Raw genomic sequence first — 144,179 nt, 5'->3', positions numbered from 1 at the left:
ATCAAAACTACAATGAGGTACCATCTCACACCAGTCAGAATGGCCATCATTAAAAAGGTGCTTTGTGACCACCTAGAGGGGTGGGACAGGGAAGGTGGGAGGGAGACGCAAGAGGGAGGGGATATGGGGATATATGTATACATATAGCTGATTCACTTCGTTATACAGCAGAAACTAACACAACAATGTAAAGCAATTATACTCCAATAAAGATGTATGAATGAATGTATGAATGAATGTATGTATGAACATATGAATGTATGAATGAATGAACGAATAAATAAATAAATTAGGGCTTCCCTGGTGGTGCAGTGGTTGAGAGTCCATCTGCTGATGCAAGGGACATGGGTTCATGTCCCAGTCTGGGAAGATCCCACATGCCACGGAGCAGCTAGGCCCATGAGCCATGGCCACTGAGCCTGTGCTCCGCAATGGGAGAGGCCACAACAGTGAGAGGCCCATATGCTGCAAAAAATAAATAAATAAAAATAATAATAATAATAAAGAAAGAAAGAAAGAAATTAAAATTCCAAAGAAAAATGTCTACAAATAACCAAATGCTGGAGAGGCTATAGAGAAAAGGGAATCCTCCTACACTGTTGGTGGGAATGCAAGTTGGTGCAGCCACTGTGGAAAACAGTATGGAGAATCCTCAGAAAACTAAAATAGAATTGCCATATGATCCAGCAGTCCCACTCCTGGCATATAACCAGACAAAACTATAATCCAAAAAGATACATGCACCCCTATGTTCACAGAAGCACTATTCACAATAGTCAAGACATGGAAACAACCTAAATGTCCATCAACAGATGAATGAATAAAGAAGATGTGGTATATATATATATATATATATATATATATATATATATGTATATATACACACACACACACACAATGGAATACTACTCAGCCTTAAAAAATGAATGAAATAATGCCATCTGCGGTAACATGGATGCAACTAGAGATTATCATACTAAGTAAGCCAGAAAGGAAAAGACAAATACCATATGATATCACATATCTAGAATCCAAAATATGACACAAATGGACCTATCTATGAAACAGAAACAGAATCACAAACAGAGAACTGACTGGTGGTTGCCAAGGGGGAGGGGTTGGGGGGGATGGAGTGGGAAGTTGAGGTTAGCAGATGTAAGCTTTTACATATAGAATGGATCAACAACAAGGTCTTGCTGTGTATCACAGAGAACTATATTCAGTATTCTATGATAAACCATAATGGAAAATATATTAAAAAAGAATTTGTATATATGTATAACTGAAGCACTTTGCTGTATAGCAGCAATTAACACATTGTAAATCGACTATACTTCAATAAAAAAATTGATAAAAATAAAATTAAAATTAAATAAAAAATAAAACCATTAGCATGTATTTTTATTAAGGAGAAAAATTAGTTAAATAATTTTTTAAGTGATTTCTGGAGATTGTATGCAAATACATTGACTTCTCAAGGACTCATCTGGTTACATGTATTTTATTGAGTGACTTTTTTCTATTTGTTACTTATCAGCCTGAATGAAGATTATAAGAGCATAATTTTGCTGAGATCTGGAAAACTTCCATGAAATGTGTTATATGAGTGTAGGAACTGATAGATACATTTGTGCCTTGGTCAGGATGTGAGTTTTTCAAAAAACCAAATTTTAGCTCTGATAATTTTCTCTATTATTTGTATTCTATTTCACTGATTTCTATTTTTATCTTTATTATTTCCTTTTTCCTACTAACTTGCTCTTCTTTTATTAGCTTCTTAATTTGGAAACTTATATCCTTGATTTTAACCTTTTTATTTTCAAACATGGGTATTTAAATCTCTAAATTTCCTTTTACATCTTGCACTGGCTGAATTTCAAAATTTTGATAAATTATGTTTTCATGATCAAGTTCAAAATATTTTCTAATTTCCCTTGTGATTTTTTTCACTGAGCCATGGATTATTGATAGATGCATTATTTCAATATCTAAATACTTGGGGGATTTTCTAGATAGCGTATTGTAATTGATTTCTAATTTAATTTCACTGTTGTCAGAGAATATATATGATTTCAATCCTTTTAAATTTATTGAGGTTTATTTTATGGCTCAGCAGATGGCTATTTTAGTAAATGTTCAAGCACACTTGAGCAGAATGAATATTCTGTAGTTTTGGGATATAGTGCCAATTGGTAAATGCCAATTAGGTACATTTGATTGATAGTGTAACTAAGATTTTTATATCCTTACTGATTTTTTTCCACTTTATCAAGTTACTGAAAGAAGAATGCTATAATCACCAACTATGACTGTGAATTTGTCTTTTTGGTTTTTCAGTTTTTACCTCATGATTTTTTTTTTTTTTTTTTTTTTTTTTCCAGTACGCGGGCCTCTTACTGTTGTGGCTTCTCCCGTTGCGGAGCACAGACTCCGGATGCACAGGCTCAGCGGCCATGGCTCATGGTCCCGGACTGGGGCACGAACCCCTATCTCCTGCATCAGCAGGCGGACTCTCAACCACTGCACCACCAGGGAAGCCCTTACCTCATGATTTTTAAGTTCTTTTATTAGGTGCATACACATTTAGGATTACTGTTTCTTTTTGATGAATTACCCTTTTTATCTCTTCTAATACTTTTTGTCTTGAGGTCTGATTTATCTGATAGTAATATGGTAATATCAGTTTTGCCATGCTTACTGTTGCATGGTGTATTTCTGTTCTACTTATTTTCAGAGAGTGTTTCTTCTAGATATCACACACTGGGTCTTGCTTTTTTATCCAACTATAAAATTCCTGCTTTTTAACTGGACTTTAGTCCATTTACATTTATTAAAATAATCCATAAGGTTGGATTTAAATCTACCTGTTTGCTATTTGTTTTCCATTTGCCTATTCTGTGTTTTGTGTCTGTTGCTTGTTTCCTGACTCCTTTTGGGTTAATTGAATATTTTAACTATTCTAAGTATTCTATTTTATTTTCCCATTGGCTTCTTAGTTATATCCCTTTTAAATTTTTCGTGGTTGCTCTCAGGCTAATATGTATCCTTAACAAAGTCTGTTTCGAGTCATATTGTACTTCTTCAAACTTCACACTTCATATCTGACCTTTGCACTTCCTACTTTGTCCTTCCTACTTTATACCTGATACTTTTCACTTCCCACTTTGCACTTCACAAGTGTAATAAACTTCCAATATAGTTCTGTTTGCTTAATCACCCTTGTCGTTTTTGCTACCGTTGTGATACCTTTTGCTTCTACGAATGTAAAGTCCCCTTACAAAAATTATTAATTTTGCTTTTAAAAGTCCATTCACTTTTAAGAAAATTATGAAAAGAAAAAATAACATTTTCATTTAAATGCACCCTCTTATTTACCATTTCATTGCACATATGCAGCACAGTCTTCAGCCAAGGATTCAGGGCGAGCTCCCTCCTACTCTATGTGGCTCCTCCTCTCTACTGTCCTAATTTGCAGATTCCAGCCACTACAGAAACCCCAAACTCTGATCTGTGTTTCCTCAGCTCATTAGGACTACTCTTCTCTGCTAAGATCCCAGGTCTCCACACCACAGTTGTGAAAATATCCCCAAGCAGAAACCTACAACCATGTGGGGCTTACCTCACAAGTTTCTCTCAAGGATCATCCTTTGCATTGCCTAGATTCCAATGTCTAATAGTTGCCTCACAAGTTTTTCCAGTTTTGAGATTGTTTATCACAAGAGGGATAATCCAATACCAGTTATTCTAATCACAACCCCAAAGTAGAATCTAGCCAGGATTTGAACCAAAAACCAAAAATGAAAACATTCTCAGAATCTTTCATGTTCTACATCCAACTTTCCAACTCTTTAATATTCATAATTATGAAACATAAAAAGAATGCAAATGCTTTATTTCATTAAGGAGTTTAACATATCAAACTTGCAAAAGTAAGCCAAAAAGAGCAACCTGGCCATTTGCAAACACTGTACTGCTCTGAGATGGGCCATTGAGGCTGAATGATTAGCCAGAAAACGCTCCTCTACCACCACGGCTTACACCATCCATCAGAACTGGAGGCTTATAGATTGGGTGGCTTATAGGGTCTGTTTTCAACTTTGCATAATGGAGGAGTCCAGATAGAAAAATAAACACTTGAGTCTGTAAGAGGCTACACTTAGAGTTGCCCAGCACAAATGGCCTACTATTTTTGTAGAGCAGGAGAGTTAAAGGTCTATCAAAATGTATAGGAGAATAAATAAAAGGACAATAGTACCTATATTTGAATAGTGAATTTCTTAATTGAATCTCTCATTAACCCTCTGAAAAAGGCAATAAACTGTTATCATTCCCATTTTACAAATGAGGAAACTCAGAATCAAACAAGTTAATTGACTTATCTAACATCACACAGGTAGGTAATGACAGAATTCAGAAAGGCAGAGTCACTGTGAGTAAGTTTACCAATTATTCCCTATTACATGGACAACTCAGGCCAGCCCTGGGAATAGACAGTATACATAGCCAACTATGAGGTGCAGTTTGAGAGATGTCAAATCATTCACTTACCATAGGGCCTAAAATTTCAGCATTAGTCACTCATTTCAGCATGAGCCATGGGTGACTTGTTAGATGGAAATCTAACTACCTTACATTTGTAGAGCAATTCACATTTTCCAAACTGTTTTACAGCTAATACCTAATATTTATTAGGAGTACTTTCTATGTGGTAGGCAGTTTCAAGTGTTTTTCATGTATTGACTACTTTTATCTATACAATAATTCTAAGAGAGGGGTGTTATAAATATTTCTATCTTACATGTGAAGAAACTAAAGCATAAAAAGATGAAATATCTGGCCTAAGGTCATACAATTAACAAGTAAGAAGTTAGGATTTGAGTCTAGACCCAGAATTCTTGCTTTTAACCATTTAACAATTTTTTATGCTATTAGATCCAATCCAATGTCCTGCAAGATAAAGGAATTATTAAATCATCTTTTACAGATAAACAAATGGAGGCCCAGAAAATTTAAATGACTCGTCCAAGGTTCCCCAACTAATTATTAGTTGACTTGATTAATCCTGGGAATCATGACTCCTAGTCAAATCTTTGGCATATACTAAGCCAAAAGGATTACTAGTTGATTCATCATCAGCAAAGAGAGAGACTGGGGCAAAGACAGTTACATTTTGATGGGAGCTAAAATAAGATATTATGAGAAGCCAAAAAGCAGCTTAAGAATTTTCAGCCTCTAGTTGGTGACAAGAAACATAAATTTCATTCTACGAGCATTTATTGATTCCCTGTGTTCCCAGTACAGGAGTATATCTATGAACAAAACAAGCAAAAATCTCTGCTTCCATAGGATTCACATTCTAGTGGAATGTAAGAAAATATTACTATTGATAAAGAATCATATTGAAAATAAAGAAGTGTGATATGAAGCAGAATTGAAAGTGAATTCAGCTAGGTTTTTTTTTTTTTTTTCAAATCTACTCCTTTAATAACTCACTTATTTCCCACGTGCTTCTTCCAGGAAATAACCCACCGATATGTAAAATGTAGGTAACGTGAGATTTTTCTGAATACAATGTCAAACTTGCTGTTGATGGTGTAAATTACAGACTATCAAAGGAAGAGATTAAGTTCCCCCAAATAAGATGGATCAGATGGAGCTGTACAGTTTTACAGCCTATTAGAGCACATGAAATCTTTGAAAAAGTTGCCCCGCCTTAAACAACAGAAGGTTTTGATGTATCAATAATATATTCTAAAATCCTTCCTTTTTAAAGTCTTCTTTTAGGTTATCAAAGGTTCTTGCTACTGAAAAGTGGAAGGCTGGCAGCCAGGAGAGGTGGGGACCACTGAGGGAGAGGAAGGCTGATGAACTAACCCTAGTCCTATGCAAAATACCTCCACCATTATCACTTTAAGAGAGGTCTAGCTTCTCTAGTCTCCACCTGGACTCACTTTAACAAACTCATCAGAACTGAGCAGGGATGAATTCCTAGGTCAAGGTAGAAAAACCTCTGCTTGGATTCTTTAGCCCAGGTTGCTAGGCAGCAGCCGTTCCCACGATGAGGGTGCCAGCTCTTGCTCTTATCAGCAGTTGTCAATCATGGCCAGCAGTAGGAGCCTCCATGAAAAGCTTATTTTTCTTCTCTCTTTTCCTAGCCCCATCCTCACCAGTCTTGTGGGATCTTGCCTGGGCCATGCTTAACCTTCAGGGATTAAAGACTCCCAATACCCCTTCATTCCTATGGCTCAGGAAGGTGTTCCCCTCTCCCACAAACAATGCCTCTACTCACCCAAGACAGCCTGAAGCTCCAGAGGGGTTCACTCTTTGGGCCCAAAGACTCTATCTTACATTGAAATGCAAAGCCAGTTCCTGTCATTGACAGGTTTGGGTGAATGAATTTATCAAACCATTTGCACTGGAAAGGTGGGTGTGGTAGAGACATGGGGAGGTGAACAGTAGAGCACCTGGCAAGGAAGTAGGGGAGCAGAGAGAGGAAGAGGCATTGGCAAAGGGGGCAAGGACTCCAGGAAGGGAAGCCGGAGTCACTGATGACAACTCTGTCAACTCCTTGGTTTCCCCAAGAGCTGGTCTTGTACTTGACAGCTAAGCCCTGGTCTCTCACTAATCAGAGCCTGAGCAGAATCCTACTGTCCAACCATCTAAATCAGGAATGGGATCCCTTTTAGGGATCGGCTCAGCTATAGAAAACTGCCTGACCAAGATCACCTCTCCTTCCTAAGGGGTCCCACATCTAATGACTGATCAACAGTGGGAGAAAGGCGAAGCCCATGACACCCCTGCAGTTTCATTCCATCTTCATAACTCCCCGTATGGTTGGATGAGGCATCTGTTAAGAGTGCCTCACAGCTCAGTTTTTCCTCTGCTCAGTCTTACTTCCTTTCTTTCCCTTCTACAGGGGATGATTTCAAAGGCATGCCCTAAAATGTCTGCATGCTAGTCTCCATCTCAGGGTCAGCTTCTTAGAAACATAAAACTGCAATAACTGGGCCAACCACATCTTATGCCATTAAATAGATGAAAAGACTAGGATGTCTTGAGCTGTCACACAGGGCTGCCTACTGCACTGTTTAGGCTGGAATTGGGAAATCTGACTCAATAACATAAGTAGTCCAAACAGTCCCAGTCTTCCTTTGTCCCTGAGGGAGGTCCTAGCTTAGCTTCTGAAACAGACAACAACAACAACAACAAAAAGGTGATCCATTTCATTCAACAGACATTGGACACAGTGACTTTAGGGCTTCTTTGAGCGATAGTTCAAAGTCTATCCCTCAAAGCAAAATTTGAACCATTTTATTTTCTCAAATACTACTTTCCATTCACCCTCACTGACACTCAGCTGCTAATTTTCTGGTGAGCTCTCTATGATTATCTTTGCCGGTTTACGTTTCACTCCCTGAAACAATTTAATATCTCCTGTAAACTTAGAAACTTGACTACAGATGTCCTTTAGCCAGTATGTCCTTAGTCATGAGAAATCTAGTTCTGTTCTCATTCCTCTGGATTGCATCATTTAGACCTCTGTTAAGAACCCATATTCCTGTCTTTTCTTTCTTGCCTTTATATTATTTTTTCCTTTGCAAAATAATCCAACAAGTTCCATGATGATGCATGCTGGGGACTAAGACAATGTGGGGAAACCACAGGGCTACCCTAAGATATATACTGATCCAAACATTCCATGGAAATAAACACTGGTCATTAGTGCTTGATCCCTGGCCTGGAAGCAAAGAATCTGGGAAGGCTTGTCCATATTTCCCCTTAGTCAGTGCTGCAGTGGGCTCTGAACTCCTTCACTGGCCCTGAATCTGCTCTACTTTCTGGTTATGACCTGACCAGTTTCAGCATCTGGCTATGACTTTTTAGCCTTCCTTGGTTTGAATTCACTCCCGAGGGATTCCAAGTAGACTCAGAAGAAAAACAGGCCACAAAGGTTCTTGTGAAATTATCACCTTTGGGATAATTATTATCCCAAGTTATCTTAGTAACAGTAAGATCAGTAACTTCCAACACAGACAGCAATGACACTGTGTAAAACATCACCATTGCATTCAAGATATGATGCGCTGGCATATCCAGTGTTACTTTTCAAACATAAATACTTTAGACAAAATCTTGGGATTCTGCTACTTATTAGAGACTGTAAGGAATAACGTGTGCATAACTTATAATATCTCAAGGTACAAAAAAGCACCTATTCTCTCGTATTGATCCATGAAGAGCTGGGAAAGGGGGAATTTTATAAGGTATGAATATAAAATCTCTATTCTTCCTGGCTGTGAATCATCTCTCTAAATATAGATTTGCGTGTGTGTGCATGCACACAATTGTGGCATCTTCCCTGTTGACTCAAAAGATTTTATTTCAACTTTTCATTTCTAAGAAGTCACTGTTCTCTCCTATTCCTGTATGCCTGAGTCACTCCCCTCCCCACATTTGCTCCCTGTAAGATAACGAGACAGATTTACACAACCAAAGTACAGGGTATTTTTAGGAACAAGCTGCTAATGTTAGTCCTTTTCATGGGAATCAAAACCACCATATCGTATCTCCAGACAAATCTTCTTGTCTAATAACCAATAAGGCAGCATGCAATTCATGCATCTTGAATCATAGGTATTGAAAACTTAACTGGGATTCAATGCTTTGTTCTTGTAAATTTCTAGACATACTATAAATCTACTCAGGTCACTGGTGACAATAGGTAGGTAGGTAGTTAAATACATAGATAGGTAGATAGATAGAGACAGGTTTAGTCTTCATGTTTGGATGTTTTCCTCTTTAGTCACTCTAAATATTTGACTTGGTAATCTACCTGTGCTTAAAATAGACTGAGTGTCATCTATTTTTATTTCATTGCTAATATTATTCCACAGGACACTCAATGTTCCATCACTACTTAGTGTATAGCAATATGTATGGTAGTACTATATCAGGAAAAGCAGACTACTTAAAAGAAGTGTTCAGTTAAAGTGCTGAATTTAAACAGGTCTACAGACAAGGAGTTTTCAGATCTATGAGTGACAAGGATATCCTCTTCGTCTATGAGATTATTCACTTCTAACTACTAAGCCTAAATCATGAATACTTACAAGAACCATGCATTGACATAATTTTATAGATGGTAGCACTGAGACCTCCCTGCTCTAGGCAAATCCAATCCCTAATCTACCCCCATCCTGATAAAATAATGAGAAACCTGAACTCACAGGTTATATAAGTGAACCGTAGGATAAAGAAACTTAGGTCTGGGAATTCTTACTTTCTGTTAAAAGCACAAGCGTCATAATTTCTTCCTTGTTCTTTCCCAGGAAGTAAAACTCCAAAGAAATGCCAATGAACTAGGATTTATTCTATGATTATGCATTATCAATGAAATTAGAATGGGATTGAATGATTCATATTTCATTCCACTTCATGCCATTTAGAAGTTTTCAATGACCATTTCTGATATTTTCCAGTGTCTTATATATTAAATGATGAGATTCCTTTTTTCTTTTTTTCTTCCTTTCCTTTCCTTCCTCCCTCCCTTTCTCCCTTCCTTCCTTCTTTTACTGAAACTTATATAATTTCCAATTGCTAATTCTATATAGGCAAAGATAGCTACAAAGAGAAAACTTTGTTTAGACATGAACATTTTTGGTTACACTCGGAGCCGTTTGTTCTGGCATTTTATGAATACAGCCTAAGAGACAGTGTGTCTATCAGCATCTGGTCTGTAGCAGACTGCCAGACTACAATGTTATTTCAAGGGTCTGGAGAGTAAACTAGAGTTTTCCCTTTCTACTTTCATTTACTACCCTAATTATTTAGAAGGAATAAAGGGAGGGAGAATGCAGTTGCCATATGCCAGTCACTTTCATATGCAATAAGATTCTTTTTATTACCTTCGTTTGCTGCTTGGCTGCTTATTTGCTCTTGCTTTGAGGAATGAAAACTGATTTATAAAAGCCAAATATTATTAAGTTATCCCAGGCTTCCAAAGTTATTTTGCCTATTGAAACAATAATTTTCCTAAACATAGACAACAGAACCTTTTCTCTCACAATTTTTGAGATTCATCCTGCATATACAATTAACAACAACAATTCCCTAAATGTTGGCTTTAGGCATGGGGACATGTTTTAATTTGTAGGTATGGGTACATGTGTGCATACGTCAAGGAAGGAAGTCAGCTTGTGGAGATGCAAAGGACACAGACCAGTGGTCAACAGTTCTGGGTTCTAGGCTTGACTGCCATTCTCTTCCTGCCTGAATTTGGGCAAGCAAATTCACCTTGTCAAGTTTTAGTTGTCTCATATATATATATATATATATATATATATATATATATATATATTTTTTTTTTTTTTTTTTTTTTTTTTTTTTTTTTTCTTTACACAGTCCTCTCACTGTTGTGGCCTCTCCCGTTGCAGAGTGCAGGCTCCGGACCCGCAGGCTCAGCGGCCATGGCTCACGGGCCCAGCCGCTCCGTGGCATGTGGGATCCTCCCGGACGGGGGCACAAACCCGTGTCCCCTGCATCGGCAGGTGGACTCCCAACCACTGCGCCACCAGGGAAGCCCTGTTGTCTCATATTTTAAAGGCTTTATATCTACAATGATTTTCTACATTTCTCTGTGTATTCCTTCAATTTTTTATTGTAAATCTTCATTAAATGTCATTGGCTCATAAGGACCCATGACTATCTTTGCTGAGGAAACTATACTTTATCAAAATAAAACTTTTGGGTGTTTTTTTTTTTTTTTTTTACTATTTATTGCATTTTCTCTTGAATTCTATATTAATATTATAATGACTCTTCTTTTTTTAACCATTTTGACTGTGGTATATTGACTCATTAGGAGTATCAACAGGGAACAGCTTTATTATACAAATAACTGTTATGAGCTGAACTGAATAGATTCTTTACAATATTTCAGTCTGATCTTATAGCTTTCAGTCTCTAATAGGTTATTGAAGTTCCCCAGTCAAAATATTGATCCCTTCCCCTCCTCAGAGCACATGCTGGAGTTGTGCTTGCAATAGCTTGATAGGAAAGAGTCGGTGAGGGTGCGGGAAGGAGGGGAGGTCAGCAAAACATGTGTTATGCTCTCTTGCCCTCTTCATCATTTCTATGACTTGCCCTCCACTGGTAAAGGGGAAAACACTTTCTCTTATGTGACTGTGCAAGGGAAGTTACAGGACCTTTTATTTCTTGGCTGTAAATGTTATTCTCTTTTGTGAGCAACCACTAGCCAGTGGTGACAAGGCAGCTAGCTCTTTATTGCTTTTCATCCTGGCTGAACCAGCTCACTATCTATAGACTTGGTGGGTGTAGGTAGGTGCCTACTGGTAAGAGTTTCAATCCCAAGAATCTCCCCTAGGCACAGGTAAGCCCTTGCAGATTCAAATGCATCCTCCCCTTGATCCCCATATGGAACCCAGCAGTGTATGACATTCTTTTGATGTATGTTGACCCAAGCTACACAGTCTCTAGCCAGCTCCACCTGCCAGCCTCATCTACAGTCTTTAACCCCAACTCTGGGGGGCTTGAACGGACTAAATGGATATATAGTCTGAATTCTCAGGAACTCAGAAGGGAGGCCTCCCTGGAGAACTCTCTTGTCCCCTCTCAGTTTGGCTCTTTCCTCACCTGGGGAAGCTCAGCAATCACTATAGCTTTCTGGACTTTCAATCAGAGAGCATGGCATTAGTCTCCCTTTCAAACAGAAGGCAGGGAAAAAAAGCCCTCAAACTTTATAAATAATCTTATCTTTCTATCCTAGCTTTTCTTCTTTGCCTGTGGGAAGGAGAACTTGTCGAGTACTCCTGATCTTTACAAACAGGAGTATTTAGGAATACTTCTGGGTATTCCTAAAAGTAAACCTTCTAATCCCCCTCCTCCACCTTAAAGCCCTCTTCATTGGAGGAAAGGAATGGGTAGGCAGGAGTGTCAGTTCTATTGAAATGACATTTCTCAGCAAGCCTTGTGGGGAGATGGCTGGCACACCAGCTTGTGGTGCTCTTACAGCAGAATGAGAAGAGGTCAGTGCTAGACCCAATCACAAAGAAAGTGGGAACTGTTTTAAAATCCACGTTTCTTTCCACCTCTCTTTAAATTTTGTTTTAGAACTGCCTGTAATAAATGCTCTACATATAGATTGTAATTAATCTGAGAGTCTTTGCCATTTAACAAGAGAATTTAACTCTGTTACATTTATTGTCATAATTGGCATGCTTAGTCTCACTTTCATTGTCCTCATATATATATAATAATAATTGTAATTACTATTATAGTTAATAATATATATAATATATATACTTAACTAAAACAGTAATTACAATTATTATTATATATATTACATATATATTTAAAAGTTGCTAGGAGAGTAGATCTTAAGTTTTCATCACAAGAAAAATTTTTAACTATGTATGGTGATGGATGTTAACTAGATCATTTTGCAATATATACAAATATTGACTCATGTTGCACACCTGAAACTGATTTTACTTCAATTATATCTAAATTTTTTAAAATAGCACAAGTATTTAAGCCTATATAAAATTTATAACTAGTAGTTGCAGACATCAGGACAAAAAGCATCAATTAATAGAAATATTTGGAAGAATCTAAGATAATTCTGATTTTTTGTTGATAAAAATTTGTATAATTGCTGTTTTGCCTAGGGAAATACTGAATTCTTTCTTTATACTTAAAAATTTTAATGCCACCAGTCTTCAACAGGTGAATATTTAAACAAACTGTGGCACATACATACTGTAGAATATTCCTCAGCAACCAAAAGGAATGTACTATTGATACAAGCAAACACTTGGACAAATCTCCAAGAAATTATGCTGAGTAAAGCCACTCCCAAAAGGTAATATACTGTATATGATTCCACCTATACAACATTCTTAATGAAAAAATTTTAGAAATGGAGAATGGACTGGTAGTTGCCAGGAGTTAGGGATTAAAGGACACTGTGTAGAGGTGGGAGGAGGTTGGTGTGGTTATAATAGGTCAACACAAAGGACCATTGTGGTGATGGAAATGTTCAGCATCTTTACTATAGTGGTGGATACACAAACCTACATATGTGGTAAAATTGTACAAAATACACACAACATACAAATCAAATACATACACATACAAATGAGTACAAGTAAAACTGGAGGAATCTGAATAAGATTGGTGGATTGTTTCAATGTTAATATAGTGGTTGTGACATTATACTATAATTTGTGAACTGTTACCATTAGGGGGAACTGGGTAAAGGGTACATGGGATCTAAATTATTACAGCTGCAGATGAATTTACAATGACCTCAATATAAATTTCAGTTAAAAAAGATTCACCAGGATTTATACAGTCTTGGTCCCTTTACATAAACATTTTCCTTTTACCACTATGAATCACCTTCATTTTCAAACTAACCTTTCATAAGTTCATATATGTTTGAAATTGTTGCTTCATTTCCACTAGTTCCAGCCTTTTATCCTGTCTGTATTTTCAGGTCTCTCCTCTTTACCCTCCACACCCATTATTCTCTTTTTTGGGGATGTTCTTCTCTTAGTCCTTTTCCTCTGTATCCTGGGAGACTCTTGACATTAATTTGATTTTCTATAGCGTTAATTCTTTACTGTTGATTCTGATTATTTTTTATTTTATGCTTACATTTTTACTTCCTTTAGACAGTTTTTATCCAAGTGCTTTTCCAACCATCATTCAATCAACTCCTTCCCATTTCAATATTTATTTTCTCATCTTTGATCCTTTGCTTCATATAGTCCACATTTCTAAGAACAAAATATAAATGATTTCTAAAATTAATTAGTTTCTTGAAGGTCTTTATCAAAAGTTAGCTCTTTTTCACCCTCTAGAGTGTAATATTATCATCTTTCATGCTAGAGAGAAATTTTCTTGTTTTATGTTTACTCAGCCCTAAGAAAGGAAAGTTGTATTGAGTTCCCAGCATTTGTCCATAAACAGTGTGTAATTTCTCTTTGTTCTCTTTTATTATTTGTCTAGCTACCATCAGAATTCTTCTCTTCACTCACTAGCTAAAAATCTACCTCCTAGGTAATTTTCTGGATTTTGTGCCTTTTACTTAGTATAAATTTGCAGTCCTTAGGAAATGTCTTTTGATCTTTTTGCCTGATTATCTTTCCATGAGGAGTGGAGTTTATTCCAGAATTCTTTGAAACCCTTAGTATTTCTTTCCCTTTCAGAAACACTTCTTTCAGACTCAGTACCCTGCCACAACCAAATTCACATCCCAAAATAAGTGTCCCAGCCATCTTACATTAACAGAAACTGTAGCTCTGAAGTAAGGAGAAGGGGGTATGTCCATGAGTCTGGCAACCCTGGGAAGCAGCTCTTGTATAATAAGGGGTCTCTGATGAGGTAGAGGGAGTAGCTCCATACTACTGACTCAAAGGTTCATTCTGAACATTAGTTGATAAATTAATAGTGCTATTAATTTATCTGAATCACTTTCTATGGTTTTCAAAACAGTGGTGAATAATCCAGAAACTCCCATTAAGCATTTCAAGCAGATTACAACCAGATTCATATTTTCATAAAATTCATATTTTCTCAAAATTCAAAAGGCTACTCACACAACAGTGTGGGAAATGAACTTGAAATGGGTGGAGAGTGAAAAAACAGGAAGTCAAATTAGAAGGATACTGTAAGAGTCCAAGAGAGCCATAGCAAGACTTGGACCAGGGAAGCAGCAGTGAAGATGGTGAGGAAGTGAGAGATTCACGAGAGGTTTATGAGGTAGAATTGACCTGAGTGACTCCCCCTGTGGTAAGCAAGTTAGTTCAAGGTAAACAACTGTAACTGTGTGAAATAGAGAAACTGGAAGCTTCTATGTGACTTCTAGTGAGTACACTGGAAGGCTGAGCTGTTTAATTTACTGGGGGAGGAATGCTAATGTAGTAGACAAATACACAATCTTTCCTGAAAGTGTTTACATTTTTTGCTTTTGTTTGTTACCAACCCTGAATATCATGTTTATTTGACTTTTAGTCACAGTCAGGTAACTTTTTAAGGAAGTTTCTTTATTCTATGTTAACAAAGAGTGACTTTGTTATATCGTTAACTTGCCTTAAATGGGTAATCAAGACTGGAGAAATCACAGGATCAGGTGATGCTGTTGTCTAGGTTGCCACCAAGTGACCAAAATTCTGCATAGCAGACATGGAGTCCTGAGGATGTCATAACTGAGAGTGATCCTGCTACTTAAAATTATGTGTGTTGGTACCCTCACACTCCAGTACATAAGGTGAATGCCCGCCAAATGCAATCCAATTACTAGTTGTGTGATTTTAGGCAAGTAACTTCATCTCAGTAGGCCTTAGTTTCCAAATTCATAAAATGTAAGACATGTTAGCTTATTTTTAAGACACTGAAAATGCTTAATACTTCAGAGACTTGTCTTTTTTTTTTTTTTTTGCAAACAGGCCAAAACAACTATACAGAATGTGAAACATATATTTTTATTTTTTAATTTAGACACCAAAATCATTTGTTGTAAAGCTAACCCAAGGTCCTCTGAGTGACCTCAAATTTTGAGAGCTTACATTTAGCAGTTCAGTCTCATTCCAGGTTCTCCATTGCTTCAGGTAATTGTCCATATTGTTAACTCTAGTGATTTTTCTAAAAGCCAAATCAAATTATATTCTATCACTATTCTAAACATTCCAGTTGATCTTTATAAACCTAACAGTCATCGCCAAGATTTTAATTATTCATTCTTATCTGAAAAAAATGAGTATGCAACTCCTATATATAATATACAATGTTAGTGATATATTTCATTGTTTGATTACTAAGCATGAACACTGCACTAATATGGTGATACATAAAACTAATATAAAAACAGAAGTGTTCAAAGGGTGAGATAAAATCATGTTATTTTATTTACTGATTTCAAAAAAACATTTTTCTCTTGCTAAAATAATATTCAGGTCCTTTTAAAAGAGGTTTTAAAATAAGAAACAAAAGTCTTTCCTATTAGCCTACATATTTATCACTCCAGGTGCTCTTGGTTTTTTTGCATAGATCCAAATTTCTATCTGGTTTTATTTTCCTTCTACCTTAAATATTTCCTTTGAGGTTTCCTGTATTTCTGGTCTGCTGTCAGTGAATTTTTTTCAGCTTTTATTGGGTTGGCCAGAAAGTTTGTTTGGATTTTTCTGTAACATCTTATGGAAAAACCAGAACGAACTTTTTGGCCAACCTAATATATGCCTGAAAAAAATCTTTATGTGCTTTCATTCTTGAAAGATATGTTTGCTGGTTATAGAATTCTAAGTTAACTGATTTTTTTTTCTTTCAGTACTACAGAGATGTAGTTCTGCTATCTTTTTTACGTGCATTTTTTCCAACAAGAAATCATTCTCATCTCTGTTTTTCTGTATATAATTTGTGCTTTTACTCTCTTTTAAAAGAATTTTCTATTTCACTTATTTTAATCAATTTGATTAGGATGTGCTTTGGTGTACTATTATTCTTCTTTCATCTGCTTGTCATTGAGATTCTTGAATCTGTGGATATATAGTTTTCATCAAATTTGGAACAATTTCAGCTATTATTTCTTCAAAAAATTTTGTTCCCAGTCTTTCCTCTCCCTTTGAAACTCTAATTATGTCTATATTAAGCCACTTGGAGCTGTTCCACAGCTTTCATGCTCTTTAGTGCTTTAGTGGAAGAATTTCCACACTATGTTTTCCGGTTCACTATTTTTTTTTCTCCTGAAGTATCTACTCTGTTTATCCTGTTCAGTGTATTTTCATTTTAGACATTGTCTTTTTCATTGCTAGAAGTTCAATAAGGGCCTTTTTTCTATCACCTACATCTCTCCTAAAACTGCTCATGTTTCCCTTTACATACTTAACATATAGAGTATATTAATTGTAGCTATTTTAACATTCTTCTTCCTTAACCTATCATCTGTATTATTTCTGAATCTGTTACTAATTGATTGATTTTCCTCCTCATTGTGGTGTATCTTTCCTGTTTCTTTGCATGTCTGGAATTTTTGGGTTGGATGCTAGACACAGTGAATTTTGTATTTGGGCATGCTGGATTGTTTGTATTTTTTTCAATACTCCTAAACTTGATTCTGGAATGCAGTGGCATGCCTTAGAAATGGTTTAATCCTTTTGTAGCTTGATTTTAAGCTCCGTTAGGCAGGACCACAGCAGCCTTTAGTCTCAGCACCTAATCTCAACCAGGAACAATTTTGACCCTATGAGAAGGGGACATCTGGCAGTGTATGGAAACACTTTCAGTTGTCACAGCTACAGGAGTGGGAGTACTACTGGTACCTAGCAGGTAGAGACTAGGGATCCTGCTAAACATCCTGTAATGCACAGGACATCCCTGCACAACAAAGAATTACTTAGCCCCAAGCGTCAATAGAGCCAAGACTGAGAAACCATAGTCTAGCGCTATTCTGGCTCCATTACCAAAACAGCACCCTTCTGAGTGCTCTCAACCTAGCACTCAGATGTCCTGTGTATTAAGAGATTCCTCTGCTCTGGCCATGGGGAAGGTGAACAATTGCAAGCCATGTGGCATACCCAAGAATTGTTTTCTTTACTCCTTTCTGGTGGCCTCAGGTAATTTCTTACACACTTGTGTGAATCAGTTTTCAGCTGAAGTGCAAAAGGACCCCTCTACCAATTTCCAGAGCTCCGTCTCTTTGATGCTCCTCTTCTCCAGTACTTTGCCCTAGCGAATTCTAGCCACTTGGTTTCTTTGAATTCTCAACTCCATCTCCTGAACACAGGGTGTCTGCCAGGCTCTGGGATTTCCCTCCCTGTGCTTTGGCCTGGAAACTCTCTCTGAGCAGTGAGGGTAACTGCAGGGCTCACTTTATTTGTTCCCCTTCTTGCGGGGATCACTGTTCTGCACTGTTTATCATCCAATGTGTGAAAACCACTCTTTCATATATTTTGCCTGTTTTTTTGTTTTTATAGTCAAGTGATTTTAAAAACAGGTGGAAACAGAGGTTTTTGACCTTTGAGTGGTGGCTAATGTCCTAAGGCACAATATACAATTAAATATAAGGGTTCATCCTTAAACATACTTCAAATAGTCTTCGTAACTCAGAAGATTTTCCCCAACTTTGTGTTGGCTCTAGTTAGACTATCATGGTTTTTATCTCATTGGATGGCTGACAAAAGATCCATACTAGGAGGAATGTGTCAGCTCTGCTATTTTCTTGTGGTTGGTATTTGCTTTATTACTATTGTCTTCAATTTGTTTTATCTATAAAAATCTGTTTTAATTATAGAAAAGTTCAGTCATATACAAAGGTGGAGAGGATAGCATAATGAACCTTGGCCTGCCCTTCACTCAGCTTCAACAATTAACAACTCACAGGCAATCTCGTCTCATGTATTTTCCCACCCATTTTTCTCCAGCATCTTCCCTGACCCTGGATTATTCAGAAATAGATCCCAAGTATCATATCACTTCATCTATAATTATTTTAGTTGTGTATATCTAAAAAAACCCCACAATTCCATCCCCACCTAAAAACATAATAATTTCTTAATATCATTAATATACAATCCAGCTTCAAACTTTCCTGATTTAAAAAAAAAATTTCCTGATTATTTCAAACTTCTTGGTTTTTTTAGTGTATTTATTTGAATCAGCATCCAAATACTATTCATATATTGTGAATGGTTAATATGTCTTTTAAGTCTCTTTAATTTATAGGCCCCCTGCTCCATATTTTTTTTTCTCCTCTCTCACACTCACTCTCTCTCTCTCTCTCTCTCTCTGCAACTTACATGATAAATAAACATATAAATTTGTCCCGTAGAGTTTTCCATCACCTGGATTTTGCTCAGGGGTTGGGTATCATTTTAACCCATTCCTCAGTTCCCTATATTTCCCCAAAATTGGTAATTATATGTAGAGATGTGATCAAATTCAGGTTCAATTGTTTTGCTGAAACTACTTCATGGGTAGTGTATAATTCTATCAGGAGGCACATTTTGTGATGCTAGCAGCCCTGGATAATCATTGCATAAATGATTGCATTAATTCATTAGGGCTATGGTATTAGTCTAATTCTATCATTCTTCCTTCATTTATTAGCTGGAATACCTGTGTAAAGGCAATCTTTTCTTCATAGTTATATTCTAATTCTCTCATGCCTTCTCTATTTAGTAAATTGAATATTTCTATAATGTTAATACTTTTTAACTTCAACTATTTTTTCCCAAAGGGTAGAAATTGTACAGGAAAAAGGGGATACGTGCTTAATGCTTTCCCTTTATTTACCAGTTCTCAAAGTAACGATTGCTCCCTATCATCCTCCAAAAGTAACCCCAAGTTTTTTGTATCATTATGATCTCATGCATTTAAACATATTTAATGTGTTTCAATCCATTGCACTTATTCTTTTTAATGCTCAATTTGTCCCATCTTTGGCCAGTGGGAGGCTATTCAAGTTGACTCTTGCAACCTTTTGATATGTCTCCAACAGTTCTTGATAGCTTCCTTGTTATCTAGTTTGACAAGATATTTCAGGCTTCTGTGATTTTGCTAAATAGAACCAGATCCTCTTCATAGGGGTGGTATCATTTTGCATTACCCCACACCAGGTCCCCCACACACCCTCTATACGAGTGCTGGTTTCCCCACAGTCTCACCAATAGAGTATTGAGTCAAACTTGGATTTTTACAGATCTGATAGGTGGGAAGTGGTATCTTAAAAAAAAATGGTAGTTTTAATTTGCATTTTTCACTGTAAGGCTGATCATCTTTTCTTACGGTTAGAAGCCATTTGCTGTGAGCTGTCTGTATCCCAGTCCATTTTGCAAAAAGCTTCTTAGTAAGCCGTGGTTTCTTTGCAAGACTGTCTTAAGCCATGTGTCTATTTTGTAAAGTTAGGAGGAATCCAACTTAGAGTAGCCCAGGGCAGCAGAATTTCAATGTGATTCCAGAGGGGAAACTCTTCTGTCAGCACCTGTCCTCTTGGGGACTGTCCACCAGGTAGAGTCACCATTGTTCCGCATACTTCAGACTCTTATCTCTCGATTCGTCTGGACCCACCCTGTTGTACCTGACCCCACACCCACTCTCCATGCAGAAAGCCCTCCTTGTCAGGGCCTCCCTTCCATTTTCCAATCTCTAAGTTCAGAGAGCGAGCTGGGAGGCCCCAGTCCATATGTCAACCTAAGCCGACCAAAGAGTGCTAAATAAAACCAATACCTAGATCATCATTTCACTTCTTATACTGATAGTTCAATGGATCAGAACCCAGAGAGGAGGATGAACTATTGGCTTCCTAGATGTCATAGATAGTAAGTTTAGTTGGGCAAATCTAATCAACCAAATGTAATTCACTTGAAGAAAGACTGAAAGGAAAGCGAATGGTCAGCCTAAAACTACGTTTAGCCTTCATAAATCCTGTGGAGAACTTATTTAAAATGCAGGTTCCAGGGCCTCTCCATTGAGAGTCTGATTCTGGAAAATCTGGGATGACACCTGGGAATGTGAATATTTAAGTTCCCCAGTGAATTTAGAGGCAGGTATTTTCAGACCAGACTTTGAGAAACAGTGACCTAGATGATAAAAAGGGTAAATTTAGAGCACCTAAGGTTGCTGGGGTCATGCAAGCACTGCCCAGGGGATAGTCATTCTGTGTTGGCTGCATCCCTGCTGTGACTGATGTAGCAAACCACCCTTGTTCTGGCTGTGGGCTCATCTACAACCTTCAGGCCACAATTCAACTCCCCTTGTCACTTGCCTGCAGGGAGGGAACCTACGGATCTGCTGACATGAAGACTCTGCTCTGCCGACAGCTCTTTCTCATTATAAATCAGTATATCAGCATTCACTTATATTTTATTTCTGTGGCTTTGGTCACTCCTGAAAGCAGAGCTTTTCCTCTCGTGGTGCGGAGGGAAACGGTTTTTTGGCATGACAGAAACAGAGCCTAACTGTCAGCTGAATCGATCTCCTCACGCACTGACACGTCCAGGAAAATGTTCAGAACAGTAACTTCCTGCTCCTACCATCTGCTCTAATCCCAACAGCGTCTACACGGCGCAGAGCTCCGCCCCCGCCCGGCCTTTGTTCTCCACTTCCAGGGCCACCCACGCCATCATCCTTTCCCAGGGCCCTGGGGAGTCCCTCCCTTTACCGAGTGCTTCTGACTCCCCACCACCTCTCGCCTTTCAAATTCCTCTGCCCCTTTCTCTGATCTCTCTCTCCCTCCTGGCTTTGGATCTACGTTGTCAATCATTCTCATCTGTCTCTTTTCTGTTCTTTTCCCCCTCGTGGGATGGAGCTGCTGAGTTTCCAGTCCCTGCTGGTGGCGGAATCTGGTTGACAAAAGACCCCTTTCTGTTATCCTTGGTTGGTGCCTGACCCAGAGGAGCTGGCTGCCTGCGGTGCCCGGGGAAAGGGGGAGGGAAAAACTCACCCGCCCACAGGGTTCAAGCCAGATGCTCTGCTGTGTTCAATGCACTCCAGTGAGTGTCACCCTGTGCTGTGTCTTGGCAGCCAGCTGGCTTTCCTGGGCGATATGTCGCTGTGAATCCTCTGAACCACATGCATTAGCACTCACATTGCATCGCCAGTCAAGGAAAAAAGCAGAAGAAAGGCTAAACTAGATGAGACCAATCTTCCTTCCCAGGCAGTCCTGGGCTCTTAATAGCAGCCATGACTGACAGGTTGCCCTTCAAGCTATTTACCTCAATAGGTTAGGGACAGCCCCCAAACAGCTTATTTTCTTTAGTAACCTGTTATTTAAGCTTCTCCTTTATTCCCTCTATCAAACTGGTCATCCTGTCCTGCCAGTTTCTGTTCTATTTGTTCTAATCCTCATTATCTCACATCCTGGCTCTGAGAGGGTCTGATTTCTGTGCTGTCTTCCCTCAGCCCCACTAGAGCGCTTCTTGGTGGCTTTCTCCATCTCACTGGCTGGCTCAGAATCCTACAAGGACAATCAGATCCAGGCGGCCCTTCCCAGATCTCAACACCCTCGCTCGACCGGACCCCTCCCTTAGCGGTACACCCTTCTCTCTGTATTCTGGCCCAGCTTGGTCCAGTGTCCCAAGGCTTCACCCTCATACCTGCCTGCTGTGCCCTCACATGTACTCTTTTCAAAATTCGACCTCTTTTTAAAATGCCAACCTCAAACCTGGCTCTGTTTCAAGTGCGCAGCTGGGATACAGTGAGAAGGCACTAGGCGTGGTGTCACAGGTCCCAACTTTCCAGCTTGGAGACCACTTCCCAGCCATGTGACCTTGGGCAGGTAACTTAACTTCTCTGAACTGCAGTGCTAGTAGACAATCATCATACTTCACAGGGTTTTCCTACTTTCAACCAGTTTGTTAACAACCTAAACTTGATGAGGGACAAACAGGAAACGGTTTTATTTTCCTCCAGCTCCTGCCTTCCACCATGTTATATCACCTCTCCCTTCCTGGCCCTTGAACAACAGATTTCTGGAAACTTTAGGTTACAAAGACAAGCCTCTCTTCCAAATATTAAAAAGTACTGTCCAATACAAATGCAAACCTAAAAGCTTCTACCCATTCTTTTTTTTTTTTTTTTTTTTTCTGTACGCGGGCCTCTCACTGTTGTGGCCTCTCCCATTGCGGAGCACAGGCTCTGGACGCACAGGCTCAGCAGCCATGGCTCACGGGCCCAGCCACTCCACGACATGTGGGATCTTCCCGGACCGGGGCACGAACCCATGTCCCCTGCATCGGCAGGCGGACTCTCCACCACTGCACCACCAGGGAAGCCCTCCACCCCCATTCTTGACTCGACTCGTGACTCAGGAACCCTTTCATTCCTTCTTGCTCTTCCCGCTCCTCTTTTACCTGCTTCTGGGTCTTCCAGAGTCAGGGCAGGAGGAGAGAGAAATAGAAAAAATGTGGCAAAGTCTTTTCACTTAGCTGGCGCTCTCTTAGACACTGATGCCTCTGCCATAACAGATGACTAAAGCCTGGCTCTTGTGTGGGGTGCAGATGTGTGGATTCTTTGGAGACCCCTCAAGGACCTCTGAACTGCATAGGCCCTTACAGCAGGTGATGTGTTCCCTGCCGGCTACTTGATCCTGTGCCCAGCAGCACACATTTAAGTGGGTGTCTCTCCTTGGCAAGAAGGCCTTTTCACTTCAGTGGCATCCCATTAAGATGGGAGGAGCCCACTTCTCTTCTCCAACATCTAATTGGCCCTGAAAAACCTTGTGTATCTTTGCCCTACCCGTACTAGACACACACGCTGTGGCCTCCACACTCTCTTCTACCCCTGCCTTTGTGGGCAGCTGCAGCCTAACACCCACCTTCAGAATCTCCAAGCAAAAGGCAGCTCAGCCGGCATCCAGCTGAGGCAGGAGATCCAGTCTCCTCGTTGCAGCACCCCAATCATTTTTGGCTCACACTTCACCAACCTTAGGGGAAGGTGGAGCACAGAACTTAGCTCTAAGTCAACAAGTCAATACCTCTTCTGCCTCAATGACATTTTCAGCCTTCTCTCTCTTCCAGCCTTCTCTTTACAAAGACTATGGATGGATAACGGCAGTGAGGGATGAAAGACCAGTTTGTCAACCTCTCAGCTAGTCTTGCAGAGATGTGTCTAAAAATTCCAGTTAAAAATGTGGGGCTAATTTAAAAAAGAACGAAATAATGCCATTTGCAGCAACATGGATGGACTTAGAGAATATTATGCTTAGTGAAAGAAGTCAGAGAAAGAAACACTATATGATACCACTTACATGTGGAATCTAAAAATTGACACAAATGAATGTATATGCAAAACAGAAACAAACTCACAGACATAGAAAACAAACTTGTGGTTAACAAAGGGGAGGCTGGGAGGGGGGACAATTTAGGGGGATGGGATTAACAGATACAGACTACTATATATAAAATAGATAAGCATCAAGGATTTACTGTATAGCACAGGGAATTATACCCATTATCTTGTAATAATATACAAGATATATGTATCTTGTATAATGGAGTGTAACCTGCAAAAATATACTGAACCACTATGCTGTGCACCTGAAACTAAGACAACATTGTAAATCAACTGTACTTCAATTTTTTTTTTAAATGTGTGGCTAATTATCATCCATTGTTCTCAGATTTGTAGGCCTTATCTAAAAGTTCAAGACCTTAGGAAAAGTCCCTTTCATTTTCATCCTATGTAGAACAAAGCAAATAATGTCATTCTCTACACAGAGTCTGGCATAGTATATACTAAATAAATGGTCATTGTCATTGTGATGTGGCTATCCTGTAAGAATGGTAAAAATAGCATATACACATGAAGTAATCTGATGCTGGTGTTCTGTCAACTTTGGGTAATATTTGTTATCTCTGCACTGCAAAATGAATCTATTATATACTATCTAGTCAATTATTCTTTCATATATATATGCACTGGATTTTTAATTAGAATGTAAACTTCTTGAAAGCAGTAGTTTTTTTCTCTATTCCCCATAACATCAGAAATGGGGGGCTTCCCTGGTGGCGCAGTGGTTGAGAATCTGCCTGCTGATGCAGGGGACACGGGTTCGTGCCCCGGTCCAGGAAGATCCCACATGCCGCGGAGCAGCTGGGCCCATGAGCCATGGCCGCTGAGCCTGTGCGTAAGGAGCCTGTGCTCCACAACGGGAGAGGCCACAACGAGAGGCCCGCGTACCACAAACAAACAAACAAAAAAATGGGGAGGAGCATGTCATAATTGTTTAATATTGTTGATTAACTTACTATCTCACTTTCCCTTGTTTGATCTTCAATGGTATTCAATTGAGAATTTTATTATATTTTTCTTTGGTGATTTTATTATTGTTTTGTGGGTACATTTTGCTGTACCAAGGAAGCTATAAATTTGCTGAGTGTACGTGTCAACGCATTTGCCTCCTTGCCATCCCGTTCAATCTAATATAAGAGCGAAGGTGAATAGAAAGGAATGATAGATCACAGGTGGCAGGAAAAATGTGAGGCCCCATGAGTATTTTGGATTTAATATAGAGTTAGGTCATTAGTGACTTCTGAAGAATAGTTTAAGTCTTAGAGACTCCTACAGAGAAAATCAGACTAGTTGAGGCTGAGGATTGTAAGCCAAGAGCAGCAAGTCTCCTTCAAACTTAAAGAAAGGAGAGAAAGGGAAGAGTGCCTGCCAAGAAAAATTGGGCCAAGGAAGGATAAGGGCTTGGAGCAAGTTTGTAGATCAAAGGCAAATAAGTGATGTGGCCTGTCTCAGAGGTGGCAAGGGGACCAGCATTGAGAGCCTAAGCAGAGATTGGTCTAGAATAGATATTCTCAGCTGGGGGTGAGTTTGCCCCTCAGGGGACATTAGACACTGTCTAGACACATTTTTGATTGTCATGACAGGGGGAACTATTGGCATCTAGTAAGTAGAGTCCAGACAAGCTGCTAAGCATCCCACAATGCACAGGACAGCCCACCCACCTTCCCTCCAATGGCAAAGAATTCTCTCACCCCAAATATCCATAGCGCCAAGGATGAGAAACCTGGGCCTAGAAAGAGGCCAAATGTTAGCATGAAACGGACATTCATTAAAAGCAGCACAGGTAAAACTCGGGGGTTATTGATGGGATTCAAGGGAATTTCCCAGAACCTGAGTTTGGAGGTATAGCTTCATAGGAACTGGAAAGAGATTTGGAAGACGTTCTCTCCCTCTCGCTCACTTTGGGGTCACAGCTCTCTGCTCACCTGCCTGACTTCCTCCTTCCACTCTCTGCTTCCCTCTCATGCAGTCAGTGGTTCAAGTCTGTATATAGGTGTGGGTTGCAATCTTTGTGCTTTTTAATTTTTCAAAGGGAGACCCAGATTGGCCAGTCCTGGCCAATGGAAGGTCCGGCTTTGAGTCAGACTGTAACCAACTATGGCCAGAGGGCAAGAGCCTATCCGCTGTCTGCTCAGCAGGGCTATGCCAGGCAATGCAAGAAATATTTCCTCAAAGATGTAAAGAGAAAACAAAACAAAGACATTTGAGGCCGAGGGAAGAGAAATCTAAGGAGTTCAAATCATGTAGCCTGAAATCTTGATAAACAGATGGCCAGGTCACCTGCCATGAGTGGCCCCCTGAGAACAGCTTGGAAAAATGCTTCCCTTTTCTTGGGGGAAGAGGGGGTGTCCATTATCAATTTACTGCCTCTCAGTTCCAAATACACTCTTCATTACCTGATCTGTGATAATTCAAATGGACCCCGAGTGTCTTTCCTTTGCCAAAAGGACACTGTTAAGCTTTATCAGCATAGGACACTGGAGGGACTTGGTAGGTGGAAGAGGCTTCCCTTTCTAGTTCTAGTGTTTCCATGTGTCTTTTTTTTTTTTTTTGTATTTGTCATAATGCAAAGCTGTAGAGGCTGTGGAGTGTAGAGCATTACTGGCACTCCACCTCAGCTAAGTGCCCAGAAATGCAGCCCCTTGGCAAACTTGCAGCCCAGGCCTGGTGACCACCTCATCGTGGCCCTCCTGATGTATGTAACTTGGCATGTAATTTATTGATACAGACACACCCACCCAGCCATGTTGCTAGGCATAAATAAATGACATACATGTGATGTGCGTGTGTGTTAGCAATGATCATCTCTATGCTGTGGGATTATGGGTAATTCTTATTATTACATCTATGTCAGGAATCAAGGCCAAAGATATGCATTCTCAAATTTTCAAAGATAATCTACTTTCTCCTGTCTTTTTTTTTTTTTTTTTTTTTTGCGTACGCGGGCCTCTCACTGTTGTGGCCTCTCCCGTTGCGGAGTGCAGGCTCCGGACGTGCAGGCTCAGCGGCCATGGCTCACGGGCCCAGACGCTCCGCGGCATGTGGGATCCTCCCGGACCGGGGCACAAACCCGTGTCCCCTGCAACGGCAGGCGGACTCTCAACCACTGCACCACCAGGGAAGCCCTCTCCTGTCTTTTGGAAACAAAAATCCCCCAGGTTAAACTGGTATATGTCAGTAGACCAACTGCCCTCATATAAGTGCACAGAAATACTAAACTGAGCTCTTACATTGTTTTGGACTCCACAAAATACACAGAAATAGAGCAGTCACTTCAAGTCTGCTATTTACCTGCTACCAAGGACAATGACAACCCAACTGGGAGGATACTGTACATAGAAAAATACAACTTTTCTTTCTCAAAACTTGGGAGGCAAGAGGAGAAATTAAAGGGAATGCAGAAGGCAAGAAAATAGGGGTAATTACATGTGTGAACGTGTAGTTACTTATTCTTTGGGGGCATTTCATTTTGCCCTTGCAAATGTATATTCTGGAACCACACAGGATGATTGGTATATACCCTGAATCTCTACCTTAATTGCCTTATTGATTTTGGTGTTCCACAAAGGAAAACCCCAGGAGAGAGAGGGGAGTGGTGTATTGGGGTTGGGGGTTGCATTTGCAACAGTAATTCTCCTAAAATACTTGTTAAGCCCAAACCCTCTGCCCTCTTTCTGTGGGTTAGAAATGTTTGTCCTTAATGCCAAAGTAAATTTATTCTTTGGCATTTAAAAGAAACACCCAAGTAATTTAATCTCAATGTGTTAAATCAATTTCAATTTCTGGGAAGTGAAGGAGTGTATGTACATGTGTGTATGTAAACCCTTTTCCAAGTCTCTTGGATTGTACTGACACCATTGTTATTTCTTGAGAATATATCCTTCCTAAGTCACCCACTCGTATTTTGAAATCTGCCAGGATTTGAAATAATTTAATGCTAAAATTATCCTTGGAGGAAAAGTTATACACACCAAACGTTCACCCCAAAAAAGGACTCTAAAAATGCAGTGTTTGGTTGTTCATGCCAGGAATCAAGGCTGGAGAAGAAGTGAATTCATCCCTGCCCAAGTTAGGGAGGGAAAAAAATCTGCTATGTCTCGTACAGCACAATTCCATCACCGTCCTGGCTTGGAAGCCCGTTCATCATGCTGCTGTGGTGCTCGTTTACCTCAACTGGCATTCTAATTTTTGAGCACTCCCTTTTCAGCTAAGCAAAAGGAGAAGTGAATCTAAGATGTCCACATCCACTGAAGAGCTGGGTTACATGGATGGGATGGGCAAAGGCAGAGGGAATAAATAAGCCATATTGTTATCTAAGCAACTTTCGCCACTTTTTAAAGGTAGTTTTTCATCTAGAAGATGCATGGGTTGCTTTAAGGAAAAATTCATCACGGGAATATGTGTATATAAAATAGTTTTGGCACCATAACTCCATGGACGATTATCCCTACTCTGATTAGGGTTAGAGAGACTGGTGACTCCATAGTTTTGTTTCATCTTTCATTGGCACATGGCTAAGTTATTTCAGAGAGAGGTAATGGTTCTTCTAAGAAACTTCAATTAACCGGGCTACATAGCCCATTCATCTCACAGTACCGCGTCCAACGTACACATAAGTAAATAACCAAAATATGACGACCTAGAAGATTTATTTTGACCACAAGCGTGGACTTCAGCTTCTAGCCTCAATAATTTGTGTTTCCTATTCCTGGAAAAGTCCCCCTCCGGCACCCGCCTCCACCAGCCTCTCCCTCACCTTCGCACTTTCCCTTCCCCCCAACCCCCATGCATATTTCTCTCATTATTCACAAGAGAAACCTCATGTATTCTTCCTGATTCACTTTACCTGCCCACCTCACCCCAAGGATCAACTTAAATTAAGGGCCCTTCTTCTGTGCTTCTTTAGCATCTTCCACCTGTATCACAGCACCTGTTAAACTGAATTGCAGCTGGTTTTCTCATCTGCCTCTTCCCAACTGACTGAGGGGGCTTCTGGAGGGCAGGGACTTAGTGCTTTACTCCCAGCATTTTATTTGGCACAGAGTAGATTCGCAGTCAATGGTGGCTGAGAGATGTTGAGATGCCCTTCCTCACAGGGTTGGCTGAAGATTCAATGAGATGGGGTATTTGAGATCGAGTTTCAAATGGTAAGGACCTTTCTGGATGTTAGGTAGTTTTGGCAAACGGAATACATATAAATGTTGTTCTACGGTGCTCATGTTTAAGCAGAAGTTTGGAACAGCTTATGCTTATTACAGTGAATGAAGGGCATTAGGAAGGGGATGAATCTCTACTGATCACTTTCTCTGTGCCAGGCATTTTTCATGTATTCTTATTAATCCCTCCAGTAATCCTGGAGGTAGACGTTAATATCTCAGTTTTACAGATGAGGAAACTGGAGCTCAGAAAGACCAAGGTACTTGCCAGTATCACACAGCTAGTAAATGGCAGAGCCAGGATTCGGTCCCAATCTGTCTGCCTTCACAACCCAAGTTTGCCCCCTACAGGATGCTGCTTTTGCAGAGGAAAAGAATCTTGGGTCATAGATTATAGATAATCACACCTCCATCCCTCCCCCATTCCACAGACCTGAGGAGTTGGCGGAGGGGGGGGGGGTGGAACCAGGAGAAGCTGCCTAAGGCATGCATCTCAATGGTGGCAGAGCTGCGGACGGCCCAAGAATCTGCGCAAATGTTGACTAAATGTCCAGAAGCCAGAAAGGTGCTGCATTTTCTGCACAGCAAAAGATATACCCACAAAGTCAGTCAGCAAATCCACAAAACACCGGAGTCTAATAGTTAAGTAATGGTATTTTTTTCAAGCTCTGATTTTTTTTCCCCACAAATTAAGGACATAGGAATTTTAAAAGGGATGGTAAAAGAAAGTATTATACATCCAAGAAGGGGAGGATGGGAACTATAGTGTGTGTTAGAACAGTGATCTACCTTAAGAACACATCACTTATAATTTATTATAAAATTGTATTATATATGATATATTATTGTTAGAATCATGATAGGTATAATCGTGGTAGAGCAAAATCTTCACTTTAATATAGATGCCTATTTGATTTAGTTTATCTGAACCTCTCTAACATACAACCTGCAGGAAGTTCGTGAAGTGTTTTGTGAGTATATGTGGGTATGCAGGATTATAACAACAGGATGAAGCACGTTTGAATTTCACATGAAAGGCACCTGTCACCTGAACCCATTATGCATTTTAATAGTTAATAAAGGACCAGCTTCCTTTATTCAGGCTGCTCCTTCAATCATGAACACACACACACACACACACACACACACACACACACACACACACTCACAGAGGTCTGGAAAACTCCTATGCATTTTTCAAGGTGCTTCTTAAGTGCAATTTGTTTGAAAAGCCCGTCCAGACACACTTAAGGGAATTGGTTACCTTCTCTACGCACTCACAGATCATTGTACGTACTTCTCCTGTAGTTCCTTTTCACACTATGCTATGGTTAAATACCCCTACTGCTAGACCAAGAGCTCAACAAGAGTCGAAACTGTGTTTTAACATCTCTATTCTCAGAGCCTACCTCAGTGCTAAGTATACAATAAATGCTCAATAAAAGTTGAATAAGACTAAAAGCAAATGTTTATTGCACTTATACCCTCATGATACCACTAGAGGGCAATGTAATCAAGAGTACTAAACACCACTGATGCAGTTCCAAAATGAATAAGGAAAGTAGCTTTTAAAAAGTGTATATTATTTCTCAGATGTTCTTTGTAATTCTTTGCCCTGTCTTTTCATCAATTCTTAAATTAAGTTTGAGGAAACATTCCACAAATGTAAAAAGAACCCTTGAAACGTGCTAAGTGCCAGAGTGCGGAGTCTAGGGATTCGTTCCCTGACCCGGGGAGAAGAAACTACCAGATACAAGTGTGACTGTGCTCTTACTTCCTCTCAGATATGAAGCAGCTATTTGATATTAGTGCTGTAGCTTTTCACATTTTAAAATGCTTGATCCTCCACATTAATCCCAGGGTAAAGTTAAGCATCACTGCATGTAAGAGAAAACTGAGGGGCAGGGGAATAAGTGAGTGCTGAGAAAATACAAATCGAGTGCAACTTTCAGTCTAAAAAGTTCCCGCCTATTTATTTCTGAGGCATAGCAACTCTACAGCTGGTTTTCCTTCTGTTTACATATCAGGCTCTAGATAAGGCAAGAACTCAAGGGGCAAGTTTCTAATGAGACATCCCTTCTGGAAGATGTAAATAAACTTTGGAGGAAACTCCACTCAGTGGTCGTCGTCATGGTGCCAGATGATGCTTCCTCCATGAAACGTTTTTGCCCCTTCCAGCTTCAAGTGAGCCCTCCACCCACTCCCCTCCCACAGCTCTTTGTGACTCCCTGATAACTCCCCTCACATTCTACCTCGTGTTGTTTGTACGTGGGTACAAGCCTTAGCTCCCCTCCTACACCACAATTCCTCCAGGATCAAAGCATGTTTGCTCATCCTCATGATCCAAAGAGTGTCTATTAATATCCTACATATAGTCGTGTTCAGTAAATTTCATTTAATTAAACTGAATGGAATTGAGTTCGTGTTCCAATAACTGTGAATCTGAAGCTGCTTTTTTTAGTCTGTTTCCACTTTCCCTTCACACAACTGATTTAGCAGTAGCACTTATCAGTTTTAAATTTGGAAAGATTTTTGTTTGATTAAAAAACTTCTTAGTATAAATATTTAGAGCCAGTACCACGATTTAGCTAACAGTTACAGACTCATTTAATCTAACTAATTCCCCTCATCTGTATGGTTAGAGGTGGGGTGTGGACAAACAACATGTTTTCTTGAAAACAGGTTAATAACTGATTTTGTTTGTTTGTTTGTTTTTTACTACTTTCCCCTGCTCATAAAGCCTATGATTTGAATCATCTGGCCAATCTAACTTCATTTACAATACAAATACGTTTATTACCTCTCTAATGAGTTCAAAACAAGTAATTGGCAACAGCTGAATAATTGTTATAATACTGAGTTGATATAATCCTGGTCCAAGTCATTTATTTGCTTTTTCGAAAAATGTTTATTAAGTGCCCATTGGGTATCAGGTTCTGTTCTTAGGGATAATAGTGAACAAAAGAGAAAGCTTCCCTGCCCAAGTGGTACTTGTATTCTAGTGGGGCTAGAAACAGAAAAACGATGGTTATCAAGATCAAGTAAATCTGTACAACAGTATTTGATAATAAACGTATGACAATGTAGATTCCCAATATTTGAAATAGCCTGTGGTTTTACACTGTTTCCTATGTCTAGAGACCTGCTTTGTCCAGGGAGCTAGGGCACTAGATGCATTCTCAGGTTCCTTCTACCTCAAATATTCTGGTCACATTTTTCCTGACTGTATCAGTTTTCTATTGCAATGTAAAAAAATAGCACAAATTTAGGGGTGTAAGACAACACCCATTTATGTACTCACGGTTCTTTAGGTCACAAATCCAGGTGGGCTTGGTTGGGTTCTCTTCTTAGGGTCTCACAAGGCTGAGGTCAGGGTGTCGGCCTTGCATGAAGGCTCTTCTGTGGAGGCTCTGGGACGATCTCACTTTTAAACTAATTCAAGCTGTCGGCAGAATTCAGTTCCTTGCAGTGTGGGGCTGAGGTCACTGTTTCCTGGCTGGCAGTCACTGGGGCCCCTCTCTTAGCTCCTTAAGGCTACACATTCCTTCTCATGGTCTCCTCCACAGTCAAAGCCAGCAATGGCACACGGCAGCGTACTCACACTTTGAATCTCTCCAACTTCTACTGCCAGCCAGCGAAAGCACTCCGCTTTTCAAGACCCGTATGATTCGATGAGGTCCACCTGGAGAAGCGCCCTAATCTTAGGGTCAGCTGTGTTACATAACACAATCACAGGAGGGAGATAGCTTCACGTTCACAGGGGCTGGAATTAGGGTGGGACAATTTGGGGGAGCATTTCAGAAATTCTGCCTACCATACTGACCAGTGGAACTTCTGCCTCAAGTAATCAGCCTTTCAGAGACCTCAGTGGCCAGACAGAAAGATTTCAGACCTGTGCCACAGATAAGGTTTTTAGAATCATATAAGATTATTTTATTTAATCAAATAGAGGTCTTTTAATAGTGCATGTTGGAATTTTATAGAAAACTTTTTAAGATTGTTTTGGTCCCTTTTCCTTCAGGTCCTTTCCTTAAGAAAATATCTTTTTGGGAAAGTAACAGGTTAATCACAGATACAATGAGTACCTTCAAGTAAAAAGAATATTAATATTAATGAGCTGTCATTTATGGAAATCTTTTCATACCTAATCCTCCAAGGTATGAGTTAATAATCAATACAATTTTCTTTTGTCCATTTTGATCTATGATTCATTAAATTTTAGTATTTCACTATCTCATCAACAGTGAGATATATTGTAATAGGGAAGAAACTTTGCATTCTATTACAAGTTAATCACTAAAGGGATGTTGCCTATAAGCTTAAGTTATACATAATGGCCCATCTTTGGGAACCCTGCCTCCCAGGTAATGGATGTTAAGCTAAAATACCTTTGCTTAGCTTACAGGAAACATCCTGACCAGGCCCACCTGTGAAGGCCTGGAGGGAGGAAAAAATTAACACATCCCCTCCAGAGGCTGACCAGAATCTGGAAATGTTTGACTTCACTCCCTCCCCTTTCAGTATAAAAGAAGCCTGAATTCTAACTCAGGCAAGATGTTTCTTTGCGACACAAGTCTACCATCTTCTTGGTCTGCTGGCTTCCCGGAATAAAGTTGCTACTCCTTGCCCCAGCAACTCGTCTCTCGATTTATTGGCCTGTCATGTGCTGAGCAGTACGAGCTTGGACTGGTGACAATATCTGAAAGGGCAACATGGCAATAATGGTGCATAGACATTTTAGGCAGCATTTTTTACTTCAGTGGAGTTGAAGAGTAAAGGAACTCTTAGCTTTGTTTAAATTTTCTGATCTGTTGACTATTTAAGGTGACAGTTCAATTTTCCCTAAGTAATGATTACTTAAAACTCATTTTCTCCAATTTACCACATGAGACATAAGAATTGTTGTCATTGTGGTTGCAGTGAAATCATTTCTTATGCTAGCAGAGCAGAAAATGTATGATTTTAAGTTTCAAAAATCATTGATCTTTGATGGATGTCTTATGGACAAATGAGTCAAAGCTTCAAAACACAACTCACTAAATATGATTTAGTTCAACATTTTTTATTAACCTACATATTTTCCTTAGTTTTCAAAAGTAAGCTTATGAGGCAGACACCTCTACTCTCTGAAAATGATACCTATCCAAACGTATTAGACTAGGTTCATGGCCACCTACTTTAAAATCACCTGGAGTAGCTTGTTCACAATGGGGATACCTGGGGCAACCTCACAGTTACCACAACAGCTAGGACTGATTTCACTGCAAGTAATGACAACAACTGAACAGCAAACAAACAAAAAACACCACAAACACACATACACACACACACACACATACACTGTTTCTCAAAAGAAACAGGAGTTACTGAGCCAAACAAATTGAGTAGCTCGTCAATGTCATTAAATATTTGGTCCCTTTTTTTCCTTCTCCGTGGGGTCAGCTTTATTCTGAAGAGTGGTATCCCTAACTCCCTGGGAACTTGCTTATTCTACCACATCTTGGAAGAGAGGAGGTTGTTCCTGTAAGTTGTCTATGTAAGAACACATCCTCCCCTAAAAGTTCCCATAAAACACTTCTTCACCTCTTATTGGGTCAGGTGCCCATTCCCAAGCCAAATACTGTGATGGAGAGATGGGATCGTGCTGATGAACTCTGAGCAATGTGTCGACCCAATACAACCAGACATGGTGACGTGGTCTCCTGTAGCACACTGGGCGGGGATAGGGAATATGTATATGAGGAATGTGTATTTGCCAAAAGATGGGGAAATGGTTATTAGGAAGACTCTACAACACCCACTCTACTTCCAAGACTCTACAGGCACAAAGGTGGCACATTCACATTCTAGAGGTTACCATTCTGTTGACTACAACATGAAGGCCTACCCTCCCCCCATTCCCACCTGAGGATTTTGGAATTTGACAGTCTTAATCTCTGGGGGAAGTCTGAAAGTATGCATTTTAAAAAGCTACCAAGAGAGTCTGCTACACAAAAGTTTGGGGACCAAACCAAACACTGTAAACTTCTGGGGATAGTTTCATAATCTTGTATCCTAAGCACCCAGTGCAATATGTTGCCTGCTGTATAGTAAGCGATCAGTAGTGTTGGCTAATTGGTGATTGAATTATCAATTTTATCAACCAGATAAAGGTGGTAATGTAACCAAGCAGGACCTTATGAGGCTTTCCCAGAATAAGCCTCCATGCATGTCGTCTGGCTGCCTTTTGTCTGTAGAAAAACTTTAGTAAAAGAATATACTTCCCTGGTGGCGCAGTGGTTGAGAGTCCGCCTGCCGATGCAGGGGACGTGGGTTCGTGCCCTGGTCCGGGAAGATCCCACATGCCGCGGAGCGGCTGGGCCCGTGAGCCATGGCCGCTGAGCCTGCGCGTCCAGAGCCTGTGCTCCGCAACGGGAGAGGCCACAACAGTGAGAGGCCCGCGTACCACAAACACACACAAAAAAAGAATATAATCAGAGAAGTGAGAAAATACAGAAAGAAAGGAAAACAGTAAAGCAAGACAAAATAATAATACTTTAGCCATTAAACAAAGTCAAGGACCTTTAGTTCTTCCTCAAGGGCTACAGATACCATTCTGAGCCGTGTCCTTTCAGCTGTTTTGCAGATACTGAAACCCCCCACCAGGTGGAAGAAGTTAACTGTATGCTGCCCACAAGCACGTACACCCCAGACCAGTTAGAACCAGAAGGTTGATGATGCTGACTCCCAATTACCTCACCACCAACCAATCAGAAGAATGCCCATGGGGCTTCTCTGGTGGCTCAGTGGTTAAGAATCCACCTGCCAATGCAGGGGATGTGGGTTTGAGCCCTGGTCCAGGAAGATCCCACGTGCCACAGAGCAACTAAATCCGTGCACCACAACTACTGAGCCTGTGCTCTAGAGCCTGCGAGCCACAAATACTGGGCCCATGTGCCACAACTACTGAAGCCTGCACACCTATAGCCCACGCTCTGCAACAACAGAAGCCACTGCAATCAGAAGCCCTTGCATCACAAGGAAGAGCAGCCCCCACTCGCCACAACTAGAGAAAGCCCACGCCCAGCAACAAAGACACAACACAGCCAATAAATAAATAAATAAAATAAAAGAATGCCCACGAGCTGATCACACACCTCACAAACCCCCTTTCTCACCCTGTCTTATAAACCTTTCCCTGAAAGTCTTCAGGAAGTTCAGGTCTTGGCACTAGCTGCCCTGGACTCCTTGCTTGGCACCCTGCAATAAAGCTATTTTTTTCTCCCTCACCCAAAACTCTGTCTCCAAGATTTAATGCGGCACTGGGGTACAGAGACTAAATTTTGGCAACAGTCAGGAAGGCCTTCTAAAATTAAAACTTTCAGTGGCACATTATCTACAGTGGGAGATAGCTGAGGGCATTGACGTTCATCCTGGCTTTTCTGGGCTTATAGAGTCGTGTCCCATCTGCAGCGATGGACAAAAGAAACTAATGCTATGATAGGGCCATCATAAAGAGCACAAATTTGTCGTTAGAAATGGGTTTCCAAAAGAGGTCTGTAATCAATATAATTATAAAAGCATTTGAGTATCAAGGTAGTTCATGGAACTTCTTGACTTTCACCATGAGTCTTTTACCTGTATTAATACTTCTATGTTGACAGCACTTTTTTTTTCAAGTAGATGTTTTAGTGCCATATAGCATTCTGTCACAAAGCAAAGCTCCTGCATGGTGAAAAGAAGACTCAGAGATAAGAAACAATGGTCCATGATCATCAGAATGCATTAGCACAGACCTTTAAGCAAGGAACTCCTTGACGTTCTGGAAGGTGTCTTCGTGTTGGCAATCCTCACATCACCGGGTACTTTTATCCTGCCACTGATGAAGTGACTCAGGGCTTCAGCTTCCTATGAAGAAAAATCTGATAGAAATAGAGTCATCCCAGGAAGGTTTAATGTATCTCTTTTGTTTCTGGAGGAAATTTACCATGTGAGTGTATCCTCCAAGTGCTAATGCCTCTACCTAAACAGTGATACTGGGAATCCCAATTTCATATCCACCTGCCCTTCAGAAATAAACTCTAATACCTAATATATTTAAATAATGTAAGATTTACTCAGATCTTTCCAGACTATCCTCTGTTGCTCTCCTGATCAAAACATGTCTTTAACATAGTAATATTTGCAGAGCCTCCAAAAGCACCGTCTTGGTGAAACATTTAACATTCATCCATTCAAAAATGTTTGTTGAGCCTGTGGGCCAGGAGGTTACAAAAGGCTGGAGATCCTCTGTATCTGTCCTCAAAAACGTCTAGAGGCAAGAGAAACTGTTAGCCAGAGATGCTGAACTTGGATTGCCACCTTAATAAAGGATGATTATTTCAGTATCTGTAGTAGAAAATGTTCCATTAGGAAGTCAGGCAAGAGGGAGGTGCTGGGTAAGCCTTCAGTAGCCATCCTTTATCATGGCCAAATCTATGAGTTTACAACATCCTAAATGGTATACAATTACAGGACCTCAAAAGGAATAAAATGCACATCTGTTCCTGCCAGAATTTTTTTTTTTTGAGCAACTATGCTGTGCTTTGTGGGAAGTAAAGAGATGTATCTGCACAGTTTACTAGATGATTCCTTAATTTCCCCATCTATAAAATGGGGATGAGTTTCTATTCTATGGCAATATTAAAAGTAGATTCCTAAGGAGAATACATGAACCTATCCTTGGAAAGTGCTTAGCAGATTCTCTTACCTAGTAAGAGCTCATTAAGTTAGATTTATTAAAATGCATTGTAATTCAAAAGGCACTTTTGTTTGTTTTCTCATTTTGCTTCACAACACCCATGTAAGGATCAGGAAACTAACTCAAAGTTAGTTAGTTTAATTAGTTAAAAACTGGAAGAAGCAAAACTAAAAGCCAGTTTTCATAACTCCTAATTTAACTCTTTCCAGTACCTTGAGTTGAAATATAGAGGCATCTTTTCTAACTCTGAACAATAAAGTTCATGCTTTTATAAAGGTTACTACAATTTCCGAAAATCTTAGAATTAAGAAGAGACATTTTACTTGATTAGGGTTGTGTCTTTATAACTGAAACAACAGGTTAAACCAGTAGAAATCCAACCAATTAACTAGTTTTGGGATCAACTAAGAAAAAAATTGTGGGTTAGTATGTGTGCAAGCTGAGTGTAAAAGAAATGTGTTTAGCTACAAATGACAGAAAAAACAGATATAGACAATCCAAGCTGGTATATCAGTTCCCCAATTTCATGAATGTTTCAGAATCCTTCTATCTTCCCACTACACCATACTGAGTCCTTTGACATTCATCCTCATGCTTGCAGCCTCATGGTTATAAGATTGTAGCACCATATACACACATCATACCCTCATTTCAGCCAGGACAAAGGTAGCAAAAACTTCCCCTAAACCATTCAGATTACACCTCACTGGTCAGAATTATGTCATGTGCCCACCTCTAGCTGCAAGGAAGTCCAGAAAAGAAACCACTCTTAACTGGGCATATTGCCATGCCAAATTAAATCAGCGTTCTGCTAGCAACACAAAAAGAAAGAATGAATAACAGTGTCTGCCATTCTGACTTGTTTTGCCATCTTCAGCAACCTTAGGACATACAGAGTTTCTGTTAACTTAGACTCATGAAAATTTCAAATAGGTGCATCATGCATGGAATTATAAATAAATTAATTAATTCATTAAAATTATAAATAAATGCATGCTTTTATTGTGACATTTATTGTTTTATTTATTTTTGTCTCGTGTGTAGAAAGCAAATGTAAAATTGGGATTAAGATTTAGATGAGGTATAAATATATGTAGATATATTTATCTCTTTGGATATTGTTATTTCTTTGGAAATGTCTAAAGAGGGCATCCAAAACCAACTTGAAAACATATACAGACATTTCAACTTTACTGCCATTAACACTTTCTTCTCCGTAGCACCAGATTAAGGTCATTTCTACACAGCACTGGGCTGAGACAAGATGTAGTCAAATGTAGTTAATCTCATCCACTTCTGAAAATGCAAATTTCTGTGAAAATAGTAAAGAAAAGAACCACCCACCCCCCCAAAAAAGAAAGAAGCTATTTAGTATTTTAAGCTTAGCCATTTAGAGCTCGTTTAGACCTGCCCTCATCATTTGGAAAATGTTTGCTTGCATATATTCGGAAGCATGAAGTTAAGATACATTGAAGTTTATTAATAAGGGTGCCACTATTTGGGGCTATTCTTTTCAAGTTCACACTCTAGAGATGTGCTGTCCAATATGCTGGCCACTAGTCACATCTGACTACTCAAATACAAGTTAACTAAAATTAACTACAATTTAAAATTCAGTTCCTCAGTCACGATAGTCACATTTCAAGTACTCAGTAGCCACATCCGGCTAGTGGCTACATATAGGACAGTAAAGATAGAGAACATTTCCACCGTTGCAGAAAGTTCTATTGGACAGCACTGTGCTAGAAGATCAAGACATTTTTAAGAAGCAATACCAGAACAAACCACCTAAATTAGTGCAGCTCAATAAAGAAGATGTGATATATATATAGATGTATGTATGTGTATATATGTATATATATATTATATACACACACACACACACACACACACACACACACACACACACACAATGGAATATTACTCAGCCATAAAAAAGAATGAAATAATGTCATGTGCAGCAACAAGGATGGACCTAGAGATTATCATACTAAGTGAAGTAAGTCAGAAAGAGAAAGACAAATATCATATGATATCACTTATATGTGAAATCTAAAAAAAAAAAGATACAAATGAACTTATCTATAAAACAGAAATAGACTCATAGACATAGAAAACAAACTTACGGTTACCAAAGGGGAAAGGGGATGGGAGGGATAAATTAGGAATTTGGGATTAACAGATATACACTATCATATATAAAACAGATAAACAGCAAGGACCTCCTGTTCATCAGAGGGAACTATATTCAATATCTTGTAAAAACCTATTCTTTTCTAATGGAAAAGAATCTGAAAAACAATATAGATATACATATATATATATAAAATGAATCATTTTGCTGTACCCCTGAAACATTGTAAATCAACTTCAATTTTAAAAAAAGGAAAAAAAAGAAATAAGTGCATCTCATCACTTGAAGCATTTTTGTCATTCCTCTTTGGAAACTGTTTTCAGAGCCCCTTAAAAGCCACATTAAGAAAACATCTTATTTTCCTTTACTCTGAGTTTACTGAGTGCCTTCTCAACAGCACACTCCAGATAGTGTGCTACATGTGGGGATTCAAGGTGCAATTAGACATGGCCTTTCCCCTCTCTGCCATGACCTACTGGGGGAACAAATAACTACAATGTAGTGTAATAGGTGCATAAATATGTGTGTACAACACTCTGGGAGCAGAAAGAAAGAAACAATTGATTCTAGTTAGGACATTAAGAAAAGGAGCTCTTTATAAAGAATTCGGGTGAATGTTACACTACGGGTTTCAGAGTTGTGCTTTGAAACATCATTCAAGTATTGTTAAAGAAAGGTCTGACAAGAAGTTATGTATTTTGGAAAGGTCATTCTGGTAGCAATAAGAGCAGGCAAAACACTGAAGGCAAGACCTGTTGGAAAGCTATGGAAATAATTTGGGTTAGAGATGTTAAGGGATTGACTAGGTTAATGGCCATGGGAATCCACAGAGAAAGAACAGATTCAAGAGAGGTCTGATTCAAAATATAACATTTGATCATCATCCACTCTATTCCTCAGTCTTGGCCCTCCATAACATTGAGTAATTTTTTAAAATTCACCCTCTAAAGATAGATTTACTGCACCACTGGGGGGATTCTCAAGAATGAGTTGCACAGATACAAAACAGTATTTCAGGATGTTCTGTTTTTATAAAAACAAAGCAAGAAACACTATGTGTGTGTTTAGATAGATAGATAGACAGACAGACAGACGGGAGATTTTGTAAAGATACAGACCAAGGTCTTAGTGATTACCTGAATGTGGGAAGGATCCAGAGTTTATTTTCTTCATTTTGCTAATCTGTATTTTATATCTTTTTCTGTAATGACAATGTATTGTTCATTTTTTTGTAATAAAGACAAGCTATTTTTTTAATAGTAGTTTTTAAAAGCCACAGCAATTAAATCTAAGGAAGAGTTCTAACAATGTTTTTCAACAATGTCAACATGGCTAAAATTTATTTCTCCAAGTTTATTACTTTAGAACAACACTCAGTTGAAATGTGAAAAAGATGTTTTCTTAAAAAAAAAAAGTTCACGGCCCTGAACCAAGACAGCAGAGTAGAAGGACGTGCTCTCACTCCCTCTTGTGAGAACACCAGAATCACAACTAACTGCTGAACAGTCATTGACAGGAAGACACTGGAACCCACCAAAAAGGATATCCCACATCAAAGACAAAGGAGAAGCCACAATGAGATGGTAGGAGGGGTGCAATCACAATAAAATCAAATCCCAAAACTGCTGGGTGGGTGACTCACAAACTGGAGAACACTTATACCACAGAAGTCCACCCACTGGACTGAAGGTTCTGAGCCCCACATCAGGTTTCCCAACCTGGGGGTCCAAGAACGGGAGGAGGAATTCCTAGAGAATCAGACTTTTAAGGCTAGCGGGATTTGATTGCACAACTCTGACAGGACTGGGGGAAAAAGAGATTCCACTCTTAGAGGGCACAGACAAAGTAGTGTGTGCACTGGGACCCAGGGGAAGGAGCAGTGACCCCAGGGGAGACTGAAAGAGACCTACCTGCTAGTGTTGGAGGGTCTCCTGCAGAAGTGGGGGGCAGCGGTGGCTCACCGTGAGGACAAGGACACTGGCAGCAGAAGTTATGGAAAGTACTCCTTGGTGTGAGCCCTCCCAGAGTCCGCCATTAGCCCCACAAAACAGCCCGGGCAGCCTCCAGTGTTGGGTTGCCTCAGGCCAAACAACCGACAGGGAGGGAACCCAGCACCACCCATCAGCAGTCAAGTAGATTAAAGTTTTACTGAGCTCTGCCCACAAGAGCAACACCCAGCTCTACCAACCACCAGTCCCTCCCATCAGGAAACTTGCACAAACCTCTTAGACAGCCTCATCCACCAGAGGGCAGACAGCAGAAGCAAGAAGAACTACAATCCTGCAGCCTGTGGAACAAAACCCACATTCACAGAAAGACAGACAAGATGAAAAGGCAGAGGGCTATGTACCAGATAAAGGAACAAGATAAAACCCCAGAAAAACAACTAAATGAAGTGGAGATAGGCAACCTTCCAGAAAAAGAATTCAGAATAATGTTAGTGAAGATGATCCAGGACCTCGGAAAAACAATGGAGGCAAAGATTGAGAAGATGCAAGAACTGTTTAACAAAGACCTAGAAGAATTAAAGAACAAACAAACAGAGATGAAAAAATACAATAACTGAAATGAAAACTACACTAGAAGGAATCAATACCAGAATAACTGAGGCAGAAGAACGGATAAGTGACCTTGAAAACAGAATGGTGGAATTCACTGCTGCAGAACAGACTAAAACAAAAAGAATGAAAAGAACTGAAGACAGCCTAAGAGACCTCTGGGACAACATTAAATGCAACAACATTTGCATTATAGGAGTTCCAGAAAGAGAAGAGAGAGAGAAAGGACCAGAGAAAATATTAGAAGAGATTATAGTCGAAAACTTCCCTAACATGGGAAAGGAAATAGCCACCCAGGTCCAGGAAGCGCAGTGAGTTCCATACAGGATAAACCCAAGAAGAAACACACCGAGACACACAGTAATCAAATTGGCAAAAATTAAAGACAAAGAAATATTACTGAAAGCAGCAAGGGAAAAATGACAAAAAACATACAAGGGAAGTCCCATAAGGTTAACAGCTGATTTCTCAGCAGAAACTCTACAAGCCAGAAGGGAGTGGTATGATATACTTAAAGTGATGAAAGGGAAGAAACTACAACCAAGATTACTCTACCTGGTAAGGATCTCATTCAGATTTGATGGAGAAATCAAAAGCTTTATAGACAAGCAAAAGCTAAGAGAATTCAGCACCGCCAAACCAGCTCTACAACAAATGCTACAGGAATTTCTCTAAGTGGGAAACACAAGAAAAGAAAAGGACCTACAAAAACAAACCAAAACAATTAAGAAAATGGTCATAGGAACATACATATTGATAATTACCTTAAATGTGAATGGATTCAATGCTCCAACCAAAAGACACAGGCTTGCTGAATGGATACAAAAACAAGACCCATCTATATGCTGTCCACAAGAGACCCACTTCAGACCTAGGGACACATACAGACTGAAAGTGAGGGGATGGAAATAGATATTCCATGCAAATGGAAATCAAAAGAAAGCTGGAGTAGCAATACTCATATCAGATAAAATAGACTTTAAAATAAAGAATGTTACAAGAGACAAGGAAGGACACTACATAATGATCAAGGGATCAATCCAAGAAGAAAATATAACAATTATAAATATATATGCACCCAACATAGGAGCACCTCAATACATAAGGCAACTGCTAACAGCTATAAAAGATGAAATTGACAGTAACACAATAATAGTGGGGGACCTTAACACCTCACTTACACCAATGGACAGATCATCCAAGTGAAAATAAATAAGGAAACAGAAGCTTTAAATGACACAACAGACCAGATAGATTTAATTGATCTTTATAGGACATTCCATCCAAAACCAGCAGATTACAAATTCCTCTCAAGTGCGCATGGAACATTTTCCAAGATAGATCACATCTTGGGTCACAAATCAAGCTTCAGTAAATTTAAGAAAATTGAAATCATATCAAGCATCTTTTCTGGCCACAGTGCTATGAGATTAGAAAGGAATTACAGGGAAAAAAACGTAAAAAACACAAACACATGGAGGCTAAACAATACATTACTAAATAACCAAGAGATCACTGAAGAAATCAAAGAGGAAATCAAAAAATACCTAGAGACAAATGATAATTAAAAAAACGATGATCCAAAACCGATGGGATGCAGCAAAAGCAGTTATAAGAGGGAAGTGTATAGCTATACAAGCCTACCTCAAGAAACAAGAAAAATCTCAAATAAACAATCTCTCCTTATAAGAAAAAGAACTAGAGAAAGAAGAACAAACAAAACCCAAAGTTAGCAAAATGAAAGAAACCATAAAGATCATAGCAGAAATAAATGAAATAGAAACAAAGAAAACAATTGCAAAGGTCAATAAAACTAAAAGCTGGTTCTTTGAGAAGATAAACAAAATTGATAAACCATTAGCCAGACTCATCAAGAAAAAGAGGGAGGGCTTCCCTGGTGGCGCAGTGGTTGAGAATCCGCCTGCCGATGCAGGGGATACAGGTTCGTGCCCCGGTCCGGGAAGATCCCACATGCCGCGGAGCGGCTGGGCCCGTGAGCCATGGCCGCTGAGCCTGCGCGTCTGGAGCCTGTGCCCCGCAACGGGAGAGGCCACAACAGTGAGAGGCCCGCGTACCACAAAAAAAAAAAAAAAAGAAAAAAAAAAGAAAAAAAGAAAAAGAGGGAGAGGACTCAAATCAATAAAATTAGAAATGAAAAAGAAGTTAGAACACACCACAGAAATACAAAGCATCCTAAGAGACTACGACAAGCAACTCTATGCCAATAAAATGGACAACCTGGAAGAAATGGACAAATTCTTAAAAAGGTATAACCTTCCAAGACTGAACCAGGAAGAAATAGAAAATATGAACAGATCCATCACAAGTAATGAAATTGAAATTGTGATTAAAAATCTTCCAACAAACAAAACTCCAGGACCAGATGGCTTCATAGGTGAATTCTATCAACATTTAGAGAAGAGCTAACACCCACCATTCTCAAACTCTTCCAAAAAATTGTGGAGGAAGGAACACTCCAAAACTCGTTCTATGAGGCCACCATCACCCTGATACCAAAACCAGACAAAGATACTACAAAAAAAAAGAAATTACAGACCAATATCACTGATGAATATAGATGCAAAAAACCTGAACAAAATACTAGCAAACAGAATGCAGCAACACATTAAAAAGATCATACACCATTATCAAGTGGGATTTATCCCAGGGATGCAAGGATTCTTCAATACACACAAATCAATCAATGTGATACACCATATTAAGAAATTGAAGGGAAAAACCATATGATCATCTCAATAGATGCAGAAAAGACTTTCAACAAAATTCAACCCCCATTTATGATAAAAACTCTCCAGAAAGTGGACATAGAAGGAACCTACCTCAACATAACAAAGGCCATATACAACAAATCCACAGAAACACCATTCTCAATGGTGAAAAACTGAAAGCATTTCCTCTAAGATCAGGAACAAGACAAGGATGTCCACTCTCACCACTATTATTCAACATAGTTTTGGAAGTCATAGCCACAGCAATCAGAGAAGAAAAAGAAATAAAAGGAATACAAATTGGAAAAGAAGTAAAACTGTCACTGTTTGCAGATGACATGATACTATAATTAGAGAATCCTAAAGATGCCACCAGAAAACTACTAGAGCTAACCAATGAATTTGGTAAAGTTGCAGGATACAAAATTAACACACAGAAATCTCTTGCATTCCTATATACTAATTATGCAAAATCTGAAAGAGAAATGAAGGAAACACTCCCATTTACCATTGCAACAGAAAGAATAAAATACCTAGGAATAAACCTACCTAGGGAGATAAAAGACCTGTATGCAGAAAACTATTAGACACTGATGAAAGAAATTAAAGATGATACCAACAGATGGAGAGATATACCATGTTCTTGGATTGGAAGAATCAATATTGTGAAAATGACTATACTACCCAAAGCAATCTACAGATTCAATTCAATCCCTATCAAATTACCAATGGCATTTTTTACAGAGCTAGAACAAAAAACTTAAAATTTGTATGGAGACAAAAAAGACCCCGAATAGCCAAAGCAGTCCTGAGGGGGAAAAAGCAGAGCTGCAGGAATCAGACTCCGTGACTTCAGACTATACTACAAAGCTACAGTAATCAAGACAATATGGTACTGGCACAAAAGCAGAAATATAGATCAATGGAACAAGATAGACATTCAGAGATAAACCCACACACCTATGGTCAACTAATCTATGACAAAGGAGGCAAGGATATACAATGGAGAAAAGACAGTGTCTTCAATAAGTGGTGCTGGGAAAACTGGACAGCTACATGTAAAAGAATGAAATTAGAACACTCCCTAACACTGTATACAGAAATAAACTCAAAATGGATTCGAGACCTAAATGTAAGACCAGACACTTTAAAACTCTTAGAGGAAAACATAGGAAGAACATTCTTTGACATAAATCACAGCAAAATCTTTTTTGATCCACCTCCTAGAGTAATGGAAATAAAAACAAAAATAAACAAATGGGACCTAATGAAACTTCAAACCTTTTGCACAGAAAAGGAAACCATAAACAAGATGAAAAGACAACCTCAGAATGGGAGAAAATATTTGCAAACGAAACAAAGGACAAAGGATTAATCTCCAAAATATATAAACAGCTCATACAGCTCAATATTTAAAAAAACAAACAACCCAATCCAAAAATGGGCAGAAAACCTAAATAGACATTTCTCCAAAGAAGACATACAGATGGTCAAGAAACACATGAAAAGCTGCTCAACATCACTAATTATTAGAGAAATGCAAATCAAAAGTACAATTAGGTATCACCTCACACCGGTTAGAATGGGCATCATTAGAAAATCTACAAACAATAAATGGTGGAGAGAGTGTGGAGAAAAGGGAAATCACTTGCACTGCTGGTGGGAGTGTAAATTGATACAGCCACTATGGAGAACAGTATGGAGGTTCCTTAAAAAACTGAAAATAGAATTCCATATGACCTAGCAATCCCACTACTGGATATATACCCAGAGAAAACCATAATTCAAAAAGACACATGCACTCCAATGTTCATTGCAGCAGTATTTACAATAGCCAGGTCATGGAAGCAACCTAAATGCCCAATGACAGATGAATGGATAAAGAAGATGTGGTACATATATACAATGGAATATTACTCAGCCATAAAAAGGAATGAAATTGGGTCATTTGTTGAGACGTGGATGGATCTAGAGGCTGTCATACAGAGTGAAGTAAGTCAGAAAGAGAAAAACAAATATCGTATATTAACGCATATATGTGGAACCTAGAAAAATGGTACAGATGAACTGGTTTGCAGGGCAGAAAATGAGACACAAATGTAGAGGACAAATGTATGGACACCAAGGGGGAAAGCCGTGGGGGGGTGGTAGTGGTGGTGTGGTGAATTGGGTGATTGGGATTGACATGTATACACTGATGTGTATAACATGGATGACTAGTAAGAACTTGCTGTATAAAAAAAAAAGTTCAGTAATTCGTAGCTTTACCTTATATAATTAAGGTGTTATTTATAAACCACTTTTAACCAACCTGTCAGAACTTACTTTGCTACTGTTCACTTTAGTATCACTGTATATAATTACAGTAGAATGTTATCTATAATTTATACCTGTCATTACCTTGTAATTTGGTCTTTGCTTTTCTTTCACGGAAATAACCAGATCTCTAGCTTCCCCACCCTGCCCCCAAACTCCTGTACCTCATAGGTATATGAATGAGCTCACGTTTTCCTCCTGGACTTCGGAAGGTGAAATGTTTCTCCTGCCTCACTCCTAGGTTTTCCTGGGCTAACGGGTTTGTACTTAGATGCCATCACTGTTACACTTTTTGCTGACACTTGGCAGACCTGAAAGGCATCTTCTGCACACCTCTGTACAGAATGACCAGATCTCTCTGTATGTCCTGCACCACAACCCTCTCACTCCTACCTGGGCCTTCAGAAGCATGTTGGTGGCAGGTAGGAGTATGTTGGTCAAGCCCACTGGAGCCAGCACTCTGCAGCTTTCCAGCAGCCCCTTTCCCACTCTCCAGTCTCCATCCTGGCTGGAGCCCATGAGGATGAAGAAGGGATGCGGTGGTGCATTGAGAGCAAGGTATTTAACAGGAAGTAAAAGGGAACATCCATGAATTATCATTTTTTTGTGTGCAACTCAGGCGAATTAATCAGTGGACTTGTGTAGAAGTGGATTATCTATTCTGGTGCAGTAGCAGAAATTAAAATTCCTGACTTGCCTTGTTTTGCCAGTATTAAAGCATTTTGTTCTATTGAATGTGACATGTACAAACTTTTATTTAGTCTCACACATGAAAAGAGAAAGCATAAGGCATGTAATTCACGTGGTTTCTCATCCAATCATTTTAACCACAGATTACTAAATCTAGTTGAAAACAATAGGAAAAAGGATACAGTTGTCCCTCCAACCAAGGAGGATTGTTTCCAGGGCCCCTGTGGATACCAAAATCCAAGAATGCTCGAGTCCCTTATAAAATGTTATAGTCTTTGCATATAACCTACACATATGGTCCCACATACTTTATTCATTTATTTTTTAATAAATTTATTTATTTTGGGCGGCATTGGGTCTTCATTGCTGCATGCGGGCTTTCATCTAGCTGTGGCAAGCAGGGGCTACTCTTTGTTGCAGTGCGTGGGCTTCGCATTGCGGTGGCTTCTCTTGTTGTGGACCACAGGCTCTAGGCGCATGGGCTTCAGTAGTTGTGGTGTGCGGGCTTCAGCAGTTTTGGTGCACAGTCTCAGTAGTTGTGGCTCGCAGGCTCTAGAACGCAGGCTCAGTAGTTGTGGCGCCTGGGGTTAGCTGCTCTGCGGCATGTGGGATCTTCCCGGACCAGGGCTCGAACCCGTGACCCCTGCATTGGCAGGCGGATTCTTAACCACTGTGCCACCAGGGAAGCCCTCCACATACTTTAAATCATCTCTAGATTACTTATAATTCCTAATACAATGTAAATGCTATACAAATAGTTGGTGGCAAATTCAAGTTTTGCTTTATGGAACTTCTGGAATTTTTTTTTCTAATATTTTCGATCGGTGGAGGCAGAGCCTGTGGGTGTGGAGGGCTGATTGTGCTATTTTCCCTACTATTTGTTCTATTAACCTAGCTTCGCAGTATAGACTATCTTGAACTGTAAAGTCTTCGTTTATAAAATAACATTTCAGTTGTTGCTGTATCAAAAGATCAGCACACTGACCTGCTAAAAGTAGGAAATAACTGTATGTTCCTACCTATAGAATGAGTATTTCAGAGGTCTAAGAAGGAAAGAAAAATCCTGAAAAAGAATTCAAGAAAAATTAAAAGGAGAATGCTTCAAAGTAATGTGTCCACATCATTTCCCTCCAAGGCTAATTAGCAATGAAATACTTTTTGCCGACTATATGGCACTTCAAACCTTTTCCTAACTAACATTTTAATAGGTGATGACAGCAACTATAGTAAAACTAGAAAGCTTTTCTACAAATGAACGTCAGAATTTACAATTTAGAAGGTAATCTGGAATACTAATTATTATATTCATTACATGGTTTGCTTCAGATCTGCTTGTTAACAAAGTCTGGGTTTGAAAAACATGCAACCTCATTCCACGATGCACCGTAACTAGTACTTAGTTATGCTAATAACTCTGAATTATGTAAAATAATAGATAACCCAAACATGTTTCAGAGATATTTTTGGTTATTCCGATCTGGGTATCTTTGATCTGAAAATTCACTCAATCTCAAGTAAAATAACAAAGCCGCAACCGAAAAATCTGAAGATGTGAATGTCAAGAAATTCCCTATTTTTAATAGGCGATGCAGCGCATTCTTGCTCTCTCCCTTTCCTTAGATCAGCAGGTGTCTCCGCAGCTCCAGCCGACTGAGAAAAGCAAAAGGAGGGGCGGAAAGGAAAGGAAATGTCTATGTGGCTTCATCGTGGGGGTGGGGATGGAGGCGGGGCTGGGGGTGGTTTAGTATCATGACGAAAAGCTTTCCTCCTCGGTTTTAAAGTTCGTTCCCATATTAATGATGACATTAAGGACTATGCGACAGAACTTGGGTCTGTCCATCTGTAACTTATAAAAGGAAGGGATCGGAGGCAGCAAAGGGATGCAGGGAGACAGCGAGATGTAGGCGCGTGGGGACGGGAAGGGAGAGGCGGATTTGGCAGTCCAAGTGGGGACGAGAGGAACAGGAATGGAAAAGTGTGGCCTGGCCGTCCCACCCAGCGGTGCGGAAGGTGGAGCCCACGACGTCTCACTTCCCTTCCCCCCACCCTAGGCTTTTCCTTTGTAGGTGGGGGATCCCTGGACATCTAGAAAGGGTCGGTCGACTAAAAAAGGATGCGCAGGCTCGAGACCTCTCTCCTGGGGCAAGCGGGCGGGTGGGCGAGCAGGTGTGGCAGGGACAAGCATTGGCCCCAAGGCGACGGCTTTGCGGACGCTGGGGAGGAAAAGGCCACCAGCCTAGATACCGCGGGTCTACGCGCCCCAAGTCAGGGCCGTCCGTGCAGAGGAGGCTGCCGCGCTCGGCCCGCTCCACAGGCGCCACTCGAGTACGCTCTATCCCTGCGCGACCCTTTGCAGGCCTCGCCTTGTCCCCCCAGGTCCCGAGACTCTAGTCCGAACCCCCTCCTTGCCATCTCGGGCGACAGTCCGCAAACAACATGGCGGCGCAGCGGCGGCGGCGCCTCCTCTCCTGGCCCCAGGGGTTAGCGAGGGCGGCCGCGGCCAGCGTCCGGGACGCCGCGACCCGCGAGCCCAGCAGGGGGCGGGGCGGGGGCGATTGAGGCGAGCAGCTGGCGGGAGCGGCTGGCGGGTGGAGCGAGCGGGGGCGGGGGCGGGGCATCCGGGCGCGCGCGCGGAGCGAGTGCGGGCGGGGGCGGAGCGGCGGCTGAGGTTGGACGCGGCGGCGCAGAGCCCTCTCGCGGCCGCGGCGGCAGCAGCGCCAGCCCCAGCAGCAGCCCGGCCGCTGCCGCCGCCGCCGCTGCCGCCGCCGCCGCCTAGCGCTCCCGCTGCTCAGCCTGACATGAGTGAGGTGGATCGGGTGCCCTCGCCCGCCGCGCCGCCGGCGGTGGCGGCGACTGCGCCCGAGGAGAAGAAAGGGAAGGAACCGGAGCGCGAGAAGCTGCCGCCCATCGTGTCGGCTGGCGCCGGTGCGACTGCGGTAGGTGCCGGGCGGGGGCCGCGGGGCGCCCCGACGGCAGGTCGGGACGGGGGGAGGGCGCGCCCGGGGACCCGCGTATCCTCCGGGGAGCCCCGGACCCGCCCGGGGAGAAGCGCTCAGGCTCCCCTTTCTCGGGCTGAAATCAAAGAGTTGTGCCTCGTGGGCAGCCGTGATCACTTAGCGAATCTGCACCTTCCACCCTCGGGAAATGTCGGGGTGGCCGGATACTCTGGCTGTTTTCGGTTATTTTCTGGCTTGGGGGGGTTCCCACTTTCTCTAAGGAAATGACCAGCATCTTGGAGTCGGCATCATCTGTTGGATAAGGATAAGGTGTCAGGCAGGCGGGAGTGGGTTTTCCGCTGAGCTATCTGCCTGTCTTGGGAGAGCGAATATTTCCCCCATTTCCTCGCTTTTCTTTCCGTCCCCCCTTCAGATTGAACAGGCTCTGCGGCGAGTTTCCACCTAATTGTGACCTTTCCGTTGCTGTCAGCCTCGATGGTGGTTTTATTTTTCATATGATACAGACGTGTGACGTAAGGTGGGGAAGCTTTTCTAACCTTTTATTTAAACTCAAGTGATCTAAGCTTCACGGGAATGATTTCCCAGATGGATTTTTTTAAGGATTGTTTGGAGAGCGCTCTCAGGCTTCAAACTACATATTGCCAGATGATGTAATGGGACAGCCCCCCTTCCGCGTTTCTACTGGTGGTTTTGATTGTTTACTTTGGAGCACACACACAAAATTAACCTCTGATTTTTGAGATTTTTATTTGACATTATATTTAAATACTTCTTGAAACTTTAGTACATTTAAAGCGCATGACTTGTCATGCAGCCGTGCGTGACACAATAGTAAAAGTTTAGAGACCATGGTACATTTTGTTTCTTCCTGCTTGCAATTCATTTCTTAAAACCTCCCTCTTAAATGACTAAGAACTTACTAAAATAGCTCACTCTAATTTAAAGTATTACAGGAATAATGTTTTGATATGGTAGGTTTTTCGAAAATGTCTAAGGACTGTGAACTGGAAATTGTTAGAACAAGCTCTTTACGTTAAATGAGCACAGCAGAGTGTAGACAGTGTTAAAATGACACTTTAAAAAATTACTACAGTTGATTGATAAGTTGGAGTTGCGGGTAGAAATTACCTTGGGAAATGCTTTGAAGGAATTTGTCACCCAACTGCTTGTAGACCCAGTTCTTGCTGTTGGTTTCCTGGGCTTTCAGAGTTTATCTGGGAAGTTCTTAACTGGCAAATAGGCAGTGTTTCAACAATTCATTTCTAGGTCAGTTTAAAACAGTGAATGCATACATGCTTATAAGAACAGTTATGTGAATGGGTTTAGGTCCTCAAGTAAGCACGCTCCCCCAAACTTATTTATTTCTGTGTAATTGAAAAATTGAAGGCTTGAAATAAAAACTTGGAGAAATTGATACAGTGGATACAGGTCTACAGACTGTTATCTGAAACCTTGGAGCTTTGAAATTCAGAGTTCTTCGGATTTAGAGAGGTAATTCAGTACATATATCATGTGTAATATCCACAGTGGGGTCCTGGCCAATTCCCCATAATCAAGCATATTAACAGCTCTGCAGTGAAATGTATGTGTTGTTCACACCAAATGAGGTAAGGTCTATCAGCTTCCTGTCAGTTCAGCTCAGGTTGGATTGTCAGAGAGTTCAGATCAGGTACATGTTTTATCACCAAATAAGCTCTTTCAGTTTTAAGAGCTTAGAGGATTTTGGAAGTGTAATAAAGGAATATGGACTTGTACTACTAGACAAACAGAAGAATAGAGTTCAAGAAGGTTTTTAAGATCTTGAATAAAACCTTGAAAAGACATAGGTTAAATCAGAAGAGGATACGAATGAGTAGAAACACTTGAGATTTCTGAAGGAAGTTTCTGGTGCCTTACAAGCAGGGTTGGTAGCATTGTTTTTTTGTTTTTTTAAGTGACATTCAGAATTTAAGCCTTTTAGAAATGACAGAGGTTTATCATTAGCACTGATGTTCTGAGTCACATTAGGAGAGAAAAGGACTTAGGTTTTGCAGCAAGAGTTAGGAGAGCAAGAGAAATTATCGATGATGATATGTGGTGTGTATTTGTCAAAGAGAGATTTCTAGAGCTGGAATTCTGAGCTATAGCAATGTAAAGGCTTAGCCAAGAAAATCTGTGCTTGGTCCTCCAGAGGGCAAGAAAACCAGGGAGCTGGCACAATGTCTGAATTCATCTGTAGGTGGGGAATGCCTTGGTGTGGGGGGCAGGGAAAGACAGCTTGTGGCCTGCTTGGTTGTTTTCCAGCCTCCATGTGGATCAAATAGAGCTTCTGGAGGTTTGGTTTGCTGAGGAACCTGATTGCCATCAATAACTTATCTCTTTGAACCATTTTAGTGATTCTTCCTTTTTACCCCAGGTTAACAGCTCTGTCTGTGTAGATTGAGTTTATGACTCAATTACTATAGCCCTACAGTACTAGCTTTTTCCAAAAATCATTGTATCACATTTCTGTGAGAGTTTGGAAATAGAGTGATAGTTCCCTGAAGTAAGTAGAAGGTCAGGTTATAATGACCCTAATTAAGCTGAAAGAGTTGGGATTGTACCCCCCAAAATTTTTAAAAGGTGCAGGGGTGGGATTGAGGGTGCAGGAAAGAACAGGCCTAACATGATTGATCCTAAGACCGCCTAAGTGTGCACGAAGTCCATTCTAGCCAGTAAGTGCCTAACACGGTGGTCTCAAACCTGGCCATCATTGCCCAGGGCCAAATGCAGGCCAGTTAAATCAATGTCTGGGAGTGGGGCTCAGGCATCTTTTTTTTTTTTTAATTCTCAGGTGTAGCTAAGATTGAAAATTGACACAGTGTGTAGTGAATTAAAAGCTCCTTGGAGTCTGTATTTTAAGTACACTGCCCCAAGTCTGCTTAGTTAATGGAGCAGCATTTGAAATGGAGTAGTGAAAGGTATGGATTAAGTGAATGAGGCACAGCAGAAATCAGATGTAGTGGGGAACTGAGAGAAATGGCAGTAAAAGTGGTTCTAGTTAGAGATGCTCACAGGTCCAAGATAGAGCCCTCAGAGGCCTGTCAGTGTTCGGGGTTTGGCCTTGCTGCTGTGGAGGGGTGATATAGGCCTACAGAGCTAAGGGGAATAAGGAATATGAAGGGCTAACGATGTGAATATTTACTGAAGTTGATAGATTAGGATGGAGAAGAATATTATAAATTAGTTGCTGCTGTAATACAGAAATTAGAAAAAATTGGTGAATGGGGAAGAAGGAAAGGGTCAAAGCAGGAGCAGAAAATAGTGATAAGTGAGGATGAGTTTGTCTACTTCATCATTTAAATCAGGTGAGAAGAGAAAGGGAGATTCTCCATGGCATAGGGTTCAAGAAAGAGCTAGACTTTACTTAGGTCAGAGAGGTGAAAGGAAACGGAGGAAATCATTTTAGGATGGTAAAGGGAAGTTTGCCCATAATGAAGGTCAGGAGACTCGTCAAGCAGGGGGAAGGTGAACGCAAAGCTTAAGGTATGTGGAGAGGGTTTGGTAGGAAGTCGGTAACAAGAGTGAGAAGTTTGTACATGTTGTGTCAGGAGTGTGTAAATGGGCTTGATGGAACCTCTGGGCCAAAATGTAACTACCAGTTATTGAACATCTATTATGTTGAGCTTTGGGCTAGATGCTACAGAAAACACAAAGATTTTGGCAGGGCTGACACATGAAAACACAGCAAAACAAAGCAATGTGTAAAAGCCACCATGTGCCATAGAAACAATTTGCTCTATAGGAGATCAGAGAAAGGAAATCAGTGTGTGCAGAACTGCGAAGAAAGGCCTTAAAGTAAAGGTAATTATTTAGGCTGGCTGGCCATTGAAGGATGATAGGATTTGTATGGGCAAAAGCAAGTGGGAAAAGTAATCCAGTGGGGAAAACAATGTGAACAAGGCTTAAAGTGAAGAATTAGGGAGTAATAAAGTAAGCCCAATGAGAGCATGCTGGCAACTTGTGGGAGGTGAGATTGCATGGGGGCTGGGCCAAATCAGCAGGTGGGGAAGTTGGGACTTTTTTTTCCTGTTCTTAGCAGGAAGCCATTGGAGTTTCTTAAATAGAGGAACAACATAATGAAATTAGTGGTAGTAATTAGAGGTAGTTAGACTGGAGGAGGAAGGAGAAAGAGGGCAAGGAAGGAGCTCTGCAGTTCATACTGGAGATGATGGGGCATCTGCTAGAGTTGTGGCCATGTGATAAAAGGTATAAGGGATGGAAGAATCCACACGAAGTGGAATCTAGTGGAACCTAGATAACAGGGATGAAAGAGAAGGAAGATTAATAAAGAAAAAGGATTCTAAAGTTTGCAGATGAGTTCTCTCAGAAAAAAACATTTACGTAAAAAGGCAATCCAGCCAACAGCATTCCAAATAATCATGTATGTGTGAACTTCAATAAAACTTGCCCATCTAGGTGTTTGGAACAAACTTATTTTCGGAAAATTTTGTACCATTTTTTTTTTTTAATTTTTTTTTTTTTTGTGGTACGCGGGCCTCTCACTGTTGTGGCCTCTCCCGTTGCGGGGCACAGGCTCCGGACGCGCAGGCTCAGCGGCCATGGCTCACGGGCCCAGCCGCTCCGCGGCATGTGGGATCTTCCCGGGCCGGGGCACGAACCCGTATCCCCTGCATCGGCAGGTGGATTCTCAACCACTGCGCCACCAGGGAAGCCCTGTACCCTTTTTAAATGAGATGAGATGGGAAAGAATGAAGGCTATGGTGGTAAAAGTGTCTTAAGCAATTTAATAAACCACAGATATTACAAAAATGCATCATTTATGCGTATGTGTAATACATATAAATAATACAAGTAATTGCCACTATTCACTTCAGTACCTACTTTGTGCTAGGCATTTTCGATGTATCTTTCATCTAGTCAGTTAGTGCAACGAAAGCCAATCACCTATCTGCTGTGCCCATGAGGAAGATACTGTTCCCACTTAACAGACAGGAATCTGAGAGTCAGGTTATGTGTAGTATACCTTGCCAGAGGGTAAAATGGCTAGTAAGGGGCAGAACTCGGTTTCAATTGAGACTTTTCTGGCTCAAAAAAATGCCATGCTCTTTGCCTTATTCCATGTATTCTGTATCTCTGGTCAGGGACCATGTGGTTCAAAGAACCCGTACCTACAGCAGTATTTCCTAGTTTAGAAAAAAGGATGTGGTACAGTGACAAATTTGTTCAAAACTTTGTTACTAGAGATAGAACTGCTACAGGAGAGAAATATGTATTCTAGAATATCTGATAATATCAGTTTTTTGTTTTGTTTTTTTGCGGTACTCAGGCCTCTCACTGTTGTGGCCTCTCCCGTTGCGGAGCACAGGCTCTGGACGCACAGGCTCAGTGGCCATGGCTCACGGGCCCAGCCGCTCCGCGGCATGTGGGATCTTCCCGGACTGGGGAACGAACCCGTGTCCCCTGCATTGGCAGGCGGACTCTCAACCACTGCACCACCAGGGAAGCCCGATAATATGAGTTTTAATTATGGTATGAACGTATCATTAAATTCTATGTAAAATAAAGCAATCTCATTAAAGAAGAGTGATCAGAGAGTCATAAGACACAAGAAGGGAGGGCTGTCACTACATAAATACATAACCAAGGTGTGCCTAATTTTGGGTGGATTGTAAAGTCGTCTCCCAACTTTTTTTTTTAATTGCAAAGCTATATTGTAGTTGCCTACTTATCCTCCCATTCAAAATTAACTCAGGATGTTAGGACATGAATAATTTGACTATATTTACAGTTGAAGAAAAATTGGTCATTATAAATTACAAACCAGGGGCTTCCCTGGTGGCGCAGTGGTTGAGAATCTGTCTGCCACTGCAGGGGACATGGGTTCGAGCCCTGGTCTGGGAAGATCCCACATGCCGCGGAGCAACTACGCCCGTGAGCCGCAACTACTGAGCCTGCACGTCTGGAGCTTGTGTTCCGCAACAAGAGAGGCCGCGACAGTGAGAGGCCTGCACACCGCGATGAAGAGTGGTCCCCGCTGTCCGCAACTAGAAAAAGCCCTCGCACAGAAACGAAGACCCAACACAGCCAAAAATAAATAAATTAATTAATTAATTAAAAGAATCATTCTGCCAATGCAGGGGACACGGGTTCGAGCCCTGGTCTGGGAAGATCCCACATGCCGCGGAGCCACTAAGCCCGTGCGCCACAACTACTGAGTCTGCGCTCTAGAGCCCGCAAGCCATAACTACTGAAGCCCATGTGCCTAGAGCCCGTGCTCCTCAACAAGAGAAGGCACTGCAATGAGGAGTTCACGCACAGCAACAAAGACCCAACACAGCCAAAAATAAATAAATAAATTTATTTATTTATTTTTAAAAAATCATAAGTTATGAACCAGAGAACCTCTAGAAGTGTCCAGTATGATACTGCCTTGCTATTTGTATCTCCCTTTCTATAAAATGGGGAAAATAGTAATAGAACTTACCTCACAGGGTAGATAAGACTAAATTAGTTAATACACATAAAGTATTTAAGAAAGAACCTTGACAAAGTAAGCATTCACATAAGCCAGCCAGCCCTTTCCCATCCTGTCCTGTGGCTTCAGTACTTTACTTTACAAGCTTTCTTGGTTTTTTTTTTTTGTCTGCGACTTGCACGCATCTTGTGGGATCTTGGTTCCCTGACTAGGGGTTGGACCCAGGCCACAGCAGTGAAAGCCCCCAATCCTAACCACTAGGCCACTAGGGAACTGCTTTACAACCTTCCTTATCAAGCCTCAAGCTCTACAGATACTACCTTTATCAACCTGACTCCCTCCTCTTCCTGCACCACCCCCCTCCACACACACACACACACACACACACACACACACACACGCATGCGCACACACACACACGCACACACACACACAAGCACTCTCTGGATTAAGGGATGTCATGTGCTCTCTGAACTCTTCAGGGCTGGTGTATGGTACATATGAATTTTTCTGAAAGGGAAAAGTAATGGCTTCAGAAAGGGGTACTGCTCACTGTTCCAGTGTAGCAGCTTATTTTGGCATAGTGTTTGGAAATTAACTTGCTTATATTTACTTGAATTGAGGAAGAGAGAGAAGCAAAAGATCAACAGAAGATGAATGAAGAAGTAGGTGGAGCTGAAAAGCTCTGGAAAGTTTGGATTTTTCTACTTTTTCTCCTGTGATAAGGATCCCTTCTTGCACTATAAAAATGTTAGGCTGCTAAGCCTTATATGAATAACGGGTTGTTCTTAAGTTGATATTTATAACTTGGTGACAGTTTAGTAAGCAGTCAAAAAACATTTTGCAGGGAATAATTATAATAAATGTCTGTGCCTTTTAAAAATAGAAATTATTAAAATTTTACCAATTCAGCTTAATTGAAAAGTCATTGTGAAGTTTGAACCTAGTCATTAAAGAAAGCTATGTTTCAGATTAACTTGGTTTTGATCCAGATGTTTTTATTAAAGAACAGTAAATTGGTTGAGGACTGTGACTACCTCAAATCACACATTTTAAAAGTAATATTTTATCCTATAAGGGTAATCTGTTGATGCAATTTCTTTTTTTCCCATCTTGTCAAATAAGTGAATAAAATCTCCCAAGCCACTTTGCCTTTCTGATAAGCAAACACTGAAATTTCTGAGCATCAGAACTAACATTTCTTTTGTATTAAGTAGAGTTGGTTTTCAGTTATCTATAAGGTCAATCGCATTGTGATTTTTTTTTTGAGTGTTAAAATTTTGTTTCAGAATCCACATCCTTCCTAGTCTCCTTTGAAAGATGTGGTTTATATCACTTAAAGAATGCAATTTCACTTGGGCTGGTGTTATTTAGTTGGGCAGGGAGATTCTTCACACCTTGAAAGTAGCCAACTTTTCACATTTTAGTAGAAGGATATAGAGCACTGATTTTATAAGCTAGTATCCTAATAAGGAACTGTGAAAAAACATACAAAAAAGAAGAACAAAATATCTTTACCCAGGAACAGGGCCTAAAATAGTCTCCTTTGTAGACTCTAAATACAGTTAAGGCCTCTCATCTGGTGTGGGCCTAACTGGTAGTTTAGATCAGTTTATTTTAAAAGTTGGTAAAGCAAAATATATTCAGTGCTTTTTATTTTAACTTAAAACATATAAATGTACATTTGTTCACCAATCTTTTGACATAGTAACATTTGCTCAGTGTCTCAGGAAGCCACTCAAAGTCTTTTGTAAAGTAGTTTTTCTATGCATCATAGGTATTCCCTGGACTCATTGAGACTGAAGGGTCCCTGCTCTATATTAAGAGCACTTAATGTATTGCCGAACTATTCATCTTTGGGTTTGAAAAATAAATTTCATTGAGGTGTGACCAAAGTGTACAGATTGCCATTGTCCCTATATATATATATATATATATATATATATATATATATATATATATATATATATATATCTGAAATGACCAAAGCAAGAAACTCAGTTTTAATTACTTCAGATATCTTTGATTCTTCATCTATATGTTATACCGTATTTAAATTTGCTACCTGGGCTTCCCTAGTGGCGCAGTGGTTGAGAGTCTGCCTGCCGATGCAGGGGACGCAGGTTCGTGCCCCAGTCCGGGAAGATCCCACATGCCGCGGAGCGGCTGGGCCCGTGAGCCATGGCCGCTGAGCCTGCACGTCCGGAGCCTGTGCTCCGCAACGGGAAAAGCCACAACAGTGAGAGGCCCGCGTATCGCAAAAAAAAAAAATTGCTACCTGTCCAGCAAAGCTTTTCTTCCAGAATGATGCAGGGAAATGATGAATCAGAATAATAATTCTGTCCTATTTCCTAAGATTGTATGTTGGATTGGATCTAGTTTGGGAAAGTATGCTTTCGTCTGTATCAGCTCTGTCCAATAGAAATAGAATGTGAACCACATATGTAATTTAAAGTTTTCTAATAGCCACATTAAAAAGAATAAAGATGTAAAATAAATTTTAATAATGTATTTTATTTAATACAGTATATCAAGAAACTTAGCATTTCAACATTTAATCAATATAGACGCTTAATGAGATATTTTATCTCTTCTTCATACTGTCTTTGAACACTGTGTATTTTACACTTACCAGCACACATTTCATGTGCTCAGTAGCAAATGGTTATATTAGTGCAGATTTAAATGTTGTCTTCTTGTTCTCCCAAGATTTCTTAGATTCATTCTTCATTCTAATTACTGTTTATTCCTACTGCAGCAGTCCTCAACATGTGGTCCTCAGCATCCTTTTAGATATCCATGAAGTCAAAACTACCTTTGTAACAATACTGGGATGTTATTGTGTTGTCTTGTTCTCTCTCATTCTCTCGAGTGTACGATGTAGTTTTCTGTGTGACACATGATATTGCAACAAATTGAATGCAGAAACAGATATAAAAATAGACTTGCAAAATGTAAACCATGCCACTCTTCTCACTGATTTTTGTTTGGGAAAATAGTTAATTGTCCATAAATGGGTTTATTCTATTTTAAAAGGAATTGTACATACATACAATAATTTTTAAGAATGCAGAGAGGTCCTGAAACTAGAAAGTTTGAGAACCACTATGCTAGTGTATGTAGAATTTCCTTTGTATTATTACCATTAATGCTTTTCATTTGGTATTACTGATGACAGCTATTCTACATAAGTGAATTTTCCAACTAGCCAAGTGTTGTTGGACATTTTAGAATACCCGGTCATTTATTATATGGAACATTTTCTGAAATAACATTATGTACATCTCTTCTCAAATAGAAGATACTGAACATAATTTAACATATCCTGATGACTGGATCCCCTATGACAACTTTGCACAGACAACTAAACCAAAGAGCTCTATGTAGAATCCATCTACCTATGCATCTGTGTGTGTTGTCTCTATAGTAAATAAAACTTCTGCCAGTCTCACTTATCTAATAGCTAGAATGCAACATTAATTTTTACTTGATATGATTTAAAATGCTAGCATTTCCAGCTGTTTGCAAAGCTAGTAGTTTAAAATATGTTGTGAATAATGAATTTTGTAAACATTACAAAATAATGAATTTTGTAAACAGTTAACAAAATTTTACTTCAGAGACTCTAATATAGTGAGATATTATGACTTTAAAAAGTGTTTCATGATGGAACAGAGCCAGCAATTATTCTTTTATCAAAGATTGGTTTAGAGACTTCCCTGGCGTGCATTGGTTAGGACTCCACGGCTTCCACTGCAGGGGGCAGTTATAGCAAGGAATGATATACTTTTTCAAATGTATAGGTTATTTTAATTTTAATTTTCTAATTAGCTAGTTCTGTGAACTTGAGCATATTATTTTAATTTACCAAGATTATGCAAATTATGTAATTTACAAAGACTTTTATAGAAAAGTATTGCATATCACTATTTTATTACTCTCTTTCTCCAATATTCTCTGTCCTCCTTGGGAATCTACATTATAAATCTGTTAGGGATTAGAACTGATAGTTGTTAAATGGCTTTATTGATCGAATCAGTTATTTGTGGGGTTTTTTAAAAATTATTTGAAGATTCCACAAGTGAACCAAGTAATGTTCTTTGAGATCTCCTTTTATTAAGAAGGGGTAGAGGAAGGGGGAGAAAAATAAAATAAAATATTGAATCTTTCCCAGATTGCTAGAATATCAAAGATTTTTCTAAAATACAGTTAGTTTTTCTGCTTGTGTTAATTTCCTCTGGTTAGGTGAGTTGCTCCTAAAGCTATTATATTTCATTCAGCATATATCTATAAAAGTAGAGAAGATAACATCAACCACAAGAGTTGTGAAAACAGGCTGATATATGTAGCATACTTCCTATTGCATGATAAATCCTTAATAAGTGATAGCTACTGTAGTGAGAAAATCTGAACTCTAGTGGTTTAAGAATACAGACATTAAGGTTATTCAGACTAGAGTGTGAATTCCCACTTCCCAGCTCTGTGAACTTCGGCATGGTACTTCAGTTTCCTCATTTGTAAAATGAAGTGTAAATATGCAACTCATAGGAATGTTGTATTGAAGCACCTAATATACTAGTAGGCATATACCTAGTACTCAATACATGACTTGTTTTAGTGTGTTATTATCATAGGAGTAACCATTTGTGGAACACTAAGCGTGTCAAATGTTCTGTACAAGACCCTAGATGACATTGTCTGTGATTCTGAAATTTCAGATTCATATCCTACATCTGTTAGATGACTTTATTTCAGTTGGGCAATATGTTTAACTTTTTTTAGGCTGGATCGTGTAGCCTAATCCTAACGCGGAAATATTGATTCAGACTTCACTGAGCCTAAGTCTAGCCAAGAAGCAAGCAAAAGCAAATAAAGCAAACAAACAAAAAAAACGCAAATTCTTTGAGCAGCCAAAGATGTCACACACACAAAATCGCATATGTACTTTCCTTATGTAAGCATTCCTCAAGTTCTCATTTACTGCCCCTCACATCTCTGTTGCTTTGTTAGCTGAATGACTTTAGGTGAGTCTCAATTCCATTTTCCTCATCTATGAAATAAAGGAGTTAAATAACTAATTTCTAGAAGTCTCAAGTTCAGAAACTTTTAAATTCTATGTGTATAGCATCTGAATTTTTTTTCTGGGTTATTTTTCTATACTAATCTCTTAAAAAGAAAAACAATAAATTTACTCTGAAGTGTAGGATCTATGCACAGGATTCCCTGGACGTCAAGCTCTGTGATGAATAAGGAATTTCTAGTACAGCATGAAGGACCAGTATGAGACCAATTATAATTTCAGTGGAATAATTTAAGTAAATCACAAGTATAAATAAGAGTGATTGATTTTTGTGGAAATGGTGACCACCAGAAAAAGCTTTGCAGAGAAGTTATGATAGAATGGATTAGGCTGCATTTACAAAGTAGTCCCAAGTTTCAGTGTTTGAAAATTGTAAAGGTGCATTTATTGCTGATGGTGTAATCTAATGTTGGTCAGCAGTGGCTCTGCTCCACATAGTGATTCAGGGACCCAAGCCAACGAATGCTCTAGTATCTCAGCTTGTAGCCTCTGGGATTATTACAGTGGAAGAAAAGAGAGAGGAACTGGAGATTGGCCCACCAGCCTTAAATGCATTAGTACTTTCTATTCCACAAATGGCAGACATCACTTCCACTTCTGGCCTATTAGAATTAATCAGATGGCTCCATTTAGCTGTAAGAGAGTGGGCGATGTGGGAGAGTGAATATTTGGTGAGTGTAAATGTTTTTGCAACATGGCATCTGAGTTGATTCTAAAAAGCTAAGTGGAAATCAGTCTGGTAAATGAGGAAGGAGGAAATGAAAAACTCTCTACTCTGAAAGCAAAGAAATTACGTACCTTTAGTGTAAAGAAGTGAATGTTAGGGAAGAAGTTAACTACTATATTCAATTAAGCATCTGGAAGCTGGAATATAGTGTAAGTTGGAAAGGGCCGAGAGCCGAGAATAAGCCCTGAGGTAGCTTTATAGCTGAGTATTAATGTGATTTTATTTCTAATTATAAAGTGCAGATTAATTATATATTATGAATTTTATAGTTATTATTTTGTGGAAAGTGTGTTAATGGATAGATTCTATGCTATAGGAAGATTGCTCTGTTATCTGCACTTAAGTGCCTAGCCATATTTTTCTTAAGTCCCCTTACACTCAAAGTCCAATCTCGTGTTTAGAGAAATAAATGAACTCTAAAAGGTTTATCTTTTGACCTGAGCTTTTGAAGTTGCATCAAGACAAGAAAACCTTTAATGAATCAACCTGCGAAGTATATATGCATGTTAACTACTGAAAAAATATTTGTGGAGGTCACAAAAACAGTGTTACCTAAATACCAAGTTAAAATAGCAGTTAACATGAATGGAACGTGTGCTGTGGACAAGGAACTCTGCTCATTGTTTTACACACATTATCTCAGTTAAACGTCACAGTAACCCTGTGAGGAAGGTACTGTTATTATCCTCATTTCCAAACTTTATCAACCTGTAAGCAGTTAGATGGCATGACTGTTTTCCTTTTATACTTAAAACAATTTGGTCCTGGAAAAGGTAAGTCAATAATATATACAGGTTTTATCTATCTATCGTGCATCTATCATCAGAATAAAATCTCTATTTTAAATGTTTATGATTTTTGCAGTAAAATAATTTAAATAGAGTGACTAGGAATTATGCTGCAATGTTAACTTTTCTGTTTTTAGGGTTTGGACAGGGGATCCAAAGGCCAGATTTCTACTTTCAGCAGTTTTATTTCAACTGTTAACCAGAAGAAAGAAGCCGCTGAAAACACAAGTTCACCTACACATCTTGTTTTCCCTAACATCAAGAATGGTAAAAAAATTTTAATTTTAAAAAATAATGTAGTTACAATTATTAAAAAGTATATGTAGTATGTGTATCTTGGCGCAAGTATATTATTGAACTATTAAAAAGTGGATTTTAATTATTCAGTGTTGTTCTACTAGGTCTAGTTAGTTCATACAATAAAAAATAAGCTATAAATATTTACAGAAAGGAGCAAAATCATTATTTTTAGGTAATTGTTACCTAGAGTAAGAGAATGACATACAAAGCTCATGAATAAGAAAGTTTGGATAGGGAGCCTGACACAATATAAACATACAAAAATTCAGTAGATTTCCTTTATTTGAGCAGTAATCAATCAGAAGAGTTGATGGAAAATATATGAAATATTTAGAAATAAACCAAGGAGAAAGTGAGCAAAACCTATACGAAGAAAAACTATGAAACTTTATCAAAAGACTAAAAGGTGGTTTGAATGGAAAAATGTCATAGAGATGTCAGATACACCCAATTTACTCTCTACCATTTAATGAATTTTTCAAGTTTTTTGGAGGGAGACTTTAGAAAATGATGCTCTATTTGATTTATAAGAATAAATGAGAGGATGCAAGAAAAAGTAATGAGGGAACCCATTCCTTGGTATTACTATATATTATAAAGTTATACCAATGATAGGACTACCACCAAGGTAGCCAAATACATGGAGATGGATCAAACATATTGTATATAAATGATACTAAATTATTCAAAAGATGGAACTAGGCCAACTAGCCAACTTTTTGAAAATGGTAATTTTACATTTTTAAAATCTACAAAAGTTCTAGAAGAAAACACAGGAAATTGTTTTTATAATAAAATTCTTGGAATGATAACAATGTAAACAGCCATAAAACAAAAAAATTGAAAAGTTTGAAGACATAAGAAAATTTTAAACTTCTATAGGAATTTTAGAAGGTCATAAACAAAGTTAAAGAAAGACGTCATAGTCAGTGAAAACAAATCCTTGAATCATAGAGATCATTAATAAATCAGTGAAATGAACATTTCATTAAGGAAAAAAGACAAAGGGTATGAACAGACCAATCAAAAAAGGAAATATGAATAATTAATACACGTGAAAGGATGCTCAGTCTCACTAGTATTAAAGGAAGTACAGATTAAAACAAGGAGTTAACATTTCCCTACTCAGTGGCAGAGAATGAAGGCATGTGTATCTGTGGGGTTGTCTAGGGAATGTGAAAATGGGCACTTTTATGAGTAAAGGGTTGGAAATTGATACAACTTTTCTGGAGAGCAAATTATTTGACATACATTCAATTTTTTAAATGTTCATATACTCGCTGACCCAGTGTTACATTTCTAGGAATTTATTCTAAGGAAATAACATATGTTGAAAGACCTATGGAAAGAATGTACATTGTTTATAATAATGGTATTTGAAGCAATCTAAATGAATTGGTTGACTAAATTATGGTAATCCATATTGTAAATACCATGCTTTTATTAAGAGAAATATGACAGGTATATAAATTTTCTAGGGGAAATACTTATAATACATTGTAAAATGAAAAATGCAAGTTACACAGTAATAGGTAGAATATGACTCCAGTTTTTTTAAGTGTGGGGAAACCGTTTATACTTCTTTGAGCAGAATAAAGACGTATGGAAGGATGCCCACCAACCTGTTAATGGTTTCCTCAGGAAAGTAGGATTGGGTGGATATTATTAATATGCTCTATTTCTTTATACAACTCTATATTGTTTTATCACAGGGAACACATACTACTTGCATAATTTTAAGTGCCCCTTGCCCTGTAATGAAACAAAACAAATCTGCAAAGGTTAAAATGTCCCTCACACCTGGACAAAAAAAACAAACCTCAGGATGTTTAAGGACCTTGTTCCTGGTAAATTGCTGTGTCCATAAGCTGCACATGGCATAAATTATTCTTGCACATATTTTCTGTTGACACTCCAAAGGATTGCTAGACCTATTCTACACTCTTGCAAGTTAGTATTTATATTGTCTCATTTATCAACCTTTGCCTTTGATAATTTCTTTCTTCTTTTATTTTTTTTAGATTTTATTTTTTATTTTTTTGTATTGTTGTTGTTGTTGTTGTTGTTGTTTGTTTGTTTTTTGTACATGGGCCTCTCACTGTTGTGGCCTTTCCCGTTGCGGAGCACAGGCTCCGGACGTGCAGGCTCAGCGGCCATGGCTCACGGGCCCAGCGGCTCCGCGGCATGTGGGATCTTCCCGGACCGGGGCACGAACCCATATCCCTGCATCGGCAGGCAGACTCTCAACCACTGCGCCACCAGGGAAGCCCTAGATTTTATTTTTTTAATTTTTTTATACAGCAGGTTCTTATTAGTTATCTGTTTTATACATATTAGTGTATAAATGTCAATCCCAATCTCCCAATTCATCCCACCACCACCACCACCACCCCTGCCCCACTTTCCCCCCCACTTGGTGTCCATACATTTGTTCTCTACATCTGTGTCTCTATTTCTGCCTTGCAAACCAGTTCATCTGTACCATTTTTCTAGACTCCACATATATGCATTAATGTACGATATTTGTTTTTCTCTTTTGGACTTACTTCACTCTGTATGACAGTCTCTTGGTCCATCCACGTCTCTACAAATGACCCAATTTTGTTTCTTTTAATGGCTGAGTAATATTCCATTGTATATATATATATATATATGTACCACGTCTTCTTTATCCATTCATCTGTCAATGGGCATTTAGGTTGCTTCCATGACCTGGCTATTGTAAATAGTGCTGCAGTGAACATTGGAGTGCATGTGTCTTTTTGAATTATGGTTTTCTCTGGGTATATGCCCAGTAGTGGGATTGCTGGATCATATGGTAATTCTATTTTTAGTTTTTAAGGAACCTCCATACTGTTCTCCATAGTGGCTCTATCAATTTACATTCCCACCAGCAGTGCAAGAGGGTTCCCTTTTCTCCACACTGTCTCCAGCATTTGTTGTTCATAGATTTTCTGATGATGCCCATTCTAACCTGTGTGAGGTGATACCTCATGGTAGTTTTGATTTGCATTTTTCTAATAATTAGTGATGTTGAGCATCTTTTCATGTGCCTCTTGGCCATCTGTATGTCTTCTTTGGAGAAATGTCTATTTAGGTCTTCTGCCCACTTTTTGACTGGGTTGTTGGTTATTTTAATACTGAGCTGCATGAGCTGTTTGTGTATTTTGGAGATTAATACTTTGTCCGTTGATTCATTTGCAAATATTTTCTCCCATTCTGAGGGTTGTCTTTTTGTCTTGTTTATAGTTTCCTTTGCTGTGCAAAAGCTTTTAAGTTTCTTTAGATCCCATTTGTTTATTTTTGTTTTTATTTCCATTACTCTAGGAGGTGGGTCAAAAATGATCTTGCTGTGGTTTATGTCATGGAGTGTTCTGCCTATGTTTTCCTCTAAGTGTTTTATAGTGTCTGGCCTTACATTTAGGTCTTTAATCCATTTTGAGTTTATTTTTGTGTACAGTGTTAGGGAGTGTCCTAAGTTCATTCTTTTACATGTAGCTGTCCAGTTTTCCCAGCACCACTTATTGAAAAGACTGTCTTTTCTCCATTGTATATCCTTGCCTCCTTTGTCATAGATTAGTTGACCATAGGTGTGTAGGTTTATCTCTGGGCTTTCTATCCTGTTCCATTGATCTACATTTCTGTTTTTGTGCCAGTACCATATTATCTTGATTACTGTAGCTTTGTAGTATAGTCTGAAGTCAGGGAGTCTGATTCCTCCAGGTCCATTTTTTCCTCAAGATTGCTTTGGCTATTCGGGGTCTTTCTTTTTTTTTGCATACACACACACAAGCATATTTCATTACCTCAGTCTTACTCTAGGGAGGCACCAGTGCCTGTATGTCACAGTCCTGCAACCCACAACAAAACAAACTTATAATTGTGATACCATTATACCATAAATAAGTAAAATGAGCCTATTTAATGGGGGAGAGGAGTTGAGAGAGATGATTTCTATTTTAGACATTAGATAATAACTGTAACCTTTTTTTGTATAATATTTATAATTTAGGGAAAGCTTTCATGTAATTTTCTTTGTGCAATCACATGAAATAGAATAGGTATTAGATTCTTTGCCATATAGTTTTCTGTTGCTGCTTAATGAATTATCACAAACCTAATGTCTTAAAAACAACACCATTTATGAGCTCTCAGCTCTTTAAGTCAGAGGTCTTGGTGGGTGTGGCTGGGTTTTCTACTTGGGGGTCTCTCAAGGTGGAAGCTGGGCTGGACTCTGGGGAAGAATCCTCCTCCGAGGGCCTCAGGTTGCTGGCAGAACTCACTGTTTGCAGTTGAGACTGAGGTTCCGTCTCCTCGCTGACTGTCAGCCAGGGCTGCTCTCGGCTTCCAGGGACCCTCACAGGTTGCCACGGGCTGCCCCCAGGCCCTTTGGTGGTATCCCAGCCTACTGTTTCAGGGCTGGCAGCAGGATCGCTTGTGTCGAATCCCCTTAGTGCTTCCAGTGCCCCTGCCTTTGCCTTCTGCAACCAGTGGGAGAAAGCGCTCTGCTTTTAAAGACCTCACATTACAAGGTTTTGCCTACCTGAAAAATCTCCCTATTTTAAGGTCAACCAATTAGTAGCCTTAATTAGATCTACCACTTAACTTTTTACAATTTGAATTCTCCTCATCCCATCCTACTGAAACTGTTCTCAAAGTCACCAATAAACACATTAACCAACGAATCCTTGGCTCTGCCTCAGTGCTTACTCATCTTGTCCTCTCTTACCAATGGCATTATTGACTAAATCCTCTTCTTTAAATTTTCTTTTCCCTTGAATTTCCAAGTCATAGCACAACCTGGGTCTCTTAGCTCCTTCAGTTCTCATTTCCTTTGCTTTTTACCAACTCTCCATCTTTTAAACTACCTTTAACTCTCTTTTCCTTTTCCTGTCTCTGCCATTCATTAGCTACATAAATTCATGCAGGGCAAGCACTTACAACTCTCTGTGGCTTAAGTTTCCTTACCCTTGGACTAGGAAAATAATTCCTATCTCAGGCTGCTGTAGGGACTACTGGAGTCTATATCTGCACAGTGCTTGGAATTGTGCCCGACACGCAGTGGGCACTATATGAAGTTGCTGGTGTGGCTGCCGTTGTCACTGCTCTGGTGCGCCCACTCACACAGCTCTTTCCAGTCCCGAGTTCTCTCTTGTTTCACCCTATGCGATAAATACTTGCTAAGATCCCCTGATGAATAAGGGGACTCCCCTAGGCTCTGCAGGGGTTACAAAGGTATTTATTCCCTCATGAAACATACAGTCTAGGAGATTAAAGTACACAAATGATACTACACAAGGTTGAGAGACTAGAAGAGGTGAGAAAAAAACCCTTAAATTGTAAGAAGGGAAGAATTACATCTGGTTAGGGAGAATCAGTAAAGGTTTAGTAAAAATGTAGCTTTGAAGAACAGACAGGATCTGACAGGTAGAGAAGCGGGGAGACAGTGTTCCAGGCAGTGAGAAAAAAACTGCAAAAACTCTGTGTTAAAAAGGTGTGAGGCATCCCAGAGAACAGTTGGAATCTAAGTATGTAGGAGAAAGACAGGAGATAAAGTTGAAAAGCTGTCATATTACGAATATCCTTGCGTGTCAAGGTAAATTTTTATTTAATTTTGGAAACTGGGGAGTATGGAGATGATGTAATTCGAGTTGTGTGATTAATGTGATATGATTAATCAGGCAAGAGAAACAAGTCAATCAGGAGTTTCCTCTGTCTCTCAGAACAAGAGTTCTGTTGTCAGAAAATGTGGGATTGAATTGTGGTTCTGTCACTTAGCAGCATAACTGTGGCCAAGTCACCTACCCTGTCTGAGCCCCAATTTTCTTATGGGTGTGAGAAGCAGAATTTTAAGATGGCTGGACGATACTCAGCCTCCTGGTGTTCCATCCTGATCACCTTGCATAACATGACAAAAGGGGTTGTGCAGATCTAATTAAGGCTTCTAACTGGTTGACCTTAAAGTAGGGAGATTATCCAGGTAGGCAAAACCTTGTAAAGTGAGGCCTTTATAAGCAGAGAGCTTTCTCCCACTGGTTGCAGAAGGCAAAGGCAGGGGCACTGGAAGCACTAAGGGGATTCGACACAAGCGATCCTGCTGCCAGCCCTGAAACAGTAGGCTGGGACACCACCAAAGGGCCCGGGGGCAGCCCGTGGCAACCTGTGAGGGTCCCTGGACGCCGAGAGCAGCCCTGGCTGACAGTCAGCGAGGAGACGGAACCTCAGTCTCAACTGCAAACAGTGAGTTCTGCCAGCAACCTGAGGCCCTCGGAGGAGGATTCTTCCCCAGAGTCCAGCCCAGCTTCCACCTTGAGAGACCCCCAAGTAGAAAACCCAGCCACACCCACCAAGACCTCTGACTTAAAGAGCTGAGAGCTCATAAATGGTGTTACCACTAATCTGGTAGGAATCTAGGGGCAGTGTAGACAGCCTTTAGAATAGCTTGAACTGGAAGGAAGAAAGAAAGAACAGTGCAGTCTTTTTTTTTTAAAGCCAAGTCAGATAATTTTTTTTAACATCTTTATTGGAGTATAATTGCTTTACAATGGTGTGTTATAAAGCAGAAACTAGAACAGTGGAATCTCGCAGGGTAGTGTGGTCAAGCGAAAAGATCTGACACAGGGAGAGGTTAAAGTTGCAGTAGGACCATGAAATAATAAAATGAACAGAGAGAATAGAGAAGTGGTGTAAGAATAAGATCCAGGATGAAGACAAGCATAGGGGTTGAGGTGTTGGCTCCAGCAAGAAAAGAAGGGCTCTTCTTGCTCAGACTATGGACTTGAGGGAAGAGAGGAAGTAAGAGAAGGCAATGGAAGTTTTTCTTGCCATGAATTTAGTCATCTCCTTGGAGAATGTGTTCCTTTCCTAGGGCTTCTGCAACAAAACACCACAAACTTGGTGGCTTAAAACAATAGAAATTTGTTCTCTCCTGGTTCTGGAGGCTATAAGTCTAAAATCCGGGGGTTGGCCGGGTTGGTTCCTTTTGAAGCTTCTGAGGGAGAATCTGTTCCATGCCTCTCTCCTAGCCTCTGCTGGTTGCCAGCAATTCTTTGTGTCCCTTGGCTTGTAGATGCCTCACTGCAATCTCTGCCTCTACCTTTACAGGGCCTTCTCTCCTGTATGTCTTTCTGTGCCCAAATTTCTCTCTTCTTGTAAGGACACCAGTCACTGGATTAAGGCCCATCCTAATCCAGTATGACCTCATCTTAATTCAGTTACAACTACAAAGACCTTATTTCCAAATAAAGTCACATTAACAGGTCCTGGGGGTTTAGGACTTCAACATATCTTTCTGGCTGGCACAGTTCAGCCTACAGCAGAGGGTTAGAAACCTTATGAACACTGAATTGTCTGCTAAGGAGAATGATAGGGAGTCAAAAGGAAAGGGTGCATAGCCATAACCTTCTTTGTTGGGGCTGTTTACTCAAATTCCTTAGCTTTTGGTTCCCACTGACACTATACTCCATTCTTTCTACACCGCTACCATCTTGATCTCTGAGCCCAGCTCACCAGTGTGTTGCCCACACCTGCCTGTCTCCTCCCTGGGTGCACGTATTGACTCAGAATGTGGTCCACCTACTTGGGCTCCCACCACTTGTCTGCTTCCCTCTCGTCTGCTCCATTATTGTGGAATCTGCACTCAGCCCAACCCTAAACTTGGAGTATTTGTATGTATGTCACTCTATAGGAATAGGCCTTTTAGCAGACTTCCTTTACCATGTTGGAACTCCTCGTGCTGACTTCTCCTAGCTGTTCTGTCTGGATGCTGCTTGAATTGGGCATGGAGTTCATATGTCAAGGCTGCTGCAAAAGAAATCTTTTATTGAGTGGGAAGTTAGACAAAGTCTCCCAAATATAAGCGTGTTTATAATTCCTTGATCTTTTGTGAAGCCTCTCTTGCCAACAAGATTGTTTCCTCAAAGATGCCTCATTTGGGGCATTTATTACAATTTCCCTCCCTCTAGTGGGACCTATGCTGGGTATTCTCTAACAGCTTGTCTCCCCGTCTGATCTTCAAGTGGTATTAGAGAAGCTGCAAAAGCCCAGCGTGGGTTTACCGAACAGCTGAGGGATGCCTTTCCTCCTTGTAGATCACATGACTAGGTATGCCTCTCGAGTTGGCTGTCCTTTTAAAGATCAGAGAAGTGTGGGAGTTTTACCTACTATAACAGCTGCTGGGGATGATACATCTTCAGAAAAACAATGTAAATGGTAAGTAATAGTGTGGGGTGGTAAGCACTACATCCTCTCTTACTCTTTTGTACCTTCCTTTCTACAGTGATTATGCTCCTGCCAGATTATTTAAAACATCTTTACACAGCACAGACCATCTTTAAAAGAAAGGAAATAATTCCTCTCCAAACCTTTTAAAATATCTTTGCGCTCTTGGTAATTCAGAAAAAGTTGACATTAACTCTGACAGTGCTCCGGGGCACTGTTCCTCACCCAGCTCAGTCTGTTTTAGGAGTTTACTCTAGAAGAGCCCTGAGGTGACAAAATGAACTGTGTAGTTTTTACACACTCTGGAGAGATGCGTCCCATGCTCTTTGCTGCTCTGAAAGAGCCAAGAGAACAGAGTGGTCTTCAGCTCAGATGGTGCTGGATCTGTGTGTGGTGGGATGCTGTGATCTATTCGCAGGTGAAGAACCACAGAGTTTTCACAGTTTCTCCAAAAGCAGCTTTAGAGGCAGACAGGGAAACAAACTGTGAGAAGAAACCCAGCACAGGACTTGCCATCTGGGGAGAGAAAAGTACTCACAATAACTGCTGTAGGATTTCCATCTTAGAAAAAGTATCTCCAAGGCCTCAAGTGACCCCATTTCCAGGATTCCTGGGAGAATGAATTGATTTTGGACTAAATCTCCAAGATCCTTTTGTAGGTCAGAGTCAGTAATCTTGGACTTAGCTTTTCTTAACCATGCCTATGGGAGCGATATATCTGTCAAGAACTTAGAGTACCTTGCTGCATTGATTTGTTGATTCGTCTGTCCCTTTACTAGTCTATAAACTCCTTAAGCTTCTTTTGGGAGAGGGAAAAGACTAGTCTAATTTTTTTTATATTAAAGTTAATTTTTTGAATGGATAGCACACTTCTGTGTTTCAAAAATCAAAACTATAGAATTAGGTATGTTTCAGATGTCTCACTTTCACACTCTTCCCTTCTGTCTTCTGTATTCTTTCCTGTGTTTCTTTATGTAAATGAAAGCAAATCTAAATATTCATTCTGATTTTCTACTTTATCTTAAAATAAAATAACTACCTACACATTGTCCAGCACCTTGTTTTTTTCTTAATGTACCCTGGATATCTTTCTATGTCAGTACATAAAGTGCTTCCTTACTCTTTTTTTATAATTATATTCCATTGTATTGGGCTTACTAAGGTCCTATTAAAATAAATTAGTTGTTTTTTGTCTTTTGCTATTGTAAACAATGCCACAATGAATGGCTCTGTACATATGTCAATTTGTTCCTATGCAGGTTTATCTGTAGGATTTCTTAGAAGTGGGATTGTTGAGTCCAACAGTAAGTGCATTTTCAATTTCTGTGTATCTCCAGGATCCAGTGTCCATGGTACACAGAGTGTTTATTCAGTAAATAATTTACTGAATGAGGAAATATATGGGAGGTACTTTTTCTGGGTTTCTGGCCAGTTCACCCTGTAACCTATCTCAAGGCTACAATAAGTTCTCTAAGATACGTCCAGTATAGGGCATCTATTCTATTAGAGATAACCTTGTATAAAAAGGACTTTTGAATATTTTTATAACTAAACCCATAAAAGAACGTTTTATGTATGCTTTCATTGTAGTTTTACAAACACACATACCATTGAACTTAGTAAAAAGTACATCTCCAAACACTAATGAATGTGTCACTTTATTTGGCTCTGATGGCTAAAGTCCTGTGAGTCAGAGTGGGGTTTTTTTCCCCTTCTTTCTTCCTTTCTCTCTCCCACCTTCAATTTTATTTTTTGCCAAATGTTCAGAAAAGTCATCCTATAGACAAGGATGTAAACACCACCTGTTATGAGTAATCCACTCTGGTCTCTGTTTCCACGGCTTGCCACTACTGAAGTAGTCAGAAGCAGTACAGAGTACTGAATTGCTAGAGGGATCCTTCAGATTGTAGCTCGCTTATTACCTGCCCAACACTCGCAGGTTGTCAATTATGATACTAGATAAGAACTGCGTCTTTGAGTTTACTACTATTGGTAGCTGTCATTGGGACCTTAGATATTAAACCTAGCCCTCGAGACCCTTCGTTTGCTCATCTATAGACTGAGAAAATAGGTAATTATGAGTTGTAAACTATCTTCTACTCCTGAGTTTTTTGCTCTAAAGGGTTAATTTTCCAACATACTGATTTTGTTTGATCCTTGTTGAGTTTTGTTTGACATTTCAGAGTTTACTAGCACCTACTTCCATGTAAATTTAGGATTCAGTTTTGCTACTTGTTTTTATACATGATAGAAAGTTCAGCTTTATTCTGTAATCTAGTCATTCATACAGCATACTGCCACATTTTTCATCCACAGAGAGCCACTAAAGCTGGCCCAGGCTCAAAGGGAAAATAATTAGACTCCATCTTTTGATGGGAGGAATATCAAAGAATTTATGGACATATTTTAAAACTACCACATCATGTGAATTGTAAGATGCAGATCCAGAAAGAGAAGCCAGGTCTTTTGAGGCTTATTTTAGAACTTTTTCCTTTACCCTGTTGTATGGCAGGAGGTTGTAACTAGAATCAGGTGTTTAAATGACATATTCATGTTAAGTTTCCAGGCTCCTTCAATTATTCTATTATAGGTCATTATATTATATTGTATAACAGAGAATTTTTACCTTTTTTGGTCGGTTTATAAGTCCTGTCCATTTTGTTCTTAAAAGTTTTAGAGATGGAAGTTAGAAATTATTGAACCAGTGGTTTTCAAACCTATTTTTGTTACTTTTATTTTCAGAGCAAAACACTTTTTGAAAAACAATTTTTCTCAGACCATCAGTATATTAAGCAGAGAAAAGCTGAGCTTCCCTGAGTAGACACATCGACACAGCACCATTCCCCTGAGGTGGCCCTTGAAGTTCTTCTTAGAAGACTTGGGTACAACAGACTTAGGCCATCTGTTTCATTTTATAATGTCACAGCTGAGGCCCAAGGAGTTTCATTGACTTGTCCATGGTTATGAAAGTTAGTAACCTAGCCAGCAACAGGACCTAGGGCCTTACTTCCAAGGCTGGTGCTTTTTCCATTACTTATTACTTAGTTAATTACAAATTATTTGGGCTGACACTTACTTAGGGTATAGCATTTTGCGACAGTGTGTCACCAGCAGCAAACCTTTATATCATTGTTTCCTCTCCAGCAGTAGGGGGTTAAGGAGCAGAGCCCCAGGTTCCTCCTATTGAACACCTAACCTACATAGAGACTCTTGTTACCTTTGATGCTGCTCTTGCTACCTGTGCTGGCCGACCAGGAACTGTCTTCAGTCTCCTAATCATATGACCAGTTTTACAGTGTCAGTCTTCATCCTGGTGGTGCAGCTGTGGAAATCTACATATTACTCATCTCCAACCAGAGTCAACCTGCACTAGCTTCTTGAAAACAGTGAGCTGGTAAAATTTGGCTAATAATCTCACACCCATATATATCGTTATTTTATGATCTTCACATTTTTAAAAATACACCACCAGCCCCCACCGTAACCCTTATTCTTCTTGCATATCAGTAAGTGTTTTACTTAATGTTTCTAAGCAACCAACTAAAACTGGCAACCCTATATTAAAAGAAAGGGAGAATGATTACCATTTATCAATTTAGCCCAGAGTAGTCCCAAGTATTGGCTGAATGAAACCTAAATGACAGGTTCACTGGTAAATATATGTTGACTTTTTTCAGTGTATTATGATATTCTGTATTGCAGAGAAAGCTGCATATGATAGAACAAAGATTTGCCTGTTCTATTTATAATATCGGTTTGAGATTTAATTAATCCTTCATCACCACAGTTATTGATTTTCTCTTTTGAATTAGATTTTAATAACCATCTGCGAGAACAGGCTGAAAGCCTTTCTCTGGAAACTATGCCTTGATATTCGGGGACATGAGAGCAGCTGTGAGCTGTTATTCTTCCTTTCTTAATAGCTGAACGTCACATCCTGTAGATTGGCTTTCATTCACTAATGTGAGCAAAGGATTCTACCTTTCTTTCTGACTCAAGTCCCGTCAACATAGTACGTTAGCATTCTGCATTACTCTTCAGTCCAAGTTACCTTCCAAACTAAAAATAAATTCCATCTAGGCCTCTAATTCTAACCTCACCCTATAATCCTCTCGGCTTTGGCATTGCGATTTCTCTTATGTAAGAATCTCCCCCACTCTCAGTCTTTGCCAAGATCCAGTTCTCTTACTAAATAAAATTTCTCTCTTCCACCTCACTATGATATTAATAAAAATGAGTGGGTATAAAAATGTGTGTATATGCTCTATGAGTGAATAAGTTAATTTATATATGAATGAGGTTGTTTGTTTCTAATAGTGGGTGTTTATAGCCAGGTTGAGAAAGGCGTGCAGGAAGGGATAGGAAAGGGTAAGCCTGGTGAAGAGGAAGAGAAACTGTAGAGGAGCCTCAAATATAATAATGAAAGACTGGTGTTGGAGAGAGGTTCTTTTCTGCAACATTTTTTCCCTTTAATAATGATTGCCAAACATAACCCATAACAAATAATTTACAGAGATACCAAATTTTACTCACTAATAAATTGAACTTCTGTCCAATTTGTGCTTAAAGTACAAATTGCTAGAAATTATTTATTTCCATATTTAATAAAGGGTTTAAAACTCAGTTATAGAACTAAATTAAAGAAATTTAATCATCTGTTTTATGTTGTCAGCATCATTGAACTGAACAACATTTCTTAAACCACTGAACAACATATCTCAGTGTGATCCTCAGACTTGCATGTTAGAAATGCAAATTCTTGGGCCCCACCCCAGACCTACTGAATCACAAACTTTGAGAGGGCCTAGTAGTCTTTGTTTTAGTTCAACAATGTCTTCAGGTGACTCTGATAAACAGTAAAGTTTGAAAACCATTGCTGTTGAATATAAGAAATTGGCATCTCTGTACTATCTTCTAATGTGAAAGGTTATTTTAAAAGATACTCTTGGGACTTCCCTGGTGGCACAGTGGTTAAGAATCCGCCTGCCAATGCAGGGGACACGGGTTTGATCCCTGGTCCGGGAAGATCCCACATGCCACGGAGGAACTAAGCCCATGAGCCACAACTACTGAGCCTGTGCTCTAGAGCCCACGAGCCACAACTACTGAGGCTCAGTAGTTGCATGCCACAACTACTGAAGCCCATGCACCTAGAGCCCGTGCTCTGCAACAAGAGAAGCCACCGTAATGAGAGGTCTGCGCACCACAACAAAAGAGTAGCCCCCGCTCGCCACAACTAGAGAAAGCCTGCGCACAGCAACGAAGACTCAATGCAGCCAAAAATTTAAAAAAATACTCTTAACACTAATAAAATTTGAAGTCAGTGATAGATCCAAAGTTAGCTGCTTGATTGGGAAAGTGAATAGGAAGGAAGGAGGACCTTATAGCTGTGTTACTGCTGTGATGATTGATGATTCTGTTTGCTTAGTAGAAAATATATTCTGATTACATTAGAATGGAATTAATGGAATTACATTTCATTATTGTAGAATTTAGAATCTATAGAATATTAATCTATTCTATTGGTTTGGAAGTATTAATACTTGACAAAATACAGTAACCAAAGTAAAATGCTTAGTGGATAGGCTCAGCAGCAGAATGGAAGAGACAGGAATTAAAGAGCTGGAATATAGAACAATGAAAATTACCCAGTCTGAACAATAAAGAGAAAATAGACTGGAAAGAAAAAGAGAATCGTCTCAGAGACCTGTGGGATTATAACAAAAGACATTACTTTCTTTTTTTTTTTTTTTTAACATCTTTATTGGAGTATAATTGCTTTACAATGATGTGTTAGTGTCTGCTTTATAACAAAGTGAATCAGCTATACATATACATATATCCTCATATCTCCTCCCTCTTGTGTCTCCCTCCCACCCTCCGTATCCCACCTCTCTGGGTGGTCACAAAGCACCAAGCTGATCTCCCTGTGCTATGCAGCTGCTTCCCACTAGCTATCTATTTTACATTTGGTAGTATATATATAAGACATTACATTCTTGTCATTGGTGTCTTAGAAGTAGAGGAAGAAGAGGGTAGGCTGAAAAAGTACTCAAAAAATAATTGAAAGCTTCCCATACTTGGCAAGAGACATGAACCTATAGGTTCAAGAAGCTGAGCAAATCCCATACAGGGTAAACCCAAAGAAATTCTCATCAAGTCATATCATAATTAGACCTCTGAAAACTAAAGACAACAGCAACAAAATGTTTAAAAGCAGCCAGAGAAACAGGATACCTTTACTGCTAGGGGAAAACCTTTCAAATAACAGCAGATTTCTTATCAGTAACCATGGAGGCCAGAAGGAAGTGGCTGGGAGAACTGCCAGCCCAAAATCCTACACCTGGTGAAAATGTTTTTCAGGAATGGAGAGGATATCAAGACATTCTCAGATGGAAGAAAACAAGCAGAATTTGTTGCCAGTAGATGGTCTAAAGAGTGCATTAAGAGGTTCCCTAAACAGAAAAGAAAAACAATAAAAGAAGGAACCCTGAACATCAAGAAAAAGAAATAACATGATAAGCAAAAACTAGGTAATACAATAGACTTTCCTTTTCCTTTTGTGTTTTCTAAATTATGGTTGACAATGGAAACAAACATTATAACACTGGTATGGTTCTAAATGTATGTAAGTAAATGCTTAAGATAATTATAAACAGAGAAGTGTAAAGAGATGTAAAAGCAGGGACAATTCCTACACTTTACTCCAACTGGTAAAACGATGACACCGTAGACTAAAATAAGTTATGTGTATATAATGTAACATCTAGAGCAACCTTTCAGTAATGCTACAGATAAATTAAAATAGAATTCTAAAAAATTTTCAAGTAACTCACAGGGAGGCAAGAAAAATAAGAACGACCAAACAGAACACAAAAATATTAAATGGTAGAACTTAAGCCCTAACATATCAATAATTATATTAAATGTAAATGGTCTAAAACATCAATTAAAAGACAGAGATTGGCAGAGTAGGTTAAAAACATGCCCCAACTCTATGCTCTCTACAAGAAACTCAATTCAAATATAGCAATATAGGCAGGTTGAAAGTGAAAGGATGGAAAAAGGTATACAGTAATGGCTATATTAATATCAGATAAAGTAGACTTAGAACAAAGAAAATTACTGGAGGCAGAGAGGGATATTATGTAATGATAAAAAGGATGATCATCAAGAAGATTTAGCAATCATAAATGTGTACATACCAAACAATAGAGTTATAAAATATGTAGAGCAAAAACTGGTAGAACTGAAAAGAGAAACAGAAAAATCCACAATTGGGTGTTGAAGTCTCTAACTGTAACTGTGGATTTGATAGACCTAGACAGAAAAATCAGCAAAGATATAGAATATAGAAGAACTCAACAGCATCATCAACCAACAAGATCTAATAGACATTTATGTTCCACCCAACAACAGTAGAATACACATGCCTTTCAAGTGCCCACAGAATGGGTACCAACACTGACCACATCCTGGACCATAAAACAAATCTCAATAATTTTTAAAAATTGAAATAATGCAGAATATGTTCTCTGATCACAGCTGCATCAAATTAGAAATCAATAACAGAAAATAAAAGGAAAATCTCCAAACACCTGGAAACCAAACAACATACTTCTAAATAACCCATGGGTTAAAGAGGAAGTCTCTAGGGAAATTTAAAAAATGAATGGAACTGAATGAAGATTAAAATACAGCATATCAAAATACTTCTAAAGCAGTTTGGAAAGGGGAAATGTATAGCAATCAATGCATGCATTAGGTAAAAGGGAAAGTTTCAAAACCAACATCTAAGCTCCCACTTTAAAAACCTAGAAAACAAAGGTGAAAATAAACCCAAAGCAAACAGAAGGGAGGAAATATAAAGATCAGAACAAAAAGTCAGTAACAAAGAGAAAAGAGAAAAATCACTGAAACAGAGCTGTTTTTTTTTTAACAAATGAATAAAATTGACAAACCTCTGTCATAAAATTGACAAAAAGAAGACATAGCTCATCAATACCACAAATGAAATGGGATATCACAACAGACCCTACAGGCAGTAAAAAGGGTGGGTGGGGTATGCCACAAACAACTCTACATAAATTTGACAACCTACATGAAATTGACCAATTCCTCAAAAAAATGCAAACTCATCCAGTATGAAGTGTATAGTTTGAATAGCCCTATAAATGTTAAAGAAATTGAATTCATAATTTTAAAACTCTTAAAAAAGAAATCCAGGTCCAGACAGTTTTACTGGAGAATTCTACCAAATGTTCAGAAAAGAATTAACACCAATTTTATCCAATCTCTTCCCAAAGTAGATAAGGAGAGAACACTTCTCATTTCATTTTATGAAACTAATGTTATTCCAACACCAAAACCAAACAAACATAGTAAAAAAAAAATTATAGACCAATCTTTAACAAAATATTAGCAAATAGAATTCAGCAATATATAAAAACAATTATACACCATGATCAAGTGGAGTTTATTCCAGAAATGCAAACTGTTTCCATATTTGAAAATCAATCAAAGTAATTTACTATATTAACAGTCTAATAATACAAATCACGTGATTATATCAAAAGCATTTGACAAAATTCAACACCCATTCATGGTAAAAAAATAAACAAAACATAAAACAAAAAGAAAGTCTCAAAAAATAGGAATAAAGGAGATCTTCCTTAACTTGGTAAAGATCATCTATAAAAAATGTACAGCTAACATTTTACTTAATGGTGAAAGACTAAATGCTTTCTCCTTTTAAGATTGGGAACAATGCAAAAAAATGTCTGTTCTCACCACCCTTATTCAACATAGCACTGGAAGTTCTAGTCAGCAAAATAAGGCAAGAAAAAGAAGAGACATCCAGATCAGAAAGTAAGAAATAAAACTGTCCCTATTTGCAGATGACATGATTATCTACATTTAAAAACCCCAAGAAATCAACAGCAAAACTCCTAGGACTAATAGATGAGTTTAGTAAGTTGAGGGATATAACATACAAAAACCAATTGTGTTTATGTTAGCAATAAATACATGTACACTGAAATTTAAAATATATATCATTTATAATCACATTAAAAAATAAAATACTTAAGTATAAATCTAGAAAGCATTACAAGACTTATATGCTAAGAATTACACATTGCTAATGAAAGAAATTTTAAAAGACTTAAATAAGTGGAGAGACATATTGTGTTCAGGTATGGGAAGGCTCAATGTAGTAAAGATGCCAATTCTCCCCAGATTGATATACAAATTTAATATAATTTGTATCAAAATCCTGTAAACCTTTTCTTTTTTTTTTTTTTTTAGCAGCTATAGACAAGATTATTCTCAAGTTTATGTGGAAGGGCAGAGGAACTAGAAAAACAAAAACAATTTTGAAAAAGAATAAAGTGGGAGAAACCAGTCTACCTGATTTCAAGATTTACTATATAGCTACAAGTAATCAAGACTATGAGGTATTAGTGGAGGGATAAATACAGGGATCAGTGGAATAGAATAGAGAGCCCAGAAATAGACCCATGTAAATATGCCCAGTTACAATTTGACAAAGGAGCAAAAGCAATTCAATAGAAGAAAGATAGCCTTTTCAACAATTGGTACTGGAGTAATTGGACATGTATAAATATCAACCCAGATCTCACACCTTATACAAATATTAACTGAAAATGGATAACTGACTTAAATGTAAAACTATAAAACACTTCGGGGAAAAAAACAAAACAATAGGAGACAATCTTCAGGATCTAGGGCTAAAAAAGAGTTCTTAGTCTTGACACCAAAAGCACAATTCATAAAAGGAAAAAATTGTAAAATCTGACTTTTTGGTGATGGCCATTCTGAGTGGTGTGAGGTGATAACTCATTGTGGTTTTGATTTGCATTTCTCTAGTAATTAGTAATACTGAGCATCTTTTCATGTGCCTGTTGCCCATCTGTATGGCTTCTTTGGAGAAATGTCTATTTAGGTCTTCTGCCCATTTTTGGATTGGGTTTTTTTTTTATATTAAAGTGTAAACTGTTTGTATATTTTGGAAATTAATCACTTGTCAGTCACATTGCTTACAAATATTTTCTCCCATTTCATAGGTTGTCTTTTCATATTATGGTTTCCTTTGCTATGCAAAGTGTTTAAGCTTTTAGGTCCCATTTGTTTATTTTTGTTTTTATTTCCATTACTCTAGGAGACAGACCCAAAGAAATATTGCTGTGATTTATGTCAGAGAGTGTTCTGCCTATGTTCTCCTCTAGGAGTTTTACAGTATCCCGTTTTATACGTAGGTCTTTAATCCATTTTGAGTTTATTTTTGTATATGGTGTTAGAGAATGTTCCAATTTCATCCTTCTACATTTAGCTTTCCCAGTTTTCCCAGCACCACTTAGTGAAGAGACTGTCTTTTCTCCATTGTATATTCTTACCTCCTTTGTTGTAGATTAATTGACAGTAAGTGTGTGGGTTTATTTCTGGGCTTTCTATCCTGTTCCACTGATCTATGTGTCTGTTTTTGTGCCAGTACCATACTGTTATTACTGTAACTTTGTAGTATAGTCTGAAGTCAGGGAACATGATTCCTCCAGCTCTTCTTAAAAAACTAAACATGCAATGACCATTTAACCCAGCAATTGCCCTCCTGGGCATTTATCTCAAAGAAATGAAAGTTTACCCAAGAACCTATACACTAATGTTTATAGCAGCTTTATTCATAGTAACTCCAAACAGATGTCCTTCAATGGGTGAATGGTTAAATAAACTGTAGTACACCCATGCCGTGGATTACTGCTCAGCAATGAAAAGGAATAAACTGTTCGTACATGCAACAACCTGGATGAATCTCTGGAGAATTATGCTGAGTGAAAGGAAGCCAATCCCAAAAGGTTACATATATACGATTCTGTTTATATAGCACTTTTGAAATGACAACATTATAGAAATGAAAGAACAGATTAGTGGTTGCCAGGGATTAAGCAAGGTGGAGGCAGGGGGAAGTAGGTGTGGCTGTAAAGGGCACCATGAGGGCAACACGGTGATGAAATGTTCTATATCTGACTGTCTGTCGGGGGTACATGGGATGTCTCTGTATTATTTACTACAACTACATGGGATTCTACAGTTATCTCAAAATTTAAAAAGTTTAATTATAAAATTAAGTATGGTAACTCTAGAAGTTTAGGGAAAAATAGTTTTTTGATCCTCAGATGTACAGAATTTGATTAATCACAATTCTGGTTCATGACACTGACCTTGGTCCATGCAGAGCTCTATTGGCTGCATTATTTTAATAATAGGGATATGAAATAGTATAATATATTATAATATAACATGTTACAGTGTCATAGTTTATTTCCACTGAATGCTATGTAAATACTGTGTTGTCTATATATACCACAATGTATTCAGTTCTCTGAGTAATGGATAATTGGATTATTTTCAGATTTTTTTTTCCTGAAACAATACCTTTGTGAATATTCTTGTATATGTCTTCTGATGTACTTATGCAAAATTTCTCTTGGACATGTGTTTAGGAGTGAATTGCTGGAAATGATTATCTTTATAAGATAATGCCAAACTGCTTTTCAGTTTTTTAAAGTGTTTGTAGAAGTTAATAATCCTATCAGCAATACGTGAAATATCAAATTAATCTACATCCTTTCTAACATTAGCATACTTTTTAATTCTTGCCAGTTGAGTGGATATAAGATTGTGTCTCATGTTCTTTATTTGCATTTTCTTAATCACTAATGAGACTGAATGTCTTTTGATGTGTGTATGGTATATGTGTTTCTTTCTCTAGAATGCCTGTTTGATTCTTCTGCACATTATTCTATTGGATTATTTCTCTTTTTCTCAAGGATTTTTAGGAAATATCTCTCTATTCTTGGTGCTCATGCTTTGTTGTATGTGTTTCAGATTTTCCCTCTAACTTGTAACTTATATTTTTAATTCAAGATATCTTTGATGATCAGAAATTTTTAATTTTAGCATATTCAAAAATGTCTGTTTTTTTATAGTTGCACTTTTTAGTTTCTCTTAAAGAAACTTTTCTCTGTCCCCAAATCAGAAGGATTTTCCTATTCCTAGTTTTTAAAGTATGAGATAGGAATCCAACGTCCTTTTTTCCCCATGTGGTTAACTATATTTTCAAATCCTTTCTTTCTTCCAATGATCTGCCATATATTTCATATATTGAACTTTCATGTGTGGATGGCTATGATTCTGGGTTCTCTAGTCCACTGGTCAACTTATCTAATCCTGTGTCAGTAAAACACTGCCTTAGTTACTATAAGCTCAAAATTTTTGATATCTGGTAGAGCAAGGTCCCCACTTCTTACTCATGTTTCTTTAGAAATGCTTTAGCTATTCTTGTGCACTTGGTCTTCCATATGGCTTTTAGAATCAGTTCTATGACTTTTAAAATCAGCAAGTTCCAAAATATTGCTGGGATTTTGGAAGCTCAGGAGCCCAGTTTGAAGAACAAAAGCTGAAACTGGGAGGGGTTTTGCCAAGAGCCGGTGAATATCGAGGGCCCATGCTAAGATCTGAAGGGAGCAGATAACCCCTGTGATTTCTCCAAACTAGGGATCCCTTCCAGGCCGGGGGCCTGGGGGGCGCATTCTGAGATTAGAATCAAATTTGAGCAGCACTGGGACAATAAAGATTAAGGACAGCGATCACCTGAATAAAAGTGGAGGAGGCAAACAGGGCCTGGAAATCCCAGAAAGAAGCTACCATGTATTTGAGTTCTACATAAAAACAAAAAAAGGGGGGAGCTACACCTCCTTCTGAAAGTTTGGGAAGATTAATTTCAAATAAAATTGGCTACAGAAAAGAAACAAGGTCAAATTCTATAATTTTTAATTACAAAATTGTATTGTAATAAAAAAGAATAAGAAACAGAATAACAGCCACTTGAGCAATGGGAGCACATCAGAAACACATGCCCACAAAAATAGATAAAATACTATTTCAAAATGAGCTAAAGTTCCTTAAGAAAATGATATGACACTTGAAAGAATGCCATAAATCAGAATTGCAAAAAATGAAAAATGAGGTGACAATAAAGGAAATAATTAGATTTTTTTTTAATTTTAGAAATAAACTAGAAGGAACACAAAAGCAAACAAATATAACAGATAATGCCTTAAGACAACTAGAAAATGAGAAGGAAATATTTAAAATTTTAAAAAGAAATGAGGAAAGAGATACAAAGAAACTGAGAGAAATTAAAATTAGAATAGGCAGGACAAGAAGGGGCTGGTAGCACTATTCCTTGACTGGTTAGTGGTTTCAGAGGTGTTTGCCTTATAGTAATTCATTAAGCCATACATTTGTTTTGTGAGATTTTTCTGTGTTTGTTTTATTTTACAATTATAAGGTTATAAAATGCAACAAAAAGGCAAACGATGAACTGGCGGATATTTGGAAAAAAAGAAAAATACATAAAATGTTCATGCAAATTGATGATAAAATGCTAAAATTCCAATAAAGAATTGCAGAGGATGTAAATAAATGATTTACATATACAATTGACCCTTGAACAACATGGCTTTGAATTGGATGGGTCCACTTACGTGCTGATTTTTTCAAAAAATTTCAATAAATACATAGTATAGTACTACAGAATCTGTGTTTGGTTGAATCCGCAGATGCTGAACCGCAGATGCGGAGGGCCAACTATAAAGTTACGTGGGGGATCGGTGCCCAAACTCCACATCATTCAAGGGGCAAGTGTATTCAAAAACTAATAAACACTAAAAACATCTAGTCTCACTGAAATAATCCCTGAAAGAAAATTTATGCGAAGGGAAGCAATGAAAGAAAAACTCTGTATTGTATCTATAGATAACTTTTAATGTCAGATACAGCCTAATTTATCTGCTATGGGGTGAAGTTGGATAGGTGGCAACAGACCCTCCAGTAAGTGCCCTTCAGTGTGCTGGGTTTTTCTGTTATATGATCCCAAGGGAATGCAATACAAAATAATCCATTGTTTTCTGTTCATGTTGAGTTAGCCTGGCATTTTATAATTTGGAAAAATTTTATGATTAATTACATTGAAAGCTTTTTTATCCTTCACAGTGAGAGACTTACCACCAATTTGCCTTGATGTTAGACAGAAACAGCGCATCTCTATAGATGCTTTATCATCTGAAATGAAGACCCCAGTTCTTCCAGAACCCATCCTTCCTGTTCAGCCCAAAACTATGAAAGACTTTCTGTAAGTTTCAGCTCACTGTTACATGTAGACACATAGTCATCTGCATGTCAGCACTTTACATAATTTAATATTTTTGTGTGAGAAATTAATTGAACTTGTGGCTCATTATAAGGTATTAGACACAAGTGAAGACACAAAAGACTAGATGTCTCAAGTTGAAGGTGAAAACAAACATATAATTAACCAGTAAGGGATAGATAATGTTGCAGCAAAAGACACTGAATAAGAGAAAATGAGTCAAAACAGGCAAGAGAGACTTCCTTGGTGGCACAGTGGTTAAGAATCTGCCTGCCAATGCAGGGGACACGAGTTTGAGCCCTGGTCCCAGAAGATCCCACATGCTGCAGAGCAACTAAGCCCGTGCGCCACAGCTACTGAGCCTGCACTTTAGAGCCCGTGAGCCGCAACTACTGAGCCCACATGCCACAACTACTGAACCCCACACTCCTAGAGCCCATACTCCGCAACAAGAGAAGCCACCACAGTGAGAAGCCTGCACACCACAACAAAGAGTAGCCCCCGCTCACTGCGACTAGAGAAGGCCCATGTGCAGCAACAAAGACCCAACACAGCCAAAAATTAATTAATTAATTAATTATTTTAAAAAAACAGGCAAGAGGAGGTAAAGGTGGTAATAAAATAATAGAACGTGTCCTTTTTTAAAAATGAGATTTCATTTACTATGTGACATATAAATCATAAAAACCATGTTAGTAGTAAAAACTACTAAAATAACCCAAATGGACACTTGAAGGACTAAGTGGGAATGAGAAAGTAGGGACAGAATGTAAACAAAATCTGTCAAGAAATTTGGCTATGAAATGAAGGAAAGGAAGAGGGATAATTGTAAGGAGCATGTCAAAAATGAACTTTTTAAAAGGCAAATAAATGGGGAAGTTGAAGCTGGATTAATATCTTAATCCAATTAAGAATTATAAATTCATAAGCTACCTTTACATTAACTGGAACATATTTCTGTATTCAGCTTCATTATTTCAAGTTGCATGTTGGGTGACATTTATCTATAAAGAATTAATGCTATTTTATCTGAATAACATTTTTGTCTGTTATGGCTAATAAATGTTTTTATTTTAGGGAAGATGTAGAAAAAGCTAAGTCATCAGGAGATTGGAAAACAGTACATGATTTTTATCTCACAATGTTTGATTCTTTCCCAGAGCTAAATGCTGCATTTAAGGTAATAATACATAAAGCACATTTTTCACTTTTAGTTTAAATTTTCCAAAAAAAGATACTGTAAATTAACCTCTTTTTCTACCCAGTATTGGCTTAAGCAGCTGTTAAAGCAAACATAAATAGGTATTAATTCTGAAATTGTATGTATCACAAATAAATACTACTTAAGTGATATCTTAAAGATTGTTTTTATTTGTACTAATAATGTTAATGTTTGACTCCATTCTTTCAGTTTTAAAAAAGAAAGTTATTAAAATAATGCTTTTAGTTTTAGCAATTTTTCCCTAACAGTCCTTTTTTATCATCATAGTAAGAATATTAGAAATTATGTAGGAATAGTTATGGTTCAGATATTACTTAGATTAGTTCTTAAAATGTTATATACACTTGGTTCTTTAATTGAATTTGCAGAAAGATGCCTCTGCCTCGTTTAATACTATTGAAGACTCTGGGATTAATGCTAAATTTGTGAATGCTGTATATGATGCCTTACTTAATACTGTAAGTATTATTTATGAACACATGCAAATAGCATAATTGTTTGACTCTTCTGTATTTTAAAAGCAGCCACACAAATATTGTAAAACTCACCTTGTAACATAATTACATGAGAAACTCTGATATAATTTTTGGTAAATTTAGTTGAAATTCTCAGAGAGTTAGATTATTTTATTCTTATATTTTTCTAATTAAATGAAAATTCAGCAGAAAATACTTTTATGTTCAGTCCTTATTTAGAAAGACTTGCTAAGATAAAAATCATGCTTTACTGACTCAGCAAAAGGAGGTAAATTATTTGGTTGTATTGGAATTACATTGAATCTGTAGATCATTGGTTCTCAAATTTTAGCATGTATCAGGATCACAGAAAAGCCTTCTCAGTATTCGGTAGGTCTAGGATAGAGCCCCCAAATTTGTGTTTCTAACAAGCTCCAGGATATGTTGATTCTTCTGATCTAGGGGCTCTCTGTGGCCATGTGAGTTTGAATTTCATTGTAATTATAATTGAAAGTCATTGAAAGATTTTAAGCTGGGAACAAAGGGATGACAGACATGACATGATTTATAGTTTAGAAAGATCTCTCTGGATGTTATGTGGAGGATGGTCTATAGTGGGGCAAGGGAAAGGAGTTAGGAAGGCATTGCCGAAACCTAAACGAGGGTCAGTGTTTGGACTAGAGTTTTGGCAGTGGAACTAGTGAGACATATTCAGACTCTGAGTATGTTATGGAACAGAGCTAAACATACTTCTGTAGATTGGATGTGGGACTTGAGGCAAGAATGAAACTGAGTGGATGGTATTGCCATTTAATTAGATGGATAGGGCTCAGCCATCAGCAGAGAGAAAAAAGGTGTTTCAGGGAGGTAATAATTAATCTCGTCAAATGCTGCTGAGAGATTTAGTAAGATTTGGACAGAGAATTGAGCACTGTCTTTGATAAGGTGAATAACTGATGACTGACTTTAATAAGAGCCGATTCTGTGGAGTTGTGGAAACAAAGCCTACTTGGAATGGGTTGAAGGGACCATGAGAGGAGAGGAAGTAGAGATAGTGAATACAGACAGCTCTTGGAGAGTTTTGCTGTGAAGGGAAGCAGAGAAATGAAGGGTTAGCTGAAAGAGTACATGGGTCCAAATGAAAGGTTTTTAGCATGAGCAAAGGGTCCTGGCAGGAAACAGATGACACACTCTAACTGGTAACCTGGAGAGGACTGTTTACAAAAGTGTTAGCAGGACAAGAGAGGCCCTCAGGAGTAGTACAGTAGAGTGAATCTGGAGATGAGCTGTCCGGGAGAGGGCTGCCTTACAGGAGATGAGGGGCATAGCCAGCCCATGGTGACCTTGCAGAGAGGGCGTTGAGGGAATAAATACCCCAAATCTCCTCTCTTCCCTCTTCTGTCAGTGTTCCCTATGGCCGAATCCAACCAGAGGGCAAAAAAAGGCAAAGGAGTCTGGTTGATGTAGTCCTTAGTAGTCAGCCTCTTAGGGCCTAGATCAGGGTGGAGAAGAGTGAAAATGTAGAGACACATCTGTACAGATGGTATTAGGATGTAGTGTTCTACTGATGGGAACAACCTAGTAGTGTGGAAGAAATGGATGATATGGGGGAGATAGAAGAAAACTGAATGACCAGGTCCTTGACAAGGTGAGAGAGGATGGAGCATAGGGCTCAAGTGAGGGGGTTGGGCTTGGTCAGTTGTAGTGCAGGTAAATGATTAGAATAATAGTGGCAAGATGAATCTGTTCTCATTTGGGTGCATCTGTTTTCTCTCTAAAGTGTGTGGCAAGATCAGAGCTGAGAGTGCCGATGGGAAGGAGGTGTTGGAGGTTTGAGGAATGAGGAAAAGGTTTGAAATAGTTGTCATGGAGAGCAGGGAAATAGATGAACTAGGGAAATGTTGAAGGACTGTCAGTGGTGTTGAGTGTTCTTTTGAGATTTGTGACATAAACTCAGTGTGTCTAGTCAGCACATTTGTGTGATTTTTCTCCTGCAGCCTTCCATCGCTCTGGGGTGCTGTTTGCCTTCTGGGTGTGAAGGGTCACTGCAAGCAGAGGAGAAAGGAATGATGTATTAAATAAGTATATTAAGAAATGTGCTAGGCTGAATGCGTGCTGACAGACATGTCTTAGAAGTGATGATTGTGGTTTTTTTAAAAATAAATCCATGATATATGCTTGTTTTCTTGATGTTTGCCCCTTTCATATAACAACATGACAGAGAAATTTTAATGACTGTTTGGAGCTTCTAGTTAATGAAGGTTTTAGTCATTACTTCTTATAAGCTAAAAGCACCATCTAGATGTGTTTTCATTCATTCTTATGGGACATGTTTGGTAGTAATTAAGTTTTTTTAGTATTTGAATTATTAAACTATAAAAAATGTTATTTATTACCTTTTTCAGATCCTATAACAAAAAATCTTTATCTTGTTATTTTTTTATTGAATATAATTTGGTTGTACTTAATAATGAATTGTGGGCTTAACTGCTAATTATAACATGGTATTGGTAGGACTAAATATGTCCAAAACGTATGCAGTCATTTTATATTGTTAAACATGCTATTCTTAGACTTACGTTCATGACTTTATCCTGTCAATCCAGAGAAAGTGAAATTGGTTTTCTTTTTCTGTTTTCACTGTTATATAAAACTGATGGTAATCATCAAACAGCCACCATGTATGTTTGTGCAGGTTGTACAGTGCACATCCCAGGGAGCAGTCTCATTATAATCTCTCAGTTGTGAAATTGAGATTAGCGTTAAGTGGTAGTCCTTGGTCATCAAGTCTGGTTTTAACTATTGAAACAGATCTGTAAATATAATTAACATATAAGTCACCTAAATAGCTAATCCTAATTATTTCATGATTTTCTTTTGCCTACAGCCTCAAGACATTCAGAAGACAGTATTAAAGGGAATCATTAACAGCCTGTTACGAGAATGGAAAGGGTAACTGCAACTAATATTTGGCTAATCAGTATAGATGGTTAATATACACAGCTCATCCATCTTTAATATATACGTATGTGTTTTACTCTCAGAAAAGATTTTAGTTGCTACAATAAAAACATAGATCAGAATGAAATTATAAACCATTTATAACAAAGCTTTTTAACTTGAGACTTATGACTTCTCAGGACGGTCCACAGGTGAGCTTCAGAGGATCTGTGAATTCTTTAAAATTGTATATAAGATCTGTCATGTACAGAAATATGTGCTTTACAAAAATAAGATGGGTAGTTAAATCAGTCACCTAGAATGAAATAATATGGGCGTTAAATTTAGCCTTGGGCTTTCTGGTACAGAGCAAAATTCTTCTTATTTCTAATACAAGGAAAGTAAATTTAGCTACTGAAATATTTTTTCCTGGAACTAAATATTGAATTGTTATGTAAGGAATGATGGACAGTGTAATTGATAATGTTTTGAACTGTGAATATGCAGAACACAAAAATATACTTTTAAAAGTACATATGATTTAAATTGGTGTTACTTAACATTATAATTTAAATGATAGCTTCTATTAAAGCCAAATAATACCATTAAATTATAATTTAAATGTTTATTTTAAGCCCAATTTGAAAATACCAAACTAGAGTTCTTAAATATAATGTTAAATGTATCCTATATATTTTAATAACATTGTTCTAATTTTCAAAGCAACTTGTGGTTTTTATAGAAAATTGAGAAAAGTCAAGGTAGTATAAAAAAAGTAAAAATGTAACATTTTGCAGTTTTTTTTCTAGTCATCTTTTTAAAACAATTGAAATCATACTGTATTTTTCATGTGATTTTTAACTTAACAGTATTTTCCTAGTTTATCATTCTAGTAATACTTTTGCATTTTCCTTGAATTTTATGTTTCTGGTTGAATACATAATGCTTCATTGGAAATGAAGGGGAAAATTTGGAATGTAAAATGAACACTTAGGAGAGTGGGGAAGTCCAGTGATCCGAAACTGCTGGGACCTCAATCCCCTCCAAGCATGCTTACACAGCTTTCTAACCCCTGCTCCTCAAATGTGTGCCGGAGACAGATTAAAATAATTTTATGCAACTTACTTATCAAAGGATCATGTGGTCTTTACCCCAAAAATCTTGTTTTATTTTGGACTTATAGTAACGACAACAATATCTACAGTTTATTGACTATCTACTATGGGCTAGGCACCTTTCAAACGATTTTGCATGTATTTCTCATTGAATCTTCATTACAATCCTGTGAAATAGGTAATATGATTAGTTTCGTTTCACACTTGAGGAAGCTAATTTACAGAGAAGTAAATTGCCCAAGTTAACACAGTAAGTGCCTGAGTCAGAATTAGAACCCAGGCTGTCTGGCAAAAGAGCCTGTGATCTTAACTACAATTTCTGTACCCAGAACTGTATACTGTACTAAAATACTAGTGCATAGAACAGGAAAATGGAAATGTTCATGGTTCAGCTATAAAATGGGAAAGAAAAAAAAAAACGGACCCTCTTATCACCAGGAATTTTAATATTTATGAATTGCTTTGAGCTTTTTAAAATGTTTTCAAATATAATTTCTAAAACAAAACAGTAGTCCTATTGAGAAAATAATCTGACAATTATGTAGAATAGTATAGAAAGAAGTAGTTTCGATTTTATTTAAACCTAAATAATTTAAGTCATTATTCAGTCAAGATAATTCTTCCACAGAGAAATATTACTACTAATTTAAAAATTATATATATACATGTGTATATATATCAATTTCAAAATGTAATACATATGTTATATATTTATATTTCATATGATGTGGCTTTTTATCTTGTAAAGATCATCTAGTACACTTTGGGCAATGATTTATGTTTTCAGGTTTAAGTCTAGTTTTTGGCTTTTATCAAGTCAATTCTCGCAGAAACATTGATAATTTTTTATTAGATACTATAAGGTTAAGCATTCATCTCTAGCCAATTACAATTATTTCTGTTTCAGTCCACGAACAAAAGATGATCTTAGAGCATATTTTATACTTTTACAGGTAAGAAAGCAAAAACATAGTTGAAGTGTGTAATTCATATCTCAATCTATGCATGTGTAAGTGAAATGATATCAAATACTAAGTATTATTTTGAGCAACATTTTTGATACTATTTTAGATTATAATAACTTGTAACCAGAGAGTTAAAGCTATAACAAATAAACAGTGGAAGGCTAAATTATCTCCAGGATTAATATTTTAACTTGTCTTGCTGCTGTGGGATTCTGGAACAAACAGAATGGAAGCACTTTTCCTCCTCCAGTCAACTTCCTTTCTTGTAACTAGTTTTTTAAGGGACTCCAAAACTTTCTTTTATTTCCCAATTAGTGGGTTTCTAACTTTTCTGTGTATTTTCAATAAATGTTTAAACTAGAATTCTAATGGAAAAATCAAAGTGGTTGTTTATATTTGCTAAAGCAAATATGATGAACTTTTTCCTCTTGGGAGATACAAAAAAAAAATAAGGTCCAAACAAATGAAAAGCAATTTTAGTTTTTATAATTTTTTGAGAAGTACGTTATTCCCATAGCTAGCATACTATGTTTGTATTATTCTTTACAATTTACCAAAGGTGTTCATATAAATTATCTCATTTAAAGATAAGAAAAAATTATATTAAATAAGATAGGATGTTTAGTTCAATATTATGTCCAATAAAAGGAAATAGGGAAGATAGGGGTAGAAGAAGGAGGAGAGAGGAAACAAAAAAAGGGGGAACTAGATAAGAGGTAGTTGAGGGATGTAAGGAGAGGAAGGGAAGTAAAGAGGTAAGAGGAGAAAGACAAAACTAGAAAAAAGAGGAAATATACCTGGAGAATAGTAAAAGCTAGAAAGTGACAACATGAAGCTCAAATTTTTAAGTGAGTGTATTGGTCAGCAGTAAGCTCTGCTCATGACATCTTGTTCTTATGAGCTATCACTTGATGAGTTTATCATCTGGGGTCACTCCCTCATTTTGAACCATCCTGACCATAAGTCAATTTTGAAAAACACATGGTGCTCTTTTATTTTTTACAATTTTGGTTTATTGTTCAATCATACTCATTTTTCCCATGGAGCTCTGAAATGCACACTGTCATGGAGTTTTAGATTTTGGGAATATAACCAGAGGTTTTGCTTGGTTTACAAGCTCTACTCTTAACGCTTAAAAGTTCTCCGAAGCTATTATGTGGTTCTCCCCTTGTTCTTTGTGAAATATGCAAATAACTCATTTCACAATGGCAAAAGTTTCATTACCAGCTTTTATTTTTCTAGCATTCTCTCTCCCCTTTTTTTTTAATCAAGGAAGAACCAGGTTTTTGTTTAGTTGGATAGTAGTGATTGCCACCATTTATACCAGGCAGTGAGCTATGTGCTTTACATACAGTTTTTTTTAATACTCAAAACAACCTCCAAGATAGATATTATCATTCCCGTTTTTCAGATGAGGAAGTTGAGAATCAAAGTTTAAGGAACATTCCTAAGGGCATATAGTAGTAAGTGGTAGAATTAGCCCTCAGACCCGGATCTGTCTTAATTCCAGAGCCACTGGACCATAGTGGAAATCCAAGTCTCTGTTAATTAAATAATTAAACAAATAGATTCTTGTTTTCAAGTATTTCACCTAGTATTTTCTGAATTCGCCACTTAGCTCATTAAGCATAGTGTCTTTCCTTTTACATGTTAACAAAATTTTAACGCAATTATCTTTAATATCTTTTTCAGAATCCTCAATTTAATAACACATCTACATATGTCATCTATGCTCACTTGCTACGACAGATAGCTACCTTAGTGGAAGCTGACCATCATTTCCTAGTTCACTGGTTTAAAAAGTAAATTATTCTATGATATTAAGAACTTTTATAATCTTAAAGTTTTAAGTTTGTTAGTAACTTTATAAGAAAATATATTAAATGTTTTCAGGTCTTGAGAAATGATACTTATAATTCACAGTGCTTCAGAAGCCAATTATAAGCATATTCTTTAGTACTACATAGAGGCTACATTAAAGATCTGTTTTGTATGTAAGTAACCGTTTTGCTTGTGCCAGCTGTTGTTGAGATTTCTGTCCACTGCTTTTGCATTTTATACAGCACATTCCTATCATTGATTTTTCATATATCTCAAAGATGGTGACTGGATTTGCTCATACATTACTATTTTAATTTGTGTCTTTTTATTTCCTATCAATAACTTTTACCGTTATTTACACAATGCCTTTTCCTTACCTAAAAAATCATTGTAAAACATACTAGCCATCAATATCAATTTATAAAAGCACAGTACTTTTTTTCCACAGAACAATACTTACATTAACAATTACTTTTCCCCATGACTAATAAAAGTTAAAGAAGCTAAATATTCCCAAAATTAATTTGAAATATGGTCAATTCTTATTATTAACAATAGTTATGTTCTATAAAGCTACTGGGAACACTGAATTGGTGAACAGTGAAATACAAGGTTAGCTTCCTGCAAGCCTTTGGTCACAACATTTTTATCAACCAATCAGTACATAACCTTGCTTTATCTGTATTGTATTTCTATTTAAAGACACCTATTTGATATAAATTTTTGTTTTATTAACATTGAACTCACAGCCAAGAGCACCATAACTCATGTCTGAGCAAATTTTATCTGACATAAGTACCTTCTCCATAAGGCACATCACATCCTTCTTTACTTAGGAACACTAGACAGAACGTTAGCACTATAGTTAAGGGCCGTTTTAAAACAGCAGAATCGCTAACAAAAAGCACAAGAATTTGAAAAACATGACCCCAAGTAGACTGCATAAAGGACACTTGTTTGCAGTATGAGAGCTAAAACAAGAAGGCAGAGCGTGGCCTTGTTCAGCCTCGGCATAAGCAACTCCCATTTTTTGCCACTCTTTGCACAGCCATGAAATGACCACGAAAGCGCCACAATTATTGATTTGGGGATTAGAATTAAATTGTAGGGAATGGGTGAATTTGCAAATACAAAGTCTGTGAATGAGGATTGACTGAATACTAAAAGCCTTAAAAGTGAAATGTTTAATGCTAACTTTATAGTGATTTTGGTGTTTATTTCTTATTTAAGAAATGATATTCGAGGTAAGATTTTGCATCTTTTCAAATTTTGGGCAATTTAAGAAATAGAATTTGGGGTAATAGTCTAAAATTTTATGTATAAAGGATGAACTTTGATCTCTAACAAATATATTGCCAAAGTAGAAAATGTGAATTTTGATTGGAGTTATTTCGAAATCTTTAACAGATTATCCCAGAAGAGGTTCAAACAATTGGTAGAGAGATTGCTGCAGTTTATTTCTTTACGCCTGTTTCCTGCAAAGCCTGAAGAATTTCCACCTATATCAAAGTGTTCCTGGTGGATCCCATCAGCGTCTAAAGTGTTGGCTTTACTTAGTAGGTTTTATTATTCAATCATCTTTACTTTTCTTTTGTTAAATATAAGGACATTTCCATAAGGATCTCAAAATACTATAGAGGCATTCTTACATCTTAAACCATTCCTTTGAGGAGAAGAGTTGTAGTGATTTATTTTCTATTTTGCTAATGGATTTCACAATTAATGTATAAGCATGAAAAAGCTTTATGCATTTTATTGGGCAATATTCTGTTTTATGGCTCTCAACTGCATACGACCTGCTAAGTAGTGATTCCTAAGAATACAAGAACTTCCATTCATTCCTGCGGACCCCTAGAACACCCTGATGGGGAAATAGGATGCGTAGCTGGCCATTTGCATACTCCCTTTACTATACTATTATAATCCCCACGATTCAAGTTTTTTATTTTAAGCAAGAAATTATTGGCTACATTTTTTTTTAAATTTTCTGATTACTGATATCACCCTGCCTCCATTTCTAACCACTTCTATCCCTATTTAATTTAATTTATTTTATTTTATTTTTTGCGGTACGCGGGCCTCTCACTGTGTGGCCTCTCCCGTTGCGGAGCACAGGCTCCGGACGCGCAGGCTCAGCGGCCGTGGCTCACGGGCCCAGCCGCTCCGCGGCATGTGGGATCTCCCCGGACCGGGACACGAACCCGTGTCCCCTGCATCGGCAGGCGGACTCTCAACCACTGCGCCACCAGGGAAGCCCTATTGGCTACATTTTGACCACAATTTTAAAACTACCTTTTCGTTTGGCACTACAATTGCTTAAAATAGGAATTTCTAGATAAAGCTTTCTGGTGGGCATTAAAATGTTCTTCTTGGGGGTGGGGGCTTCCCTGGTGGCGCAGTGGTTGAGAGTCCGCCTGCTGATGCAGGGGACACGGGTTCGTGTCCCGGTCCGGGGAGATCCCACATGCCGCGTAGCGGCTGGGCCCGTGAGCCATGGCCGCTGAGCCTGCGCGTCCGGAGCCTGTGCTCCGCAACGGGAGAGGCCACAAAAAAAAAAAATGTTCTTCTTATTATTAGAATGAATCATGTACATGTTAGGAAAGATCATTATGTTAGAATTTATCTTTACAGATACTGCAAACAATTTGGTTCATCCTCCCCTTATTCCTTATACTGATTTCTATAATTCTACATTGGATCATATTGATCTCATGGAAGAATACCACACCTGGCAGAGCTTTGGAAATTCTCACAGGTATGGTCCAAAGCTCATCTGATTACTCACCTAAATAAAATGCTATTCAAAATAATGACTGGCTTTTAAGTTTGTGTAAATAAATTTAAATATACACATACCTTTGCATATAAACTTAGAAATGTTTTATAAACTTATAAATATCTTATAAAAGTTTAGATATCCAGCCTTGAAATATCATTATATTTCTTAAAGCATTTTCTTTTTCTATTACATTTTGAATTTATAGTTATGTTAATATGGTTTTGACTTGATTAGTAGCATCTTTTTAGAAGGGAAAAGTTCTATCTTAGTATGCAGTTTCTTATATCTTCTTATTCTATGTGCCGTCACCTAGCACAGAGGTTCAACAAACTTTTTCTGCAAAGTACAGGATTATAAATGTTTCCGGCTCTTTGGGCTATACAGTCTCTGGTCTACCATTATAGCACAAAAAACAGCCTTAGAAAATATGTAATTGAAGGAGTGTGTCTGTGCCCCAAAAGCTTTCTTTATTCACAAGCCTAGGTTGTAGGCTGTATTTGTCCCATGGGCCATAGTGTGCCGGTGCCTGATCTAACACAGTGATCACACATGTGTGCACATACACACATACATTCACTCTTTTTCTCCCTTTTTCTGTGGATGAAGTGTTTGTCCTTTATACACAGTATTAAAAGAGTGGATGTTACAGAGAAATAGCTTTACTAGAAATGCTTTATTACAGTAGTATAATAGATTTTGGAAACACATGGCCGAATTCTTTATTACCCTGCACCTTATATTCACACTTACATTTTGGATTAAACCAGCAAGACTATTCCAGACTTAATTTATTCCCAGACCGCGAGATATCCTGCAGAATGCATTATTCTAAAGGAGGCTGACTAAGAAATAGGATGTGGATATGAGTAATCTAAAACCCCAGGTTACTTCATAAATTGGTTCAAGCTCCCAGGGACCCTTTCTACCAGAATTGGCCTAAAACATAGACTAGCTTTCTGGACGTATCTCAGTCCACACCTGAACTAAGAATTCCGTTTCTGGGGACCTTGGTCAGTCTGATGGATATTTGCTTGACAAAGTTTATTTTACACTTTAATGTAATTGTAATGTTGTAGACAAAACCACAATACAGTTCCGAGAATTATTGTGCATATTTCAGTGACATCTTTTAATGCAGAGCTCCTCTAAACACTGTGTCATAGCATTGTGGTACCAAAAATGAGTTAACAGAGGTTTGATTCTATGATCCCTTCAGCCCTTGGGAAGCCAGCCTGGACCTACAGGGGGACCGGAGCCCCAGGGCAAGTCACATGTCTGGCCATGGGCAGCCTCATCTGTTTATCTCAGTGTGTCATACACATAGTATGGTTTGTCTACATGCCATGACTAGGGAAAGGCTGAGACGCACTGTTTTAAAGTACCTAAAACCAACATTATCCTACTAAGTTCATCGCACTTCTTTTTATTTCCAAATTTCTAGTTAGCACTTAGTGATTCAAAATTATTACACATTAATACTGAACAGTTTTCTTACTGCTTTTTGACAGTTTCATCCCAAGGGGAAAGCCATTTCATTTTCAGTTCACACTAGGGCTCTTTCCTTTTTCCTCATAATCCCTATGTTGCACAGTGGTCACAGATACACTGCTTGACTGTCCTCAGTGCATTCCAACTGTAACTGATGGATTCATTACAGCCACTTCTGGTGGGAGTCTAACTCCTGAAGTGTCATTGCTACGATACTAGTTCTCTCTAAGTGCATTTCTCTGTGTGGTTTGTGGCTCTTTTATATAACATAGAATGAACTCTGACCCAGGAAAGAAGTTATTTTCATAACTTTTGATCGTATGTTGTATTTTTACAAATACAAACCATTTCATTTTACTACATCATTAAATACAATGCTAAAGCAACACACCTTTTTTCTAACTTTTATTTTATTGCTCTTAAATTTACTACTATTCCTACCATAGTTATTGCTAGATTTCCTCATTTCTGAAGCTCACGCATCAGAAATATCCACATAGTAATGGATTCTTACATTAATTTCTGCACATGAATTTTCTGTCCTAAATCCTTCATCAGCACTTCTGCCTCCTGGTTCTGCTGTTGCCCATATTTTGCCCAGGTAATGATATACAAGTGACTATCTAAACTGAAATTATTTGTACAAACAGTATAAGCAGTTAGCACATATTTCAGAACATTAGGTGTAGCTTCCTCTAGAGAATAAAGGCACTGCACATCTAATAATGAAGCATACTTCACAGGGCTGTGGGGATTCAAAGAAGTGATGCACATAAAATCATTTTGTGAATGGTAAAACACAATACAAAAGTAATGTTTAATATTGTTAGAAGGGGTACCTTAGATTCCCTTAGTATAATTTTGCTAAAAATACACCATTTTGCTTTTTCTGTTTTCACTTGTTGAGCAGGTTTTCCTTCTGTCAGTACCCATTCGTTATTTCTATAGCTGCAAAAAAAATCATTATTCAAAGAGACTCAGAGCAACAGATGATAAGCATCGCAAGGGTAAGCCAGCTATGAAAACATTTATGCTGACTATAATCAATATATAGTAAATAATTTAACAAATAAGTCAAATGTCTTGTGAATTGTTCTAGCGTAATCAGGAAATGTTAAAACTAAAATTCATATCATATTCCCTCAAAAAGTACTTTAACCTGTTCATGATATGGGGAAAAGATACCCCTCATCAACTTCTCATTATATTATAAATATAGCATGGAGATTAAACGCCTCTCACAGATCCAAAGTACTCAGAATTTGTTGGAGATCATTTTGTAGATAACATCCTCCAGGGTCACTAGCAGAGCACTGGTGAGAAAGAACTGCAGTGAGGACAAGGAAAGGAGTGTCCTTAAGAGCAAACTACTCAAACCACTGACACATTTTCTAGATTTTATGAAAGTCAAGTAGAAACAACTGAAAAATTAGAAAATGTAACAAAAAGTATAGTCTTGAAAAACTGAGAAAATATGTCCAAAGAAGGTGAGAGATGTTTAGTGATCCTTAGGGAACCAAAATGCATGGAGGCCCTTTGAAACTGGGGTAGCAGTCAGGCTGGCTTTAGACAAGTTAATGGAGCAGGATGAAGTCCATCTCTGGGCCCATCCTGTCCACAGCCTACCATGGTTTCAGCACAGCACAGTAAAGTTAGGTACTTTAATATATATCAGATTGACTGAGCTTTTTTTTTTAGGGGAGAGCTCTAGACTATACATTTAAATGCTCATATATTTTGAGTATCTGCTTTTGTGATGATTACTTGCAACTTTAAAACTTAGAGGGAAGGTTTGGCTGTAGTCTTCTTAAAATAAAGAGACCCAAGACAGACCCATAGAGTAAAAGGAAATGATTTCTGTGTCTTGTCCAAGAATATAAAAAGAATCCTAATGCATAAATTGTAATACTTCAAAATACCATAAAAATAAGAATTGTTTATTCTTCAGTAATTCACCAGAAGGTGAGTGTTTTTTCCTGTCACAGAGCGGGACAAAAGATTTGAGTGACTAGTGACATCGCAGAGTCAGTTTACACTGCGTATTGGAATATTACAAGAAATGTTATTGCCTATGTGTACCAAAAGAGTAACATAGCCACATTACCCTGCTGAAAAGTAGATTTCAACAGGTTTATTTAGCACCAGAATTATTGCCTAATCTTGGGTACATACTGGCTCAAAGATTAGTCTACATAGCTTGTCATTTTGACATTTTCGGTTAGTTGCATTTATGCAATTTCATGTGCCTTTTTAGTGCTTTTTTTTTTAACCTTGGGCTATGATTTTTTTATATTTGTAAGGGAAGAATCCAAAGAGCTAGAAGTTTATCTAAGTTCCTCTGAGCAGTCTTCTGCTGTGTCACTCACACTTAAAATATTAAATAATCTTCTTTTAACTTTTCTTCCAATTGAAAGGAGAGTGGCCGTTGTAGACTGTGTCCCAGGCTATCTTCCACAGGGCATGGGCACAAATGAGTAGCAATTGAAGAGTCAAGTGGCATTATCGGTTATGGGTGTTTCCCAGTATTTTAACTTGTAAACTGCCATACCACTTGGAATTAATGACTGGTAACTATTTTGACACAAGGACAGCCTTATAAGTAGTTAATGCAAGCAAGAGCTTATATAGTATACTTTAAAGTTGCAAAAGAGATTCCCCAGCCTAAAAATAACTTCCTCATCAGACTATGTCTAAAATTCTACCATTGCTGGTTATTTCTTTCATTTGAAACACTTTCTATTCAATATGAATTCCTGATGGGAGGAGTAGCCATTAAGCCTTGTCTTTCATTAGCATCCTAGTGTGTTGGATATTTCCAGTGTGACAGCTTCCCAGGAGCTAGACTGGGAACAGAAGATAGTAAAGGGTTGGAAAACAGATCCATGACACAGCATACTATCCCGGAAATATAGATCTCTTCGAGCACAAAAGAGAGGACACAGAGAAGGAATAAAAACTACTAAAATCCTTCAGAATTGAATATTGGAGAGATGAGGAAGGGCTCTGAATTAGTGTATTATTATAGTGATCTACAAAATCATGAAAGTAGTCTTATATAGATTTGGGGTATTCATATTTTACCTAGTAAGCAAATTGCTGCATGTATTTAAAATGTCTGAAGTGTTCATCTTTAATCTGTACAATAATTCATTTTCTTTGCTACCAAAGAGGATGAGGTAGTCTGAAAAAGGTTTAGATAAATTAAATATACAAGCATGATTTTATATATTCCTTATATTTTTAAAATCATATTTCCATCACTCAAGCATAACTATTGCTAACATTTTAGGAAATTTTCTTTTGATAGTTTTTACCTATATTATCTTTAAAAGGCAGCAGAGTTGAAACAATATTGTGTATACAATTTTGTTTCCCCGCTTTTTTTTCAGTTGTATATTCCCTAAACATTTTCCATGTTATTTACATAGTTTTTATGACCATCATTTTTGATAGCTGTATTATATTCCATTAGAAAGATACATACTTAAGATATTTCTAAAGTTTTGCTCTTATAGATAATGCTGTGATGAACATCTCACTGTATAAAATATTTTCTGTGTTTAGAATTCCCAGAAGTGGAATTACTGGGACAAAGGATATGAACATTTTTAATGGTTTCTGAAATATGTTGAAAATTACTTTCTGAAAGTAGACTAATTGTGCTTTTAGAATAAATCCAGTATCTAAAAAAGCTGAAGCCAAGTTTATCGTCAGAAGTATATACCATAATTCCAATGTTCCCACTTTGTTTGTATTTACTAAACAGAAAACTTTGCTATTTAAGAGATGAGACATACGAAAACAGTAATGCAACATTATTTTACTAAAGATGAATTATTTTAGATCCTCCATTTTGGATCCCCTTCGGTTATCATTGTCCCCAAATGAAATAATTGTAGGGCATTTTCATAAATCAAAATTTGTATAATCGAGTTTATGAAATTGTTTATGAGAGACGGCAAAGAGAAGAATATAAGGGATTTTTACTAAAGTGTTTAAATGTTTTAAATGAGATTATAGTTTAAGTATAAATGAAAATGTTTGCTTTCTTTTTTAATTAGCAAAGTCTGGTGGATAAAGTATCTCGAAGACAGAGACCTGATATGAATATGTTATTTCTAAATATGAAAGTAAGGCGGACACATCTGGTCAGCGATTCTCTTGATGAGGTATTGATCATTTATTCCAGAAAAGTATTATTTGATTAAAGCTTTAAGTAAATTTGATAATGTGGCTTATTACTAAAATCTTAGTAAGCTATCTTTTGTTTCTGTATGCCAGTAGTGTGCTTGCTTATATTTTGATACCATAGTTAAAAACAGTTCTGTATTCACAATTAAGCCTTATGTTCATTTTTATATGTTTATTAGTGGCTTGTTAAATCTTCAGAAAAGAATTTCATATAGAACACTTAAATGTATGTTTCTGAATATATAACTTAGATTCTAGACCACCTTTGTTAACCGGTTGGGTGTGTAACAAGTCATTTTAACTTCTCCAGACCTCAGATTACTCATCTAGAAGTCTGATCTACAAGGACACCTTGGGTCTATTTAGGGTCAAACATACTTTGATTGTATGTATATATGTATTGTAGAGCTTCATGCATGTACGGTTCTTTAGCCAGATCTTCATGTGGCTATTATAAGATAATATTTGATTTAGTTATGTGATTTTTTAAAGTTTAGCATTGAAGGCAAGTTAAAAGGCAATGAACTACTTTGTACTGTATTCTGCTAACTTAAAATCTTGGAGACAATATGGTGCTGAGAGACAGTAACCTTGGGCAAACTACCTGAACTCTCTAATTCTGTTCCTTGATCTCTACAACAAACATTACCACACCTGACTAATACAGTGTTGGGAGATGGATGGATGGATGGAGTTTTGTGACATTGTAAATAAGATAATACATATTCCAAAATTTAAAAAGTTAATTTCCTTTTTACTGCCCTTTGTTCTCCTCTACTTTATAATTTCTTCAAATAGTTAACCCGGAAAAGAGCAGACTTGAAAAAGAAGTTGAAAGTTACGTTTGTAGGGGAAGCTGGTTTGGATATGGGTGGCTTGACTAAAGAATGGTTCCTTCTTCTAATTCGCCAAATTTTTCATCCAGATTATGGTGAGTAGTTAATTTTTATGAAAGTGTTTTCTCCCTAATTGTTAGATTCAAGTAGTCACTCCTTTTTTTTTTTTTTTTTTTTTTTTGGTACACGGGCCTCTCACTGTTGTGGCCTCTCCTGTTGTGGAGCACAGGCTCCAGACGCGCAGGCTCAGCGGCCATGGCTCACGGGCCCAGCCGCTCCGCAGCATGTGGGATCTTCCCGGACCGGGCCACAAGCCCAAGTCCCCTGCATCAGCAGACGGACTCGCAACCACTGCGCCACTAGGGAAGCCCGTCACTCTTATTTTTAATCTACCTCTACCCTATGATTTTACAGATTTTTTTGTCAACCATAAATGTTGAATGATTTTTTTAAAGACTGTTAGTTACATTTTTTAAACTGACCAAATTGGTGAACATAATACATTCATTATCTTACTGGGAATCCTACACAAGATGTATTTGCAAGGAAGCATCCACATGTTTTCTGACTCAGCCAAATGCATGAAAATTTGTCACTGAAATAAAAAGAACATTCGAAATTAAAAAACAGAACTATAGTTTGCTCTTCACTAATATTCAAAGTCTCTTTCATTAAAAAAATGCCATTTTAATAAATAAAAATCATTAAATAAACCTTTGAATTAGATTTTATTTAGAGAAAACACCTATATAATCCTTAGTATCATTAAATGTTTTTCTTCAAAAGAGAGTTTTAAGTGTTTTTCTTATTCTTTATTTTTCTTAATTTGGTATATATGTATATACAGCATCTCTCTGGTAATGGGAAATAGAGATGACAGAGATAAATTGAAATCTCCAGATAATCCTCAAAATTAATTTTGATCATAACTTATAAAGTATAAAACTATAGTTTTTATAAATCAACTGATTAATTTAGTTTCTGTCTTTTTACCCCGTTTCTACCCTTGGTTCAGGATACCAGTGAACAATAAAGTGCTCTTGCAAGTTCTTTGGACATGTATTTGATACATTTTAACATGGAAGGTAGTTCGTAACAGAACTATTGCTGAAATGTTTTGCTTCTAATAGATGAGATACCATGTACATGTTTACCGCTCTGATTTTTTTTAATCAATCATATTGATGAAATTATGCTTCTATTTTCCAGGCATGTTTACGTATCATAAGGATTCATACTGCCATTGGTTTAGCAGCTTTAAATGTGATAACTATTCTGAATTCCGATTGGTTGGAATTGTATCCTTTAAACTTTCCACTAGGAGGTGCTAGTAGACTAGAGATTTTTAAGAATTTTATCTGAATTTTGGAAAACTGTTAATAAGCATTTTATTCAGATTAAACATTCTTGTCAAATTACTAGATTTTTCAGTAATCTTTATTATTTTGTAATATCACAGCTATGTAATATCAGCAGATTTAGTTAATTGGAAGGAGTGACTGAATTATTCACTTTTCTCTGAAAACCTTATCTCAAAATAAATATTATTACCTATTTCATATATATCCTAAATTATCAGAAATTTAAGACATTTTTTAAAAGTCATAGTATCTTTCCTATTCATAATGAACTATTTTTCTGTTAGTTCTTTCACTTTGTGCTTATTTCACCAGTTTTCTAAATTGAAAGTATGGAAATTAAGTTAACTCTTAACATGGCCTCAAATCCTGGGACATTCATAAAAAATTAAAAGTTGAATGGAATGGGAACATTTAAAGCATATGGCATTATTTTATAGTGTTTTTTTAAATTATATAAATTTCTATGCCATCCTCTTATCCCTATCAGGTGTGTTGGAGAGAGCATTCCTGCATTGGGTGGGAGATTGGACAGGATGCCTTCTGCATTCATTTTTAAATTCTAAAAGATATAATTGTGGAAGAAAGGAGGGAAGAATAAATAAATAAGCAAACACTGGAGATACGTAGGGTAAAAGAAGGAAAAAAAAAAACTACCTTTAAGAAGCTTACCATCTAGACAGACAGATGACCACCAATGCAGGGTAGTCTGTTCTAAGAGTAAAATGACCATTTGGCATTAAGTGCTAAAGAGTTCTGAGAAGGAAACGATTCAATGTATTCCTCCCAGATTTTAAAATGGAACCAATATATTTGATTAACACAGGGAGAGAGTAGGACATAGACTGGGAGAAAGGCTGGGGACAGGTCAGCATTGTGCTGGCCCTGATACAGAGCAACGTGGAGGTCCACTTGATGGGAGCAGAAGGCGCTCCGAGAGTTATGTAAGGTGCTGGCAAAAGAAGAATTAAGAGCCAATTGTTGGAGGGCTTTGAATGTCCGTCTTTCTTGCATTTGTTGGAGTAAATCCTGAAGAATGTATGTGGAAATTGAGAGGCTGGATGGAAGAAAAGGTAGTGAGGAAAACCACACCTTGTGATGGTAAAATAATCTGAAATTTTGTATGTGTTGTCATATCTAAAGGTCCAAAGTGCTAAGCCCACAGTAAGGAACGTTTAACAATTATTAGATTCCTGCTTTTACTCTCTTATCTCCAGTAGTCACTTGTTGAATATTTCGACATCATTGAAGGCCTGAGTCATTGATGCTTCTCACCACACTAGGAGCTATTTGAATTTCCTGCTAAATATGTTTGCCATTACTTTACATTCTTATCATGGCTTAGATTTGGCTGATACTTTGAATTTCTAATATTTCTAATAAAGTATCAGCTCTTATACCACATTTTTAGAGTGGTATATGTAATATTGTGAATTTGCTTTTTGTGTGTGTGTGGTTTTTTTTTTTGCAGTATGCATTAGTTTCTATTCAATCATTACCCAAAAGAGCATATTAAGTGTATTTACATGTTATATATTACAAGTTAAACAATTAATCTAAAATTAAATTATAGCCACTATTATCTCATTATTATGTATATTTATCTCACACACAAAAAAAACACTATCGAAAGTAAGATTGATGCCCTAAACAGCATGATAATATATACAAAAATGTGGGATGACAGTGGATTGTGATCACGTAAGTGGTTGAGAGATCTGTCAAAGGTGAGGAGAACAAAAAATTGAGAAGTAACAGGTATGATTATTTAGAAAATATAGTTGGTTCCATACATAGTTCCAGTTTCTAAATTTCAGGACCAAAGATTTATTTATTGCTCTAGTAGTTCTCACAGTATTGTATTTCTAATATGATTATTTTTAAATATTAAGGCCTTGGAGTTTTCAAGAAGTATTATAGTAAAACTTATAGAAATAATTATAAAATGTTTTGAAAATTGCATGAAGAGCCATAATCTAACAGTTTTTTAGGAGTAGAATTACCAAAGGGGCACTGGAACTAAGGATAGGGGAGACATAATAGAGTGCAGGGTTTTCAAAGTCTGCTCTGTTTGCACCACATGACACTTCAGTGGCTCCAGCAGAATTCCCACATCCCCACCCCTGCTTCAACCAGAGCAACTTGATTTAGTACGAAATGCAGCATGATTCTTCTGCATATGGAAGTGCCCTGAAGCAGATCCTATGAACCTACTTCCTCATCTGTTAAAAACCTTCCTTCAGGATTATTTTTTTTTTTTGTAATTTTTAATGAAAAATGCTTAGAACTTGTCACTATAGTAGATGATCATAAATGGTAACTACAGTAGTATCATGCTTATTACTATTATCACAATTACAGGCATATATTAGAACTTAATTTCAGTATCTTTACCTTAGAACACATTGCTCAGTCTCTGTTGACATGGTTACCTGTAAAATCACATATCTATTCCTTAAATTATTATTAGCCTTCATTCTGCCTTAGCAAATTAAAATATTAGCTATCTTCTAATCTTTTAAATTGTTTTCAATAATTTATCCAGCCCATATATTTAGATTTCCTTTTAAGTCAATAAAATTTGACTTCCTTAAGCACTTTATATTATAAAGTTTATTTGACAGTTGAAATATTATGAAATTTGATCTAAAACACCTTTTTTAGCAAATGGATAAATTACATTCTGCTGTATAACTGATAAACAAAATACAATTGGGCAAAGTTTATAAATATAACATCTGTAGCTTTTTAACTTTAACACTTTGAGTAAACTCCAAGTAATAAGTCTTTCAAGTATTACTGTGGCAGATTAATTGTCCTATTAGCTTATCAGTAGTGCATGTGTATGTAGACGTCTGTGTGTGTGTATCCATAGGCCTACTCAATACAGCTCTCTACATAGCCTGTATTTAGTTTTTGGGGGTTTTTTTCAATTTTTTTTTTTTTTTTTTTTGTACTAGGCGGGCCTCTCACTGTTGTGGCCTCTCCCGCTGCGGAGCATAGGCTCCGGACGCGCAGGCCCAGCGGCCATGGCTCACGGGCCCAGCCGCTCCGCGGCATGTGGGATCTCCCCGGACCGGGGCACGAACCCGTGTCCCCTGCATCGGCAGGCGGACTCTCAATCACTGCACCACCAGGGAAGCCCTGTATTTAGTTTTAAAATAGCCAAAATGATCACCAAAATCAACAGTGTTGTTCTGCAGTGAGTTCTGAATAAATTGCTTATGCTTATGAAATCACCTACATCTTTGTTTAAATTTAGAAAGTTTTCTTGTATGTTAAATACTTTATAGAAATGTATGAAATTGCTATCTATTGTGATCTTAGATAAACTTTTCTAGGGAAATCATTAAATACTCTCACCTGAACCTCTCCTTTTTACATGATTTTTGGTAATTGTCAATATATTATGGAAAATAAAGGGAAAATAAATGAAAGGAAAGAGGAAGTATGTGGGATTAATTAGAAAGTCAGTGTTAGATCTGAAAGAAGTATGCAAGAAATAGACTGATGCATAATTCAAAACTCATTTGTTGTCATGGATTTTATGTTAATGCTTAACATTTAGTATGCATAGCTTATGGGACTAGCTGTTTATAACAGCATTACTTTGGATATCCGTTTCCCCCCCTGCTGCTACAAGAAATTATTGAGCCCTCCCATCGTTCCTAATGACCAAAGTATGCCAGTAGGCATCTGCAGTGTTACCACTGATGACCTGTGTCAAATTATGCCTGTAAGTATAAAGTCGTTCAGCATCTTATCCCGTAATTCTAGATCATCTCTCTTCTACTGCAGTCTCTCTCCTCCTAACGCTATTCTTATGTTTAAATATGGTTTCCGTCTACTTTTGTAACCCCTCTTCTTTTTTGTCTAATTTTCTCCTTCCTTATAGAGACACATAACCCGCTTTGCAGCACTTCTAAGTTCCTCTAACATAGTAGAACAGGCTTTGAGTCAGAGGCAGATATTTGAATCCAGCCTCTGCCACGTATTAGCTCTGTGAATTTGGATAAGTTGTTTATGTTTCTGAGCTCTAATTTCCTAATGTGAACAATGGGATAGTAAAACTTCCATACTGGGGAGATTACATGAGATAATAAAGTACTTAGTACTTGATTGCTTCTGTGGATTCTTATTAACGTGTCACTATGCAATATCGTTAACAACATCTGCAACACCATCCCTGAAAAAAATTAATGAATTTCACAGGCCTGACTCTGATAACATTCCTCAATTCAGAAATTAGATTTCTAATCATCAAGTTTAATCCAGTGTTAAAATTTAGTAGAAGAATGGATAGTATACGCATCATCCTGAAAATCCCCTACAGTAATAATGCTTTTTACAGCTGGCTTTTGATAGCCATTGGTCAGCAGAGAATTCCCCATAATATTCTTAGTAAGTACCTGGTTGTGGATTAAGGGCCTGTTTAAATATCTCTGTGTTTGAATGGTCATATGAGTTTGGTGTAGGGTTGGAACCTTCCTATCAAAGTTGAGAAACCTCTCCAGAACATGTGACTAATTAGAAAACCATTCTTCATGTGATATCAGACACATTTTTGGAAGTTGGTTTGGATTCTTTCAGATTAAGAGCCTAAATCTGTATTTTTATAAGACTCAGTAGTTGGAAAGAATTGCAAAAGGTATAGAGCAGACTCTACTTAAGAAACTGAAAGATTTGCCCTTTATAGTCTTATATTTTGGCCACACACTACCTATGAGCCCTGGACGATTCAATTAATTTCCTTATTTGTGTAACAGTAGGAGTTATCGTTATATCTATATACTGATATATACACTAGTTAGTATATAATATATATATAATGGCTGAGCTACCTTCTCATTTAGATTTCTGTGATTTTTAGTCCCATATATGCAGTTTTTGTCAGATCTTTTACCAATAAATTTCCTAATTTTATTACTGGTTTTTACCAATAAATTGTCTAATTTTATGATTAAAGCTATTTGAATTTGACTCATTTAGATCCAGGTTTTTTAGTTAATAATAAGGGATATTTTATGAATGACTATACCAATACGTTGTTTTATATTATGGAGCTGAAGATGATGCTGAGTTAATTTCATATTCTTATATTACGTCTTTAACAGTGAATCAAGATTGTGCATATACTATGAGATCAACTGTAGAAAAAACTGAGTCTCTATGCATGCATGAATAAATATTGAAAGGAAGCAAGAAAACTGCCGTATTAGGATAGTGGAATGTGGGGAATTTTTTTTTAATTTAAAAATGGATTATCGATTTATTAATGGCATCTATTAAAAATTAACACCTAATTCCCATTTCATATATGGTAAAATATATCTATAAAAAAGTTTTAAGTGGTTTTTTATTCAGTACTTTGTTTACCATTTGTATTTGTACACTATGTGTTTTAAGAAGAGTAAACAGGAAAGCGAAGAGAAACCTATAGTGATACATTTCTTAATTTAAACACAGTATCTGTGAATAAGGACAAAAACATACAGAAAGTAAGCAAAATATTCAATGATGGAGCTTTCAATAAATATAGTGTTAATAGGCCAGTGCTTTTCGCTGATCATGTTAATGAAAACTCCATTGGTTTTATAGAGACTGATCCATGACTCAAAGCATCAGAACTGTCCAGCAGCACCAACAAATCTTCCCCACACAGCGTTGTGAAAATTACCCTTGAGGGTTTTAGTTGAGAATGGAGGAGAGGCTAAGTGTAACCTTGAATTAGGAACTGCAATAGCTCTTTTCTTTTTGCTTAAGTCACTCTCAAATATGCTCTATTAAGTAATACCAGGGTATTCAAATAGTATGTAAAACCAGTAGTTTGTATCTTCACACACTCTTAGTTTTACATTTACAAAATTACAAAGATGTTGAACTATATGGGTAATTAATATTTTAGAGATAACATATTACAGTTAAGAGTCTAAGTACAGATAAACAACAACAACAAATCAACAGAAATTGGGTTTTGAAAATACAAAGGCTGGGAATAAAAGGCGCTACAGTCCTGAATAAAGCAGATCTGAGTATATAACTTTACTACCTAATTGAGTTTGTATTTTATCATTAAAAATTTAATCTTTGAAGATGGTAAATACTTTCCATTAGATTCATCTACTAGTCCTTCGAATTGTTTAAAAAACTGCAAATCTCCCAATTATAATTTTCAGCATCCATAATTTTATTAATAATTGAAACAAATGATGAAAATCATATCAGAACCTATGCCAGCCTAGATTTGTTTAAAATTTTCTTATTTTAATGGAATGGAAAATTTAATATGTGAAGTGTGTAAGATCATTCTAACCATGCTGTTCCTTATCTTTTCTACGACTATTTAAAATAAATTAAAACTTTTTTTCATAAAACCTGAAATTTTTAAAAATACTGGCTTAGTTTTTCTATTTTTCAATCTCTGTTCAGGGAAACCATGAGTTACCATGTAGGAAAATATTTCCTCCAGTGTTCTCAAGTTGTTCTTGGGAGAGGAAGGCACCGTAACTGAAATGTAAAAACCACTTAACATGTATGAACTGTGTATTTTTATGTTTAAAAGATGAATCTAAAACATTAACAGAGTTTTTTAGGAATATAAACTGATGTTTATATTTTATATAAATATATGTTTATATTCTATCTGTAACAGTGATGTTACAGATAGCAGTGAATTATGATGGAAACTGTGCTCTTAGCTCACTGAATAAGAATAGACCCCAGAATTATGCCTCTGTGGGTATAACTGGGTAATTTTCCTTTATGTGACCTTTTCCAGTAAATTTTTCCAAGCCTTTTACATGGTAGAAATCATTAACCAGCATTTTGTGCCCTGGAAAAAAATATATCAAGTATTATCATTATTTCAAAGTCTGAGTTTATCTACTCTATCTCACATGTAACTGAACTGTAGTAGATCTGCTTAACTATTTTGGGTAGTACTATTTGATTTAAAAACACAGATAACAGATTTCTCTTTATAGGAGTTGGCCCATGGATTAAGTGAACTCCTGTCATATGAAGGCAATGTTGAAGAAGATTTCTATTCAACATTTCAGGTATCCTTAAGGGCAAATAGCTTTCTGTTAACCAGGTATTTCATATGTGAAAAATACCCTTTGATACCATACACCCATCATTAGAAAAGATGAACAAGGACTGATCAGTACATACCACCCCCTATCTTAAAGGATCTTAACCTGATAAAGTAGAGATAAAGAAGCAGACACACATAGGTGAGCAGTCAAGGAAAGTGCTTAAAGAACGTCAGCAAGGGTGAGGGTACTCTGCCAGGAACCTGGCCTATGCCCTTGACTCAGTTACTTTCTCAGAGCTTTTCAGCTTCTAAAAACAAGCCTCTTCTGTCGCTTCAATGCCAGAAGTTAGAAGCAGACACTAGTCAATCAGACCAAAACTCTCTCATTTCCACTCCCCTGACAATAATCAGGAGGTGGAAATTATAGTAATCCACATGGCTCCAAAGACCTGAGTGCTTCCCTAAATGCCCGCGCAAATTTTGTTAACATCAGTAAAGTATTTAACTGTATTCAAGAGGGTTAAGACCCTACTTTTTTACCCCAAAATGCTTTCACGACTCTAAATACAAATATCACAAAAGCCTAACCATTCTGTAGTTTGTATATTTAGAAGAGGGGGAAAAAAGTTTTCTTTTTAAATTTTACAAACCTGTTCACTGAAGTCTGTTAACATATCAGCCATACCAATAAATATGCTGTGTTGGAATCTCCCATCAGGTGTTTCAAGAAGAATTCGGAATAATTAAATCCTATAATTTAAAGCCAGGTGGTGATAAAATTCCAGTTACCAATCAAAATAGGAAAGGTAAGTTAAAACACGATTTATTAATTAAAGCACATTAGTGTTTGCCATTTACTTTTACTATTTAACAGATATATAATTGTTTTCCAGAATATGTACAGCTTTATATTGATTTTCTTCTCAACAAATCCATCTATAAGCAGTTTGCTGCATTTTATTATGGATTTCATAGTGTGTGTGCTTCAAATGCCCTAATGGTGAGTTTAAAACTTCGTGCTTTCAATTAGGTTTTGTAATACTATGATATTGACAAATAATTCCTTAAATATTTTAGTAGATAGGCTTTTAAAATTAAAAAAAAGTTTTCTAGTTTCTTTTTTCTTGAAGAAAATAATAAAGATTTTTTAACATCTTTATTGGAGTATAATTGCTTTACAAAGGTGTGTTAGTTTTTGCTTTATAACAAAGTGAATCAGCTACACATATACATATATCCCCATATCTCCTCCCTCTTATGTCTCCCTCCCACCCTCCCTATCCCACCCCTCTAGGTGGTCACAAAACACCGAGCTGATCTCCCTGTGCTATGTGGCTGCTTCCCACTAGCTATCTATTTTACATTTGGTAGTGTATATATGTCCACGCCACTCTCTCACTTTGGCCCAGTTTACCCGTCCCCCTCCCCACGTCCTCAAGTCCATTCTCTATGTCTGCGTCTTTATTCCTGCCTTGCCTCTAGGTTCTTCAGAACGATTTTTTTCTTTTTTTAGATTCCATATATATGTGTTAGCATACGGTATTTGTTTTTCTCTTTCTGACTTACTTCCCTCTGTATGACAGTCTGTAGGTCCATCCACCTCACTACAAATAACTCAATTTCGTTTCTTTTTATGGCTGAGTAATATTCCATTGTATATATGTGCCACATCTTCTTTATCCATTCATCTGTTGATGGACACGTAGGTTGCATCCATGTCCTGACTATTGTAAATAGAGCTGCAATGAACATTGTGGTAAATGACTCTTTTTGAATTACGGTTTTCTCAGGGTATATGCCCAGTAGTGGGATTCCTGGGTCGTATGGTAGTTCTATTTTTAGTTTTTTAAGCAACCTCCATACTGTTCTCCATAGTGGCTGTATCAATTTACATTCCCACCAACAGTGCAAGAGGGTTCCATTTTCTCCACACCCGCTCCAGCATTTATTGTTTGTAGATTTTTTGATGATGGCCATTCTGACTGGTATGAGGGGATAACTTCACTGTAGTTTTGATTTGCATTTCTCTAATGATTAGTGATGTTGAGCATCCTTTCATGTGTTTTGTTGGCAATCTGTATATCTTCTTGGGAGAAATGTCTATTTAGGTCTCCTGCCCATTTTTGGATTGGGTTGGTTTTTTTTTTATATAGAGCTGCATGAACTGCTTGCATATTTTGGAGATTAATCCTTTGTCAGTTGCTTCATTTGCAGATATTTTCTCCCATTCTAAGGGTTGTCTTTTCATCTTGTTTATGGTTTCCTTTGTTGTGCAAAAGCTTTTAAGTTTCATTAGGTCCCATTTGTTTATTTTTGTTTTTATTTCCATTTCTGTAGGACGTGGCTCAAAAAGGATCTTGCTGTGATTTATGTCATAGAGTGTTCTGTCTGTGTTTTCCTCTAAGAGTTTTATAGTGTTTGGCCTTACATTTAGGTCTTTAATCCATTTTGAGTTTATTTTTGTGTGTGGTGTTAGGGAGTGTTCTTTTTTTGTGTGTGTGTGTGGTATGCGGGCCTCACTGTTGTGGCCTCTCCCATTGCGGAGCACAGGCTCCGGACGCGCAGGCTCAGCAGCCATGGCTCACGGGCCCAGCCGCTCCGCGGCATGTGGGATCTTCCCAGACTGGGGCACGAACCCGTGTCCCCTGCATCAGCAGGCAGATTCTCAACCACTGCGCCACCAGGGAAGCCCTAGGGAGTGTTCTAACTTCATCCTTTTACATGTAGCTGTCCAGTTTTCCCAGCATGACTTATTGAAGAGGCTGTCTTTTCTCCATGGTATATTCTTGCCTCCTTTATCAAAGATAAGGTGACCATATGTGTGGGGGTGTATCTCTGGTCTTTCTATCCTGTTCCATTGGCCTATGTTTCTGTTTTTGTGCCAGTGCCATACTGTCTTGATTACTGTAGCTTTGTAGTATAGTCTGAAGTCAGGGAGCCTGATTCCTCCCGCTCCATTTTTCTTTCTCAAGATTACTTTGGCTATTCAGGGTCTTTTGTGTTTCCATACAAACTGTGAAATTTTTTGTTCTAGTTCTGTGAAAAAATGCCATTGGTAGTTTGATAGGGATTCCACTGAATCTGTAGATTGCTTTGGGAAGTATAGTCATTTTCACAATGTTGATTCTTCCAATCCAAGAACATGGTATATCTCTCCATCTATTTGTATCATCTTCAGTTTCTTTCATCAGTGTCTTATAGTTTTCTGCATACAGATCTTTTGTCTCCTTAGGTAGGTTTATTCTGAGGTATTTTATTCTTTTTGTTGCAATGGCAAATGGGAGAGTTTCCTTAATTTCTCTTTCAAATTTTTCATCATTAGTGTATAGGAATACAAGAGACTTCTGTGCATTAATTTTGTATCCTGCTACTTTACCAAATTCATTGATTAGCTCTAGTAGTTTTCTGGTGGCATTTTTAGGATTCTCTATGTATAGTATCATGTCATCAGCAAACAGTGACAGTTTTACATCTTCTTTTCCGATTTGGATTCCTTTTATTTCTTTTTCTTCCCTGATTGCTGTGGCTAAAACTTCCAAAACTGTGTTGAATAATAGTGGTGAGAGTGGGCAACCTTGTCTTGTTCCTGATCTTAGTGGAAATGGTTTCAGTTTTTCACAATTGAGAACGATGTTGGCTGTGGGTTTGTCATATATGGCCTTTAGTATGTTGAGGTAAGTTCCCTCTATGCCTACTTTCTGGAGGGTTTTTATCATAAAGAGGTGTCAATTTAAATATGACAAAGGATCTGAATATACATTTTTCCATGTAAAATACACAAATGTTCAAGGGCATATGAAAAGATTCTGGATATCATTAGTCACCAAGGAGATGCAAATCAAAACCACAGTGAGATTCCACTTGACAACAATTAGGATGGCTAAAATCAAAAAGTGAGGCAATAAGTTTTATTGAGGATACATGGAGAAATTTGAACTCTCATATGGGGTGGAATGAAGATAAAATGGCAAAGCTGCTCTGGATAAAGGTCTGGGAGATCCTCAGATATTAAACCTAGAATTATCATATGACCCATCAATCCCACCTAGGTACATGCTCAAGAAAATGAAAACCCATGTTTGATCAAAACTTATATATGAATTTTATAGTAATGTGATTCATAGTAAGCAAAAGGGAGAAACATCCAAATGTCCATTAACAGGTGAATAGATAAACAACATGTTTTATCCAATCAGTAGAATATTATTCTGACATAAAACAAAGGAAATATTCACGCATAGTTGTCTCTTGAAGAAATTATGCTGAGTGAATGAAGTCCTTCAAAAGGCCATGTATAATTCTTTTAATATGAAAGAGCAGAATATGGAAATAGAAAGTAGAGTAGTAGTTTTCTAGGCTGGGGGATTGGAGGAGGAGGATAAGAAGATTAGCAATGATAGCTAAAGGGCAGAGGAGTTTCTTTTTGAAGTAACAAAAATTGTCACAAATTGTGGTGATAATTGTGTGTATCTGCAAATATACTGAAACCATTAAAATGTACACTTAATGGATGCCTTCTAAAGTATGTGCATTATATCTTCATAAAGCTGTTCAAATAAATCAATGCATGAAGTATTTTGCAATGTAAAAAAGAAGAAAAAAAGAGGTGTTGAATTTTGTTGAAAGCTTTTTCTGCATCTATTGATCTATTGAGATGCTCATATGGTTTTTGTCCTTCAATTTGTTAATACGGTTTATCACATTGATTGATTTGCATATATTGAAGAATCCTTGCATTCCTGGAATAAACCCCACTTGATCATGGTGTATGATCCTATCAATGTGCTGTTGGATTCTGTTTGCTAGTATTTTGTTGAGGATTTTTGCATCTATGTTCATCAGTGATATTGGCCTGTAGTTTTCTTTTTTTGTGACATCTTTGTCTGGTTTTGGTATCAGGGTGATGGTGGCCTCATAGTATGAGTTTGGGAGTGTTCCTCCCTCTGCCATATTTTGGAAGAGTTTGAGAAGGATAGGGGTTAGCTCTTCTCTAAATGTTTGATAGAATTCGCCTGCGAAGCCATCTGGTCCTGGGCTTTTGTTTGTTGGAAGATTTTTAATCACAGTTTCAATTTCAGTGCTTTTGATTGGCCTGTTTATATTTTCTATTTCTTCCTCGTTCAGTCTCAGAATGTTGTGCTTTTCTAAGAATTTCTTCATTTCTTCCAGGTTGTCCATTTTGGCATAGAGTTGCTTGTAGTAATCTCTCATGATCTTTTTATTTCTGCAGTGTCAGTTGTTACTTCTCCTTTTTCATTTCTAATTCTATTGATTTGAGTCTTCTCCCTTTTTTTCTTGATGAGTTTGGCTAATGGTTTATCAATTTTGTTTATCTTCTCAAAGAACCAGCTTTTAGTTTTACTGATCTTTGCTATCATTTCCTTCATTTATTTTTCATTTATTTCTGATCTGATCTTTATGATTTCTTTCCTTCTGCTAACTTTGGGGGTTTTTTGTTCTTCTTTCTCTGATTGCTTTAGGTGCAAAGTTAGGTTGTTTATTCGAGATGTTTTCTGTTTCTTAAGGTAGGATTGTTTTGCTATAAACTTCCCTCTTAGAACTGCTTTTGCTGCATCCCATAGGTTTTGGGTCATCGTGTTTTCATTGTCATTTGTTTCTAGGTATTTTATGATTTCCTCTTTGATTTCTTCAGTGATCTCTTGGTTATTTAGTAGTGTGTTGTTTAGCCTCCATGTGTTTGTATTTTTTACAGTTTTTTCCTGTAATTGACATAGATAGCATTGTGGTCAGAAAAGATATTTGATACGATTTCAATTTTCTTAAATTTACCAAAGCTTGATTTGTGACCCAAGATATGATCTATCCTGGAGAATGTTCCATGAGCACTTGAGAAGAAAGTATATTCTGTTGTTTTTGGATGGAATGTACTATAAATATCAATTAAGTCCATCTTGTTTAATGTATCATTTAAAGCTTGTATTTCCATTTTGGATGATCTGTCCATTGTGAAAATAGGGTGTTAAAGTTCCCTACTATTATTGTGTTACTGTCAATTTCCCCTTTTATGGCTGTTAACATTTGCCTTATGTATTGAGGTGCTCCTATGTTGGGTGCATAAATATTTACAAGTGTTATATCTTCTCCTTGGATTCATCCCGTGATCATTATGTAGTGTCCTTCTATGTCTCTTGTAATAGTCTTTATTTTAATGTCTATTTTGTCTGATATGAGAATTGCTGCTCCAGCTTTCATTTGATTTCCATTTGCATGGAATATCTTTTTCCATCCCCTCACTTTCAGTCTGTATGTGTCCCTAGGTGTGAACTGGGTCTCTTGTAGACAGCATATATACAAGTCTTATTTTTGTATCCATTCAACCAGTCTGTGTCTTTTGGTTGGAACATTGAATCCATTTACATTTAAGGTAATTATCGATATGTATGTTCCTATTCCCATTTTCTTAATTATTTTGGGTTTGTTATTGTAGGTCCTTTCCTTCCCTTGTGTTTCCTGCCTAGAGAAGTTCCTTTAGCATTTGTTGTAAAGCTGGTTTGGTGGTGCTGAATTCTCTTAGCTTTTGCTTGTCTTTAAAGGTTTTAATTTCTCTGTCGAATCTGAATGAGATCCTTGCTGGGTAGAGTAATCTTGGTTGTAGATTTTTCCCTTTCATCACTTTAAATATTTCCTGCCACTCCCTTCTGGCTTGCAGAGTTTCTGCTGAAAGATCAACTGTTTACCTTATCAGGATTCCCTTGTATGTTATTTGTTGCTTTGCCCTTGTTGCTTTTAATATTTTTTCTTTGAATTTAATTTTTGTTAGTTTGATTAATATGTGTCTTGGCATGTTTCTCCTTGGATTTATCCTGTATGGGACTTTTTGCGCTTCCTGGATTTGATTGACTATTTCCTTTCCCATGTTAGGGAAGTTTTCAACTATAATCTCTTCAAATAGTTTCTCAGACCCCTGCTTTTTCTCTTCTTCTTCTGGGGCCCCTATAATTCAAATGTTGGTGCGTTTGATGTTGTCCCAGAGCTCTCTGAGACGTCCTCAATTCTTTTCATTCTTTTTTCCTTATTTTGCTCTGCAGTAGTTATTTCCACTATTTTATCTTCCAGGTCACTTATCCATTCTTCTGCCTCAGTTATTCTTCTGTTGCTTTCTTCCAGAGAATTTGCAATTTCATTTATTGTGCTGTTCATTGTTGTTTGTTTGCTCTTTAGTTCTTCTAGGTCCTTGTTAAACATTTCTTGTATTTTCTCCACTCTGTTTCCAAGATTTTGGATCATCTTTACTATCATTACTCTGAATTCTTTTTCAGGTAGACTGCCTATTTCCTCTTCATTTAAACCCTCTTCTGGTGGGTTTTTACCTTTCTCCTTCATCTGCTGTGTGTTTCTCTGTCTTCTCATTTTGCTTCACTTACTGTGTTTGGGGTCTCCTTTTCGCAGGCTGCACATTCGTAGTTCCCATTGTTTTGGGTGTCTGCCCCCAGTGGCTGAGGTTGGTTCAGTGGGTTGTGTAGGCTTCCTGGTGGAGGGAACTGGTGCCTTTGTTCTGGTGGATGAGGCTGGATCTTGTCTTTCTGGTGGGCAGGACTGCATCTGGTGGTGTGTTTTGGGATGTCTGTGACTTTATTATGATTTTAGGCAGCCTCTCTGCTAATGGATGGGGTTGTGTTCCTATCTTGCTAGTTTTTTGGCATAGGGTGTCCAGCACTGTAGCTTGCTGGTCATTGAGTGGAGCTGGGTCTTAGCATTGAGATGGAGATCTCTGAGAGAGCTTTTGCCATTTGATATTACGTGGAGCCGGGAGGTCTCTGGTGGACCAGTGTCCTGAACTTGGCTCTCCCACCTCAGAGACTTAGGCCTGATACTCAGCCAGAGCACCAAGACCCTGTCAGCACATGGTTAAAAAGAGTTCCACAGATATGGCTTGAAGTCTATAGACAAATCATTGATCATCAACTTATATTGTCCTCTTCCCTCACAGCCTGGATACAAACCTCCAAGCTCATTTAGATTGATGGCAGAATTCAGTCCCTTATGGTTGTGGACTAAAGTTCCCATTTCCTTGAAGACTTGGATGGGGTGACTCCCACCTCTCTCTGATTCTCTCACATGCTCCCCTCCATTTCAAAGCCAGCAGCAACATGTACTTGGAAACTCTCTGGCTTCCTCTTCGGCTACCAGCCTATGAAGACTCTTTTCTTCTTTTCTTTTCCTTTGTGCTTAGTCTTGTTTCACTTGCTCACAGGGTGCCGCATGGGGAGGACTGCACCAGGCACTTCACAACAGAGTCCCTAGTCAGTTTTTTAGTTTTTAAAGGCAGAGCTAGAAATAAAAATAGTTCTCTCATTTCAGCCTAATTTTCTAAAGGGAAAAAAGACCAGTCAACTCCATTCCCTCCCCACCCCACTCCACCTTACACTGTGTCTTATACTATGTCTTTTAAGGCTTTAAAAAATTTCCTCAAGCAGAGTGGATGAAGAGATCCCAAGGGCTCCAGGTCTTTAATACTGCGGGGCAAAGCGCAGAAAATAGTCAACAATAAGCTGCAGGGCAAAAGCCTCACCTACTTACTGTTTAAGGAACAGGTTTATAACTGCTTCCTGCCTCTTCAGGGGTCCCCCCAGCAACTCTTGAGTTGCCTTTTACCCACAGGATGTAGTTTGTCACCAGAGTCATGGTGGACTGCAGTTGGTTTGACTTTTTCTTAGCCTCGTGAGTATGGGTCAGTTGCTGTTGAGTACACTATGTCGGAAATGTCATAAGATAAAAGCGTAGTTTTCTCTTCACCACTGCTCTCCTGGGCACACTCCATCAAGCCATTTGCACCTCCATGCAGTTTTATAAGGGGGTTTGGGAGCAAGGTCTTCAATGTGAATTATTTTGCATAGGAGAGGGCTTGTTTTAGAGTGATCTTTGTCACATGTTTATTGAAAGTACCTTTGAAAATGGAGCACCTGTTGATTTCTAATTGAGTTTTGTCTGTGACGCACTGTAGTTATGGAGGTGGGGGGAGGGAAAATAAATAAATAGCATAGTAGGTCTCTGTTTTTAAATTGTAATCTCTTTAGATGGGAGACAACCTATGTAAGTGAAAAAAAAACAAGTGAACAACACAAGACAGACTAACCTACTACTCAAACTCTACAGTGTACACAGGAGGCTTTATGGATGTTGGAACCAGGCATGTCAATAGATGCTAGAGTATTGATAGCTGAAAGAGTTTCAGGCTGGGTTTCAGGGAAGAGTTGTAATTTGGATTTATGCTTAGTCATCTGCTTGTTTTTCTGGCAAACTGCTAATATTATTTGCAAAAGGGGGAACCTAACAGTTTGACAAGATTTATAAACTTTCAGAAGCAAAAATACCTTACCTTAGTAGGAAAAATATAAATGGAGATTTTTCTTTAACAAAAATGGTTTGATTTACTATAAGAACGTCATGATTTTTGTTATTTGATTCAGTGAAAATAGTTCCAATTTCTTTTTTTAATCATCACTTTTTCTTATCACTTTTGATAACTAATTATTGGCAGCTGCTTCGTCCAGAAGAGGTTGAAATTCTGGTCTGTGGAAGTCCTGAACTGGATATGCACGCCCTGCAGAGAAGTACTCAGTATGATGGCTATGCGAAAACTGACTTGACTATAAGGTGAGCTTTTCTTACTTCTGAGAGTGAGGGTGCTGAAGAGGGAATGAAAGAGAATGTGGTTCATTTATTTGCATAACTTACAATCTTTGAAACAAGTTAAGTCAACTGAAATACTGTACAGCCCACACTGCATTATTTTATCTCTTGAAAATAATGTGAGAATATTAAATATGAAATCACTTAGCAGTCCCCTTAGGAGAAAGTAATATAAGTAAGTTTCTACAAAAGTATAGAGATTTGACTTTTTTTAAAAATTACTTTGGTTCTAGAATTGCAGTGATGCCATGCTTATAAATAGCCTTTTAATAGCACTGTGTTGAAAAATAAGGAAAATTATATAGGAGAAAAATGGCTTTTGTACTCTCTACTGTTGGACTATTTTTATAATGATGTTAGTCAAAAATCTAATTTATATTAGAAGCCTGTCATTCCTCAATTTCACATTAAGGGTATTATGTACCTTTAAGGGAAGTTGTTTCCCTAGAGCTTACTTTATATTACTTTATTCTGATCTGCAGGATTTTTGTCAAGACATTTTATATAAATATCCTTTGGTGTTCTCTAGATACTTTTGGGATGTTGTGCTTGGGTTTCCTCTTGATCTTCAAAAGAAGTTGCTACATTTTACCACAGGAAGTGACAGAGTACCTGTAGGGGGAATGGCTGATTTGAACTTTAAAATCTCAAAGAATGAAACTTCTACTAACTGGTAAATTTCCAAATTGTAATTTATTTTAATCTGTAGGTTTTGCTAATAATAATATGTTTGGAATTAGAGGATTCTTTGATTCTGAAGTTGTTTTCATAGAAAAATCTTGGGAGTTAGCATGGCTTTGAAATAAGAGAGACAATGGCTTAAGGTTCTGTATGAATTTTGAGAACTACCAATACAAACTGATAATAATTCCTGTGCATCAACTTTTTACTTTGCTAAGTCAACTGCTTTGTAGTTGCTTCCAGAATCTAGCTTGCTTTTCATAGTAGATTGTCTAACCTTCATTTTTACTTAAAGGTGTTTTTTATTTAAAATACTAAGGTGAGTTTTTTGGCTATTATAATTAGTTCTTGTACTGGAATACCTCTAGTGCTAGTCTTTTTTTCTTTATCTAGTGCTCTTTGCATATGAAAGTGATGCCGATGATGGCTTTAAATTATTTTCTATAGTGTTGATGGGTTAATGCAAATCTACTTACTTCTTTTCCCAATCTCCTTGTAATTTATAAATCTAATTTGAGTAGACACTACTTTGATTATAATCATTTCTCTCTCCTGCCCCATATATTCCCTGAGCTTTGTCAGTTCTTCCTTTCATAAATTAGAACTGAAATCTGTCCTTTCCTTTCTCACTGCCACCACCGACAGCTATTCTGATGCTGTGGAGTTCCTAAAGACTGGGGTAAAGGGTCTAAGAAATGTGTAGGAATTTTGAATAAATATAACAGTGTCATCGGGTAGAGGGTTGGGAGAGCTGAACAAAAAGATTCGGAGGATGTATGTTGCTTGTACCTTGAGGGCAGCAACATGAGAAGTATGGGTATCAAGTGTCCCAGAAATGTTCTTTTTATTATTTTTTGACAATCAAGACTAAAAAAATAGTAACAGTTATATTATCTACTATTCTCCTGGGTGTTTTATGTAGATAGCTCTTTTCATCTTCCCACCCATTCAAATAGTTTGCCTTATGATGATGGTGATGAGGCAACTGAGATTTGAAGACATGAAGCCGCTTGAACAAGGTCTCACAGCCAGAAAGTGCAGGAGACGGTATTCAAATTCAGATTTGTCTGACTCCAAAAATAATGCCTCTAGAATATAAGTTTTGTGAGAGCAGGGACATTGTCTTGTTGGTAAACCTAGCCCCAGTGTCTAGAATGGTGCCTAATACATAGCAGGTACTCCAAAAGTATTTGTTCAGTAAAGGAGTGGATGAGTCATCTCACTGTAGTAAAATAGATTTGAATGTGTGTATCCAGGTACTTTGAAAGTTGCTTACCAGTCATTCTGTGTTTGTTTTAGGACTTGGTATCTTTAAAAAAGATTTTTTTCTCTAGGTTGCCTGTGGCCCACACCTGCTTCAATCAACTTTGCCTTCCCCCCTACAAGAGCAAAAAGGACCTGAAACAGAAATTGATTATTGGAATTTCAAATTCAGAAGGTTTTGGACTTGAGTAACCTAGAAGACTTGAAATATATTTTATATGTAGCATTCACTTCCCTCTTATTGTGCCTTTAACCTTTTCATGTTTCTGTCTCAAAACACTTTGACAAAGTTCACCAACTTTAAAATACTGATTTTTTAAAAATCAAATATGAAGTATGTTCAGTAGAGGCATGGTTTTCTCAAAACAACACTGCTTGAGTGAGAAAAAGACCAGATGGCAGAGACAGGTGTGGGTCCAGTCCCTCTTTTTTATAGCACTTTATCATTCTCCATAAGTAGTTTGTCACAGGTGTTCCGCTGGGAAAGCATCGTGCAGTAAAGAATGCACAGATGACAGAATGGAGACCAGTGGCACCTTGTGTGCTGCTAGCACACAGTAGCAACACAGATAGCTACATTATCGTTAATGTAAGGCATGTAGCCATATTTTCATATAGCGGTTAAACAACAGTATAATTGCAAATGCAATTTACAGGGTTTTTTGATATACTGGCTTTGGTCCTCTAAGATTCTTTTCAACCATTGCTGAAAAGCATGTAAATAACTACATAATAGCCTGAGAATAATGGGATTTTGATAGTGCCATTTATTGCTAAAAATTTATTTTTACAAAGTAAATTCAGGGTTTTAGATGTGTATACAGCTTTTACAAATTAATAAAGATGATTGTACAAGAGTGTAACTATTTTCAGACTAATTGGATTCAAGGTTATATTCTTTTACATATTGTTAGTCTGCATGCATATGTGCAGTAAGCTAGTTACTTTGAGTACTCTGTAATATTTGTATAATCAGTTCTTCCTAAGGGTCAGAATACTATATAGAAAGGAAATAGAACTGACTAATCACTGATAAATTAAGTCAATTACAAGCACAAAAAAAAGAACTGTTTTTATATATACTTTGATTGATGTACAAGACTTATTTCTAATATTTTTTGATCACCAGTTGTACTGAAACACTAATTTTGGGGAAAAAGTAGGATAAGATATTTGACAAAAGTGAATACAATCATATTTGTGTCAAAATGACGTAGCGTGGTGTAAAAATAAAGTTCAACATTTTGGCCGAAATGTTTGTTTTCCACTGGATTCTGAATATAACAAATTCAAAAGTACCCTTTTTGGAGTTTCTTAAAAAAGTAGCATGTAAAAAGAAACTGCATTTTTTAAGTCAGACAGTAAATGGTTTTCTTTTTAATTTACAGCAAATGAAGCAGTTTTATTAGCATGTTATAGATATTTCCAAATCAAGAATTCTCTGTTATATTTTGATAGCTTTCCTTCAGAAAACTCTGAATATATATTTGCAATAATAATGAAGCCAGCATTTAGTACCAGCACATGGTTCACATGCAAATAATACTTTCCCAAAATTTTTTCTGAGTTACACTACTATCTTATTACTATGCTTCCTACACCCCACCAGCAGAATTCTTTTAGGGTGGAGGAACTAATCAGCTTGTTCTGCATTTCTGAAGCCAACTTGTGAATCTTAGAGGAAAAGGAGTTAGTTAGTTTACTATTGACAGAAGTGACTCCGCTTTTCCACTTGGACATACTATTTAAAGGATTTTTCTTCTTACAATTTTTGGAATACCTAAGGTTTAAAGGCATGTTGGTTTTGTTTTGTTTGCTCTGTTTTTAATCCATATGCAAATAAAACTGCTTCTGTCTTACACTGCTTGAACTAGAAAGTAAGATGTTTAACATAGGTTACTACTAACTAATAAGCACAAAAGAATCATGTGTAAGAAACCAGATTTAAGTGTTTTAAATAAAATGTAAACAAAGTTTTTATTTGGTAGAGATGGAAAAATTGTGTTGGTTTGGTCTGCATGTTTAATGATGTGCTTGTATATCAATAGCTATGTCATTTTTAAATAAGAAGTACACAAGCAAGCCAAATTTTTAAATGACAGAGTCCATAAATAACTGGAAAATTCTGTTGTCTGTTGTAGAAATTTATAATCATTTATCACTAAATTGCACATTGCCTTTATTTATTTATGCTCTGGTTTTGGTTTACAGTGTAATTAATACCTCATTTTTTAAAAGAACCACTACCGTTACATTTCGTTAATTTAAACAGCTAGAAAATTCATATAGTTGCTTTTTTTTAATATATAATCTGTTAATTAATTCTTGATTTTTGTATCTGCCACAGTAAATTAAAGCATTGCACAGTATTTATCAGTATTTACAAAATGTCCTGTCCTTTTTTAATCTTTCCTTAATTAGTCATATTTTTGTCTGTATGATCAGAAGTTTTAATAGTCCCTCTTTTTTGTACAAATGTGTATTGTATTAGGTTGTTAATTTCTGGATAAATTTTTTTCAAATATTAAAGTTAAATAATCATCCAGTCTTCAGTTCATTTTTTGAACATTAGGCAATGAATTAAAACCACAAGTTTAAAATATAAATGTAAACTACTCTCTTTGTTACACTGTCTCTTAAACTGGTGCTTAGGAAAATTGCTAATACATACACCTTCAAAAGATATGTGTTGTTGACACCAAATATAACTAACTTCTAGCATTATTTTTCAGCACAAAACAATGTATAGCCAATGGCTGGATGATCACACAGATATTCCACCAAATGAACGTTATACCACCATCAAGGCCACCTAGAAATGAACTAAGTATGACATTTCATTGGCCATCGGTAGACAACTTCAGATCTTAAGTATTCCCCTCCAAAACCATTAATTTGGCCCTTTTTTCCCGCATTTTCTATGCTTAATGGAAGAAGAGAGGGGATTATGAGAAAGTAGGAGAGAATGTCATGGGTGATGGATGGAAGAAGATAGGTAGCTGGATGGAAGACTAAGGTGAGTTTTCACAGGGGCGGGTACAAGATCAATTCACCCAAACCACACACAGCCTTTAGTCCAGTGAGTGGTTAAGAAATGTGCTTTGGAGCCAGACTACCTGGCTTTGAGTTTATTGTTCAATAGTTGTGTTTCCTTGGGCAGGTTACTTAATCTGCCCATGCCTCAATTATCAAATGAAAATAATTTATAAAATGGAAATGATAAACCTATCTCTCTGATAGGGTTCTAGGGAAGAATAAATGAATTAAGATGTGTAAATCACTTACACAGTGCCTGGCATATAGTAAACCATATAATGTGATGCCAGAGGAACCATGGTGCCAATGGGATTACATCTTACAACCACTGCTTCTGAAGGCTTCTGGAGGTTTTTGACTATCAGACATCAGGTGCGACCACAGATTAAAGAACACAAAGTGTTTCTGAGGCATTAAAATTGTTAGGAGAATATTCTTATTCTAGAAATAATGCTTTAAGATTTATCCTTATAGATGTCTCAGTGGGCAAGGGCTTTTAATACTGTTTTGCAGATGTGTAACAAGATGTCATTTTAAAATTCAAACATAGATGAGCAGTTTATTTTTTTTAGCATCTTTGAGTATAATTGCTTTACAATGTTGTTAGTTTCAAGCAGTTTATTTTTAATGAAACATTTCAAATATAGAGAAAAATATCAGAGATTAACATAATAAAACACCACGTCCCCACACTCAGATCTAACAAGTGTTAGCATTCTGCCAGATTTTTTTTAAAAAATTAAAAATTACAGATGGAGTGGAAGCCCCCAATATACTCACTCTTTTCCCCATTAAGCTTCACTTGGTGTGAATCCTTCCCACAGTCTGGCGTTTGTACTATACATGTGTCTTTCTCTAAACACAGCTGACCCTTGAACAATGCAGGGGTTGGGGTCACAACCATCGTGCAGTCAAGAAATCCAAAATCTGCATATAACTTAACGTGGTTCCTCTGTATCCACAATTTGCCATCAGATTCAACCAACTGCAGGTCATGTAGTGCTGTAGTATTTACTGTTGAAAAAAATCCATGTATAAGTGGACCCTCACAGTTCAAACCCATGTTGTTCAAGGGTCAACTATATAGTATTGTTATAGTTGCATATACCAAATATCATACTCTCCCTATCTTCACACAACTTTTTACACTCAGTATTGTCTTATTCTAGACTTATCCCTGATTATACATTAATTCACACATTTTAATGCAGAATAGAATCCTGTTAAATGAATATACCACAGTCTGTTGATCCATCCTCCTAAGAACTAACATTTCTGTGTTTTCTCCAGTGTGGCCCAGGCTGTGATGAGCACCTTGCCTATACTAAGTACGCGTGCGCAGTCCCCCAAGGTTGCAGCCCAGGTGTGGAGTGGCTGGATCACAGTCTGCATATCTTCAGCTCTACCAGGTATCATCCAGCTGCTCTCCAGAGTAGTGCTTCCAGCATGAATTTCCACATTATAGGAGTTGTAATTCTCCACATTCTCCCAACACCAGGTTTTAGTAGAGTTTTTTTTTGCTAATCTGACCAATGTGTTTTAATTTGTCTTTCCAAAATTGATAATGATGTTGCACATTTTTGTATGTTTACAGGCCATTCAGATGTCTTCTGTGAATGGCCAGTTCAATATTTTTTGCCTAACTTCTATTCTTTTCCTCATTGATTTTCAGGAGTTATTTCTTTTTTCGGGACATTGATCCTTTGTTAACGGTTATGAGCTACATTGCTTCAGTTTGAATCCCAGATCTGTCAATGACTATGTGACTTTGGACAAATTACTTAACATCTCTTGACCTCAGTTTACCTGTCTGTAAAATAAAGAAAATAATAATACATAGCTCATAGAATTGTTAAATAAGCCTAAGTACAACAGAAGTATATATGTGTGCGTATATATATGTATATATATTTTATATAAATATAAGTAATGTGTGCATATATATAAATTAGATATATAGATATATGCTTATACATAAAACATATATACGTATTTAACATATAAATGTATATAAATAAAGAAGTGCTTATATCATGCCTAACCTATAATAAGCATTATGCGTTTGGTATTATTACTATTACCTTATTATTATAGTTCATGCATTGCAGAGATCTAGTTGTGTCCAGACTTTTATCTTTTATAATATGAATTTTTAATACACTCCATAAAATATTCTATATATTAATAGTTTGTTTAGATTTAACTATGTATTTATAGTTTCTTTGCACATCATTCCCTCTTCTATTGTTCTTCACAGCTACCTCTGGGATCAATTTTTTTCCTCCTAAATTACATCTATTAGAAGCTGTTTTAATGACAGTTTGTTGGTAGTAAATTCTTTTTCCATTTGTCTGAAAATGACTTTATTTCACCTTTTTTCATGAAAGTTAGATTCATCAAGCATGCATTTCTATTGTGGTACTTATTGTTTTCTTAGGACTTTTAATATATAATCCACTGTCTTTGAGTTTCATTGTTGATAGGAAGTTAGCTGTCAGTATAATTGTCATTCCTTGATAGATAATCTCTTTTACTCTGGCTACGTTTAAGATATTTTTTTTTTCTCCTGAAACTGCAAAACATCAAAGACAATGTGTATATTGTGTATTTTTTTATCCCTCTTAGGATTTGTTATGGTTCTTGAAACTAGGAATTTCTATCTTTCAATTTTAGAAAATTCTTCAGCCATTTCCTCTTTGAATATTGCTCTTCCCTCTTCTCTCTAATCTGTCCTGTTAAACATATGTTGGACCATCTCACTCAACCATTAAATCCCTCTCGGTGCCTAATCTGTTGTTTAACCAATGTTTTTTTCAGTGGTTGTATTTTTTATTTCTAGGAATTCTTTTGGTTCCTTTCCAAGTCCACCTGCTCTTTTTACATGCTGTTCTTTCTTTCATATGGTTTTTTAAAAATAATTTTCAGCATAATTGATACTGTCTTTTAGATTGTTTTACTCGTCTCAGTTCTTGAAGTACTAGTTCTTGTTTTGTTCATCCACTGGCTCTCATAGTGATTTGGTTCCTTGAGTGATTTATAATTTTTTATTTTTGCATTTTTTATTTCATTTTGTGCCCTGAATAGCCCAAGGGCCCCTAGCAGAGTAGTTTGATGTTGTTCTCAACCAAGGCCCTATGGGTTTCCCACACCAATTTTTTTTCCTTCCCCACTTGTGTAAATTTGGACCCCCTCACCTAAGTGGTACAGGTTGGGGCTTATGAGTAGTTCTTCTTTATGAAGTGGGATCAGCTATGGCTCCTCACCTTGAATAGGCTTAAGGCATGTCTGTTGAATTCATGTGGGCATTAAAATCCATTAGAGAGTTCATGACCCCCGTGAGTCACCTAATCCTGCTTACTTCTGACTTTTCATTTCTTCCTCATTTCCTATAACTGATGACTTCCCTTCTTCCCTTCCTTTTAATCTTGGACATTTATATTTTAAGATTTTTGTAGCTATATGTTGGCTAAAATTTATAAAAGTTTATAGTAGTAAATGGCCTCTTCCCTTTCATCTCAGCCTATAAGGCCTGCCCCTTGGTTTTTTTTTACCCTATCCAATGCATACACCTTTTAAATACATTGTTCTCTGTAGTTATTTGCACCAATGTTTATTTATTTGCTAATTTGGCATTTGTGTATTTAGTGCCTATTATATTTCAGCTGGAGGCTGATCTTCGGCTCCATACATCATTTGCTTATTCTTTACAAACATAAGAAGCAAATGTAGTTCTGAATACTTACCTTATAAAGTATTAAAATGTGTATCATAGCAAGAAAATTTCTCCAGGACTTTCATGACAATTATGCAAATCAATGTTTTCCTGCCATTTAGGTATTACAACTCTGATATACATACCATAGAAGCATTAGTCACCACTGAGTTAAGCTGCTAGATTTTTTTGGCAACCCAACTTGACATTTTCTATGTATGCACACATATGCACACACACACACACGTTGAGATAGAAAAAAATATAGAATTATTTCAGTAGGGTTCCTCAAGGAGCATAATCTTGTGCTGTGTTTCCACCTGCAAATAGACCAGCTCTGCTTATAAGGTCTTCAATATGCCTTCCTTAGGTGTCTATTTCTGTCACTGGCAACCTTATTCTCCTGATTCGCTTGGCTTGTAAACATTGGTCTCATTTTGACTTTTCATTCTCTTTAACCTCATGTCTGCACGGCTCATCTTTATGCTGTTTCTCAGGTTTGACCCTTCTTTCTACTACATTCCTACAGACCTCTTCTTAGTTTAGACCCACAATCCTTCATAGCTGACTGGCTTCTCTGACTATAGGCTTACTCTTCCCCATTTATCCTAAGGTCCCTACTGTTAATCTTTATAAAATTCTGCTCTTACCACGTACCTTGGTATCAAGTGCTTATCTGACCCCCCAACTCCAAAGCCTACGGTGTGTTCCACTTTCATTTTGCATATTCCCCAGTACTGACTTCCAAAAGCATCGCTCCTTTACTGTCTCCTGAGCGCACCCTGCACTGTCACATCGCTCCTCAGCCCCATGCTTCTGAGGTGCTCAGGTCTCCTGCAATCCAAACTTCCCCAGAATAGCATTTTCTCTCCCCTGCCAAACCTTGTCCTGAGCTACCGCCAACTCCCAAACAAAAATGCTAGCTGGAAGGCATCTCTCCCTCTTTTTCAGACCCATCCTACCCGTCTTCATTGCTCAGGTGGCTCTTAGTATTTTCAAACTTGCTGTGGTTCATTGTGTGCATACCAGCAACTTGAGAACAGAGGCATTTCCTGTGTCCGCACCTAGCACAGAGCGGGGTCAGTCAACTCAGATAAAATCCTACCTGACTTGTTGACTTGACTGGGCAGGTGAAACACTCATCAAATCAGTGGAGCAAACCAGAAACTCGCCTGGGTTTCATCTTTCATTTGTAGCCTCTTGCCTTGACTCTTACAAACCTGCTGTCATGCTGGTTGTCCAGGCTTCAGTGTGTCAGCCTCAGGGAAACACCTTCTGAAACCCCATCTACCACCATGTTCCCATCAGTCTAGACCAGCCTTTCCACTCCCAACACACAGAGCCTTAGCTTGCCCACCTCCAGTTACCAAGTGCTCGTTCACCAGACGAAACAAAACCAGTGAGCAGTGGTGCCATTGTGCATTCACTGTGTAAGGGGAAAAAGGTAGTTGCAGAATAGTTCTGAGGTATCATCCAACTTTTGAGGGTGTGGTGTGTGACTGAGGGTGAATACATATGAATGTGTGTATGTTCTGAAAGATCATATCACACTTTGTTAACAGTAGCTATCACTGGGATTATACATGATTTTATTTTTGTCTTTTTGCTTTGTTTGTTGTGTGTTTTTTTTAACTTCTCTGCAATGAACACTTTGTAATGAGAAAAGAAACCATTTTGTTTAATTTTTTAAACCAGTTATCCAGTACCTCAAGCATCTATAGAATATTACTTGAAGGAGCAGAGATGAATGTTTATTGATCACCTGTGGTGTATGAGATACACCATTTCACGTTTCATTTAATCTTTACAACAGCATAAAATTGATGTTATCATCACCATGCTATAGATAAGGAATTAAAACTCTGAGAGACCTAGAAGCTTGCCCAAGGTCACACAGGTGTCAAGGAGCCAAGGCAGAATTTGAACTCATGTCTCTCTGACTCTAAACATCACGATTTCCCATTTCATATGCTCCCTCAGATAGTGAGGCTTTCCAGAAACTCCCAAGCTTGAACTATTCTGCTAGGTATGGATAAAGCACGTTCTCCCTCTTCGGACCAGGAATCAGTCGATGTGAACTCTAGTCCTGAGTCTGACACTTAACGGCTGTATAACCTTAAATGATTTTTTTGCTTCCCTTTTCTTCTTCCAAGAAAGTGATAGATATCCTTAGAATTTTAAAATATAGTACAGATTAGAATTTGCTCTGGGTCAAGGAAGAAATTAAGTCTATCATAAGGACTACTTAGAAAATCATGACAGTGACAACACTATATATTTGATCACCTGGGATATAGGCAAAGGGTATTCGTGAGGAAATTTATAGCTCTAAATATTTTTATTACTAAAAGATAAAATTAATAAATTCAACAAATAAACTTTCAGGGAAGGGGCCAATAGAGAGGGAACAAGAAAAAGAAAGAAAAAGATAAAAGCATCAATAAATAATTCAATTAGAAAACATAAAAACAATATAATTGCAGCATAAACTCAAAAGGAGACTGGAGCTTGAAAAAGCTGATAAAACTTCCAGCAAATACTAATCAGGTAAAAAGGCAAAACACACTAGATTAGAAACAATAAGCAGTTGCAAATAAGCAGGGGTGAGCCGTGGAGCACGCTGAGCCTGTTCAGCAGACATTCATCCACTCAGGGTCTCCTTCCAGGTCCGCTCTGTCCCTCACCCACCCTCTCCTCCGACCTCCACTCTGCTCACACCACCCCGGAGAACGCTCGGTCGCACACAGTCGCAGGCTGGACTCTCTGGACGCAGGTGCTGGCATGAAGTTTTGGGGCACACGAAGGTTACTGGGAATCAATACCTGTGAAAGGAAAAGGAGAGGAAGCAGAATTGGGCAGTGAGAGAAGTCAAGCTGTAACACAGTCCTGACAAAGCAATGGAGCCAATACTGCGGGTCGGAGTTGTCCTCTCTTGGGCCGAAATGGCCAGCCTTTCTGTCAGGTCTCAGGCAATCAGGCAGCCGCTTGGAAGGGTTTGACATGGGGCGAGGCAGCTCTCCGCAGCTGAAGCCAACCCCGAAGGAGCTGACGGCCAGGACTCTCTGCTGATAGTACTTCCCGGCCCTGGGCAGCAAGGCCTTCCTTGGGGGCGTGGTTCTGGAGGCCTGCAGTCGACCTCTCATGGCCACACCTGACTGCCAGCGAGTCGGAGAAATGTGGTCCTGCTGCCTAAGAAGAGGGAGAGCCGAGCGTGGTGGCATCTGGCAACCAGACAAGACCTCAGCACGTTCTCCAAACCGACTTTCCAAAGGAGCCTGTGCTTGGGAGTGACCTGATAACAGCAGACAGTATGATCTCCATTTAGCCGCTGGTTTACCCCACCTGCTAGGACCCTAAGGGGAGCGGGGTGGCAGGCACGGGACCTAACCCTAGCAATAATGTCTGTAAAGTGCCTGGACAGGAGGCGCCCGTTCAATGCGGCTTCCGTCTCCAGCTCTCACGGCTGGATGGGCTTCTTCCGAGAGCATGACCAGCCCCACTGGAGCCCCACTCAGCACTGCTCGGAGTGATTTATTAAGGAAAAGGGGGAGATGAAAATGGCCTCTGGGTTACACAACTGCCCTTGTTTATGTGTGGGCCTGTCAGCCTTGACCTCCGAGATACCGAGTGCCTACGATCACTTTCAGGTCCAAGAGAAAAATCTGGAGACCTGGAAATAAATTCCCCGCTTTGTACCAAGTGAGCTACTTTTCCCTTTTGACTGTCACTTCTGAGGTTCCCGTGGTCAGAGGAAAAGTTGGGCAGTTCTCTGTGCAGGTCACAGATGCCAATCACTCCCCTTTGACCCTTCACATGAGAACATTAGGAAATTCCAGCCAAACACAAGTGCTGACCAGCTAAGGAGGCTGCGGGTTAGCTCCCGGTCATCTGGAACCAGGATTGGGTACCACGGCACCTCCCCAAGCAGGAAACCTGGCTGGCTACCAGCTGAGGTGGGTGAGGAAGGGCCTGGATGCATGGGCAAATGTGGGCCCTCCCCTCCTCCTGCCACCCCTCAGTGGTGCCCAAAGCTGGCATTCCCTTTAGGGAGCCCAGGAACCATCACAGAACCAGGTGGAAGAGACCATCTCGGCCCTGCTCAGGCCCTAGCCCACTCCATGACCTTGGGCAAGTGACCTCACAGAGCCTCTGTGATCCAAGCATTAAATGGAGCCAGAATACTAAGTCCCCCTACCTCTCTGGTGGCCTTGTAAACCAGGCGGTCCATGTGCATTCTCTGGAGGCCAGTGAGCTCTCCTCTGTCATTTTTCTTTTTTATCTTGATAGCCTAAAATGATTCCCACAAGCCGACACTGGTTAGTTCCTGGTCATCTGGAACCACAGATGCGTCATGATTTAAGCAAGACACGGCATTTGTGTTTGGATCCAAGGGAGGACCAAGTGTCAGCAAGCTAGAGACAAACAAATGAATGGAGGTGTCCTCGTTTCCTATTGCTGCTGTAACAAATTACCACAAACGTAGAGGCTCAAAACAGTACATATTTATCATCTCACAGTTCTGGAGATCAGACGTGTGAAATGGATATTACTAGGCTAAAGCCGAGGTGTCAAAAGGGCTGCGTTCCTTCCAGAGGCTCTAGGGGAGAATTTATTTCCTTACCTTGTTAAGCTCCTAGAGGCTGCCTGCATTCCTTGGCTCATGGCCCCTTCCTTCTTCATCCTCAAAGCCAGCAGTGTAGCACTCCGACCCTCCTGCTTCCTCTTTCACTTATGAGAGCCCCTGTGATTACATTAGGCCCACCCAGATAATCCAGGATAATCTGCCCATCTCAAGATCCCTAATTTAATCATATCTGCAAACGCAGCCCACTTGCTGCGTTATGTGAGGTAACAGATTCACAGGTTCCTGGGATCAAGACATGGACATCTTTGGAAGCCACTATTCTGCCTACCACAGAAAGTTTTCCATTGTCCAAACAGTCCAGTTGAAGGCAAAATGGACAAAAACAAAATAATAAGGAATGGTTAGAATAGGGAAGTGCGTCTTGCATTTATTCACTGATTTCCTATAGCAATCCCTATCATTCCTGTGATCTTTTTTTTAACTATAACTGAAGTATTTAAAAACTAATTTCAGATATTCTCCATTTCCTAAATACAGCAGAAACAATACTGAAAATGAAAGAAAAACAACAACAACAAAAAAGCAAGCTTTATATACTTCATGGTTACCTCCTTTTTCTAGATTCCCTAATGCATTAAGAAGACCTCTTCCTGTTAAAAGGAATGAAACAAATCAACATGTGTTAACATGGACAGATATCCAAAACAGGTGGTTGAGTATGAAAAACAGCCTTCAGAGCAGCATGTTTAGTGTGATCCAATTTCCATAAAAGCCATAGATTTTTTTTTTACATATTAATTTTATTTTTTTAATTTTTTTTGTGTGTCTTACATGTTGTTTTTTATTTTTCTTTATTTTTTATTTTTTTTTAATTTTTTTTAACATCTTTATTTGAGTATAACTGTTTTACAATAGTGTGTTAGTTTCTCCTTTACAACAAAGTGAATCAGTTATACATATACATATGTTCCCATAACTCTTCCCTCTTTTGCATAGATTTATTTTTGTTTTTACATAGAAAATACCCAGAAGAATATAAACCAAACTGTTAACTGTGTGTGTCCACCCGGGGACTGGGGCCAGCAGGAAGGAGGCAGCCATAGAACTCCAGGAGATTTTCACTTTCTAAATCATCATGTCTGTAACGTTTAATTATAGTTATATGTATTATATATATTATAGTGTTGTACTTAAAATCATAAGTTTACATATATAATATATAGTTACTGTATATTATATCAATATAACAATATGACATAATACATATAACATATCATAAATAATATAATTACATAATCTGATAGATATAAGAAACTCATCTTACTTTTTGTAACTATGAAAAAATAGAACAGTGCTTATTTGTGTTTAAAGACTAAGGGGCACTTCTAAAATACAGCTTTTTCCGGAGAATAGCATCAACTGGAGTTTCAGGATTCTGCCTAACTGATGTGAGCCTCAGCCTCACCTCTGAGTGCTGTCCATTCCCTCCTTTCCAATTCTTCCTTAGAAATCTTAGCTCTGCCCCCTGCCATTGCAATCACAGGGCATGTAGGTCAGGTAATTAGTAACCAGGGTTTATTTCCTTTGGAAAACAGTACATTTGGGCAGAATAGGCCAGTTCCCATTTCTGATGGCAGAATCCTAGAGCTCTCTCGAGGGGAGGGGCGCTGAGGTCACCGAGAGCCAGGGCCCCCTGTCGTACCCTGGGGCCCACAGCTAGGTCACCAGCTGGTAAGCACTAGTACTGGGATGCAAGCCAGGTCCATGGGACTCCTGAAGCCACGTTCTTGCCACTTGACTGCCCCTGGTCAACCACTGAACATGGTCCTCCCTGGGATTCGAACGTGGGGCTCCAGAGACTGGCAGAGCCCAGATGTGCAGTAACGGCTCCACTCATGCCCCACTTCACCTTGGGCTGGGACACTGGTGACCATGGGGAGTGACCGGGAGCATTTGTCACCCAAACAGCCCAGAGATGCACATGTCACAAATGGCTGAGCTGCTTCTGCTGCAATCCAGCACCATCTGGGTTAACACTGCAGTCTTGATGATCTCTTGGGTAGATTTTGGCTCCTTAAATGTGGAGTTTTACAACCAGGCCACTTTCTTGACTGAGCTCAATATGATATGACTCATGGATCCCAGGATGGTTCTGGCTAGTGAGATTATCAATGCAGACAAGTGGGAGCAGCTTCCAAAAATCACTGCGGGGGGGTGGGGGGTGGGGCGTGTTTATATCACCTACCAAGCATCAAGTGAGCTGGAAGACTCACATACAGAAAAGCCTGAGATCCACCCAGAGGGTCAGGACAGGAGGTCCCAGGACACAGCGGCAATTGCCCCAGGGCTCACAAGCGGGCAGGAATCTAGACAAAAAGGTAGCCCAGCTGGTAACTAGCTTGGAAATGCTGTCGGGCATTTTCTTCCCAGACTCTTTGCTGGTATTGACGTGGCCACCATCCCCTCCCCCAACCAGGACAGGGCAAGCAGTGGTGGATGCTGGGGACACATAACGTTGGTGAGCAGGGTACAGCTGCTTCTGGGTGACACCCCCAGGGTGTCACCACCTGTGAGCAAAGCCTGACCCCAGGAAATCACCAAGCTTTGTCTCCAAGGAACTTGGATCCCAGCGTCACACCACACGTGTCCAGCTACTGCCCTGCTCCATCCCTTGAAAGATGGAAACACGTGCTTTGTTCTGTGGGGGTGAGATGAATAAGAACTGGAGCGTCCACCCCAAATCAGCATTCTTTTGCTACTGAAGCGTCTCCTCCAGAGCCGCCTACAATTTTGTTCTCATTGATCCCAGTTTTCGAGGACTCACCAGTGGGTGAAGACAACCAGCTGTTCTCTGCGCCAGAGGGGTGGTCCTTCTATCCCACCGAAGAGCACAGAGAGGGCCCTGGAAAAGGAGCCATTCTCCCACCCACTGCCACCCCCAGCACATACACACAGCTTATAAGCCTGTGTCGATAAGCAGGGGGCACCCCATCCCTAGGTCTTCCACCTAGAATCCTACTCAGGACAGCAGGTTTGGGCATGTAGGGCAGATGTGAGACCAGATCTCAGACATCAGGGAGCTCTATCTCCCGATGGAGGCATTTTGTTCCATCTGAGTTCTTCTGTTCAAATGCCTGGGGACCATGGTGAAGTCCTTTCTGTATCACTATGGGTTGATTTGTTGAAGGCCTGCTTCTTTCTTGCCTCCTTACTGTGGCCAATATGGCAGCCTGACTTTAAGGGACGTTGGAGCCCACAGGACCAGAAACCTCCTAAGCTGGGTTAGAACTCGGAGACCACCTAGGAGGGAACAGAGTCACAGCATTGGGAACTTTGTACACAAGTTTGCAAAGGAGATGGATGATCTTACGGCAAATACGGCCCCCAGAGCTCTGGGAATCATCTCAGGAGGGTAACCGCCTTTGCACATCAGATTTTCAGTTTCACTCTCCAGGCTGTGCCAGACAGCAAGAAAGGTCAGGCGGCTTCTCCCTCACCCCACTGGGCCCCTGACCACCTTGGCGGTCTTCCCTCCCTCTCCCACTCCCAGGAGTCAAATGACTCATCACAGCATCACCTTCCCTTCCCGAGGCTTCAAGACTTCCCTGTCTAGGGGAGTGGGCTGCACTCCCCTAGAGGAGCCAGGGTCCAGGGTAGGAGGAGAGAAGGGCGGCGAGCAGAGATGAGGGAGCCCAGGGACCTGCTCTGCGAGGCCCCGCACAGATGGAGCAGCGCTAAGGGGAGGCCATCTCCTCACCCGCTTCTGGATTCTGAATTTTGAATGTGTCGCTGTGAACGTGCAGTGAGGAACGGCGTGGAATTTCTTCATGGCTTGTACGTGTGGATGTGCACATGGGCTCTTCAGCAGAGGTGGGGGAGGAAGGCAGAGCGCTGGACAGCACTGGCTGGAGGAGGGAGAGACGCTTGCAGCCAAGCACGGAAACCAAAGAGAAGAGCGGCTTCATGCAACATGGGGGTGAGGGACTCAGGCCTCTGGCCACCTGGCCTCTGTCTTGCAGCTCCCCTGAGGCCTCTTTGCAGAACCTCAGGGCTTCCAAAACCCTAAGTAGAAAACGTCACCCATCCAATCCAGCCCGTTAGGGTGCAGCTTCAGGAGGGAAAACCTCCCCCATCACATCACAGTCCTGGAAGAGCTCTGCCCTTGCTCCCCTGGTGGCTCGGCCTTTCCTGAGCTGCTCTTCCTCTTTTCAAGATTTCTTGGAGCTCTGACAGCCACGTCAACTTGCAGCAAGGCTCGCGGTTGCATCATTCCTCGCCCCAGACAGTACGCAAGAGGGTTTGGTAACCCTGGTTCCTCAGTTCTGGTTGGCCCAGAGCTGAGACACAGGGCAGGGGTGGAGGCTGCCCTCATCGTCTCCCTGTCCCCAGCCCGCCTCTGCTCACTGTGCCTGATGCCTCTAAACAAGCGACCGTAGGACACTGATGAAGCACTGTGTGGACAGAGAGGTGACAGCCGGGGCGATACAGTGGTCTGTCTGGCATCTTTTATTGGTTTTTTTCTGTTTGTTTGTTTGTTTGTTTTGCGGTGCGCGGGCCTCTCACTGTTGTGGTCTCTCCCGTTGCGGAGCACAGGCTCCGGACGCGCAGGCTCAGCGGCCATGGCTCACGGGCCCAGCCGCTCCGCGGCACGTGGGATCTTCCCAGACCGGGTCACGAACCCGTGTCCCCTGCATCGGCAGGCGGTCTCTCAACCACTGCGCCACCAGGGAAACCCTCTCTGGCATCTTTTAAAGGGCAGTCCAAACAACAAGGTTGCGGGGGGTGGGGGACGTGTGTCTATAAAGACCTGGGGACTGGCCTGTTGGCTGGCATCAGCTCTCAGAGCCTCTTGTATCTCTGACCCCCTCGCTGACCTCCCCACCCCTCCCTAAGTCCTTGTGCAGGTGTTTAATCCCCAAAGAACTTAGGATCTCCACCCCTCTGCCCTCCATTAATGGGACCTTTGTCCCAACTTCCTACTTCCTGCCTATAAGATCTCAGGATCCTTCCTGCTAGTCTCAGCCCCCAAAACTCTGCCCGAGGACTCTACAACCAAGCTTCTATACAGTCCTGCTCTGGACCGCCTTCTCTGCTCCCTTGGCATCAGGGCACAGAAACAGAAATGAAGTAAGACCCAGCCCCACCCTGGCAGAGCTCTCCACCTGGTAGAGATGGGATCTTTATGCACTGGTCCCATGGAGCTCATGGCAGGGTGTGCTGTGAGAGAGAATCATCACAGAGCCGTGAAACCCCAAGAAGGGAGCAATCATTTCTGTGAGCTGATCCGGGATGGCTCAGGGAGGGTCAGGAGCATAGAGGGATGAAGAGCAAGGACTCTTGGGTTGGGCAGGTCAGGTGTAAACCTTCCACTTCCTGCTGTATCTCTTTGTCCATGTTAACATCTCTGTGCACAGTCTCATCTATAAAGTGGGGATAACACCCCCCTTACAGGACTATTGAAGACTTATTGAAGATTGTGTACTTGGTGCTTCCCCCCTTGTGGATGCTTAACAGGCATTTTTTTTCCCCTTCAAGTAGCAAATAGTGTAAACTCTCTGAAGCCAAGGGCCAGAGCGGGATTTGGACATGCCTGTGGAATTAGAAGATCTGGTTTTGAATCCTGGTAAAGGATGTGGCCTTCCTAAACTTCAGTTTCCTCATCCACAAAACGGGAATGATAACAGGACCCAACTCAGAGGGTTGTTGGAAGGACTAAATGCAACAAGCTTGTAAGATGATTAGCTCAGGCCCTGGCATTTATTAAACACTTAATAAATGTTGGCCACTGTCACAGCTTGTGGGCTCATACAGCCTAGGCTGACTGGTACATGTCACTCCCCGACCCAAATCCCAGATGGCCTGTAATGACACAGGGCAAGGGTCTCTCAGGGGCCACAGTGAGAGCAACCACAGCCACAAGCTTCTGATGGGTCCCTCCATCAAAATGGGTCCTTTCTGCCCAAAGTCACAAAGGCTTTGTGGGAACTTGTGTTTGCTCAACTGGTCTCGACACCCCTCCTGTTCGCCCCACCTCCATCCCATGAATTCTAACCTGTTTGGGAAACTTTCTTCCTGACGAATGGTTTACAAGTTCAGCTTCAAGTAATCAATGGTCTGTATCATCCACCCACTCCTCAATTTGGTCACTCTAAAAAATGAGTCACGTAGGACTTTGATCTCGCCTCTGAGCTGTTATGATAAATGTTATTTACAATGGTGAATACCATCTGTCCAGCATATGCAGCATCTTTGCTACACACTATCACTCAAATCTCACAACAACCCCAAGAGGCTGATGGGGCAAGTCTGTCCCAGCAGGTTAAGAGTAGATAGACCTTTGGCATCTGCTCTAGGTTTTCTAAATCGTCATTTCTTTGGGTCAGCAACCTGAAAAGGGGATTATCTTGAAATCTGGTGTGCATGGAACACACTGTTGTAGGTTGATTTGGCGGTGGCTTGGGGAATGGATACCTGCCCCTGGGGACCACCAGACCTTCATTATCATGTAATTTAACTTTCTTATTCTACAAATGGAATAAGTTGAGGCCCCAAAAAGGGAAGCAACTTCCCCAGGGTCATGAGACAGTCAGTGCAGAGCCTGGGATAAGACTCTGGTCTCCCAAAATTAACATTTTGTTGACCACCTAATAGGTGCCCAAATTGAAATTTAAAAGGTTTCTTTATGGCAGGGCTTCTCAGTCTTTAACTTGCATTAATTTCTAAGAGTAAAATCATTTTTAAACTTTTTCCAAACTTTAAGTCCTTTTTCAACAACAAACACTTATCAATGTCACGGTAAAGAACACAGTTGAGAACAGTTGGTCTCATCTTGCATATTTACATCTAAAAAACAATCATTTCTTAAGCCAAAAATCAATCCTGATTAAGAGGATAAAGATAGGGACCTCTTCTTGAAAAGAAAAAAAAAAAAAAAGTCCCAAGAAAGATTTGGTATGAACATGAGATTACCTTGGCTGCAGGTCCTTCCGCCAATACCCAATGCCTGGAAGTTGGTTCCCCAACTCTCAGCAGGGGAAGCTTGGGGGGGTGTACCAGATTGAATCTTTCAAAGATGGCTGCAAAAATCTCTCCCGTCCCACATTCTTTTCTACAATGCAGACTTGCTAAGATGCTATTAGGAGGCAGAATCAGTTTCCCTTCCCCTTGAGTGGCAGGAAATTAATGCTGTGTGACTTCTGGGGCTGAGTCATAAGAAGTGATGCAGCTTCTGCCTTGCTCACTGGAAATTCATAGCCATGTAAGAAGTCCAACCACGCTGAAGCTGCCATGCTGTGAGGAAGCCCAAGCCCCATGGAGATGCCACATGTAGGTACTTCAGTCAGTAGTCCTGGCCTTGAAGTCAAATCAGCCCAATACCAGACATGTAAGCGAGGAAACTGCAGATGATTCCAGCCCTGTGGATGAAGAATGTCGCCTGCCTTTCAGTAAACAAAGGATGTTGTGGCCATTGAGTCATCAGCCACTGTTGCCGTCCCAGACTGTGCACCCTCAGGGGATTCAGGATGGAGAAAAGCAGGATACGGGCCCTAGATAGCTAAGGTGCATAAAAAAGGAATGATTTCAATGAGCCAGACCATTGCATCTTCCCATACATAGAAAAGCACTAAATTTATTAACTTGATTTAACTTTATTAAATTAATAAATTTATTAATATCTGTTTCTCCTTAATTTACAGTAATCTTTTGATGTTCCAACTACCTGGGGTTTTGTTGCAAAAACTCCTATGTATCCTGGCTCCTCCCTTACCTCTTCAAAGAAGTCCCTCATAGTTATCTGAGAGGCTGTCTTCTGGGCTTAAGTCCTCAGTATGTCCACCAAATAAAATATAAGTCTCAGCTTTTAGGTTGTGCATTTTTTCAGTGGACAGCTCCCTGTTGAGTCACCCCCGGGCTTTGAGTCTTTCCATCTGAGGTCCCAGATGTCATGGAGTAGTGACAAGCCATCCCCTTTGTGCTCTGTCTAAATTCTTGACCCAAAGAACCTGTGGGCGTAATAAAAATGGCTGTTGTTTTGAGCCAGTACATTTTGGGATAATTTGGTATACAGCAATAGGAACTGGACTGTGCATAACACAGGCGTGAGTAAGCATGTTTAAGTTGAGGGTTTAGATTGGTATCAATGTTCTCTTTTATATCGATAGGTGATTCTCTT

The 144,179-nt window shown here is 38.5% G+C and overlaps 1 protein-coding gene and 2 long non-coding RNA genes across 18 annotated transcripts; 2 read left to right on the top strand and 1 right to left on the bottom strand.

The window, feature by feature from the left end:
- Positions 1-41,758: 41,758 nt before the first annotated feature.
- LOC136793687 (uncharacterized) lies at positions 41,759-50,641 on the bottom strand. Its single transcript, XR_010839301.1, has 3 exons — positions 49,130-50,641; positions 48,293-48,753; positions 41,759-41,794 (listed from the first exon to the last, which is right to left on the bottom strand). It is a non-coding gene; the product is annotated as an uncharacterized lncRNA (long non-coding RNA).
- Positions 50,642-50,812: 171 nt separating this feature from the next.
- HECTD2 (HECT domain E3 ubiquitin protein ligase 2) lies at positions 50,813-126,649 on the top strand. Of its 16 annotated transcripts, none has more exons than XM_059055450.2 (21): positions 50,813-51,046; positions 64,257-64,386; positions 86,713-86,851; positions 87,947-88,049; positions 88,460-88,549; positions 91,434-91,498; positions 93,509-93,554; positions 95,259-95,368; positions 96,795-96,943; positions 98,019-98,142; positions 100,565-100,661; positions 103,716-103,823; positions 104,644-104,776; positions 105,891-105,979; positions 109,617-109,775; positions 113,023-113,097; positions 113,794-113,881; positions 113,969-114,075; positions 122,578-122,693; positions 123,259-123,402; positions 124,745-126,649. In XM_059055450.2, the coding sequence occupies exons 1-21, from the start codon at positions 50,909-50,911 to the stop codon at positions 124,863-124,865; spliced, it is 2,331 nt and encodes a 776-aa protein (XP_058911433.1). In that variant the 5' UTR covers positions 50,813-50,908; the 3' UTR covers positions 124,866-126,649. The 16 variants fall into 16 exon arrangements, 4 of the variants coding, with proteins under 4 accessions (XP_058911433.1, XP_058911435.1, XP_066881156.1 ...); XR_010838870.1 differs by having other exon boundaries at positions 50,819-51,046; positions 109,608-109,775; XR_010838872.1 differs by lacking the exon at positions 100,565-100,661 and having other exon boundaries at positions 50,819-51,046.
- A 744-nt stretch (positions 126,650-127,393) lies between these two features.
- Positions 127,394-129,566, top strand: LOC136793686 (uncharacterized). Its single transcript, XR_010839300.1, has 3 exons — positions 127,394-127,689; positions 129,000-129,118; positions 129,382-129,566. It is a non-coding gene; the product is annotated as an uncharacterized lncRNA (long non-coding RNA).
- The last annotated feature ends 14,613 nt before the right edge of the window (positions 129,567-144,179 follow it).

Source organism: Kogia breviceps, chromosome 2, assembly GCF_026419965.1.
Source record: "Kogia breviceps isolate mKogBre1 chromosome 2, mKogBre1 haplotype 1, whole genome shotgun sequence".
Taxonomy (NCBI): domain Eukaryota; kingdom Metazoa; phylum Chordata; class Mammalia; order Artiodactyla; family Physeteridae; genus Kogia; species Kogia breviceps.
This window is presented reverse-complemented; position numbering and strand designations above follow the sequence as displayed.

Bases quoted from the DNA above. Each gene is read 5' to 3' on its own strand.
- HECTD2 (XM_059055450.2), top strand. From the start codon at position 50,909: ATGAGTGAGGTGGATCGGGTGCCCTCGCCCGCCGCGCCGCCGGCGGTG. The intron at 91,499-93,508 runs GTAACTGCAACT...TTTCTGTTTCAG, and splicing joins CTGTTACGAGAATGGAAAGG to TCCACGAACAAAAGATGATC. The intron at 104,777-105,890 runs GTGAGTAGTTAA...TCTATTTTCCAG, and splicing joins AATTTTTCATCCAGATTATG to GCATGTTTACGTATCATAAG.